The sequence below is a fragment of the Homalodisca vitripennis genome, chromosome 5 (assembly GCF_021130785.1).
Source record: "Homalodisca vitripennis isolate AUS2020 chromosome 5, UT_GWSS_2.1, whole genome shotgun sequence".
In the NCBI taxonomy this organism is placed as follows: Eukaryota; Metazoa; Arthropoda; class Insecta; order Hemiptera; family Cicadellidae; genus Homalodisca; species Homalodisca vitripennis.
In genome coordinates this window covers 33,952,049-34,096,227 of record NC_060211.1, presented here as the reverse complement: position 1 = coordinate 34,096,227, position 144,179 = coordinate 33,952,049, and the positions used below count along the sequence as shown (strand labels likewise).

General features: G+C 35.5%; 7 protein-coding genes and 1 pseudogene across 11 annotated transcripts; 4 read left to right on the top strand and 4 right to left on the bottom strand.

Moving 5' to 3' along the window:
- The first annotated feature begins 14,435 nt into the window (after window positions 1-14,435).
- On the top strand, window positions 14,436-14,855 carry LOC124363412 (vegetative cell wall protein gp1-like). The gene has a single exon (XM_046818662.1). The coding sequence runs from the start codon at window positions 14,436-14,438 to the stop codon at window positions 14,853-14,855; it is 420 nt and encodes a 139-aa protein (XP_046674618.1).
- A 1,585-nt stretch (window positions 14,856-16,440) lies between these two features.
- Window positions 16,441-39,193, bottom strand: LOC124361969 (annotated as a pseudogene).
- A 10,098-nt stretch (window positions 39,194-49,291) lies between these two features.
- Window positions 49,292-49,732, bottom strand: LOC124363411. The gene has a single exon (XM_046818660.1). It carries the CDS (start codon window positions 49,730-49,732, stop codon window positions 49,292-49,294), a length of 441 nt encoding a protein of 146 aa, XP_046674616.1.
- Window positions 49,733-52,207: 2,475 nt separating this feature from the next.
- LOC124361968 (EF-hand domain-containing protein D2 homolog) lies at window positions 52,208-55,110 on the bottom strand. Its single transcript, XM_046816078.1, has 2 exons — window positions 54,906-55,110; window positions 52,208-53,712 (listed from the first exon to the last, which is right to left on the bottom strand). Exons 1-2 carry the CDS (start codon window positions 55,071-55,073, stop codon window positions 53,482-53,484), a joined length of 399 nt encoding a protein of 132 aa, XP_046672034.1. The 5' UTR covers window positions 55,074-55,110; the 3' UTR covers window positions 52,208-53,481.
- Window positions 55,111-75,416: 20,306 nt separating this feature from the next.
- LOC124361967 lies at window positions 75,417-94,024 on the top strand. The gene is made up of 5 exons (XM_046816076.1): window positions 75,417-75,640; window positions 78,548-78,678; window positions 81,136-81,256; window positions 85,886-86,062; window positions 93,775-94,024. Exons 3-5 carry the CDS (start codon window positions 81,157-81,159, stop codon window positions 93,936-93,938), a joined length of 441 nt encoding a protein of 146 aa, XP_046672032.1. The 5' UTR covers window positions 75,417-75,640; window positions 78,548-78,678; window positions 81,136-81,156; the 3' UTR covers window positions 93,939-94,024.
- A 2,575-nt stretch (window positions 94,025-96,599) lies between these two features.
- LOC124361965 (WW domain-containing oxidoreductase) lies at window positions 96,600-131,758 on the top strand. Of its 5 annotated transcripts, none has more exons than XM_046816071.1 (9): window positions 96,600-96,660; window positions 99,655-99,754; window positions 100,263-100,327; window positions 107,811-107,955; window positions 121,396-121,487; window positions 124,938-125,142; window positions 126,532-126,717; window positions 129,184-129,442; window positions 130,741-131,758. In XM_046816071.1, the coding sequence occupies exons 2-9, from the start codon at window positions 99,660-99,662 to the stop codon at window positions 130,951-130,953; spliced, it is 1,260 nt and encodes a 419-aa protein (XP_046672027.1). In that variant the 5' UTR covers window positions 96,600-96,660; window positions 99,655-99,659; the 3' UTR covers window positions 130,954-131,758. The 5 variants fall into 5 exon arrangements, with proteins under 5 accessions (XP_046672027.1, XP_046672030.1, XP_046672029.1 ...); XM_046816074.1 differs by lacking the exons at window positions 96,600-96,660; window positions 130,741-131,758 and adding exons at window positions 96,692-97,033; window positions 130,496-130,585; XM_046816073.1 differs by lacking the exons at window positions 96,600-96,660; window positions 130,741-131,758 and adding exons at window positions 96,692-97,033; window positions 130,228-130,374.
- Window positions 100,847-105,263, bottom strand: LOC124361966 (E3 ubiquitin-protein ligase MARCHF2-like). Its single transcript, XM_046816075.1, has 4 exons — window positions 105,089-105,263; window positions 103,655-103,890; window positions 103,336-103,563; window positions 100,847-101,051 (listed from the first exon to the last, which is right to left on the bottom strand). Exons 1-4 carry the CDS (start codon window positions 105,174-105,176, stop codon window positions 100,911-100,913), a joined length of 693 nt encoding a protein of 230 aa, XP_046672031.1. The 5' UTR covers window positions 105,177-105,263; the 3' UTR covers window positions 100,847-100,910.
- Window positions 131,759-136,626: 4,868 nt separating the features above from the next.
- On the top strand, window positions 136,627-141,380 carry LOC124363410. The gene is made up of 3 exons (XM_046818659.1): window positions 136,627-136,815; window positions 137,064-137,301; window positions 140,906-141,380. Exons 1-3 carry the CDS (start codon window positions 136,627-136,629, stop codon window positions 141,313-141,315), a joined length of 837 nt encoding a protein of 278 aa, XP_046674615.1. The 3' UTR covers window positions 141,316-141,380.
- Window positions 141,381-144,179: the final 2,799 nt, after the last annotated feature.

Here is a 144,179-nt window from a genome sequence, read left to right as displayed (position 1 = left end):
TTTAATATATAGGTCTTTAGCTCAGAATATGTGAATCACTATTTGCTGAAAATTAACACATCAGTATATCCCTTAAACTGCCTGAACTTCTTGATATTGACAGAATTCAAGAAATAAACATGGCACAAATTTAAATTATTAAATTTCTTTTACTATAAAATTCTAATTTAATTTGCCCTTGATTGGGCTTAATTGTTTTTGCAAATTTCATTTCATATTAAAACGTTTTTCTAAATGTTACACTTTATTGTATAACATTCTTCAAATAATCTTTATTAACTCAGTTTCTATATGATCTGACATATTTATCATATGATCTTACACCCAGGAGCGGCGTTAGGGTAGGGTGCGGTTGGGCGACCGCCCAGGGGCGCTGGATGATGAAAAGGGGTGCCGCAGGCCGTATGTAATTAAATTGCAGTTAGGGGGCGCTGAAGAAATCTCTCCCAGTACGCTAGTAGTGCTAAAAACCGGCACTGCTTACACCCAATACTTATCACTCACCTGTTAGAGATTTGGATATATTTCCACATTCAATCTTATTGGTGGATCCTAATCACAATGATAAGAACTTTTATATTACACGCAATCATCACTTGGTGGGGGGGGGGGGGGGTGGGGGGGGGGGGGGGTGGGGGGGGGGGGGGGTGGGGGGGGGGGGGGGTGGGGGGGGGGGGGGGTGGGGGGGGGGGGGGGTGCTGTAGAGTAACATGGTTCTAATCATCACAATTTGGTTCAAAAACTCTCCTTTCAACAGAACCGGGGAAAGAAATGTCTTGGCACTGTAGGAAATTGTTTAGGGGTATCTTTTTGGGAACACAGCGGTATCGGAATTTTACCAATAGTCAATGTAAAATGATTCTTTCAATTTTAGAAAAACGCATCTAAAAGACAGTAGACATTGTGAATCAACAGTTTTGCTCCATTTAATTTTCTCATCCTTTCCTAACCAAATTAATCATTAGCAAAAGAAGGCCGTGCCCATTTTGTGTTTTCATTGTGAACCATATTTCATACCATCCATCATTTGAAACCACTTACGCAGGATTTGCAGCTTTCCCTAATAAATCTTCATAATGTGACAAAGGGATTTTTTCATGCATTCCCTAAAACCTAATAACATACTGCAATCAAATTTTAGCGACAGTGGTAATTTCAGTTAAGTTGTTTTCAGACCATCGTAAATCATTTTGTGGAGTTCTCAAGTAAAGAAACAAGTGCCTAGATTGTTGCACTGTCCTAGCAGTACAATTACAATAAAAAAATTAATTTTCCAAACAAGTCGCCTCACAAATGTCTGTATATTTAAAATTTTAGTCCTATATTTTGTTTTCTATATATGCAATCATTTTTCCAAGTCTTCCTCCACAAGACATAACACTCCAAGCCAACAATTAACTTCATAGTTAAGTCGCTCTTGTTTTCCAAGCTCTTAAATTGGGCAATATAACTTAACAAACCCACATGCTTCAAAAGTCAAAATTCTCTTTATTTAACAATTTTCGTAGATAACTGTATTGCGACACATACTCAGTGTTAAAGTTAATATACTTTAGGATTTAGCAGGTCTTGATTGTCTAAGGATAGTTCATGTTTCATGTAGAAATATCTTGCACACTTCGTGTTTATTGGTAGTACGGCCTTTGGTCACCAGCCATCTGTTCAGTGCCCTCTCTTCAGGTTTCTTCCCACTGAGTCTTTATCTCAGTTGGCAGCAGGTTGAGTAAAGCCGTGCTCCCTGTATGACGGCTTCCTCCCATAACAGTGAAAGATTTGTGTGCTGCAGGATTAATTTGGTCCAGCAGATTAAGTGTAAAAAAAGGTCCATGAGGCCCTAACTTTGGCCTGTTAGAATAAACAATTTTTTCATGTCAGATTTTGTAACAGGTTTACATGCTGTTCCCCGAGGATTCATCCATGTCGCAAACATAATCACTTCCTGGATGTAAGGGCCACAACTGTCCAAGATGCGAAGATCCTTCATAACACATCACGACAAGCTGTCCTTTGGGTCCCCTAGGCGGCTAAAGTTTCTTATTAAACTTTCTTCCGGATCAGGAAAGTCTCTGTAGGTTAGTGACTGTATGCCTCCCCATGATAGCAATGTCTGTAGCCTCAGATTAACCCAAAAAGGCATAATAATTGTCTTTGCAGGTTTAAATCACTGATGTGTGTGAATTCTTTTAATGACAAAGAAGGCCCTGGTTGTTTACGTTTCTTGCAAAGGTCGTTCAAACCATGCCTGAGCTCCAATGAAAATTGTTTGTCAATTGTAACTCCAAGAAATTTTTGCCTTGGGTTCATGTCAACTTCTGGAAGAGCTGCCAAAATTTCATCTCGTCTTCTAACCAAATGGCAAGTTGTTTGGTATGGTCCATATTGACTACTAGGTCGTTGGAGTGGCAGTACAGTCGTGCTGATATATGAATCAATTGCTAGTTCTTCTGTAAGTTTCCCAGGAGACAAAAGAGTCCGTATCCGTCCATACATATAGCAGTAAGGTATTTAAAGATATGCATTCATTGTAAATAAAATAACATACAGGGCCTAAGACTGATCTCTTGTGTGCAACGCCTTGGCTTACATGTAGCGGTTTTGGGAATCTGATGTTTATGTATTGTTTCCTTTGTTATGATAGCTGATCTCCACCACTTGGTACGTTCTTCCAAATAGCTTTTAAAAACCACCTGTAAACAGAGTCACTAATGACCCAGACAATGCAAAACTTATTGCTGAATTCAAGCATTTATGCCAGTTACAAACTTTCCAGCTGATCCAAAAAATGAATTCTCCAGCTCAGCAATTGTATTTGTTGTGGATCAGCCTTTCACAACCCATGTTAACAATTAGTTGTCAATCTTTTGTTTTGAGGGAATTCCCATTCATCTCTTTATGTACGACTTTTTTCTAATTACATTGGAGAAAGTTAGATTAGTGAAATATGTCTGATAGTTGCAAAGGGGTACCGTTTTGGCAGTTTACTTATAGGGGTTAGGATATAATTTTTGCAATTTTCAATACGGATGGAAAGGGTCCCATGAATAGTGACTTATGTTTATGATGGCTTGAACCAGGTGGGGGGGGGAGTGTAAGGCTTCCCACTGCAATGTTTTAAGTAACATGATGATACTTCATCAAGCACTCTGAGGTTTTTTGGATTCATGCTTTTAATCATAGCTTATACTTCTTCTGTAGTGGTAGTTGTTAATTGAGTGAGCCCAGCAATTTCACTACATGGTTGTGAGTTGGAGGGGCCTTGAAGGTGGGGGGTTAGATCCCCCCCCCTTCTCTTTTTAGGAGCTGACTATTGGTGAAACTAACTTTGCTGTGCAACTTGGAGGATGAAGAATTCATTGAACTTTTCATGATTTCATTTGATTAGTTGTTCCTCTCCATTTATCTTTCATTTTTCCAGCTGTTCTTGACCCGCTTGATCTGTAACTCTTTCCCTTTCACTGTTCAAACTATTTGCCCAGATGTGGCTTTGATTTATCTCAGCGCTGTTTATACAGTTTAGTATATGCCTGGCTTTTAAAGCATTTTTAGTCTAAGGTCCTAGTTTTTTCTTAGCAAGGGCTGTCTCTGGTTTTATAGCAGGTCATTTCCTTGTGGTCTGGTACTTTCTAAGGGCATTGAAGATAATTTCTTTCAGTCATAAGGACTTACACGAGTGCTTTATAGTTAAAAATTATGGGAAATTCCTCTTATTTCCTGGTTTTCTTTTTAGGGCAAACTGCATCCAAATTATATTAAACCAGAGTATTTTAAGAAGGCATTGATCGTCTTCAGCAATTAACAGCTACTAAATACTACCAATCCAGTCCGCCATTGTGCAATAAAATCTTTAAGAGGTTTGAGATTTATCCTTTGTTATTTGTTGTATACAGGGTTAGAGGTTTCTTGTTTTCCTGAGTCTTCAAGGAGATGATTTTACTCAGGATGTGCTGTGTGGGTCTAACCAAGGGTCTGCATTGTATTACTGGTGCCCAATTTGATTTTGGGATGCAGGTGAGGTTTATGCATAATACATTCTAGTGTGTAGGAGGTGGGAGATTGTAATTGATATCTGGTTTGTTGGTTTAGAGGCACATCTCCATCATTTTATTGGCTGCTGGCCAGTAATTTCTTCAAGTATTTCTGGATTTTCATTTATTTAGCACTAAGCTGTTTACATTTATATCACCCATGATGATTGTTGGGTGGTTTTTCAGCCTTAGTTTTCCTTCAAGTGATATTAGGAAAAGAATTCAAGGCTTCGTTCAGCTTTTCTCGTGGAGATCTAATATATGCCCAATGACGTAGAAGGTGTTGTTTTCCGACCACGTATTCTGAGCATTTGCCACATCACCTACTAGTGTCCTTGCAAATGATGGATATCTCCAGTGGCTCTTTTGTGTTGTAGTGAGTCCATTCACATAATATGGCAACCCCCCTCTTTTCTGGTTTTCTTTTTCTGCAAAAAGTGTGCTTTGAGGAATATTTCTGGGAAGTTTTTAGTATTCTCTAAGAGTTCAGGACTTCAGACCATGCTTCACACAAGGGATGACTGTCGTTTAATATCTTGAAGTAGATGAGATAGTCATGTCTACTTTGTTTCCTTACCCTTCTTGCATATTTTGATGTATAATTAGCAGTTCCCTTTTTTTAAATGATTTCTTTTGCTACGTGGGGGGTACAAGTTCTCTCTCTCCTTTTCTGTGGCTGTCAAATCAATAAAAAAGATGGAGAAGAGTTTGTCATTGGGAGTGGGTTTATTACATATTTTAGCTTTAAATTGCCTCAATTTTTTGTTTTAAAATTCTTCTATGGTTTCTTTTGGCTCTATTGGGTTGCAGAGCAGAGGTGGGCCTTTCTTTCAAGGACGGTGTCTCTTTATGTCAGGTCAAGGGGTTATTTATCAACAAATTTTGGGTTTGTTTGGTTTTTTGTAATTAGCTTAAGCGGTGTCCCAAAGGGCCTGTGTAGACTATTAAACAAGGGATGGGCGTGGTTTTTTATTTGGCTTGGGCAGCAAATTTTTGTACCTTGAAGTGAGGCACTCATGTGTTCAAATTTTGATTATGTTGAATTTTTCTCAGTACTATGGACGTTGGAGCTTTTGTTATAACAAGTTTTTTAGTAGTGTGATTTTGGGGTATCTTGAGGTTGTCTGTGTTGGAGTTTATTTGCAGTTTGAGTGCTTTGTGTTCTTGAAGAATGGGGTTTTTCGTGAAACATTGGGACTGGGGGTTTTAAGCTGGTCATTAAGGCGTACAAGTTTGTCTCCAATTTGTCTGGGTGCTTAAGGCGTAAGTTCTATAACGTATTTTTTATTTATTGCCAATTTTAAATCACAGTTTTCCTCGTGAAATGAAATCCATTTTAATTTTCGGTCCTACATATGTGCTTGATAAATCCCACACAGCTGCTTTCCAATATAGATCATCATAATGGTCCCATTACCTGAATTTTTCCTATTATTAAATATTTTTTTGTAAATGGTCAATTTGTCTTCTATTGCTCATAAATTGTACTTTTAAACGTTCCCTTTTCTTATTAGGAATAAATTGCGTACAGTTCAGCTAACAGTTAAGAAATTTTAGTTCATCCAATCAAATTAGTTTGGAACTTAAAAACTTTTAAAAGACGATTTATTATCGGCAGTATTATTAGTGTGGGTTTGATTATTAAATTGTATTATTGTCTAATCGTGGATATAATTATCCATAATCAATTTACTGATTGATTGGTAATTTTGGGGGAAATAGAAGGAACTGTATTGCCGCTCTTTAGCTTGTAGTACTTTGGTGCAAACTTTAATGTCACTCATCATTTTAGCACCATTATTGGCAAACCTTCCCTCACAACCACCTATAATATAGGAAAAAACGAAGTATTTAGACTCAAGAGAAAGATAATGTTTGTCCTGGTGGGTAAAATATATATTCTTATTTAAGGCTTCATATTTTCCATTACACGTACAACACTAGCAATTAACAACACTATGCTTGTTTTTCAGTTTCCCAATGTAGAGTCCATACGGGATTTATAGGGAATTTAATCATATCTCTACTCACATCTGGCCTGTAGAGTAATAAGTGATCCTGATAAAATAATTGTATTTGCCCAATAAACACCACCACTGTAACATAGGTCCATCAAGATATAAAACCACTAAATAACGCACCTTTAACATAACATTAATAAATAACGAATTTTTTTTAAAATAACTAAAACCCTAGTACATTAATAAACAAATAGTTAAGAACTAAGTAGTGATTTTCGCATTTTTACATTATTTTCCTGGTGAATTTGGACAAAAATGCATCAAAAGTAATGTTCAGTTGAAGCAATATGTATCTTTAATAGTTTTATTTGAAATCCCTTTATTTAGAAACCTGCCTCTTTTGCTAAAATAGTTTTCAATTTATTACTAGCCATGTCTTAAATTAAAAAATAACCACATATGGGAAAAAAAATACAAAAATTTGGTCCAAGATGTTACAGGCAAATTATGAGAAGATTGAATTATATTTTGGTTTGTTTTCTTGCTCAGATAAATACCTGAGAAAGTTGGTGGAGAGTTTTATGTACAACCTGCAATAATACCAAAGGTGTTAGATTCAATAGCTGGAGTGACAAAAATAATTATTTGAGTATCTTTTAAAGTTGCTGCAGCTTCACCCTGGGACTGTGAAAATTTTTATGTGATTGGAATTGAACAATACATGTGGACAAATAATAAAACCCGCGTGTTCAAATCTATTACGAATTTTTTGTTTGATGTACAATAAAGCACTTTTTCATTTCATTAATACTAGTCTTTGCAAAAGTCAATCACTAAAAGTGCAAGGAACTCTTCAAACGCAGCCCATTCCGCTGCCATCATGATTGCTTACCTTGTGACCACTGAGTGGTAAGACCTCCTGCACACTTCACTGTTCCTCTTCGCAATACCCCTGTAACAGTCAGAAGGAAAGTATCTTAAGACAACTAAGTCCATGCCTTGCGATATGCAGAAGTTAAACTAGTTTGAATCATTAAAAGAAGGCATATCTAAAAAACAATAGTTTTGTACATATCTCATAAAAGTCTAATTACCTTTCTTTTTATTGTGGCTGTTTATGGGGGTTTTTTATAAGGGGGTTGTTTGGGATTTTTGGAAAGTTTTGAAGGATTGGGTGTTATTAAATGGGGGGGTGTTGGAAATATTTTATTGTTGGAGTGGTATGTGATTGTTGAGAGGTATTAATTGTGGTTATTAAATGGTGTAGTAATTGTTTATGTATTTGGTGTGGTGGTAAAATTTGTTTGTGTGTTTGTTGTAGGATATGTGGGTTGAAGTTTATTGTTATGTTTATTTTGGGTTAAATGGGTGGTGGGGAGATTTGGGGGTTGGTGTTGAATGGTTGTTATGGTGTGTAAGAGAAGTATGGGGGGGTTGTAATGGTATTGGGTTGGGTTTGATTTGGTTAGGTGGATTTTGTTGTAAGGTTTTTGGGTTTTTAGGGTTTTTTGTTATTGTAGTTTTAGGTAGGGGGAGGGGTGTAGTTGTTGATATTGTGGTGGGGGGGGTTTTGGTATTGTTTTGGATAGAGGAATTGTGGGAGATTGTAGGGGAGAAGGAGAGTGGGTAAGAAAAGGAGATGGGGGGGAATTATGATAGGGGGGTTGTGTGTGGTGGGTGGAGATTATGTTGGGAATGTAAGGATGGGGTTTTTTTGGGTGATGGTGGGTTTATTTGTGTGGATAGGGTGAGTTGGTTGGTTTTGTGTTGGTGTTTGTAATGTTAGGGGGGGGGGAGGGGGGGGTTTGATTTGGATAGTTGGTTTGGGGGTGAGGTTGGGTGGTTTGGGTTGGGGTTGGTATTGGGGGGGTTGGTGTTGGTTTTGGTGGTGGTGAAAGTGTGGATTGGGTGGGGGGGTTGGGGTTTTGTGGGGTGGGAGAGGTGTTTTGTTTTGGAGGTTTGTGGGGGGTTGTTAATAATTGTTTTGGGGTTTGTGTTTGTGTGGATTTGGGGAGTTTATTGGGGTGTGTGTGGGGGGGTTATGGAAGGGGGTATAGTAGTGAATTATGAATTGTTGGAGTAGAGAAAAAGTTAGATTTGGGGTTAGTAGGTAAAGAATAAATGGGGATGATATGAAAAGTGGAGGAGAATATATAACTCAAATAAAGAAACCCTACCCTAAAGCGCAGCTCATGGTTGTAAGATCAGTTTTCATTTATTATAAAACTGATTAATAAAGATTATTGTGAAGAATGTGTAGACATAATGTGTAAAAATTTAGAAAAAAATTTTTTAGATATAAATGAAATTTGCAAAAAATCTTAAGCCCTTTCATGAATAGGTATAGAGATAATTTCACATTATAGAATATCAAGAAATTTAATATTTAAATATGTCCATGTTTATTTCTTGAATTATGTCAATATAAAAGGTATAGTTCAAGCAGTGTAAGAATATAAGGATGTGTGAATTTAAGATTTGTTGATTGCACATTAGAGGACTAAAGACCTATATATGATTTAAACTTCCATATTATAATAAAACTAAACGTGTTCATGTGACAACTTGGTTATAGGCAGTTTAGTTCTGGATGTCAGGAGTTGTGTGTGTCCCGTACCCATTTACTCTCATTTTTCAGCGTGTTCTTTGCATGATCGTAATCTTACGTTCTCAGGGCACAGTTCCCATGGCTTTTTGTTGGATTCTCTCGCTGGTATACAGTTAGATTTGGCCTGCTTTTTATTGACATTTTCGTCTAAGTCAGTATTTTTTTCCTTTAGCAAGCTTTCTCTGTTTTTATTTGCAGACATTCTGTTGTACTGGAACGATTCGAAGCTTTTTGTAAGATAGAGTTTCTGTCCCAGTATAAGAGCTTCACAGAGTCTTTATAGTAAAATTATGAGATTCCTCTTATTTCGTGGTTTTTCCTTTTAGGAGGCATAAAACTGCAATCCATGTATATTACCAGAGTATTAAGAAGGCATTTTGTTCTCTTCACATTATCACTATAAAAGTAAGCACCAATACCAGTCGCTCTCATTGTATATAAGATACATTAAAGAGGAGTTAAGGATATACACTTTTGTTTTTTTGAGATGGATAAGTTAAAGGGTTCATGCTTGTCTTCGTCATGAGATTTTTTGACAGCATTGGTGATGGTGGTTCTGTACTAGTCAGATTTAGTACTGGGATTAGATTTTGGATGGGCATAGTTTGAGCAATTACAGTCTATGGAGGACGAGTGGTAAAGTGTGCTGGATTGTGGTAAGGCTAAAGCTCATCATTTATGCTACTGGCCAGTATTTCTTCAAGTTTCGTGTATTCATATATTTTGCACTCAGCTGTGATACATTCTAAGGATCACCCATGATTATTGTTGGATGGTTGTCCACCCCTTTATTTTCTTCAATGATATTATAGAGAATAATGTCTAAGCTCGTTCAGCTTTTGCCTCTTGGGAACTATATATCCAATGACGTAAAGGTTTGTTTTCGCCCACTATTCGGAGCAATGAGCCACCACACATTACGATGTTTCCGTTCATTGAGTGATATCTCTCGCTGTGCTCTTTTTTTGTTGTAGTGATCTTTCACATAGTATGGCGAACCCCCGCCTGTTATCTGATTGAGGTACGGCAAAAGTGTTGTGCTTTGAGAGTATTTTGGAGAGTTTTGCTTGTCTACTTTAGTCCAACTTCAACCATGCTCTCGCACAAAGTCTGCGTCAGTGAATAATCTGAAAGTATAGTGAGAGTAAGTCTTATGATCTTTGTTTTCTTACAACCGCGATGCATATTTTGAGATGTATTAATTAAGGCATTGCCTTATTAATAATCTTTGCATACTGGGGCAAGTGCTCTCCTTTCTGTGCCTGTCAATCATATAAAAAAATGATAAAAAATTGTCATGAGTGGGTTTACTTACATATTAGGCTTTAAATATGCTCCGCTGTTTTCTTTTTGTAAAATTCTTCATAATTTTTCATTTGTTTTCTCTAGTTTTGGTTGCAGAGCTAAGGTGGCCTATCTTCTTCAAGAATAAGGAAGTGGTCTCTATTATGCATGGTAGAAGGTTATTCTTCAATCAGTTTTTGGTTTGTGGTTTTTTGGCTATGAGGCTGTAAGTTGTCCAAATCGGAGCTAGTTACAAGGATGGTGTGGTTTTTATTTGGGGCTGGCACAATATTTTGTACCTTGAAGTAGCAAGCTCAATGTGTTTCATAGTTAAATTGATGTTGAATTTGCTCTTCGAACTAAGAGAAGAGTGAGCTTTTGCGTATAAAGGAAGTTTTTAGAGTGGATTTGAGGGTATATTGATGCTCTGGGGGGGTGGGGGGTAGTTATGCTGTTTGATGCCTTTGTTGCGTGAAAGAAAGGAGTTTTCGGAAACAGTGCTGGAGTGAGTTAATCCTGGTTCAGTTAATCTACAAGTGTGTGTCTCCAATTTGTCTTGTAGCTTAAGGCGTATAAAGTCTATAACTTTTTTATATTAGTGCCATATTATCACAGTATTTTATCTTATATTGAAAAGTTGTTAATATTCGGGTACTATTCAAGTACTATAGGCGTAAATCCAGCAAAGCTGCGGTCACAATATGAGATTCATATGTTGACCTGTAACATAAGTTTCTATTACTTTAAAGGTGTGGGGAAATGGTACTAAAGTATCTTCTATGCGCCAGAAATTACTTTTGTACACGTTCACTTTTTCTTATTAGAGAATAATGTGCGTTACAGTGCACGAACATGTGAGTAATAGTTTGTTCTGCCAATCAATTAGTTTGTAATCGTAATAAACTTTGTACTAAATAGAGAAATGTGTTGGCATATAGAGGTTGTGTGGTATTTTTTTTTGATACATTTATTAATTATCTAGAATCAATTAACTGTTATTGATTGGTGGTATGTTTAGTATATATTATCTGCGTGTGGGCAGAGATTACTGGTGAGTCTGTGTGGTGCCATACTTTATGAAGCTGCCTCAGTTTATGGCACCTTGAGTTGCACAGTGACCCTCACAACCACCTATAAGAGACTAAACGTAGTATTAAGACTCAGAAGAAAATAATTTTGTCTGTGTAAGATATAAATTCTTATTTAAGAGCTTCAATATTGTTGCCTTACGACTACAGCTATCAAACAATTATCAACACATATCTTGTTTTCAGTCCAATTGAGATCATATACGGATTATGAATAATCCATATCTCACTCACAGAGGCCTTAAGTTAGTGATCAATGTATAATAATATAGCCCAATATAACAACCAACTCTTAACAATCCATCTAGATTATTAAATATCACTAAATAAAAACTTTAACATAACATTATAAAAATAAACAATTTTTTATTAAAATAACTAAAACCATAGTAACGTTATAACATACAATATTAAAACGAGAGAGTAGTTTTTTCGGCATTTTAATTAGTTTCCTGGTTTTGGGTCATAATTCGCATTAAGTATTTTACATGTTGAACAGATTTCTTTAATGATTTTTTTGAAACCCTTTAATATTAAAACCGGCATCTGCTGGCTGTATTTATTTCAATTATACTAGCCATTCTTAAATAAAAACACTTTTGAAAATACAAGATAATGGTCTAGACTTTTCAGCAGTTTATTGAGAAATTTGAATAGATATTTTGTGTTGTTTTCGGATCCAGGAAATAAATACCTGAGAAAAGTTGGTAGAGTTTTGACAACCTCATAATACCAAAGGTAAGTATTCACATCTGCGGATACAAAAATGAATTATTTGGTATCTGTTAAATTGCTGCCATCTTTTTCACTGTGTGCTGGAAATTTTATGTCTGATTGAATTATAACATACAAGGGAAAAAATATTAAAAACACGTTATCATAGATCTAGTAACAGATTTTTTTTTTTGATATGTACCCAATAAAAAATTGGTCATTGCTTTAATACTAGTTGCAAAATGTCAATCGAATAAATGTGACAAGGAAATTCGCAATAACGCACCCATACACTGCACTCTCCGATCATGATTGTTGAGCTGGTACTTCGTGGTGACCACTGATTGGTAGACCTCGCTCCAAACTTCTACTGTCCGCTTCTCAATAACCCTGTAAGACACAAGCAAAAAGGTTTTGAAGAACAACTAAGTTCCTGCATCGATATGCTAAGTTAAACTAATTTACATTGATTAGAAAGCAATCTAAAAAACATATTTTGTACAATTCTCAGTATAGTACTAAGTACTATGTATATTTATTGTCATTTTATAATTGAATAGATACAACTTGGTAAATGGGCAAAAAAGGCTAATTTATGCAATTTAGTATAATCAATCCGCCGATGTTGGAGATGAGATTCAGCCCGCAAAACTAAATTAATGTCGAGGTAGTATTGCTGAAAACTATTATCAAGACAATTTGGTAATACAACACGGCGATAGTCTACAAGAGATTAAAATTCGAAAATTTGTATTTCATTAAATTTTTAAATTTACTCACATTTTATGACGAATCGAATAAACATGTAAAACAAAATTGAACCATGTGGTGCGCAAAATTGGAGTCGTATCCAGTAGATAACATGATAACTAAGCCTCGTCGCTACCATGTAGATGATCGCATATAAAATATTTTAAATTCAATTTAAACGTATGGCATAATTATATACCCGAATTGATTGAAGAACGTTAAAATAGAAACAAATAACAAAACTCATTGAGAGTGTTGAGTTTTTTTAGAGTAATATATTCACAATTTAGTTTGGGTGTAATAATTACAATAAAGTGGCTACGCTTCCACTATTGGTCCTAGTACTTTTGCTCCGCTCATTGGATGACCCACCCGTTTCGTCCTTTGCAAACAGCACTTTGGAATGAGTAGGATGGTATATCTCAACATATATGCAACCTGTGCAATTTGTATAATTAGTTGTCATTATGTAAATCAAGGTTAGGTTGTCTACTTGAACGGTAATAATGAAAAAGGAATTAGGTAAATACAGAAGTCTTTTGTTGTAAAACACTTTCAAGAATGTATAGTTAGCTTAATGGGAGTAGAAAATGGAAGTTTGGTAAATAACAAGTGGTTTAATGTAATAAATAAAGTGTAGTGAATTTTGTTGCTCCTGAGATTTTCAATACTATTTTGAAGCAATGAATTGATTATTGGCAGTATAATAAAAGTTATATCAGTGGTAGGATTTAAGCATCCACCATAGATTAGTGTGGAAATTAAATATAATTCATTTTGTCTAACAAGAGAGTGATAGGTATGTGAGTGAACATGGACGTTTTAAGACACTACGTACCCATATGTGGAGTCGGGCGCACACCCTTCACGAGACAAGTGTGTAACTACATACTAGCAATGGGCGGCGAACCCCCTATCATCCAGCGCCCCTGGCGTTAATCCCCATACCGCACCCTACCCTAACAGCTGCTAACCTTGTGTAAGAACATATGTCGAGATATTAAAAAGCTGAGTTAATAAAGAATTATTTTGAGAGAATTTTATTACAAATAAAGTGTAACATTAGAAAAACGTTTATGTAATATGAATGATGAAATATTTGCAAAAAACAGTAAGCCCAATCAGTGCATAATTAAATTAGTAAATTTCATATGAAAGAAAATTTAAAAGAATTAAAATTGAATCCATTTTATTTCGCTGATATTCTCGAATACAATGAATTCGAAAGTCATTTTTAAGAATATACTGATGTGAGGTTAGAGTTTCTGCAAAGAGTTATTCACATAGATCGACTAAAGAGCCTATAGAATTAAACTTCAAATATAAATAATGAAACATACCTGGTACCTTAATGCAATTTATTTTTGCAACATATTGGAGATCATTTTATTTTGGGAAACCAGCCAACATAAGCAATTATCCCTTCCTAATTATACAATCGAACGCTTTACATTCTCTGATTTATTATCAACATAATTGGATTTATACTAATAGAAATTAAATTACCTGAGGCTTAATTTTGCTTAGCCTGCTACCCTCCCGATGTTGTAAAGGTTTGCAGCCTGTGTCTAACATAAATTTTCTGAATCTATTCATCCTTTCAATCAAAATATCGCGAACCATTCCTTTGATTGCACTTGTCAGTTAATGTGTTTTGGTCACAAATTTATAAAACTAACTAAAACCAAATGACATTTTTCCAGCGAACCGCCAGTGCAGCATCCTATCAAACAAACAGTCAATAAAGCTTTTTAGCACGATTTCAGATAGTCAACCACTTCCTAAAATCGAGACAGCTCACGCACAAAGCGATCAAGACATTCCAATTAGATATATTCAATGAGAGAAATATAGTCAAGGAATAAGTTTTTATTACTACAAAGATAATGAAGCTTAGCTTGATCAACCAGGTGCCGTGTGTTAGACATTCAACAACCCCCCACTTCACACCCGACCACCGCTTGTAGTATCCAATTCCTCCAATACCTCCTACCTCTCCACTTACATGCCATATCCTACCCTATCCCCCCCCTACCAACTTCCCACTCGTCAACCCAATAACCACCCAACCCCCTCCCACCACAACCCACACACCCTTTCCCCCCAAACCAACAACCCACCCCATCCACACCCCACCCCCCCCGCACCTATCAACCCCCCTCACCACCCAACCCCTACCTCCCTCACCCAGCCCCAATATTTTCACCCCATCCAATTACCCAAATCATCCTATACCCCCCTCTCCACATACTCTACCCCCCAAACCCACACCCCTCAAATCCCCCCACCACCCCCTCCCCACTCCGCCAACCCAATCAACAAACACGTACCGAACCTATCACCCAAATCCCCAACAACTCCCCTCCACCACAACACAAACCACTACTCCTCCTCATCAAATCCCTCTCTTTTCAATCTACAATAAGAATCTACTTACATATACTTAAACACCTGAGAAATACACATACTTCTCAAACTAGCCAATCCGCAAGTAGCCCAATGAGATACCGATGTGTACTCCACCATGGCCAGACGAGAAGCCACATATCCACGGACACACCAGAACACATATGGTGAGAATTTCAACAAATACAATGAGGTAATGTGCATATACAGATTACGCAACACCAAGTACTCACACAAAGCAAGTTAACGTGTGACTCAACTATGTATGTACCTGACTCTACAGGCATTACATTGTACGACACGTACAAAACGAATATGTACAAAATACAAATTGTATTATCCGTCCATTTTATAAAAGAAGTGTGATACAGGCCATTCAATTAGGGATAAATTGAATTTTTACACCACTATTCAACCTATTTAAAAACCGTGAGATAGATCTCGACTTTGTATTTGTAGACAACACCACAGCCATACAGATTTTGATACGTATAACTATTGGTGATTAACTTGGAAATAGTATGAGTTAGCCAACACGAAATAGATTAACATAACAAATGAGAGGGAGCACATTTGAATAGTGATATGGGGAGAGGATTGGACAGCAAACTGATATCTTGAAGGTGGCAGATTTCAAGCAGTACCAAGGGTACGCATACCCGCTAGCTTTAGGGCAAAATTTGAGCAAGAAGGCGACCAACGCCATCCGGCTAGCAAAAGGGTACCGCAACGGGACTCGTCCCAAAATGGTCGCACCAACAGCTGCCAGCGCGGGACCAGTCCCTACATGGGGCTACAACAACACTAAAAAAAAAAGCGACACGCAGCACCTGTCATTAGTAATTATGCTAATATTAACTGATGATGAGGAATTATGTGATTGGTAGCCAATGGGTTATAGAGTAAAATGTATTTTTTCCTCCGGATTAAACATCAGCTTCAGAAATAAACAGAAAGGAAGATAAATATTTATTTTATTTTAATATAGTTCCAAACAATAACTGACATTATATACACTCTATCCTAATCTAATAATATCTCAGAATTATTATACAAAAATACAAATTTAAGTACAAGCATGTATCCTGCCAAATACTAACTTGAGAAGCTAAGGTACAAAGCGTTGATACTGCTTTGTACCTCTCATATTTGTCTGTTTCCCTTATTTTGTTGAGAGAAAGCTTTCAATCTCAATTTTCTTTTCTTTTTTAACCTATAAGAATATAACAACAATCTTAATTTTTCTAATTTTATCATAATTCTATTTTAAAAATTACCAGCAAAATTTTGTTTCATCATGATTATAACTATTTTGCATAAGCATGAAAAAGTACAATTAGAAAAAAATATTGTATTAGATTTTATCTTTTTAACTATTTTTACTGTTCTCAATATTTCAGTTTTCTCTATAATGTTATTGGTTTATCTGGCGAAGTCATATATGTAACGAATCAATCTTGTTCATGTCAGTGTGAATTAAAATAAATTTTAATGAACAATTGATAACACTTAGTACTGAAACGTTTCTTTTAATAGTTTACAGAACAAACTTCTGCATTAACTCTCATGGTATGCAGAAACTATGCTGAAAATGAGTGACACCTGTGTAAACAGCTGATGCAGATATCCAAACTGTCGAGTCGTCTAGTGTTCACCAGTCCCTGCATGTAAGTCAGTCAACATGTTCACATCGCAGGCCTGAGGACTGTCCTCGGAAGTGGTCCAGGCCCTTGATCAGAGCCCTGACCTCACTCGGGGGCAGGTTCTCGTCCAGCTTTGGTCCAGTGTCCACACTAATGGCTGCTACAGGAGTAGCAAGCAAAGTGAGTGAGAGGTTAATAACCATATGGACAACACATAAAAGTCTATTAGATGGTGGAGAAGAAACATTCCTAAACATTTTGTCCAAGAGACTGGTGATAATCTTAAGTACTAAACCAACCAATTTACAAAGTACGGGTGAATATAGTAACAAAACAAATATATGGTAAAAATATTAAACATTTTTTAAATCTGTTGAAAAAATTATAAAGAAATAAAGTACCTACTGTTAAGATTTGAGGTGTGGCAAGTCTGTTTACATGACTCTATTATATTTTTTTATTTGACTCAGTTTTTGAGTCTAATTTTACGGTGTTTTGTTAATGGCTGACGTATTGTAAAGATGTGTGAGTAATAATAAAGAAATATTATATAATTATTTTCTGTTTTTACTAAAACCAACCAATTTACAAAGTACATGAATAAATAGAATACTAAAAACAATTTTAATCAGAATTATTTTATTATTAGTAACAAAAACAAATATATGGTAAAAATATTAAACATTTTTTAAATCTGTCGAAAAAATTATAAAGAAATAAGTACTGTAAGATTTGAGGTGTGGCAAGTCTGTTTACATGACTATATCTATTTTATTTGACTCAGCTTTGAGTGTAATTTACGGTGTTGTTAATGCTGACGTATTTGTAAAGATGTGTGATAATAAAGAAATATTATATAATTATTTTCTGTACACAAAATATGCCAATGAATACGCCTAAAAAAACCTGTGCCTTTCCATCAAACTCATTTAAAAAGTGTTTTGGATTTTTAATTGCAGTTGAATAATGTACTTCATCATCACTGTATTATGTCATAGACCTAACAGGAAATACAATTTTGGAACCAATGTTCCATAATGTTCTTATTCCCTTTTTAGCAGATGCATTTCCAACATCTCCGTCCTCTCTTAGGTTATTCTGACACAACTTCTTTTTCCTAATGTGTTTTTTATAATGTAGGAACAAAGAGATAAGTTTATGCTATCTAAAAGTAACAAGGAATTTTTAGAGGACATATTGCAATACATTGTCACCATGTAGATGTCAATATTTTAACTACGATTTAAAACTATACAGCTTTTAAATGTTTTATTTCAATTTTTTATTTTACTGGTTCTGAAAGAATATTTCAACATAGGGAACATATTTGGGAAAAAAAATTTACAAATACCCACAACACACAGATAAAAATTATTACAAATGACCGATAGCTGAAATAAAATTAGTGTTAAACAATTTTACAAATTTCAGCCTTCAATGACAAAACACCTTTGATTTTTCAAATGTCAGACCTATTTCATGTTTTTATTCTGTTTTGGGATTTTCATTTCTTTTTATGCTTATTGAGCCACTATCAGAGGTTTTTCCAGTGTCCTGGGTTATCATGAGTTCATTGTAGATTATGTGCAGCAAGTTATTTAGTATAATTGGAAACACAGTGACTTACACAAGAGAACATTCAAAAGTTATCATGTTAAAAAATAATGTTTTAAAACTCCAATAAAAATGTAAATAAATAACTTATAACACAAATTTTATTTATGTATTTATATTCTTCTTACCCAAATCATTTTCCACTTTCTTTCCTTGTACTTCTTTTGTTTGTATTCATTGACGATTGTATTTCTTTCTTTATCTCCAAAGGTAGTTCTTCAAGGACCGTCCAGATCAATCTGTACAAAAATACTGTTGTTACAACTTACCACATTAAACTAATATCATTTGTATGATCATGTTCTTTTAAAAGTGTTTCAAGAAAATATTAAAGGTACTGAAATAAAATTGAATTTCCTTTTATGTATTCAATACAACAGACACTATAATCGACATAACTTGAATACAAGAGTCAAAAGTCAGAAGGTGGGATCACAAGACAATTGACTGAAAGACAACACATTCACTGATAGTCATGTACTTTTGAAATTGTTGGACTTTTGTGTGCTTAAATTCGTTGTACTGTTTATTTCTTCTGTACATAGGATCAACAATGGCACTGTCTGTTGGGTTCCAGGACATGTGAAAAATGAAAAGGTTGATACATTGGCTAATTTAGACTCGGTCTCGAACATGAAAAACCCTCTCATTATGTGGTTTAAAAATATGAAACTACAATTTTTTTTCACAGGTTATATGTGTCATACTTGCCACACTTATAACCAATCATCAGATACATTTATACATTTTAAATTAGCATCATCTAATTCTATATATAGACCCAGAAAGTGGTTCTTTCAATATCTTTAGCTAGTTATCTGTCGGTGACTATGTGTCTAACAATAAGTATATGAAGCTAGGAAAAAAAAATCTTATAATAAAAAATATTCTCTTATAATTTTAACCCTTTGACAATCTCCCATTTTTATCTCCACCAAAACTAGCTTGACTGACAATAAACTTCTTTCTTTTGAAAAATCCCTCTATAGATTTTAAGAAAAACCAGGTTGTGTTTTATATAAGGCGCAAATTGGCTATTGGCTCCTAGACTACCAGGAAGATATGATAAATGTTGTCTTAAGTGGTAGAGATAAGACAATATCACATCTTAATTTATCTGATAATAATTGGTGTGACAACTGGTGCTGACTGAAATTTCAGACTGAAGTTTTCCAGAACATTTTCAAAGCAAACTAATAAACGTCTATAATAATTGTTTGAGACACATAATAAATCCACTACTCTACTAACCTGAGAAATGTTAACACCACAATCGTATTGTACAGGTTTGTTTGGCTCTTTTTTGCTATCTTCATTCAATACTTCCACTTTCCATGCCGTACTCTCGCATTATTTCTTGTCGAATGTCTTCTGGCAGTGCTTCCAACACACCTTTGTCTATTTCTGCAGGCCTTATAGGATTCTGTAGTTTCACTTTGGTTCGATTAGGGACATGTTTTCTTGCAGTAAAAAACTGATCTAACACCGATGAAGATGAAACATTTTCCTCCTTCCCTTGGCTGTTTGCTACTGGCATCTGTCTTTCCTTCTTGACATTCACCGTTAAATCGCTTTTTGGCCTTAGAAACTTATCTAAAGCATTAGCTGATGTTCTCACAGACTTCTCGCCCTCCAACCGGGTCAGCTGGATGCCAATACCCCTCAGTTCTGTCGGATCTACACTCAGTTGCCGACTCAAGGATTTCACTTCCCTGAAATTTAATTTCATGGGTCAAAGTGACTTTTAGGTAACTTAAGAATTTGTTAAAAATTACTTTAATACACAGGGTGTCCCTGAACTCTTTACCAATCTTTCCAGGTATTATTTCTGGACCAATGACAAACCAAAATATCATATTTAGAACTTTGAAAGCCTTAATAATCAATACAGTCCAACAGTCTCATTTTGATTTTTCAACAACTTGTAAATCAAGAAGATTTCATTTCACCAGTTGAAATCTAATTAAAAAATAGCAACTTCTTAAAAATTTTAAGAGTAAATATCGTAGATAAAAAAGTTAATACAATTTAATTACGAGTCCAAATGTGTCAAGTTTAAGACATTCTGTTGGTAAATTAAAGAAAGGACTCATATTTTAAAACTTAGTACTAGACAATATCAACTTTTTCATTATTTGACAGCAGTACTAGTAACCCCACATTAATCAGCTGCTTTATTTCTAGTAGTTTACATATTATTGTTTAACCCTATAAGTGTTGACTATATTCACCTGTAGTGCTGCGTGCTTTTAGGAGTTTTACAACAATATGTTGAAAGAAAATAATAAGTACATACAAATTACAAAATGCTAAATATTATATATCGTTTTTAAGCAAAAGGTACAGAATGAGATATGATAATTACAATTACTTACTGTTGCATTTTGAAAAAATATTAACAGGTTTTTTAGTATTATTTATTTTATATACATTTCTATTTGAAAATACTTGTTTTCTTTTAGCACAGCACAGCACTTTACTAAACTCACTCAAATAAGAATCCAAAATATACAAAATAAAGACAAATTTATTACAAACACAAAATAAACAACAATATTTAGATTTTATAAAAAGAGCACAGAAACAAAAAAAGTGTTGTTCCTAAAAATTTAACAACTACATTAACAGATAAGTTTTATAGCAGCCAAAACGAGTTCTTGTTGATATTTTTATTTATTTTTGACCAGTATAATAGTTAGTTATTAATAACATCAAAATAACTCGCGTAGAGTGACTCCCATAGAAACGATTCCAGCTGACGATATGCATATCTAACATCATCTGTAGAGTAGCAACAGTATTTAGGAAAAAAATAAAGATGGCTTGCGGATAAATTTAAAGTGTCGTTTTACTAGTTTATTACCACGTAAAATATATTGAGAAATACCATCAATTATGGATATTATGTTTATTTATACAAATGTTGACCTAACCTCATGTAGCACGATGTTACCAGTACCGGGACTTGCTGACATTGCGCAATGTGATATTAGGACTTTTAGGGTTAAAAGCTAATTACAATTTTGCAGAGCATGTGACATCCATTTCTTTTATGGAGGTTTATCCAGAAATGCCAGAGAGACAAGAGGGTTGTATGGTGAATGCTATAGCAGCTAAAATTGCATTACATTACATACATTTATCACATTGAAAACATATTATTGTATACACTTCAATATTAAGAGCAATGCAATCCTCCAGTTCGTCCCAAACCTTTAAAAGGAGAAATACATTAAATAAATAAAAAATCAATTAAAACAAGTTAATTAATTACAAACCCTTTACAACACCGATAAAAGAATTTCCTAGGATCAACAATAATATTGTTTAATTCATCGTTATTCCCAAAAATCTCATCCACTTCATAAAATAGGTGTTCCAAGAGGAAAAAGCCAATTTATCTTTAGAAAAATACCACTGTTAAAATCATTGCACCTACCAATAGATAACCAACAGGTAATCTTTACCTGATAATGGAATCTAGATCTGAAGTAGCAATCTGAAGAGGAGACGACCTGGAGATTTGGTCACAGACTCCATGACCCAGGAATTTGGCACTCTCCGCTGGAGCATCTTTAGCCTTGATCTAAAAAAAAAAACTTAAATTAGTCTTTTAAAGCTAAAATAGATTTGTTATAGCTCATCAAAGAGGTGAAATATGTTCTCTAATGCCTAAAGCAGTAATCCCCTATTGTTCTGATGGATCTGTTACATCTCTAAACAATAATCTCTGTATTTTTGGAAAGTTATTGTTTAACTACATGTGCAATCTCCAGATAGAATGGTAGAAACACTTTCACATAGTTACCATTGTACCTCACAGAGAGCAGTGGCGTATCTTCTCAGTTTCTAAACAGTAACTAAAAAGTTATAATGTGTTGCTGATTCACTATGGCTGATTCCGAATAGTATAATAGCAAAAGCAATCTCCAGATTCTATTTCATATTTGTTTACATTCACTTACTTAGTATACTCATTTTGATGTGGTTAATGGATACGATATTGATGGACAGTGATGATTAGAGGATATAAATTTGTGCAATTAGCGATTGTATAACATAGCTATATGTATCGAATAGCACAAGAAAACCTTATTAACAAATTTTAGACTAAGATGTTTGTGAATAAAGAAAGCGACAATTCCAATAATGATAAAAACATCGGATGGATAAAGGCTGTGTTGGCTAAGCAGTGATGCCGTGAATTCCAACATTGTGCTGTGCATCCGAGACTGTGTTTACACTACTAAACACTAAAAATTACAGTTTATCTTATTGAACTCTTTACTTTGAAGATTTTTTAATGTTTTTCTTAATTATGTATATTTAAAAAAGAAACAACAAATATTGATTTAAAAAACAAAATTATATTATTAAAAAAGAAGAGTCATATCTTTTTTTTATAAATTATAGCCTGTCCCTTTATCTAACCAAATATAACCAAAATGCTCACTTTTTGGGAAATTTAATGACTACTAAGGTATTTTTTTATTTTATTTATTTATTTATTTAATTGCACATATTCATAGAGAAAGAGCAAAGGTCACTTGTGTTAGTGTTACAATTTGTGTTTCAATTCAGTGTCTGTTATTACAAGATGCTGGTTCTCCATTGGGTGAACTCTTGTACGGTGTAGTGTGGACGCTCCAGAAGCCAGCATTTTAAGGAAGATTTGAAGTTCTTCTCTGGAAGCTTCCTCAAGGATTCGGGCACTTTGTTGAAAACAGCGCTCCTCTGTACGACAGTTTTTTCTCAAACAAGCTCAGATGGTTGCTGATTGAGGAGGAAGTTGCTCCTGTTTCTGGTGCTGTAGGGATGGTTGTCACCAGTTCTTGCTTGGCCTGTTCTTATTGCAAAGAGGATTGTTTCTTGGATGTAGATGTTTACCACAGTCAAGATTCCCAACTCCCTGAAGGCAGCTCGACACGAGTCTAGTGGTCCTAGTTCTTTTAGAATCCTAATAGCCCTTTTTTGGATAATAAGTACTCGTTGAAGGTTTGCGATTGTCGTGCCTCCCCAGACGATCAGACCATATCTCAGGTGAGATTCTAACAGGGAGTAGTAAGCTGTTAAAGCTACTCGGGTGCTGCTGATTTGTTTCATTCTCCGTACTGCATATAGGCTGCTGTTAAGTTTGTGACAGAGTTGGTTTATATGGGGTTCCCAAGAGAGATTTTGATCTAAGATTATTCCAAGGTATTTTCCTGTTTCTATTGTTGTTATTTCTGGGACGCCATGGAAGTTGTTTGGTCTAGCTGTGAAAATTAATTGCTGTGTCTTCGAGTCATTTAAAACCAGATCGTTGAGACAGCAGTATTGCTTTGCCTGGTTATATGCAATAAAAGAGTCTATGTCGAGTTGGTCCTTGTCCTTATTTGCTAAAATCAGAGCTGTGTCATCAGCGTACATTACTATTTTGCAGTAGTCCTTAAGATAATCTGAGAAGTCATTAGTTACTAGAATGTACAAAACAGGTCCGAGTACGGAGCCTTGAGGTACTCCTCTGCTCACTGATAGTTGTTCGGATTTTACTTTCTTCACAGTATTGTTCTCCATATGAGTGATTTCGACTACCTGCTTCCTGTTGCTTAAATAGCTCTTGAACCAGTCTAGTTCCTTGTTAGTGACTCCCAGATACTGCAGCTTTTGTAGGATAAGTTTGTGATCCAGACAGTCGAATGCCTTACTGAAGTCCAACAATATACTTGAGGCGATCTGTCCTTTTTCCAGTTTGTCTATTATGGCTTCTATTAGTTGGGCTATTGCTGTTGAGGTGGATCTGTCTTTCACAAAGCCATGTTGTCTAGATGTAAGGAGATTATGCTGTTTGAGATGTCCCAGAAGTCTACTTCGTACTACATGTTCCAAAATTTTAGAAAATGTTGATATGAGAGAGATTGGCCTGTAACTGGTGGCTTCATTTGCTGCTCCGCTTTTATACTTTGGGTAAATTCTTGAGAGTTTCAGATCACTGGGAAATGTTCCTTGGGAGAGTGATTTATTGACAACTATTGTCAGTGGGATGATGATTTCGTGTTTGCATTGTTTAATTAGTTTGGAGGAGATCTCATCCTCACCTGTTGATGTTTTTGGTTTTAACGAGTTAATTATTGTTTCAATTTCTAGTTCATCTGTTTCAAAAAAATTTAATTTTGGAATTTGGAGCAGGTTATTTAGTTCTATTGTAGATGTTGGTGTTGGTCTATTTCCATTTTTGTTAAGTGTTCTGTCAGCGGTTGTAGCAAAGAAGTTATTCAAATGGTTGGCAATGACCTTTGGAGAATCCGAGATGTCTTCGTTTATTCTTAAACATTCCAGTTGATTTTTGGTTGATTTTTCTTTTCTTTCATTATGTATAACTCTCCACATGGCTTTTGATTTGTTGTCAGACCTGTCTATATAAGCTGAGTTGCACTGTTTTCGAAGTGTTTTGAGTTTTTGATCGTAAGTTTTTTTCCTTCGAGCTGTTTCTTTTTTATCATCAGGGTGACCAGTGATGAGTTCTCTGTTCAGGGCCTCCAAGTACAGCATTTTTAGAGTCTGACTTTCGCTGTCCCAAATATTTTTGGTGAAATTTCTTCTATTCTTTATTATCTTGAGAGGGCACGCTATGTTCATAGCAGATTGAAGGATTCCATTGAATGCTTTGTATGCAGCTTCCGCGTCCTCAGTAAGTATGACTTGTGACCAATCTTGTGCTTGAAGATTGAGCTTCAGTTCCTGCACTGTTCGTGTAGTGAATTGTCTTCTCTGTGATTGGTTCAGTGTTTGCTTTGTCATATCGGTGATGATAGTACATAGCTGTGCAGTGTGGTCCGAGAGACCTGTTTTTTTGCACTCTAGTAGTTATTAGTGTTTCTCCGGTGTTTGTACAGACAAAATCTATAGAGGGTTACTATAGAGGTAGTAAAAGAGCTATTATTTAAAACCTCACCTGTTATATATTAGATTTAAAAAAAGCATACACTGAATCAGCTGCAACTCTACGGTAATCACCTACTGGCATACAAAATTAACACAGGTTTTTATAAATATTTAACACTTTTAATTTCCTTACCATAAGTTTCAAAGTAACAACTCTGGTCTTCATGTTCACCTCCTGAAGTCTGTTGTGAACTTCTCGTGACAACTCCTCTAGAAATGTGTCTGCCTCACTCTGGTTCTGGAATCTGATCCCATAGTTCACTTCCGCAGACACGGACTTCCTGACTTGACCAAACACTAATTTCTTTGTGTCTTCACCTCGGCAGTGTCTGGATGAAACACATTCAATCTTGTAAATAACAATATTACTATTTTTTTTAATAAAGCATTATTTTAATTTCATTTTACTACATTGGACATAACAAGCAGCACATAACATATAAGTTGGTAACAAACTTGATTATGTTTCCTTCTTCAGCAAGTTCTCTTGTGATAGAACTGAACATGGAAAACATAGTAAAGTTTTATATCCATAATATATTGTAGTGATTTAAATTTTCTAGTTTATTGCCAAGTCCTTGATAATATTGGTTTGATGTATTTTTTTGTAATTTTATAACTTTAATAAGTTCACTAATTATTGATTTGGAATGTAGACTGGTTTTTGACAAATACAATTTTATTACATTAAACTGCATTTTTATTTGTAGATTCCTAGTTTAAGAACTTTGCTCATTTGCTGTTTTTTTTTATTTTATACAAAAATATCTATTTAGAAATTCATAGTATGTCTATTATTAGTGAACTATAAAACATTACATGGCCCAAATACTGACCCTGAGAACACCACAAATAATTGTTTCTAACTAATTTACTTTTTTTATTTTTAACAATTGTTCTCTGCAGTTTTATAAATATGATTCCTGCAGACAATGTACATTACTGAAGTTTTTGTAATATCAAATCATAATCTAAAGCTTTATATTGATCATAGAACACTACAGAAGTCTCCTGTGGTCTATCCACTACGCAGTCAGTTTTATTAATCAGATTAGAAATAACTGACGTTATACTTTTCTTTTTTTTTTTTAATGAGATAGGGTGATACTCTTTTATGCCTTATTTTGTCCATCTCATAGATCACTGGTCTGTGCGAGTACCTTTGCTTTTTCTACACCTAACTGCTCATCTGCAAACATTTTAATATGTTCAAAGAATCGTGTCAACTGGTTGTAAATAATGATTTTCATAATTTTTGAAGAAGAAATCGAAACAGACTAAATATTGTAACTTACACATAGCATAGCTATGATGGGAAGTGTTGATTCAATGTGAATGTTGAGTTTAGCTCCAGTTCACCTTCCTCCTAGCTCAGTGTCTGAAATTTGACACTGTCACAGATTTAATTCCTGGAATTCAAAATGAACTCTACATCGTTTCGACATCAGAGGCACTTAGACTACAAAATATAGTGTAAATTAGATGAAGAGGTACACCACAATTGTGCAAATGCGACAATGGGAATACCTCTTCACCTAGATTACATTATATTTTATAGTCTCGGTGTCTCTGATGTCAAAATGATGTAAACAGTTCATTATGAGATTTTTTGTAACTGGATTTTTGTTAATCTCCTCTGATAAACTAAAACTCCAGATTCCAGGAGTCCAAGTCTGTGACAGCGTCAGATAACAAATACTGTACTGTGAAGAAGGTGAACTGGAGCTAAACTCAACATCCATGCTGTAAATTAGATTACACGTAAGCTTAGATTCCAGTATTTTTAACTGATCTAAATCTAAAATAAGTTACAGTGGGCATTATGTCTTCAAAAGAACAGCAAAAACTGTCTATCATAGTTAAGTAATAGCTGCACTAACTTGTAAAGAGCTTCCCCACTTTTGACACCAAACTCTGCCTGAAGCTTGGAGAGAGGCACTTGCTGCAAGTCCAGACATGTCCTGGATACCCATGGTGGACAGTTTATAGCTTGTGGATCTTCCGACACCTTTAACAGACTCTTACTCAACAAGTATCTGTAGAGATGACTTAGATAAAGACTTTGAATCTCTGCTTTTGTAATGTTATAGTTGGTAAGAAGAACAAACTGGCAATGAAAATCCAAACCCAAAAGTCTCACCGAGATCAGTAGCTATGACCAATCAGCAGAATTTGCTACAGTTACACTAGGTTTCGTTTGATTTGTGTCAAACGAAGAGTTGGCACTGAAAGACAAGGGCTACATAGAGCACAGATAGACTACCTTGAGGGCAGTGTGAGGTGGCATTAAGTTTATTTTTGACAAAAAAGTAAGGCCCGGACAGATAGTAAGCCTGCTGATCTTTCTTAGTATACATTAAATAAGATTTAAATCACTTGCTTAACATCTTAAACTTAGGACTAATTTCAACATGATAAATAGTTAATGTTTACCTTAAATAAATTAAAATTAGTACTAAGCGTAATTTTGTTACATTAAATTTCAAATTAAACTGAATTTTAGCAATGGTTCCACTAGTAATCTATAATATTTTATATTCTATATAATCCATAAAGATGTACCTGGAAGATCAGAGACTTTAAATGTCTGACATAAATGTGTGCAGATCCGCAGGCTCCAAGTAGTACTGTCCGTCTGGCTTAGCTCTCTTGGTAGCCAACCGTGCTTGCAGACGGTTGCTGCCGAACCCTGTTGAGCAGGGACATCCTGTTTTGTTCTGTACATCATGCATATAATTGGAATTTAATTACATAACCTCTTATAATTAAACTCTGGGATGTATACTTTTCTGAAAATTAAAAGCAAAATATGGCATTTACGAGGGTCATTTTTTTAAAGTAAGAACAGTTTTGTAATGGATCAAGTGAAACTTTATGTCTGAGCTGAAATTATCAAGGACTAAATTATGAACACTTCTCTGCACAGTAAGCATGGACATTTAAACATTTCTCAAGTCGTGGTACCAGATTTTGGATCCCATCATCAAAGAACTCTATCTACTGACCGTTAAACCAGTTAGTAACTGTTTCTTCAACATGTTATCATTTTACAAACACAAATTCCTTGAGTTGTGAAAAAAGATTGATGGTGCAAAGTCAGGGTTGTATGGTAGATGATCCAGTAATACCCAACAAAACGTGTCCAGCTGTGTCAGTGTTCTTACCGTCGACATCAACATCAAAATCAAAATGAGCTGAGTATTGCCATTAAGCAGAACGACGCCGCTAGAAAGCAGGCCTCACCGACAATTTTGAATAGCATAAGCTTCAAAAACATTTCACAGTATCTTTCTGCATTTATTGTCATTCCTTAATGCCTTTCCGGTCCCATAAAACTGTCGCCTTGATTTTCCTTGTTGAAGGTTCTTGCTTGAATTTCCGTGACTTCGTCGGGAAGTTTGGGTGATGCCACTCATCAATATCCCCATTATTCCCAATATCCTCCACTATTGATGCCAAGTTCATCAATAGTGAAGTGCCTGTTTTGGCAAATTTCCTCATCAACTTTTTGTATAGTCTTCGTTCATGACAGTAGGCCATCCAGGTTGTTCTTCATCCTTATCCTTCCTTCATTAAAAAGCCTACACCATTTTCACACATTTCCATAATTTATTACACCCTCACCATAAAGTTTAACGAGCTGCCAGTTAATTTCAGTAGGACTAACTTTTGTGCATTTTAAACAAATTACTGAGCGCACTTCACAATTGGCCGGATTGACATGATTGACATGGCGACAAACAAAGCATTATAACCACATAATGAACACCAGCAGAGACATGAAACATAATGGCCGGCTTAGTGGCAGATTGGCTAAGAGGGGCTGATCTTGAACAGATGTTATATGACAGGATGCACAGGAAAAATGAGCAATCAGTTTCTTACTTAAAATATTACTTTTATATATTAAATTCTTCAGCTCACCATATTAAACTAACGGCAACACAATACCCAGCAGAGATCACTTCTGGCTGGTTTTATACCTTCCAGTTGAACCTACCACTGGGCACAGCAAAAACCAATGTGTCAATGTGCCAAATCTGGGCAACCTTATGGATGTCCAGGGGCAGCACATCACTAACCGCAAATGTCGAAATTCTGCAGTTTAAGGGCAATTCGATAGGTCTAGTCTACTGCGGGAGATGAATGTTGGAGTTGGTGGGGTTTGTTTTGATACCCCTTCTTCTGGGGAGACATGACTTTAGATTAGACATGAGATTAGTGCCCTAATTCTCCCTCATAGATTTTGATAGGAGGGCGGTCCCTACCCCCTAACCTTACCCATCCTGAATTTCCTGTCACTCCAGAAGCAGCGCAAAGGTTCTTATAGGACTAAGTGCAAATTTATAAGCTTCTTGTCCTGAGAGAAACAAAAACAACCACACCGCAGTTGATAATTCTGATATCTTGTTTAGAACCATAGCTTCTAACCTTTGGATTACATATTATTTTATCTATAGATCATCAAATCGCATTTCCATTTTCATAATCTTTCTCTAGAGCACAGGGGCAAGAAAAAATCCCTTACTTATATTATAACTAGCTGTTTCCCGTGGCTTCGCACGCATCTCTTAAGCTTTGCCCGTATATTTCTTTGCCTTCAAATAGTGTTTGGCTATTTAATATACGTAACTGTGTCGTAATTGCAGTTTATAATGTGCAGGCGCTTTGATAACTTTTATATCTTGCAGTACAGCCTGGTGGTGAGTTACATCAATGGGCACTGCATATAAACCTTCTACATAGAAAAATACAAATAAATACAAATTTTCATAGTGATCGGTCCAATAGTTTCTGAGTCTATAAAGGGACAAACACACAAACATTCATTTTTATATATTACTAGCGGGCCCGGCGCGCTTTGCTGCGCATTTCAATAATTTTTTGCAAAAAGTTGCCCGCGGCTTCGCACGCAATTTTCCCGTTGAAAACAGTACACTATATTCACTTATTCTTTTTCTATCACATTCTAAACATTGCTGAGATAATTGATAGTCGTTCCATCGTGAGCCTCTTGGGCGTATTATGAAGGTATGTACCATATTCCTGCCTCTATCTAGCTGTTACCCACGGCTTCGCACGCAAATCTTAAGAACCGAAGTCCTTATATTACTTAGTAAATTTTTTTTTTTACTATAATAAATTTTAGATTAAATTAGTTATATCTCCGATGCCACGATTGAGCTTGCTTTGTTGTCTCGATCCGAGAGAATATGTACACACGGAGTTTTTGAGAACCATACTTCTGTCAAAAAAAAACAACTAAGGTTGATTTTATAACATTCTTTATATTTGTAGCCAACGTAAGATAGTAATTATGATATCTGCATTACTCTTCTGATCAAGCATGAGCATGGTTTATATTAAATAAATATTGCAGTTAAAGGTGAATTTTTACATCAAATTTGAATTGTATTATCTGGATAGTAAAGTCTATGTTTAACAGTGATTGCAAAAACAGTTTAAAACAAAATTTGTCGTTTCTCTTAAGCTTACTCTATGCTTTAAAACTATAAGTGTAATATATGTTTACAAAGAACAGCTGATTAAAAATTTGAAAAGACGTTAACATATGTTTGCTGCAATGGCATTTCTTATGGGTATTTCTGTAACCAGTGGGGCGGAATCCTGAATCGGGAAAGGGATGGGCATAGCTTATAAACCTTCTCCGTGGAAAAATACATATACGTACAAATTTTCATCATGATCGGTCCAATAGTTCACGATTCCATAAAGGACAAACATACAAACATTCATTTTTATATATATAGATTATTGATCATTGGTGCAATCTGAATTTAAAATTAGGCAATGACGTCTTCTATGCAACCTGCATTACACTACTGATCAAGCACTTTACAATAAAAAATTTTCTAAATTTTAAATGTAAACAAATGTCTCTGCCTCTTTGATGAACTTCAGCTGAAAGTATTAACAGCTGTTAAGTATCAGTTCGCTTTGTATTATGTGTCGTAGCGCAGTCTGTCGGATCCAATATAAAACACTCTAACATCAACAACGATTTATAATTAAAAAATTAATTAAATAAACTATTTAAATTGGACCAAATTTACTCTAGTATGTATGCCTATGTTACTTCCAGGAACGTGTAGAATCACTGTACAAAATTTCACGATGTTTCGTGCATTGGTTCCAGAGTTATAACGGAACATACAAACAAACATTCGCATTTATATAATATATAGATTATTCATTTAGCATAACTTTCAATAATTTAAAAGGTTTGCCATCTTGTATACCACTAAACCGTTGAATCTTCAGTCAATCCGGTACATCCCACTGCACCATTACATTCACACTTCAAAAATAGTTCACAAGTTGAACCAATAAAAACAATATACATGGAGGAATACATTTTTGTTATCGCAAAAGTGACTGGGTTGGTCTGAAAAATGTCTCTTGGTGAAATTATACAATAGACGTAATGCAAACTTACCTTGATCTCAGTCCTAAGCAGTGACGCCAACTGTTGCGGAGAGGTACCAGTAACGTTCAGCAGATTCGTACAATCCACAAACATCTCATCACAACTGACAGCCTCTATGTCCACAGTATAACTGCAACAGTGAACATTTGTAATAGAAGAAAGGTTTGAAAACACTGCTACTATGTACGTGTTTTGTCACTTTATGAAGTATCATGTGATTTGAACTTGAACTGTGAAGGGAATGAGTACTTTAAATGAAAATTCCAGCGAAGGAAATTACACCAAACAGTCTGGTTTAAGCAATAAGGAAAATAAAGACCCTCATTCTGGCTATATATAGATATCACACTGATAAAGAGCAGCAGAGAACATGGTGTCCATTTCTTTTTTTTCTAGCTGCAGTACAGGTAAACATTACACCCACCTGAATGTTTTATTTTAACTCATTTTGTTTTCCAAAATTCACTAAAAGTGTTTAGTTTGATAGAAACAAACTTTACGATTGTTCATGATATTTGTAATGTTATTTCTTTTTTTTTTGTTTGGCTATAATGTTGTATGCAGATTATTTTATTACATTATGTAATGTTTGATACTACCATAGTGAAAACGAAATTACTCAACCATTAAATAATAAATTTAGCTAATCTGGACATTGTATACTTAACTAACTATACAATTTTAATCTGAAAAATTATGGCTCTTTTTTTGAAATTTGCATTAAAAATATAATAATACTAAACATTAAAAAAAGATAAATTCTTTGTTCATGTAGAAAATTAAATTAACTGTCTACCAATATATAAAATATGTTACACAAACAATTATGATGTTAAATTAGGCTACAAAAAAATCACTTGTTTTCAAACGTCATTTAAAAAATGTTGTTATTTATTTAGAGGCACAAAAATTTTTCTAGTAACTTCTAGAGCTACTTGATATGATCTCCTTGTAAATGATACCTATTCTGATGTTTCTTTAGTTAAACATAATTTTGTTCATAAAAAAATGTTGTACACAAGTATATAAATGACAAATAAAACTCATAGTACATGAGTTATTGACCTTAAAAGAATGTATAAACATAATTTAATTAAATACTCCTAAAACACATTATTTAGGTAATAAAATAAAGATATAATAATTTTATAATTTTTCATAAGCATGACAGTGATATTTACCTAGCTATAGTGTCGTAAAGGCAATAAGCAACTTCTTTATAACCATTAAAATCGTATGGAATCGTTTTCAAATTTGGGCAAAGTTTCAGTGCTTGACCCAGAAACATGCCATTCTTCAGCCCATATTTGCGAGCCTCGTAGTTGCATGAGGCTATCTCAGACATAGAATCATTCTCACTAACAGCTTCCACCCAGTCCGACCACGGTTTAACGTCATTATTTGGACCATCTTGCTGATATTTTACCTTGGACTTTTTCTTCCCTTCTTGTTTTGTACAAATCAAACTCAGCCTTCCGGTCGACTCCGGTCCTGTGAGAACTGCTGTTTTCAGCACTGGCTTTGGCATGAGTAACAGCAACGGGAAACCCCTTCAGTTCTGGTCTATTTCGCAAGCCAACGGAAACAAAAAAACAGTCCATGTCTATGTGCATCACAACTTTTTCATATTTCCGGAATGTATCACATTGTTGGACAACGTTGGCTGATTGATTCTGTTTTAACGCTTTCAATCTTTCCATTCCTGGAAATACACCTGTACATTTCTCCCTTAGACTATTCACGTACTGTTTGAAAGATGCGCCCATTGTGGATATATGATGGAGTCGAGAATTGTTATAAAAATTCGGTCAAAAACCCAGCCTCACTAGCAGTTTTTATACTGTGTATTCCAGTTTTTACTGTTGTCAGAGAATCTTTACATTCAGTAACAGGTTTTATTTTGATTACCTATTTCTTTGTGATTTTGGTCCAACTGAGATGGAGTTTTAACAGGATCAACGTGTTCACTTTCTTCAACAGATTTTATGGTTCTATCAGTAGTTGACGGAGTATCAGTTTCTTGATCAAAATCTTCATGCATGTCAGGAGCATTGCTAGTAGAACTTGTGCTGGGTTCAGAGACGGGTTTGAACATTAGTTTGGGTTGTGTCTTGGACTGGTGAGAGTAAAGCAAGTACTGTCGAAAATCGAGGAGTCTTCCAGCAGCTATTGATTCAACTATCCAGTCAGGCTTGACAACATTCATGTGCTTTAGCTGTTTCACTTTAGTATCTGGTAAGTTTGGTAGCAATTATATGCGTGGTCTTGCCGTTTCGGAAGTAGTGGTGATACACTCCTCCATGTTTCATCATCAATAGCTTCAACTCGTCTGCTGAGGGAACTGGAACAAAATCCAATCAGTGTCGCACGAGAGCTATTCAATAAAGCATTTCAAGGACATGTATCTATTGTGTTTAGCCTGACTAATGTATACAAAACTGACAAAATTAAATTATAACAAAAAATTTACATCATTGTTATAAAAAATCAATTTGTGAACTTTGGACTAAAGGACATACATGACTTTATTTGGTAAGTTTTATTTCTGCATATTATTTATTATTCCTTGTAATTTAAGGAAAACAACAATATGTAATAATAGGTATATTGCATTGCAAATTTATTTTTCAAAATTTTCAGAAAACCCATTGTGAATATGGCAGAAATGCCACTAATCAAAGGGGTATTTATTATATTTTAGAACTAATTTAGCGATTACTTCAGCACAAAATGTTTGTACCAATGCATATAAAACACCTATATAGACTTTAGTAATACAGTTCACTACTACAAAGCTCAGACTGTATTAGTTTGGCTGCTTTACAAATCTCAAGCCGATAGACTTAAATTGTTCAAAAATATGTTTCAAAGTATATCTATAAAAAATATAAAACCTAATTGTATTTGTTTAAAATATTAGAAAGTTGTCTTGAGTGCACCATACATGTTTTAAATAATTATATATATATATATATATATATATATATATATATATATAAATAAAATACAATATATATACTCTAGTATTAAAATAAATAAGAAACTAAGGAGAACCCAGCCATATACATTTATCTTTACTAAACAATACATTTTGTTTAATACATACATTGTTTGTTAAAGAACACTAAAAATAGATGAAATTCTAAAATAACAAATACATTTCAAGGGCAACATTCAAACTGATAACTTGAGTACTTTACAAAGCCAAATTTTGTAAAAATATCGGACTTCTAGAGCCAAATTTTTAAACAGTACCAGTATCTAATGTAATAATAAAACTTAAAACTTCAATTTTAAAAGTGTAATTATTTACCATACAATTATTCTTACTTTGAGTATAAATGTTTAGACAATTCAATTAAACTAGAGTAAAATATTTAATTTATTAAAACATTTTTTGAAGTTGTTTTGAAGTTAAAACAAGTTTTTTGAAATTTTTTTAGTAAAAAGCGAGCTCATGGATTACAAAGGTAGAAATATAAATTATTCAATAGTCCTAAACCATTCATACTTTGTTACAATTCAAATTTTATTACAACATGGGTAAATCACACCATGTGTCTCGTAACAGTCTTCACTGAGGTTCAATAAAAAACTTCAAATTTATTGCTTATAAACTTAAAATTTCCAAGTTTTAATTTCATTATTTATAGATAGGACGACAGACAAACATTCCACAACGAAATGTTTGCATTTCCTGGTAAACAAGAGAAAATTTGCGTCAACCAACTGAGTGATAGGCTTCAAAAACGCTCAGCCCAATTCTATGGTTGGAACTACATCATAGAAACCATTCTTGTGTATATAGCAAAATTTCAAGTCTAGAGTCGAATTATATTTTGAGATATCTTGTCACATGTAACGTTCACATTTTTCCATTAAATTGCGTTTCATATCAGTGTTTAAATAATACAAGTCTACACACCAAGTCACCATAAAATGATGTTAGATGTGTTGAGATAATTAGGCTACGTGTTAATATATACAAATTTATTTATTGTCTTTGCCATCATGGCCAATGACAAAAGTAAAATTATTCACTAACACTCAGCCAAATCTCATAATCCTATGAGTGACATGCTCCCTAATCGAACTCAGTATTCCTCATATACTAACGAGGCTTCATGCATAGACAGAAATACAATTTTTCCAGCCCCATGAGTGATAGATAGCCTTTGCTAACCCTCAGTTACTAAATTACACTAAATCATTAACATTATAGCTAACTTCAGATTTAATATTCCTGTTTTTAAAATGTTAGGCAGTACCTGAATATCCATTGACGAAGATTGCAACTCCATCAAAGATCCGAGTACTGTCGGTTTGTGGTTCTCTTGCAGCCTCTATCTTAAACTGGTCTTGAAGTTTAGTTTTCTTTGCCTCCATATAACCACCCTGAAAACATAAATTTTGATGGAAATTGCAGCTGATAGAATAGTCCTGATTCATAGGAAGCCATTAACACAATTCCTATATTATCCACAAAATGAATGTATGTATATAGGAAATGTATTGTGTGTTTAACTGTTGAGAATGGTAAGCACTGTATGTTTATATGTCCAATCCAAGTGACACCATAGTGGAATCATACATGCACATGTAACACCAATTCTACAGACGATGCCACTGTGGCATCAAGTAGAGGGGTATTTTTAAACCACATAATCTTTTACTACTTAATAATAAATCGTTGCTTCAGTATAATAAGCGGCCACCACAACAATCAAATGCTCAATATTCATGATTATCTAAACTACTAAAATCAAAATGTCAAATCATATTATGTTATATGTATTTCAAATTTACAGTACAGTTTGGTTGATTTTATATCTTACAAATTAATAATTTAATGATGAATAAAAACTATCCAGGCTATGTATATTTGTAAAATGTAACAAGCAAAACAGTGTAACTTAAGTGTAACAGTTACTTCTTACTATTTTTAAGGATAAACGTATCTGACACCTTGTGAGACAAATAACACATGTGCATCGCCAATTTATTTAATGCCATTACTCAAACACCATACACATGATTTTATCTTGTTTGAATTAATTTTGAAAATAATATTAAACCGAATTAAGTTATTGGCTTTTAAGATTGTATTATAGTGAAGCTATATTTTTATATGTAAAAGAAATATAGATATTTAAGATTATAAAAATAATAATACTTTTAGTCATATTTATATGTGCGTAGGAATTTAGTATTTACTATTTCTTTACAGGGTAAACATGTTGACAGCACTTTCAAAAATGCTCGAATGGATCATTACGAATAATTATTACTTCTCATTAATACATATACTCTGCAACATGAGTGGCAATGCAGTCACTCTTGAAACTGGTTGTTAACGATTTCTCTGTAGCTCTGCAAGTGGATTCTATTATTTGGGTATTTGCAGAAGTTTGTGGATCAACGAGTTGTACTATGGTTTACAGTAATATGGTCATATCATTTGGAATTTAAACCAAAATAGGTTTTCCACAAATCTGTGACTCATTGTTCCTGGTGTGACATGCTAAAAGATTAATGGTATACGTAAATCAGCATTACGTTTATTTTCTGGGCAAATCTCCAAACTGAAACTACCACCTATTCTTTCACTATTGGAAATTTCTATATTTATGTTTTTTCCCATAATGCTTATCACCATTTACCCTCTACTAGTCTTCCACGGTTATAGTTTCTATTTCTGATTTTTGTTCATCAACATCTATTACAACTCCTTTAACATCTAACAATTCTTCATTTTCAAACTTGTCATCTAACCATACAAAACAAACCTTTCTACATAAAAAAAACGGTACTTTGGGATTATACCGACCACACCCAGACATGAATCGTTATTTAACATTTTGCTTCTTGATTACTAGATTAGCGTAGAAGACTATTTCGTCAGTATAAAACAGGAATTGTCTTATCGCAAACCCCTCCCCATCCTCAGACAGAGGTCAAAGTCGAGCGTCTAGTAGATAACGTGATTGCAGACGCGCGGCCTGCCGTAATCAGGATTCTCGAGAAAGATAAGATAACAGCGACAACAATACCGATCACAATACCTGGAAATGCTTGTAAGTTTGTAATTTTGTAATTGAAGAGTTGTTTTTTCGTTCTATCATGTTTGTTTCTATAAATTTCTATTTTTGTGTTCTTCATACTGGTGTGGTCGGTATAATCCCAAAGTACCAAAAAAACTATAGCCAATCTGCAATGGTATATCTGCATGTACTGAAGCCATAAAAATAACATTCATTTACTAAACATTCATAGTTAGTTTTGTTCAAACTAAAAAAGTAACAATAGTAGATTGTTAATATATTCATTAAATCAAATTTAGAGTGTTCAAAAAAGTCTTATCAAGTGCGTATTTTGTAACACCATAATTCTTTTTACTTTTTTTACAATGACACACTATTTGACTTCCACCTTTAATTCTAGTTTTCATCTCCTCACTGAAAACTGGACACTGGATTTAAAAGAGTATTCATCATCTTATAGTCATTTGAAACATTGTTCAATATTGTTATTGTATAAAATAAAAACAACTGGCAATTATGAATATCCATACATCACATGATTTTATTTATTCGATAGTTCAGAAATAGTTGAATTAATTGTTGCGCTGGCCAAATATCATACTTAGCTTAAATTGTAATTATCGCTGTATTAAATGTTTATTTAGACCTCTAAGAATACCATATTGACCTTAGTTTCCGGAAATCAGTCATCAAAGCATGTACTGATTATTTTTTTAAATGTTTACAACTTTACATGTTTCTAATGCTATTAACTGAGAGATTTCTACTATTTTCTCACAATTATAATTTAGGAGATGAGTGAGAGGTTACGATCAAAGCCATTTTTTTAAACTTGTGACAGGGATCCATTTTAACCAAGTATTTTTTTAAGTGGTGGATATTATGGTACCAATACTTTTTGATATATTTATCTTAGCCATAATATCAAAAAGATAAAAACGATTGTTAAAACAATGGTTCTGAATTTTATATACTATTATATTATATTTTTTCTAAGTTTAGGCTAAGTTACATGGTTGATTATAGTTTACTGAGTTCATATTATTTAAGTTATCAAATTAAGTTAATATAGGATGAATTGTTATTTATTGATAAATATAAAAAGTAGTATATAAAACATTTATGGCTACAGGCTATATAAAATCTGGATCTGCATATTATATTCTGCCCTAAATTTGAATCCAAAAACATTGCTTTTGAACAATTAGGGTAATCTTTAATTAACTGCAGGTATACACAAATCAGGCCTCTTAGACTCAATCGGCACAGTGTGATTTCTACTTTAGACCCACAAGATCAATTATATTCCTCATTTATAGGGTTGATCAGCCTTTAATCAATACTGTTAACCTATTACTACTAAATTAAAATTATAATAAGACCATACTTAACCTTAACACTTACCCATTCTGCAAAGCCATTATCTTCAAATCCTCGTCCTCGCTTTCTTCTTTTCATGTTATTTTATTACACTAACTACCTAAATAATTCTTACAAAGATTTGATTATCTTCGAAATGTATGAAATATCCTTAATTTTGTTGGAATCACTGCATCAGAGAACTTTTCAAATTATTAAACTATTTAAATAAACAATAACTTAAAATAAAAGTACTAAAAATTACAAAAGTGCCAGCAAAACATTACATTATAAAAATCATAACAGTAAACTTTCCATATCCATAAACAAAAACAATACAATTGCATTAATAAAAACATAAACATAACCAAACTAGATAACGTAAACAAACACAATCCAGTTTCACAACCAACCAAACGTCAGAAAGTAATTTTTTGATCAAATTGCTATCATGGTTCTCACACAGTACAATAGCAACTGACCAGACCAAGTGTTTTTTGCTCTGTAATGATATATAAAGAAGTACAGTCATTAATTTCCACTTTCCAAAGAATAGATCATGCATCCATTTAGAAACTGTGGTGCATAAATTTTGTTCGGTAAAGCTAGTCCTCTCATATAAAGCATAAATAATGCTACTATACTAAATATTTTGTTATATATATATATATATATATATATATATATATATATATATATATATATATATATATATATAAAACAAAATATTTAGTATAGTAGCATATAGACATATATATATATATATATTAGTTTTTATACTAGTTGCCTCAAATTTATGAATTAAATCCAAAATGTCTGTTTTTTTTCTTATTGTCAGAGATTACTCAATTTAAGTTATGTTTAATAGGTAGATGACGCAAATAAAAAAAGAATTAGCCCCATAATTTAACCCTCAACAACACCACATAGCATTTTTTACTCTGCCTGACAGTGTTTTCACGATCTGCACACGCTGCTCTCTGCCACTATGGTATGATAAAGCCATTTATGCGGCAAACCTCGAACACCACTTGCCCACAACTGATACAAAATTGTCACATGAGGCACGCAGTTAAAAGTCTTTGAAATGTTATGAAATATGCTGAGCACTTATTCTCGCCTCTGAATTTTGTGATAGCATCAATGGACGTTTATTTTCCTGAATCTAAACTTTTGAGGACTTAAAATTTTGAACCGTAGGGAGAAACCTCCAAATCGTTGAGTTAAAACCTTTTCAAATAGTTTGCTTAAGGCCGGAAGGATGGAAACAGGATGATATTTATTTACGTTGCAAGTATCACCTGTTTGAAAATCGGAACTACTTTACTGTCCTCAAAACCGACGCAATAGCTCAAGAGAGCTCCTTAATAGTTGCCAAATTATTCCATGGCGTCCCGTTTTTCTAGGGGTTCTGATGCAAGCGTCATGACTACACAAATGACTACCGTGGACGTGCACTCCGTACTATGAAATTAAATTTTTTTATTGCTTTAAGACAATACACACATTTTATAACAAAAGCCAAGTTTTAATGTAATATTTAATGTAAATCAAGCTATGGATGACTTTCCTGATCTATATTATTCAAAGTGACTTTTTAAAAAATTGCTGTTTTTCGATAAACATAAAAAGTTTATCCAAGAAAATCTTTCCAAAGATTTTGGTAAGCACAGGTAAAATTAGATTGGTAAGTAAATATTGGCCAACGTTAAATTCACTTTTAAAACGTATACTGAAATTGAAAATACTGCTTTTAAAAGATAGGTTAAAGGTGTTTGTCAAAGAACATTGTTTAATTAACACGTATTAGTCCAGCGTAGCTATATGTACACAGTAGTATGTACAGTATTTACACCTCAGTGTGGTAGTCCCACTTTAAAATGAGAGCTATTAGGGGTAAACTACATTGATGCACCATTGAAACCTCTTTTTTCTCTGAGTTTTTTGTCAGGCACAATGTGCTACCTCTGATTCATATATGGACGAGATCGGACATTGATTTAGAGCGAAGTATTTTGAGCATTCTGGTTTCAATCTGTAAAACCAACGACCGTAATGGAGGTATTGAATACATTACCTGCAGTGGTTATTATTGTTACTTATCTTGTAACAGAACAGGTTAACAAGTAGAGGTATATATTCCATATTAGTTGTGATTTCCATGATGTCTGTAAGGTTTTTGGATAGCCCTTAAAGCGTTATATGCCTTATAACGTTTAATCGGGACAGGGATAGTTTATAATACTATATAGCCCTAAGACACCGGATAAAACAGCCGAGAGGGGAAAAATCCAGGGTTCGAACGGGAAACGTTGTTTCCAAGTTAGGCTTAGACCCGCATTAATGTAAAACCAAAAGCCAAAGCAAAAAACAGCAACAATGATCAACGGATAAACAGGCTTTCATCATCGCCGACTCGGAAAGGAAAGGAAATAAAGGGAAGGCGTCCGCATTTGCTTTAGGATGGCTGTTCTCCTACCTAAACGTTCCCTAACACGACATTTACTAGTTCAACTGAAGCTCGAAACTATAGAACGCTGGTACCAACGTACGTCAAGCACTAAACTATAAACTAAGTAAAACTAAACTAAATCACGTAAAAGTAAAAACTAGACTACATGCACGCCTAGTCCAAAACTAAGGAACGCTAGTGCCAATGTACGTCAAGCGACCCAGCGGCCTCGAAAAGAAACGATTAAACTAAATAAAAGCTAAGCTAAATTACGTCTAGCCCGAAGCTAAGGAACGCTGGTACCAACGTACGTCAAGCAACCTAGCGGCCTCGAAAATAAACGATAAACTAAATATAACTAAATTCAAACTCCTCGTTACTAGTAATAAAATCTAGTCCTATTCGTACTGATTTATTTTCTTGCTATACTTTATAATATCTAAAATAATATTCTATTGCAGCTTAAGTACGTAATCTCATGTACTTATCGTATTGTTAGTGACTGGGCAAGTGCAGGCAAAAGCGTGTTTTGGCAGGCAAAATAAGTACCTACTATGGCTAGGACTTACTTGCACCTTATCGTGTCGTATGTGGGGGCGGTGACTCCGACTCAGAGACTCCGACCTAGAGAGCGAGTCAGCCCCGGCACAGCGTACTTACGTACTGTAGTACCTGAGCCGTCCGCTGTAAGGCGCTTCAGCCCTTGAAGCGAACTCCGGCGGATTTATCCTGAAACTCCGTGTCTTACCCGGTCGAGCCGGAGCCCGCCAGCTGACTGACGTCTCCTGCGTTGATGTTGAGCTACTGGAGTATAATTGTAGTTGGAAGAAATAAATATCATAACATGTCGTTCAACTAAAAAATAGTTTTTCTTTCAAAATAAAATTTGCCTTATTGAAGCCCCTATAAAAATGACATGTTACAGCCTTTGCTGCTTTAATACTTTTTTATAAAAGTTTCTTTAATTTTCAAAATAGACTTTGAATACGTTATCGTTAGATTGTTTTCCACTTTTGAGAAGACTTAGTTTTCCTTTGAAACTTAATTTTTTTGTAATTCATCTTTTAATTTTTTATTCGTTAAAAAATGTACATAATATAATACATAATATTGTGCTACAACCAAATTAATTAATACACAGATTTGGTAACAATAACTGAAAACTTTTAAATGAAATTAATTCCAAGCGGAACACTCCAATGGATAAAGAATATCATGACAACAGCTCATGATGGCCAAGTGTCTTTTTTGAAGAAGCGTTAGTAATATTTATTAAATATTCAATTTAAAAATGGAATTTTAGACCTTAACATAAAGTTTGATTGACAACATATAAGGAGTCCTGTTTTAGTCTTAATATCTTTGACTGGAAGATTTGTAACTTATTTCAATTACTTTGCTGATTAAAATATCTCAATCACATAAAAATAGTTTGGTCTTAAGATTTTATAAATAATAAATTTTTTTAGTGTGATGGGAGATTTTGGATTTAGTAGTTGTAACAGAAGTTTAAGGTGAACATTTACTGATAATCATTTACACTTAATGCGGTGAGAGCAGGTCAGCCGTTGGTCCAAATGAACCCTTAGATAACGAAATTTAGTCTTTTGGTACTAGGACGATTTTAAGATATAGAGGAGGATCTGTTTGTTTCCATAATGTGAATGTAACCTGAATAGATTTACTTGAATTCACATTTACTCTACAGTCTCGTAACCAATGTTGTATTTGAGTGATGTGGGCTTGGAGATTGTTTGAAACTGTATCGATGGAGTCGAAAAGTAGGAAGAAGTACTGTGTCATCTGCATTAGTGGCTAGTACAGTATTTGGAGATAGAGGCAAGTCTGAGGTGTTAACACTGTACAAAACTGTTGGCAAAATTAATTCATCCTTGTGGTACCCCCCCGCTTTGATTAGATTTAATTTTCTGTAATATGATCCTTGTCTCTCTCTGGACAATTTGTCTTCAAAGAAGGACCTGAGACCCCCATAATAGTGTTATACAACACACAATTCTTAAGACTATATAATAAATCACATCAAAGGCAGCGCTTATTATCTTAACCTGTTGCCACGAAGTCGAAAAATCCTATGAAATTGTTAGACAGTTGAATGGCTTTTCCTGAATCCAAAGTGGTGATGAGGTATCGAATTGTGCGATTCGAAAACAAGTAAAATTCGTTCAAGAACAATCCGCTCAGATAATTTGGAATGCACACAAAAAGACTGAATGAACGATATGATGAAACATCTTGGGAAGGTTTTTCATGTTTTTGAAACATTAAAATTTAGAGACTTTCTTCTTAAAAGAAAGTAACAGTCTCAAGTATAGCATTAAAAATTAGGATAAGAAAATACGCCCCTGAAAAGTGTAGCATCTCGGGTCTAATTAAATCGTAGTTATTTTTAAGGGCCAAGTTTTAAATAGCATGTAGTATTTCTTCACGAATAATTAGTTTTATAGGAAGTGATGTTAAAAGCATAGGTGTAGCTAGCGCGTATTTCACTATGTGTGTGAATTGTGGTGAATCATCACAATGTGGTTTTAAAAACACCATTGAGATGTTCGATTAAATCGGCCCTCTCCTGGTCAGTCTTTGCCCAAGTTGTATCTGAATCCCGAAGTGGATGATTTATCAACATACGTTTTGTTTCCTACCAAAGACTTTCATCAGTAACAGATAAATTACTGAAGTCCTTTCCTTTTAAGTAGTACTAAGCATATTTTATTCTTCAAGCTATTGGAAAGCCGATTTAAGGCGTGTTTGTCAATTTGTGAGCGAGTTATTTGCCAGCGTTCCCTGGCTCTACGCTTATCTTGGACTAATTCCCATATACATTGGAGGTATATAGCACTCATTTGATCGGATTTATGTGGTTCTGAGGTTGAAGACAATCTAGCTAACTGAACACAATTTGTGAAATGTTCGATTGTCTTCCAGTTCCTTTTCAGTTTTTAAACGCATTTACTTTAATATTACTGTCAACATTGAGTCAGAAAGGTTCCCACTCAATCATACTTGAATAAATAGAGAACACTGGGATAACCATTGTAGGCTTGGAACTAACAGTTAACAATAATAGGAAGTAATCTGAGAGATGTCATCAGTATTGGTTACAGTTTTAAAAACATGATTGATGTGTTTTACAACAAAGAAGTCATTTAAATCAGGTGATTTTTAATCAGTAATAGGTTAGTGTTCTACATTTAATAACTTTATAGTTGTTCTATTGAGGCTCATGATTAAGGCGCTACCTTGAGGATTAACAATTCTAGAACTTTACTGAACATGTTTCGCAATATTATCTCCACCAAGAATGAAATGGGGCTCAAGTGCAGAGAAGTGCTCAACAGACCATTGTCAAAGCGAACTTGAAATTGTTCCCTTTACAAGATTGGCAGAGGGCATCAATTTTCCGATGTTTCAGGTTTCACATACATAGTTTCACCAGGTAAATCATCGTCTGTTGTATGAGCTTGGATCCGTTTCGGAGTGAACACTATCTAGAAATTAGGCCTATTGGAAACGGGGGTGCATCTGGGTATTTTGTGCATAATGTTTGCTGTATTTTCATTAACTCTTCTCATATTGGTAACATTACCATTCGGAAGTTGGATTGATGTATGGGTTGCACTTGAATCGGACATTTTCACTGTAAATTCCCCCAGGTGATCATATCCACACCCTCCACCTCGATGTATAGATCTGATGTAAAATTAAATTTTATTGGGTAACCTTTTATATGACTTTTCATAAAAAATGCTATACCCTCTCCCCTATGCACTTTTCTCTGAAACTACAAAACCAATTAATATTGTTAATTGTAAAAATAATAATTATACTTTCGTTCATATAGCCATGTTCTGACAGCACAAATACAACTTGGACTTGTCTTCTCGCACATAATTTGCATTTCGTATATTTTATTTGTGACAATTTGGAAGGAATTTAAAAAAACATGAGGTGCAGCCAAATTAAATCTTACTTTAGAGTGGACAATCCCAGAAAAAAATCAATTTGTGTAAAATGCAATGTAATTTTGGTGTCACAAAAAATATATAACGGTATCAAAAATGGTATGTTGGCGGGCATTATTAAAACCCATAAAGAAAACCTTAATTTCATAACATTATAACATTCAGTAACAAAATAATTTCCATCTCCATGAAATAGGAAACAAATATTTGGGTACTGATAAGTCTATCTGTAGTATATACGAATTTCCAGAATGAAATATTTAAGTAAAACTTGCATAGTGCTATGATTATTGGGTCATTTCCAAAGAACGGAATCATTACCATTAAATTAGTTACCCAGTGGTGCCGAATCCGTTCTTTTAAATTGCTATCGGTACCATATGAAGCTGAATTATGTTTTTTATTATTTATTTTAACGTAAGTAGAAATCATGTTAAATTTCCTATAGTAATTCTCCGATAAATACTTTAAGCTTTGCGATTACTTTGAATACAATACATTATGTAATGTCTTCATAGTTTTTGGCGGACATAATCTCCTAGGCCAGATGTTTCCCAAACTTTTTTGGCCCACGGCTCCCTTTGAGTACAGACATGGCTTTGCGGCGCACCTAGTATAATTTATTCGTTTTGCATTGCACTTACATTACAATAATTAAATTGTTAGTATAAAAATTTAATAGTTATTTGTTATTATACTTTACGTAGCATTGTTAATAAGATTGTTATTACTTTTTTAACACACACCTGGTTTACCTTGTTCTTACAACGGTAAAAAACATCATTAAACACACAAAAGTTGGATTGTACTTGATTTATTGCAAAAAATGTAATAATAATAACTTAAAACAACCATAAGAAAAACACGACTCCATTTATAAGAAAATTCTATAATAGAAATGAAATGCTAACTTGAAAAATATTATACATAAATAACAAAGTCCATAAGTTTCTGTTTCAATGGGACGGATGCACTTGTTTGTCTTTTATAAGCTCATTGTACCTGGGTGTAAATTTTGATATAGCAACCCGAATTTCCTTTTCAATGTTAAGCTTTGCTCTATACTTGGATTATATCGCTGCAACAGCGGAAAAAACCACACTCGCAAAGGTAAGAACTTGCAAATGGAATAACTGCACGCAAAGCCTTTTTGCTCAACAGTGAAAATTCGTTTTCAATACCATTCCAAAACTCAAACAGGGATTGGGACTGAAATTTTGATTTCAATGACAAGTCCGTTGAAATGTCAATTAGCTGTTCTGCTTCTTCATTGTTGAAGTTTTCAGGCATTTCAGTTTGAAAAGGGTCGTTTACCCACTGCTGCACTTTGATTTCATCTTTTGACAGGTAGTCTTCAAAATAACTTTGTACTCTAGACAAGTGCTGAGTCAACATTGTTTTCATTTCTTCTTTCAGAGTAAGATCGTTTTCTTTAAGAAACTGATTCAAAGTTGAAAACATCGAACAATCTCCATTCTTCAAACTTTTTTCCCAAAGCACAAGTTTCTTCTTGAATGCTTCAACTTTACTGGTCAATTGAAAAATATCCGTATTGTTCGCCTGCAAAGACTTGTTAAGAATGTTCAAACGTTCAAAAATATCTGTCAGGAACGCCAATTTAAGGAGAAAACTTTTATCAATAAACATATCAGCAAGAGCATTATTGTCTTCACTCAGAAAAATGTGGATTTCTTGCCTCAGCTCAAACAATCTTAGCAGAGAATTGCCCAGAGATAGCCATCGAGCACTGCTATAGTACAAAAGCGACGAGTGTTGAGCGCCTGTGTCATCACATAGTTTATAAAAAAACCGGGCTTTCATTGGTCTTGTTTTGATAAAAATTTATTACTTGGATCACGGTTTTTATAACTGCACTTAACTCTGAACTGAACTTTGCTGCTGCCAGTGCTTCTCGGTGTATAATACAGTGTGTCCAAACAGCGTTTGGGGCTTTTTCCCGAATGCGAGATTGCAGTCCTTGGTAGTGGCCTGACATTGACCGGCCTCCATCAGTACACACCCCAACACAGTCTTCCCAGTTAATATCATTCTCCCCCATAAAATTGTTAACAACATCAAAACAACTCTTTACCAGAGGTGCCTCCTTCAATTTCCTTACAAAACAACAATTCTTCTATCAACTGGTTTTCATTCACATACCTAACGTAGCAAATTAAATTAGCGTCTTTGTGACTGTCAGTAGCCTCGTCTAATTGAATTCCGAACTCTTTACCTCTCAAACTATTTATAGCTGGTTGTTAATGTCCTCAGATATGTCATCAATCCTCCTGCTTATTGTATTGTTTGACAGAGGAATTTTAAGAAGCTGCTTCCCTGCATCCTCGCCAATCATTATCTTAGCCATGTCAACGGCAGCTGGTAAAATAAGCTCTTCCGCAATTGTGTGAGGCTTTTTTCATTTTACAATGTGATATGCCACTTTGAATGAAGCTAAAAGTGCATCGCTGTTAGCTTTGGAATGTTTAAAAAAAGAAGCCTTTTGTTTTACTGCCTCAGTTTCCTTTCTTTTAAAGAACTCTCTTGGTTTCCCTATCAAGTTTGAGTGGACAGTTTCTAAATGCCATTTTAGTTTACTAGGCAGCATAGATTCGACTGATAAAACCTTCATGCAAACAACACATTGCGGGCGCTCTTCATTATTAATTTCAATACAAGAAAAACCAAAATCTAAATACTTATCGTCATATTTTCTGTATTTTGGTTTACGGCTTCCCTCAGCTGCCTCGGCATCGCTCTTTGCAGAAGTTTGACGCGGAATCACTACTTTGTTTACTTCCTTGTTCAGTTTTATTTGAAGATAAGAATCTTTTCATTTTAAAGAACAATACAATAACCAACACTAAATAAACTGAAACAAAACTACAACTTCACTACTTTGATTATTTACTTCACTTGTGCGACTGTCACACTGTGTAAACATAAACTCGCAACTTAAATCTAAAACATAACCTCAACAGTTAGGCCTACCACACACGGGTTCGACCGGTTTGCGACTATAGTTTCAAATCGGTTTGCAGACGCAACTGTTTGATGACCTTGGACGTGTGCTGGAGTGGGGATCAACACACGGGCTGACTAAACTGCAACCAGTTTGAAATCAGTTGCCGACTGGTCGCATGCGACCGTATTTTCTTGTCACCAAACAGTTGCGTTGCATAGTTTCACGTGTTTGTGAGTGCAAGATGGGTGATCAAGAGTTGAATTTAAAACTTGTAGCAGAGGTCGAAAAGTACGAAGTGTTGTATAATTACAAATTACCAGGATATTCTAGAAAGGATATAACTGACAAGGCTTGGCACGTGATTGGAGTAGCAATGAACATGACAGGTAATTGATAGCAGATATGTGCAGGGTGTCCCGTTGTGAAGTAGTGCCAGCCAAACGATATGGTTTTTTAGTCAAAATAAGCAAAAATGTTTAGTGTTGATATCTCAAGACCTATCGTTATCATCGATAATTTGACAGTTTAAACCGTTTAAAATTCGAATTTTTTCATGACCACCATACTTTATCTGTACTATAGTATATGTGAGAAACTAAAAATTCATGCGGTTGATAATACAGTCTTGAGGAAAATAAAAACATTTTTTACCGTTTTATAATGGCGGTAATGTAAAATATTTTACCCATTTAAAATATCATGGATTTTGGCCCTTTATTTATGGGACATTCTGTATTATAATTTTAAATGAAAAGAAATTAATAATAAGTCAGTTACAAAATATAGTTATAATTTAATGTACAAAGTTTTATTGAAGTATGTTTTGACAGTTTACTTGAGTCCTTATAGGCTTGCAAAACCGACATCTTGCAATCAATGATGTTTCACTTGGAAGAATGATTTATTCTATAGCTTTTTCCCACTGCCAGGGCAGAGATGCTTGAGGAGAAATGAAGTAACTTGCCAAATATTGTCTCACAGTAACTGCCGAAGAGCGTTCAGTGATTGGATGCTGTCTTGGGCAATGGTCCTTCAGCTATTTCCACTGTAGCCGGCGTATAGTCGATACCTTCTCTTTTCCGTACGTAATTGTGTAGGATAACAAGCGGCTTTTACGATGTCGATTACTGTTTCTGCATTGCGACATCTTATGGGACCATTTAACACTGCAAACTTTTCAGTAGCCATACCAAACGTGCATTCAATAGATTTTCTTCCTCGGCTTAATCTGTAGTTAAATATTCTTTTTACATCATTGAGTGATTTTCCATTGTATGGTCTCATTACATTGCGTGCTAGTGGAAACGCTTCATCTGCCAAGAAGTAGTAAGGGAATGGTCTTTGTATGTCGTCGTATCGCAATGGGGTGGGTGGCGGAGTTTGAAAAGCACCATGGTTGAGCCAGTATCGCATGGCACTGACCTTGTAAACACCTCCATCGCTATTTCGTCCAGCATATCCTGGTTCTATCATAGTGAAAGCACCATCAGCATCACAGCATCCGAGTAAGATTATTGAATTGAAACTTTTATAGTTAAAATTTTCTGAACCAGTATTTGGATATTTCTCAATGCGGATATGCTTTCCGTCTAACGCCCCAAGGCAATTTGGTAAGTTCCACAATGTCTCAAAACGTTCGGCAATTACTTTCCATTGGTCACCTATTGGTACCAGCATGTAAGTTGCTTGCAATGCATTCCAAATGATTTTCGTGGTTTCTTTAATAATGACTCCAACTGTACTCTCGCCTCTTGCAAAATATAAAGAGAGAGCGACAAATGAACATCCTGTAGCCAAATACCTGTAACAAACGCTTGAATGTAACAAGCATAATTACTGACGGGTTTTCATAAATTATATATAAATACTTAGTGTACTTATCACACGTACAATATTGTGCATTTATACTTTATACTACAACTTACATCGGCCAACCGATTCAAGTTTTGCTACCCCTTTTTTTCTTTTCAGCTGCGGAATGCAAAGACAAGTGGCGTAATCTCCGGACAGTATTCATGCGAAAAATCAAACCTTCACCTTCGGGATCTGGCGCTAAGAAGAAGGCCTACTACCTGGCAGAGGCCATGCAGTTTTGTTTGCCGTTTGTAAGAACATCAGCTCCTCCTTCTACAGGAAATTTACCAGAGGTTCCTAACTGTAGCGACGTAAATACCGACGAAACTTTATTGGAATCACAAATATTGGATGATATTCCAGATGATCCTTCAATTGAATCACCGCAATCGCCGTCAATAGTACAGGATAATACTTCCCGGTCATCCCCAATCATACCAATAAAACCTCATACCAGCTCACAGCCATCGTCCATTCCGAATGAAGGTTAAAAAACGCCTAACGCAGAAGAAAAAAGCCGCTGTCGAAGCAGATCAATTTTTTGCTGCATAGTTTAAGGCAAAAACAGCACGACTTGAAAATAGTACTACCGCAAACGATAGTAACAAGAAATAAGCTTTGAAAATGTTCCTTCTTAGCTTGATACCAGAGTTTGAAGAACTCAGTGATTCACAAATCAAACAATTTAAACGCAAAGTTTTTACTCTTATTGATGAAATATCAGGCACATCAGATGTCACACCAGCGTCGCCACATTCCAGCATTTCACTAATCTCTCACCAGTCAGGCAGCAATATTAGTGCGCCGCCAACATCCGCTGGTAATTACTACACGCAATTTACACAGGACATTGACGCCAACCAGTTCTATGTGCAAAATCTGGAATAATTACTTGATATCTAATTTTGTATTTTGACAATAAATACATACCTTAGAGTTATGAGTATTCTTTCTTCAGCAGTCACACATTCCCTCATATTTGTGTCAACCTTATGTATAAATGGAGCAACCAGCGTCACCAATTCCACATATGACTCTTTGGACATTCTGTAGAAAGCTATAAACTTTCTGTCTGTCTCTTTTAATTGTTCAGCTGCTACGAATAGTCTGCACCTTACATTTTTCTCTATGTATGGGTGACACCAATATTTTCTGCGCATTCTTCGTTGTCTACGACGTAGAAAACATGCAATTATGTCTTCCTCATCCTCACTAGTACTTGACATGATCGATAAAGTTACACTCCGACAAATAACTATTCAATTATTGATAATTTATCAAGTAAAAAATGTGAATGTAAACATTACTATACCACTATACGCATGTTCGCACAGAGATCGCCAACTGATCCACACCCAGTCGCGTCGTGTGTGGAGTCAGGTTTTATTTTGGTTGCAAACTCGTTGCGTTTGAAAACTAGTTCTAAACTCTGGTTGCAAACGGGTCGACCTAGGCCTACCACACACTAGGCCTACCTCCTGAAGCTCTGGTGATCTTCTGGTCCAACTTCTGAAATTTCTATATCTTTATATTATCATTTAAATTCTCTTGGCTTCCTGATGACGATTCATTGTGAGAGTTGAACTTCTTGTTTTAATCAATAAAGTCATCATAATTTTATTATAAAGATGTGTATTCAGAACTCTCTGAACTGTTTTACTTTGGTCATTTATACAGTAACTTTTAAGGAGGGAATTTAAAATTTAAACTGCTGTTATGGTACCGTAAATCCATACAGAATCTATGTTGAAAACCATTTAAGGGAAGAAGTGGTTAAATTCCATTTGTAAATATTGTTAAGGCATTAATGTAATAGGAATATCCTACATCTCATACATAATTACGGAACACTATATCATGCCAGGACAATAAATAATGAAGGCAAGAACTTCTGAGACGAAACACCTGGAACTGAGACTATCTTGTGGAACTAGTTCTGAGCCCAGAACTTTCTATTCGGAATGATTCCAGTTCCAGAACAGCCTGGCATGTCTTGTTACACTATTTAAGTCACATATAATGATTATAAATATATAAAGAGTCTGGTTCTTTTTAATTTGTATAATTGAGAATGGATAGAAAAAAGAGACAAGGTACTATAAGAATAACACTAAATGTTTATTTCTAAAACATTACAAAAAATTTTCAAACATTTATTACAAAATATATACAACACAATAGTTCTGCCTAATACAGCTTTATTAAAAACAGTAGGAATAGTATTTGCATGAAGCATGCTTTGTTCAGCTATTAAAAAAATAAAACTGCTACAACTAACAACACAAACAATATAAATAATGATGGAAATATTCTAACTTTGTGTCCAGCATCAGTCAACAAATATACCGTACACTCTGAACCTAAACTAGATATTGAACGTGTACACTTAGCTACATTCGAATTTGTTGGTAGTCTTGTATTATCACTGAGGGTTATATTATAAGCATTTAACACCCAATTCAAAAAGTTATTTTTAGTATTCTAATTATTAAACAATTTTTAAATGGTATTCATTATCTAAATTAGGTTCGAGGTAACGTACACAATGATGTTTTGCAGTAATTACTCTTAAAAACGAACATATCCGTATTACTTCAAATCTTCATCGAAAAGTCTTCCAGTTTCGATTTGGTCCATCAGTTACAAAATGCTTTCACATTTCCTTTTATTTTACATTAAAACTATCTTCACATTTATTACTGAAGGTTATCAATACTTATTTTACAATTTACTTCTCTGCTATTTTACATATCTACACCTATTTGTAGATGCTTGCAGAACTGACCAGTATGGATAAATTGGGTAGAAACAGCTGCCATCGCATGTTTTCATCCTGTTACAATATATTGAAACTGAAGCCAGTGTATTGGTGTGATGTAAGAATACAACATTTTTTTAAATATTTCATTAAGCCAAAATTAGTTCATGCAATTTCAGTAGCTATAGCCAACTAATTATGGTCTTTAATGAGCTCCCCACCCAACTGATAAGCATCTTTTGTTAAGAAAGAGTATAGCGATACTTAGTATTACGGTACCTATTTATAGAAGTAGTTATTGCATTGAAAAACTCAGTTTGAATAAATATAGAATTGTTCTTAAACTTACCCTTCATTTGGAAATGACAAGCTACTTTAGTAAGCACAGCCAACTTTGAAAGTAATAAATAAGCATTTTTAAATATAGATCTGTAAATTTTACATTTGCAGTATGCATCTTTAAAACTAGTGACATATTCATTGATAAAACATTATTTTCTTTAGCTGATCAACCATCATAGTCTAATCAAAAATCTGGGTGTTTTAAAGTTACACTGAAGAAGCTAAAATGTTCTCTGATATTACTGACAAAGGATGTGCTTCCAGTTTGCTATGACAGACTAGGCCATATTAGCCTTACAGGTAACATCTCACACAGAATTACATCAACATCAACATTGACCCTAGCAGGTGATAATTCTAGTTGCCGTTCTGAAATAACGCAGCCTTCTCCTTGAAAAGCTATCCTTCGCTGGGCCTTCTCCTCCTCCTGTCTTCGCCTCTCCTCCTGTTCTTGTTTGATCTCGTCCTCAAACTTGCTGCCTCTGCGGAGTTCTTCGATCTAAACAGACAAAAGAGTTATTACCAAATTTGATAAGGATACATATTCTCATTAAACTGTACATGCATGTATTAATGTCTGGTTTTAGTTACTTTAAGTAAAAATAAAAGGAATATAAATTATCCATAGTATAGTAATTATTGGATTTAACCTACAAGATTTTTTTATTATTTCTTGTTTGTTATCACTGAACAAGCTTACAGTGTTCTTTCCTGTGCAGGATTTTCAGCTTCTCCTTAATTCCTATATTTACATTGAAAATTATTATTTATTATTAAGTACTGTAGCTGTTTCCCGCAGCTTCGCACACTTTTCGTAAGCTTCGCCCGTGTATGTGCACTTGTGGTTTCAAGTGAATTATATTTCCAACACCGATGTTGAGTTTTCCTTGTTGTCACAATTAAGAAAACCAGAGTAAATTTATAGCCATTGTACACATACATGTACTTTATTATAAAAGAGATGTAACACTCAAGCTATAAGTTCAACCAGAAATTTATTTTAATGATAAATATACATTATAACTTTGTCCCTTCAAATATTGTTTGGTTATTTAATATACGTAACTGTCCCATAATTGCATTTTATAGTGTGCAGGCGCTTTGAAAACTGATCTTTTGCAATACCGCGCTACCTGGTGGTAAGTTGTATCAATAGGCATAACATAAACCTTCTACGTAGAAAAATACATATTGATACAAATTTTCATAATGATCGGTCAAACAGTTTACGATTCTATAAAAGACATATAGACAAACATTCACCTATATATATATATATATATATATATATATATATATATATATATATATATATATAAAATATTAAATATATATCTCAAATCAGATATGCACCTGGCCTCTCATATAAAGCTAAATATTATGGTTGTGGGGGTGGATAGTTAGTCTTTATTTTCAATACATTTTATTTTAAGTTCTTTTGAATATTGATTAAAGGTCCCATCTTTTATCATTCAATTCATATCTGCAATTCCTTCTAAATTAATACAAAAAATAGATAGATATAGTAAGTGTCAAAAAAGGTGTGGAATTAATGCCAATTAAAATGAATTTGAATTTCAAAAATTACTTTTACAACACTATAATATAATTTACGAATGTATTATTTAATTACTGATTTTTGGGATACCTATTTTAATTGTGTTTGTATGCAGAACAGGATAATACACGCACCTTTGCTTCGAAGAAATTCTTGGCGCCACCGACCCCCACCTCCTCCACGGAGATTTCAGTGAGTTGTGCCAGTTTGCTGAGTCCACTCTCCTCCACCAGCTCTCCTGCCTTCGCTTTGCGGAATATCAGCAGGAACTGTATAACAAATTGCGTTCCATTACTTGACATAATTGTGTACCATCAACAACAATTTCAATCTGTTGAACCAGTTTCAGGTCCATCTGTTGTTTTCAGGTTCTAAAACAGATTGCTGTAGTTCACATTGCTTGTTGGAAAATCTGTAGAAAAGATCAATATAAAAGTATAATACTGTTAATGACCCAAGTACAATTTAGTTTGTATAGACTCAAGATTTCTAATTAAATAAACTACAGTAAGGCCAATAAAGTATACCACAGAGAAAGAAATGTTCACTTTGAGGCGTATTTACTTGAATGGTGACCAATAACCAATAAATAAAACATCTTAGTTTAGGATATAAGTGTGCTTGGGGTTTGTACCAATGTGATACGAGGATCACTAAACGTGTAATTGAAGTCTATGGCTTTGAATAAGGTTAATTATAAACTAGGATCATCTCACATTTAAATAAAAGTTCTCGGGAAACGTACCAAGGCATGTAGGAGCACTTCAAAAATTAAATATGGAACCTGGTATTTAGCATGCCTAGGAATGATCTAATAGAATTATTATACATAAATTCAACTGATTAGAACGAGGTTTACTTAAATATCAGAATTACGGGATCTATAAAAAGAACCTGACCCTATCAGGTTGATCTTAAATTTGGCGTTTTTTATCAGAAATTTCAACATCATTAAAAGATTATTCTACAATTCAATAGTGAGTTAAGGTTGATTAATTCATGTAAATTTATTACAAACAGGTATCCCTGTTGTATTATAATTTAGTCTACATGTTGACCAAACCTGCCATAAAATAAAATAATTCACAAGATATGCTTTTTATGCTAAAATTAACTTAACTGTTTACCACTGAAACTGAACCAATAATCAAACAATTCTGAAAGGCATTTTACATGTACTAATTATAGAACTTCTGTCATTTACTTAAATTCCAAAATAATGCAATGTTATAAAACAATAACGATCTACACCAGTAGCTTACATAACGGAAAAACTAACATACCACCGTGTTACCTCGTGTTAATTAAGCAAACAACTAAGGCCTTACCACTTTACTCTGTGATGATGATAATAATGAGGTTGTTATCGTGCTTTTAAATTAAGTTCCATTTCCAAGCAATGCTTTGCGCCGAGAACGCTTCCCTTAATTACCATTTGAAAGCTAAACTAGTTTTTTTCTGAAACTGTTTTTAGACTCGGCGCAACAACACAATATCAGCCTCTCCGTCCCACCAAAAACTGTACTGGAATAGCATACTTCTTTTACAAAAGCAAAGTATTATTTACAAGAAATAAAAGTTCTTGTTAACCAAATCGTGGGTAATATTTATCTGTACTTAATTATGAGGCAATTAATCCTAAGACTTGGGCTAAGTTGTGTTCATTCACTACAATGTTTCTTCACGACCGCTTAGTTTTGGACAGATTAGAAATTATTGTGAAAAAAGTATGTTAAGTGTCGTTAGGAAAGGTTTTAAAAAGTTTACTGATACAATGGAACTGATCCGGTTAGCGGCGCAATTTATCATTTATCATTTTGTATAAGCATAAACAGTGTATACAATATTAAAATTTATTACAGTAGAACCCCTCATATCCGGCCACCACGGGACCGAGCCCTTGGCCGGATAACGATTCAGCCGGATAAACCAACCTACAGTTCACAGCACTTGGACGAAACAAAAACAATTGTACTGTACTGTACTAACCGCACTGGAAATAATCAACGAACTGTTTACAGGTTAAAACCTATTAGCTCAACTTGAGGACAACACAGGAAAATGTAAAACAAATAGATACACCAAAATTAACGCAAGAGTTGTGGGAGACTAGTGCGTGCAACTGCGCGTCTGCAAGCCGTGGTAAATAAATTTCGATATTGGCTTCCGGGAAGTGGCCGGATAAACCGAGGTGCGGTAAAACGAGGCCGGATATGAGGGGTTTCTACTGTACTGTTATGTAAATGTGTACAAAAGAGACTTTTTCGGTTGTAAAACAACACCTATGGTTTGTTTTGAAATAGTCTATCAAATTTAAAAGAGATTTAAAGTGCCATTTTGAGGTATTTTTGGATGTTCAAAATTATTTTCCCGGATTATTTGGGATCGAATTATAGGAGTTTTAGTTAAAACGGAAAATATAGGGTTTATCGGTTCAACCGTTATAGATCGCGGACGGGTGGTATGCCTGATTTGTTCATGGTGGCATGTGTGGTGCTTTATGTTGATAAGTGGAAGATAAACAAGTCATTGAGGCAGGCTTTGTCTCATAGTATAAAATGTAGGCCAAAAATCGTTCTTCTCATCGTATACGTTCACTTGGCGCGGAGTCTGGGTCGTCTCAGAGAAAGTTTTAATTAAGTTGGGTCTATTATCATAGCCGATTGCTTGGGCAATTTAATACAAGGATTCTCTCAGGCAACTATGCCAACTTCAGTAAATTGAATAACATGATCACTGGAGAGGCTCTGCAGGTCCAGATGATCCATCCACCCTTCCTTCAACTGGGGGATATTGTAAAGAGTCTTCATCTATCCCAACGACATCTTAGTCGATTAAACTAAATGTGTTTAAGGTGAAAACGGTTCAAAACCATTTACAAACTCTTAAATAGCCTCCTCGGGAATCGAACCCGTGACGTTTTGCTTAGGAAGGCGCAACCTTACCTCCACAGGCGAAGGTCAACGTATCTGTAGATTTGAACACCCTACTATTATTCCTGTTCTTCTCGTCCATATCATTTGTACTCTTTGTTTTCACTTTATATTTCTGGCAGATACATAATGATAATGGTCTTCGTCGGGGTGCAAATGAGCTATCAGCGAAGTCGTGTTCAAAAAATAATAATATTAAAAAAGTAAATTTTCTTTGAAAAAAAAAAAACAGACAATTAAAAGACTGAAAGGCTAAGAGCCATACTCCTTGCCTTGTATAAAGTAACTATGTTTACTATCCCAATCAAATGAATTACCTGAATAGAGGCCTGAAACGTCAGCTGATTAGAGGAACATTGTTTTAAGCTTTTACCTTTTTTATTTCCTACCAAACAAAAAACAAACACAAAGTAGCCGATGTTTTGACATTGCTGAGATTATATAAATCACTATCTTGAGCTTTTGATGTTATGTTTAAAACTGTCTGGTTGTATAATGTTTACAATTATAATTTATTGAAGCAAAATTAAATTTTGGGGGGGTGGGGGGGGGGGGGGGTGGGGGGGGGGGGGGGTGGGGGGGGGGGGGGGTGGGGGGGGGGGGGGGTGGGGGGGGGGGGGGGTGGGGGGGGGGGAAGTTACTCTTTCTTCAAATCAAATCAATCAAATCAAATCAAAATATTCTTTTATTACATGTTCATCAAGAACAGAAATGGTGTCAGTTTTACAATGATGTTGTACATAACTTGTTAAAAACTTATTGAGATGTTTTTTGGAGACAGTCTATCCATGTTGAAAGGAACTCATTTATGGTGTAGAAAGGCCGTTCGGCCAGCCAGCTGTGGAGTCCTATCTTCAATTTAATTCCCATTTCTTGATCTTAGGTTTCTGGGCAGTCGATTGAGGAATTTAATTCCCGTATAACGTTGGGTTTTTTTCTCATATTGAGCTAGGCGGTGTGCTGGAAGACTGTAGAGTTGTGCGTTGCGGGTGTTGTGCGTGTGTATATCAGAGCCCCTTGTCATGTTTTGTCCATCAGCATGCATGACTGTTTCTTGTATGTATAGGTTGATGATAGTTAGGATTCCAAGTGACTTGAAAGCACCTCTGCAAGTGTCCAGTCTCTGTAGTCCAGCCAGGATTCTGATGGCCCTCTTTTGTATTAGCAAAATTCTTTGGATGTTTGTTTGCAGAGGCTGCTCCCCAAACAGCAAGGCCATACCTTAGATGGGTCTCAAAGAGTGCAAAATATGCTGTTCTTGCTGTAGTTAGGTCACTTATGGCTTTGATTTGTTTGATTGCATAAACACTGGAGTTCAGTTTTCTACAAAGGTTGTCTATGTGTGTGGTCCAGTTTAACATGCTGTCAAGGGGTTAGGCCCAGAATTTTACTTTGTTTTTCCATAGTGACACCTGGAATCTGTGGTACCTCTTGATTAAGATATCCAAATCCCATTTGGCTGGTTTTGCTGGGGTTGACAACCAAATCATTGTTATGGCAGTACTGGTAGGCTGGATTTAGGGATATGTATGAGTTGATAGCTAGGTTCTCAGGTGTTTTATCACTTAAACAGCAGGGTGGTGTCATCTGCATACATTATGGTACTGCAGTAGTCCTGTAGATGTTGGGGCATATCATTGGTGAATAAGATGAAGAGCACCGGTCCCAAAACGGAGCCCTGTGGTACTCCTCGGGTTACCGGCAGCATGCTGGATTGGATATTTGTCGTAATATTTTTGGTTGTGTGTTGTAGTTCTACCAGTTTTTGTCGTCCAGTCAGGTAGCTTTTAAACCATTCTTTAGCTGTACCACATATGCCTAGGGCTTCAAGCTTCCTGATGATGAGACCGTGGCTCAGGCAATCGAAAGCCTTAGAGAAGTCCAGGAAGAGAGCAGTTGAGAGTTTTCTTTCTTCAAGGTCATCTATCACAGTTTCTATTAGTTTTTATCATTGCAGTTGTTGTTGACTTGCCCTTTGTAAAGCCGTGCTGTGTGCTTGTAAGTAGGTTGTTTTCATTGCAGTATGTCATTAGCCTTTTAAGAGCTATTTTCTCACAGAGCTTTGAGAAGGTTAAAATGAGGGAAATTGGTCGGTAGCTGCTGTCTGTTGCTAGGGCATCCTACCTTTTTTGTACTTTGGATAGACCTTTGAGATTTTCATGCCTGTTGGGAATTGACCTTGGGCAAATGATTTGTTAAATATTATTTCCAGTGGGGCATAGAGTTCATCTACACAGTGCTTTAAGAGCTTAGATGATATTTCATCGGTCCCAGAGGAATTCTTTGATTTTAGGCTTCTTACAGCGTCTTTTATTTCTGCTTCGTTTGTGGGGGGCCATAGAGGTCAGTGTGTGATTTGTAGATCTTGGTATACGGCCCATTGTCACTACCCTGTTTTGATCATTTTTCCAGAGTTTGGTCAGCAATATTGGTGAAAAATTCGTTCAGATGGGCTGCAATTTGCTCTGCATCATCGACCATTTTGCCATCTATCCGCAGTTTTATTTCAGATTTTTGCGTTTTTCTGACTCTCACATTATTAATAATGTTCCATATGGCCTTTGATTTATTGTCTGCATTGTTGATGTAATTTTCGGATGCTTGTTTCCGTAGAGAGATCTGTGCCTTAGGTCATAGGATTTCTTGATTTCGGCTGCTTTCTTTTTGTGATTGTCATCACCTGTCACATTGTATTGCTGCAGTCTCTCCAGGTAGTTGTTTTTTAGCTGCAGTGCTTCTTCTTTATCCGAAAACAGTTTTTGGTTTAGTAGGTCTAGGTTTGGGTCTTTTCCTTATCTTGGGGCATGCTGTGTTGAGTGCCAGTGACAGTTTTGTGTTGAAGATGTTGTATGCTTCTTCTGCTGATAAGGCATGCATGACAGGTTCCCAGTCCTCTTGCTGAAGAAGGGCTTTAAGTTCATTTAGGTTTCTTTGATTTAAGCACCTTTATAGGATCTGTGGCCTTTGGGGTTGTTTTGTGGATAGAATTTTGCAAGTTTGGGCAGTGTGGTCTGAGAGTCCAGTGCTTATTACATCTGTGATGATGTCTGCTGGGTCAAGATTGGTGCATAAGCAGTCAATCGAGGTTTCCGAGTGAGGGGTTATTCTGGTAGGGGGCAAGTCTATCCTTGTCATGTCATGAAGAGCGAGTATTTCATTCAGCCTTGCTGTATTCCTGTCAGGTTTCATATTATCAATATTTATATCTCCCATTACAATAAGTGGCGAGCTCTCGGCTTTGGTATCTTCCAGTGATTGTGACAATATGTTCAGTGCATCATCAATGTTACCTGCTGGAGATCTATATATTCCCCATTACTTGAATAGTGAAGTTTTTTATTTTAATCTTGACAAGTGCCAGTTCACACGTGAGTTCTTCACAGAGCTGGTGTATCTCGATTGATTCAGTATGTGCCTCCAAGCCCTCTACGACATAAATAGCTACACCGCCTTGTTTGTGGACTTCTCTGCTATAGTGGGCTCTTAAAGTGTAGTACGGAATTTGAAAATTTTCTTCAATTTTGATCTTGTTTTAGGCCATGTTCTGAAAAGATTAGTATCTCAGGTTTTGTTTCTTCTATTATATGAAGGAGTCTATTTATTTTTTTGGAGATTCCTTGAATGTTTTGATGGAGAATAGTTAAGGTGGAGCAGTTTTTGGCTGTTCTATGTCTAAAAAATTTGAGCTTGTCTTTAATCCTGTAATATTGACGTTTGCGGTGCTCTTAGTTTCAGTGTGTGAGGGTGTTATGTCTTGGGCTTTTGGTGGAGTCTGTTGGATGGTGACCCGAGGCACTGATGGTGAGGCTGGGGAAGTGCCGTCAACAAGCACTGACAAGGCACTTTTTTCTCCTTTGTGCTTGTGATCTTTCATCATGCATTCTCTATAGTACTCTATATGCTTTACAAAGAATACTTCATAAGAGTTCTCTTTTGGTTTTTATTATGGCGTTTTTTGGGGGTTTCTTGGTCCACTGTACTTCAGAGTTGAGGGGTTTCAATTTTTTCGTTGAATGATATTGGTTTTTTTGCGTGGCTTTTACCACTTGCAAAGAAACACTGTACAGGGTGCTGTTTGGTGCCACCTCTCTGGAGTCGTTTACCTTTTGATTGCAATTTTTTATGTTGTCTGAAATCTGGACATAGTTATTTGATGTTTTTTACATCCACCAAACGTCTGGGGTTTGATCCGCAGTCGACAGTCTGGGGTTGCAGATGTGTTTTTCAATTGTTCGACAGTCCTTTCCATTCTGTCTTGCCTCTGCTTTAGTTGGGCTAGCTCTGTCTGTATAGAGTTTGGATTCAGAGTTAGAGTTGATGGGATATTGGTTGTTTTGAGGAGAGTCTGTCTGAGTTTCACTTTGTGAAAACTGTTTAAAATTATCATCCAGCTTCTGTAGTTGTCTATTTAGTGAGGACGATGATGTTGCCTTGTTTTTTAATTTTACTTTCAAATTCCTCAATTAGGGCTACTTGACTTTTGTCATGGTCTTCAAATATCTTTTGTATGTTTGCAAGCTGATCTCTTCCTTTTCCGACTTGGAGTTCTGTGTCTGCAATTTTTTGCTGCAGATGCTCAAGCTTTGAGATGTAGTTTTTCCTCCTTTTGTTCATGTTCTTCAATTAACGCTTCAAGGCTGGCGAGCTGTTGTTTAAGTTTACCGTTCTCTTCTGTCAGTAATTTGTTTTTCCTCTAGAAGCGCGGCTCCTATTTTGGCAGCCATTTGAAGGTTGTTTTCATCGTCCTCCAGGTTGTTTTCAAGCAAACTCCTCTCTAGTTCTTCCAGATGTTCTCCAGAACATGTGTCCTTCAGTTTTTTTGGGATTTTTATCCATGCAATAGTGTTCAGTGTCTAGTTTTTCTTCTTCCTTCAGCACCTTATTTGTGCTGTGTTCAGCTGTCGATGGTTCATTGGCTTCTGCTTCTTGTAGAGCTTCATTGAAAATCTTATTTCTATAATCATTTGTTTTAGGTCTTCCATGTATGTGTTTATACTCAGAGTATAAACAGACATCCTTGTCACTTACTGAGGCTGTTTCTTTCGTTCTAAAAAATATTACATTATATTTTTGTATGTTTTTCATTACGTGTTACATTGTCAATAATTGCTGGCCAGTAAGGATAGTCCCTAATTTTAGCAAAGATTTTGTCGCCTTCATTGAATCTGGGTGCCATGGTATTTAATTGTGCTAATATAATTATTATAATAATAAAATTGCAGCTGTTGTAGCCATTGTAGAAGTTAAATTTCACAGTTAAAATCAATCAATATATACTTTACCCAGCTTAATTTGTGCCAAGTTACAAACAATAAAATATAAACTAAATATATAGACAGGATATTATTATACAAAATTACAAATTTATAAAATATATGTACAAGCAAAGTTAATCAGTAAAAATATCAATTAGTAAAAATGTAACTGGTGATAATCTTGTCAGAAAGTAGTTTAAGCATGAACCTGTTTATATGTTCAAGGTCAATGTCATGTGGGGTTTGATTGTTGTCACCAGTCTATGGCCAGATGAGTCAGAGTGATAGTTGTCCAATAGTTTAAAATTCACCAACTGAATGACATTGGCAATCAGCTGTTTTGGCAAGTTTTAGCTTGATGTTGGCAGAATAACCAGTTATAGCTGAATAAAGTAGTTCTATTTTATTTATTCAATTCTACTTATTTAATTTATTTTATAGTGAGTAAACAGTTCTCAAAAGGAATAACTCTTAATAACAGCTGCACTATACAAAACATCCCTCTGCAAGTTCAATAGTATATGTGCTCAGACAAAATATATGTTACAGAGCCTGAATGTAAGTACACCTCTTAATTGTAAATAATCACTGAAAAGATTTGTTAAAAACATAAACTTATGGATTCTTCACTAGTAAAATACTGTACTTTTTTTAAATTAAATCACAACACATAACAACTTATACTTTAAATTAATAAATTTCATTAAAACCACAGAGGCTTAAAAAACTGCAAAACACTTATAAATGGCTCCGTAATACTGGCTTCTTAGGTGCCTGGTTAATATATAGGCCTATTCTTAATTCCAAAAATTCTCCTGGCTACACACCCTCACTGGTCTGTAAAGTTTTGAAAATCCCATTTTGGTTGTGGCTTCGCATATAATTTTGTAGGCTTTGTACAAGTATGAGCACTTCTGTTTTGAGTGAATTATATTTCCAACACCAATGTTAAATTTGCCATCTTGCCACGATCAAAAAATAAGTTAAAATGTATATTTATGGCCATTGTAATTTACTTCGCTCTTAGTAGTCTCTGTTCCACAGTTGATTTTGCATTGTTTCTCGACCTAGAAAATATATATCACAGTTCAGAGAAACCTACTTATGTCAAAAGACAACTAAGATGGGTTTTATAACAGTCTTTAAATTTATAGTAAAAGTTAGATAGTAACTTTCATTTTTTATCTAATACTTATTACTTGCTAACAATGTACAGTTCTTGTAGCAGAATACATTAACAATGACACTATTTACATATTTATTTCCTTATAAACTGAAAAATGTATTAAATATTTATTTTAGAACATTTAGAGCTATAATTGGTGCATTAGTGCTAAAGCACATTCCAGCGAATTTTCATATACCATAATACTTGCTGACCGCTTCAAAGGGAGACTTCGGAGACAAATTCTAAATATTGTATGTTTTTAGACGTCTAATAGGTGAAACTTTAAAAACTAAATAGTTTACGCCTTACAGAATTTACAACACTATAAATGTAAACAAATTGAAAATGGTGGTTAAATCAAATAAACATATGGTTTTGCTGTCATAAAACAATGTTTACATAGAGTAATTTATTACATTTAAGAACCTATAGTTTGAAGAAGGTAGATCTCTTTTATAACTAATATTGTTTCACACGTAGAATGCAAATTGGCTAAGTTTTCAATATCTGCAAAGATAAAAAATTGAGTCTGTCAAATTGAATAACACAAATAAAAAGTTTTTTTGATAACTGGAAAACAATTTTTGGAACTGTATGAGCTCATGTAGAACATGTACATTAGTCTTTTGGGTAACCATGGTAGTAATGACAAAACAGTAGATTAAAATAATCAATTTGTAAACAAACTGAGTATAATCATATGAAATTTTAACTTGTGAAATATTATTGTACGTAGTCTAACTACTTCAACTCATACATAATCTTTTATTGACTTGCAGCAGGTGTAACAAAGTGTGTGTAGACAAACATTGGTATAAAACCTAACTTAATGAACAGAAATGTGAATGTGTCATGAGGAAAGATACTTCGACAAACATTTCATCCGTAGATGTTAAATTTTGCATAAAACTTCAGACAAGAATTATTAGTCTTATGGTTGGGTGCATGTCCAACCATGAAATTGGTTGAGCTTTATTGAAGTCAAACACTTAGTAATCTAACATATTTTCTCTCTTTTGTCTGCTTGGCGATGTAGAAGTTTCTTTTCTGTATGATTGTCTGCCTTTCTATCTGTCCCCAGAGCATCATGAGATTGAAATGAGCTATAGACTTGAAATTTGTCATCCAAACCTTGTTTTATTTTAAAATTAGTCTTAACTGCCATACTTATTAGAATGGGGTTCAGCGAATTGTAAGAACAGTAATAATATGAAGAACCCTTAATCTCTGCATCACAGTGTTTTGTTACAGGAGTTGTGAAATTGTATGGATATAACAAAATGTTGATCACCATTAGAGTAATTTATTGTGCATATGTAGCGGGATAACATAATCATTGCTTTGTTTACGTATTGTTGCAAGCTGTAACATAAGTCAGGTCTTGATGAAATTAGCTTTCGACCCTTTCCACTTTTGAAGGTCATGGATTTTAAACAGTGCCTGAACGGTTTCGATAGTGCTTTTTTGTTGGGTGGCCTTAGCTGTGAAGATATGTTTCATAAATTTACAACATATTCCTTTACTGGTTAAATATCTTTTTACCTGTAAAACATAAAAAAGTACCATTAACATTTCAAAACCTTTTGTCAACTATAGTATACAGCAGAATTGGCTGCATTGAAATATGAGGTTATGGGCTCCTTTAGACGATCTTGTACTACTGGTCTACTCTCTGACAGAAAGGTCTGCCTAAAAGCCAAAAAGCTTTATAGAGCTGAAATAAATGAGCTAAGAAAAGTAGTTATGCAAACGTTATCCTAAACTCAGACAACACATTTAGAGCTGCTTGGCGGATTTTGAAGAGCGAGCTGGGCTTCAACAGTGTCTATCACGATATTCCAGCTGCCGATGTTTTCGCCGTAACTTCTTTTTGGAGGCCGTAAATAATGTGAGGCAGAATATCCCTCAAGTGGATAGTGCGGGAGCCGATCTCGTGCAAGTCGCAACCCCTGAGAATTCCTTCAAATGGAATACTGTCTCTTCTATGGACATATGTAATATAGTAGCCAAAATGAAACCAAAGAGAAGCTGTGATATATATGGTATATCTTCTGTAGTACTTAAGGATGTAATTGATGTAATTTCTTTTCCTTTAGCCTTATGCGTTAATGCAAGTACTGTACTTGTAAGTATTTTCCCATCTGTAATGTATTGAATTACAATAATAATAAAATAATAATTACATATTATAAATTGTTACTGGCAAGTTAAAGCCTCAGCCAAAGACCAACTGTATGATCGTATGATGCTGTGACGTCATATGGGGTGATCAGTTTTGAATAAATGCCATTGGCTGTTCTCATCACGCCACCAGATCATACCACCACTACCACTTCCAGTGACCTGCCCTTGTCTCTCTCTCAGTTACCCTCCAACCTTAACCGAGCACAGTCGATGATGTAAACTAATTCAGTCTTTTATTCCGATTCCCCGTAACACGTACACAACAATTGGCGACGAGGTATTAATGCGAATCCCGCGAGTGCAATGCAACCTGTTCGATTGTGCGTAAATAATTTCTCCGAAAATTATAGTGGGAGGAAGTGTGTCTGTAGTTTGGCGTCACGTGGACTCAAAATCGGTACATTTTGATGTTGGAAGACAAGGTCGTAAATTGGAACATTTCGTCTTTATTCAGTGAAACAGTAAAAATGGCGGGAATTATTGGCGGAATCGGTGACTTCGACAACAGTGCAGAAACTTGGAATTCGTATGTTGAACGATTTGAATTATTCGTTGACTGTAAACAGTATTAGTGACGACAAAAAGGTTAGTACGTTACTAACAGTCGTGGGTGTGAAAACGTACAGTTTGTTACGAGATTTTATGTACGCCGGAAAAACCTTCAGTGAAAAAGTTCGATGAATTAGTGAAGTTTAATTCAGGACCATTTGTACCCGAAGCCATTCATTCATAGCTGAAAGGTACAAGTTTCAGCAAAACGAATCAGCAGGAAGGAGAATCAGTCGCAGAGTACATCGCCAGCCTCAAGAAGTTGTCTGCATACTGCGAGTTTGGCGCATCCCTCAACGACTATCTCAGAGACAGACTGGTGAGCGGCATCAGGAGTGAGTCGACCAAGCAGAGAGGCTGTTGGGAGAGACCACCCTAACCTTCGACCAGGCTGTGAAAATCGTCTGCTCAGTGGAAGCGGCGGAGAAGAATGCGGCGGCATTGACAGTGAACGGCGGCAGCCGGGTCCAGCGGATGGCAGCGCATCACCACCCACATGTGAGAGTCGGCGGCAGCGGTGGCAGCGCGAGAGCTACAACGCAAGGCACGAAGTCAAGGTGCAGTGTACGTGCTGTGGGCAGTGTGGTCACTATAGGAAAGCAGTGCAAATTGTTTGGTGTTGTGTGTCACAAATGTGGTAAAAGAAATCACATATCTAAGGTATGTCGATCTACTGAAATTAGTAAGTTACCAGACAATCAGCTTTCGAAAGTTAAGAAAGGTATATCTTATCAGTCTAATTTTCAAAACAAGAAAAAACAAAGATTATAAGAAACATAATTTTTGTAAATGATAGTTCAGAACTGTCAGATTCAAATAATTCTAAGAATTATGTTCAGAGTGATGAAAAATCTTGAGAGTTATGTCGAGGACATACAGAATTTATTTAAAGTAAATGAAACTCACGGTGAAAAGAATTAGAGTTGACCCAATTAAGATTAAAGTCCTAGTGCAAGGTCGAGAAACCATATTTGAAGTTGATACTGGAGCTAAGTGTCACAGTATGTAGTGAAGATTTTTATGAAATAATTTTAGTTCTTGTAAATTGTTAGAAAACGACCTAACTTTGAGTTCGTACACTAATGAACCTATTATAACCTGTGGGCAAAGTTAATGTTGATGTTTGCTTATGAGAAAATACATAAATGCTTAGATTTGTATGTGATTAGAGGAGGTTCACATCCTTTAATGGGTCGTGATTGGCTTAAAGTACTGGGAGTTGACATTTCGTTTAAAAATAACTTGTGTGTTATGAACAACCTATAGATAACAAGGCTAATTTCGAGACAATGACGTCCGAGCTAACTAATCAATTTCCAGAAGTGTTCACTGAGAAACTAGGTCAGTATACAGGCGAACCAGTAAAACTAAATCTAAAAGAAAATGCTAGACCTAGGTATTTTAAGCCAAGACCGATACCATTCTCATTGGAAAGTAAGGTAGAAAAAGAACTACAACGCTTAGTTTGACGAACAAGTGTTAATTCCAGTAAGCAGCTCGAATGGGGAACGCCCATTGTACCAGTATTAAAAAAAGAACGGTGAAATTAGGCTATGTGGAGACTTTAAAGTTACTCTAAATCAGTATCTAGAAGTAGACAAGTACCCTATACCGAGAATAGAAGATTTATTATTTGCAAATTTACAGCATGGAGAACGTTTCTCTAAAATAGATCTTAGTCAAGCCTATATGCAATTAAAGTTAGACAGTGAGTCACAAAAATTATGTACAAATTAGCAACGCATAAGGGTCTTTTCTCATATTGTAGAATGCCTTATGGAATCTCATCAGCCCCAGGCATATTTCAAAGAGTTATGGAACAATCTTTGCATAATTTAGAAGGCATATCAGTGTTCATGGATGATATTCTTATCACCGCACCTAATAACGAAACTCGTGTAAGTAGTTGCAAGAGGTTTTGTAAACGCCTGAGTGAAAAAAGGATTTACCGTAAAGAAAGATAAATGTACGTTCTTTGTAGACAAAATCGAGTATCTTGGTTTTAGTATCGATAAAGATGGACTGCATACCTCTGAATCTAAAATTAAAGCTATAAATAAATCAAGCACCTGTACCTAAATCTGTCACTCAAGTCAAAGCTTTTATTGGCTTGGTAAATTATTATGGAAAGTTTATCAATAATTTGTCAACAATCTTGAGTCCGTTGTACAACTTGTTAAAAAAGGACGTGCCATTTGGATTTTGATGAAAAATGTCTCAAATCATTTAGCCATGTCAAGGATGTTTTGACTAAAGCACCAGTTTTGGCGCATTATGATTCAAAGTTGCCTGTAAAACTAGCAGTAGACGCAAGCTCGACAGGGCTGGGCTGCGTACTTAGTATCATAACCCCTGAAGGCGTTGAGAAACCTATTGCATACCACTCTCGTACTTTATCACCAGCAGAATGTCAATATTCACAAAATAGATAAAGGAGGCTTTAGCAGTAGTATATGGAGTAAGGAAATTTCATCAATATTTGTATGGGCCGAAAATTCACATTGTGTACTGATCACAAACCTTTAATTAGCATATTTGGACCGAAAAAGGGTTTACCTGTTTTTCGCAGCGAAGCCGATTACAAAGATACGCATTATTTTTAAGTGGATACAATTTTGATGTACAGTATGTAAGGTCAGAAAAGCATGGTAACGCAGACGCATTATCACGCTTACCATTAAGCACTAAACACGTTGTAAATAATAACAATGAACCAAGGTGGAAAGGTACCTATTTAAACTGTATCGCTGAAAGTTCAGTACCTTTAACTTTTGAAGATGGTAAAAGCTGAAACCCAAAATGATCCTATTATAAAACAAATACATAACTATGTGATGTACGGATGGCCAAATTTTTTTGTCAGGAGAGAATAGGGAATTGTTACTTATTTCCAAAGGAAGGACGAGCTAACAGTTGAGCATGACATTGTTATGTGGGATATAAAATTGTTGTTCCTAACAAGTTGCGTAGCCTACGTATTAAATGAGTTACACGCGAGTCACTTGGGAATTAGTAAAAAATGAAGTCAGTAGCAAGATCCTATATTTGGTGGCCAAATATAGATGAAAACATTGAAAGCCTAGCGAACAATTGCTCTTCCTGTCTTATGGAACGTTTTAGTCCTAGTAAGAGTAATCTACATGTTTGGCACTATCCATCTATGCCATGGGAAAAAATTGCATATTGATTACTTGGGTCCTTTCAAAGATAAGACCTACTTGGTAGTAATTGATGCTTACACTAAGTGGTTGGAAGTATTTGAAGAAGGCTCTACTTCAGCTAAGCTAGCTATAGAAAAGTTAAGAGAACTATTTTCTAGATTTGGATTACCTGTCACTATCCATAGTGATAATGGACCACCATTTACCTCAGTTGAATTTAAAAATTTCATGCAACTTAATGGTATAAAAGACATACATTTTCACCAGCTTATCATCCTCAGTCTAATGGTCAGGCTGAGAACTCAGTTAGTATGCTAAACGTAAAATAAGATTGGCTTTTCAAGAAAATATTGATACTAAAGTAGCCTTGAATAGGATGTTATTTGATTACAGAAACTCCGTTCATAGTACTACTAACGAGACACCTGCCAAATTAATGTTCAATAGACCACTAAGATGCAGGCTAGATTTACTCAGACCTAATGTAGCCAGAACTGTGCAATTAAAACAGGACAAACAAAAAGAATATTTTGGCGGTAGAAAAACGAGAATTTCTATTTCCTAATCAATCTGTATTAGTGAGAGATTATCGCTCTAAAAGACAAATGGATAGAGGGCATTGTAATAAAACAGTTAAATAATGTGATGTATTTCTGTTATGACAAAAACTGGTTTAATTTGGAGTAGACATATTGATCAGCTGATAGGACTACACAGTAGTATTGTTGACAGTGACAGTCAAATTCCACCATCTCAGGACCGTACAGTTGCGGAGCGTGAGACAGGCGCTCAGTGTCCGCCAACTCCAAGCCCATTCAGAATTAGTAACACTGACCTCCACTAGATCACTGGTCTCTCCCCCTCCTCCTCACGCATCATACCTCTCCATGTCACATCACTACCCCTCATTCTAGACCACGTCTTTCTCTACCCTCAGCTGTTCCTTCTCCTGTCACTAGAACAGCTGATCATACAAACAGATACCCAACTCGTATTAGGAAACCTGTAGAGAAATTAAACTTGTAAATAACTTACAGTACTTAAGGATGACATTTAATAATGATATGTGTTATTTATATTTAAATGTGTTTATTATATATTTATTATTACACTTGTATTGTTGTAATTTATCTATGGACTTGTGTGAATTCATTTATTTCGAAATTTGGAAGGGAGGAAATGTAATGTATTGAATTACAATAATATTTATAATAAATTATATTATACATATTATAAATTGTTACTGGCAAGTTAAAGCCACAGCCAAAGACCAACTGTATGATCGTATGATGCTGTGACGTCATATGGGGTGATCAGTTTGAATAAATGCCATTGGCTGTTCTCATCACGCCACCAGATCATACCACCACTACCCACTTCCAGTGTCCTGCCCTTGTCTCTTTCTCAGTTACCCTCCAACCTTAACCGAGCACAGTCGATGATGTAAACTAATTCAGTCTTTTATTCCGATTCCCCGTAACACGTACACAACACCATCCAAGCTTAAAGTTTCTAAAGTAGAGCTAATCTTTAAAAAAGGTGACAAGGATGATGTCAGAAACTATAGACCGATCTCTCTAGTACCTATTTTTTCTAAAGTCTACGAATCAGTAATGAAATTGCAGTTAAACTCTTTTTGAGCACAATAAGTTGTTTACCAATAGTCAATATGGTTATAGATCTGGACTGACCACGGTGGACGCAGTCGAGGACTTAGTATCCCATGTGCTCTTCAGTTTTAAGAGCGGATATGACACCAGTACGGAGCTTTGCGACATTTCTAAAGCCCTCGACTGCGTTTATCAGGATATTGTGGTGAAAAAGCTTGAACACTATGGTATAATTGGCTGTGAAAATTCACTGTTTAATTCTTACCTCAGCAATCGGCTTCAGTTTACTCAAAAGGCGGTTTCTCATGATAAAGGATCTTAACGAAAATATGAACTGTAATACTATAATGTTTGCTGATGATGTCACCTTTTTGACTTCTAGAACTGATGTAACTGTTCCTAATTTAATTGAACACGCTGATGATTGGTATAGAGCAAATTTGTTCTATTTAAATCATGACAAGAGTATATTTACTCTGAAGGCAAATGATAGGAAATTTGATTTTACTCAGAGTGTGAAGCTGCTTGGGATTTTTTGGATCCCAAGTTATCCTGGCATGTGCATGTAGAGCATGTTTTAAAAAGATTAAGTAGAGTTGTATTTTTGTTAAGACATTTAAGACCATTAGTTTCTAAAGACCATTTTAAAATGGTATATCACGCTTTATATCAAAGTATCTTCTCATGCGGTTCGCTTTTTTGGGGAAGTTCTTGCAGTGTAAACCGTATTTTGTTAGTACAAAATAAAGCTATCAGAATTAATTATTGCAAAGGCTGAGTTACGATCACACTGCAGACCACTTTTTACAAGGCATTCTGACTATTGTTAATATATTTATTATTCTCTGCATGCAGCATGTAAAGAAAAACCTGCCATACACCGCACTAAACAGTAATTTACAGTAATATAACAGAAGAAACAGCAGCAGAATCGCTAGACATTTCCCCAGGCTCTCTAAACTATTAAAATGCTCATGAGGTTGTAAGTATAAAGATTTTTTACTGTCTGTCTCAGAATGCTCAGCATGTTAGTTTATAAGCTTTAAGAAAATAATGCATGCCTGGTGTAGCGTTTTTAAAGCTACATTGATTTTATTTTTTTAATTAAAATTTAAATTTAAATAAAAATTTTTTGGATCGAAATATTGGGATTTAATTTTAGATTAGATTGTGAAATGTCAGGGTATAAACAAACATATAATCCTTTGGTAAGTTAGTACTGGTAGTTTTAAATTGTTAGGAAGGCAGGTTGACTGCCTTGAATTGATTAGAACTTGTCTTATTGCGAGTATTGTTCTCCTTGTTTGATACAGCTGGACCAATGAGAGAATACCGCGGCGGATGTCCTGAAAGGTTGGTTGGAAAGGGAAGTATTTAAGCGTTAATTACAGTTAATTACAGTGCGCCGTGTTTGTTAAATTTTTTTTTTTTTCTGCGAGAGATTTTGAGGTAAGCACCAAATTTATTGTACGTTTTATTGAAATAGTTTTCTTAATCTGATATTAAATTAATTTTGCTGTCTTTTTTATAGGAAAAAAATTACAATTTACTTTTTTTAGTAAACGATTATTATTATTACTGACATGTACTGCTAAAAGATCGTTCTCAACAAAGAAACGGGGCAAAAACTTTGTAAGGAACAAAATTGGGGCCTTATTCCCTCTCCACTACGGGAGAATATCAATTGTCCTGGACCCCCAAAAATGTTTCCTGGCTACGTTATTGTTTCAGTTTTTCAACATGAATAAATGGAGAACGCTTACAATGTTAAATAAAAATACGGTGTGGCAGGAGAGAAGATTATACCAGTACAGTCCATAATAATGTACGAAGACTTAGGGTTTCTAAAAATAGTGTATAATACCTTTTAATACTGGTCTCAAAAGAAAAAACAAACTATTCCATTCAAACATAATTTATTCAAATTATTCAATTTATTTGGCAGGAAGCACAAATAAAAAAATCATGTCAATTAATTATATAACTACAAATGAACAATACATTATACAGAGTGAGTTTTTATGTCCTGGCACACCTGGATATAATTTTAAACGGTCCGAGATATCTATGTGAAACCTTGAACACCACCTATTATAACATATTTTTTCAACTTTTCAAGTTGTTTGAAAATTTGCCCCCCTTTTCTAAAGGGGGTAAAGAGGGGCAACTAAAAATTTTCAAATATAAACCCCTATCAATGTGACCCTCATTTTAAAGGGAATAAAAAAGGGTATTTTGGGATTATACCGTCCACACCAGTATGAAGAACACAAAAATATAAATTTATAGAAACAAACATGATAGAACGAAAAAACAACTGTTTAATTACAAAATTACAAGCATTCCCAGGTATTGTGATCGGTATTGTTGTCGCTGTTATCTTAATCTTTCTCGAGAATCCCGATTAGGGCAGGGCGCGGCATCACATCATTTGCACGGTACATAATTGCCTTTCCACTACAATTCAATTTATATTTCTGATCAGCCCCTCTAGAATTTGATATTTTACTGATAGGTACTATCTCGAGGGATGTTTTTCTTTTGTCGACATGGCCGAGGCACTCGCATTTTGGGTGGCGGAGTGTGATCAAGAATAAAAACAAGTTTTGAGTGTTTTTTTTTCAATAAAGAGTTTAGTTTTAGTTTGGTAATGTTTGTTTTTTGTTGAATTTTTGTGTTTGGAGAAATGTAGAGGTAAAACACGGAAGTACAACAAAGCGACGTACCAGCTGAACGGGCGGCGAGACTCTGCAATCACGTTATCTACTAGACCGCTCGACTTTGATCTCTGTCTGAGGGTGGGGAGGGGTTTGCAATAAGACAATTCCTGTTTTGTATTGACGAAAATATTTGTTTCTACGCTAATCTAGTAATCAGTAGAAGCACAATGTCAAATAAACGATTCATGTCTGGGTGTGGTCGGTATAAACCCAAAGTACCAAAAAAAGAAATCCAATAATGCAAACTAGAGGTCTCCTACGTTTATTTTAACAGATTTTATAAGGTTGTAAAGTATAAAGCTTTTTAACTGTCTGTCTCAGAGTGCTCAGCATGTTAGTCTATAAGCTTTAAGAAAATAATGCATGCCTGGTAAATAGCAAATCCGTTATATAGGCTGGGTGAGTTTTATGACTCAAGTTTTGCTGATGTAGACTTTGTGTAAGTATCTTCTTTTTTTAGATATGTCTTAATGCTTGTACAGTTTGACTTGTTTTGCATGCATAAACATTGTTGTTATTTTTAGATATTATTTGCTTGTATTTTTTAACTTACTTTGCATGATACGAATGCACTGTTGTTTTATCTGTAGTATGACTGACAAGATCTGATGCATGTATATGCCCTTGAGATCAATAAAGTTATTCTATTCAGATATATAATCAGGTGCTGTTGACAGACGTGAAAACAACCAGAGGGAATTAAAAAATGTAAAGTGGCAAATCTATAGAAACTAATTCTTTGGGCAGAGACCAGAATAAAGTATCGTTACTTATGGTAACCTCAACCAAGTGGTGGGGAATGGAAGTAGTTCCGCTTCCTACTTGTCAAGAAAGGACAAAAATCAACAATGCAGGCAAACCAACTAAAACTATAATATTCACTAATGGAGATAAATGATTTAATCACACTAAATATTATAAACACAATATTGGTACCTACCGTTTTTTGTGAATAATGTAAAACGGATTTTAAGACAACGCCCACTTAACGACTACACATCTTTGGCAACATTGTTTTGATTTCTGTAAAAATACTTAATTCTCTTTGCTTGTCATATGAGTTGTCAAAATACAGACTGATATATTTTGATGCTGAAGACAATGTAACCTAGGTTTTCAGTTTAATAACAGACAGAAAGGTCCTACTTTAGTGAAATAAAATACTTCTCACCATATCCCCTGAACAATAAATTTGGCCATATTATAAAAAGATTTATTATGTGTGACAGGACAAAAGACGAATTTAAAACTGTTTATCAGAGAACATTCACAAGAAAATTTGGTTTTAGGTAAGTTGAATGGATCTATTTAGATAACATTTATGAAACAATGAATTTGTAAATTTGTAGACTTAATCTTCAACTTGTTTTTTAAGTTGAAACCTTAGTGGTCCAAGGGGTCCGGAACCCCCCCCCCCATTTTAAATGTTGTTCGTTTACTTTTTTTAGTAAACGATTATTATTATTACTGACATGTACTGCTAAAAGATCGTTCTCAACAAAGAAACGGGGCAAAAACTTTGTAAGGAACAAAATTGGGGCCTTAATCCCTTTCCACTATGGGAGAATATCAATTGTCTGGACCTCCAAAATTTCTCCTGGCTACGTTATTGTTTCAGTTTTCAACATGAATAAATGGAGAACGCTTACAATGTTAAATAAAAATACGGTGTGGCAGGAGAGAAGATTATACCAGTACAGTCCCTAATAATGTACGAAGACTTAGGGTTTCTAAAAATAGTGTATAATACCTTTAATACTGGTCTCAAAAGAAAAAAACAAACTATTCCATTCAAACATAATTTATTCAAATTATTCCATTTATTTGGCAGGAAGCACAAATAACAAATCATGTCATTAATTATATAACTACAAATGAACAATACATTATACAGAGTGAGTTTTATGTCCTGGCACACCTGGATATAATTTAAACGGTCCGAGATATCTATGTGAAACCTTGACACCACCTATTATAACATATTTTTTCAACTTTTCAAGTTGTTGAAAATTTGCCCCCCTTTTCTAAAGGGGGGTAAAGGGGGGCAACTAAAAAATTTTGAAATACAAACCCTATCATGTGACCCCTCATTTTAAAGGGAATAAAAAAGGGTATTTTGGGATTATACCGTCCACACCAGTATGAAGAACACAAAAATATAAATTTATAGAAACAAACATGATAGAACGAAAAAACAACTGTTTAATTACAAAATTACAAGCATTCCCAGGTATTGTGATCGGTATTGTTGTCGCTGTTATCTTATCTTTCTCGAGAATCCCGATTAGGGCAGGGCGCGGCATCACATCATTTGCACGGTACATAATTGCCTTTCCACTACAATTCAATTTATATTTCTGATCAGCCCCTCTAGAATTTGATATTTTACTGATAGGTACTATCTCGAGGGATGTTTTTCTTTTGTCGACATGGCCGGAGGCACTCGCATTTTGGGTGGCGGAGTGTGATCAAGAATTAAAAACAAGTTTTGAGTGTTTTTTCAATAAAGAGTTTAGTTTTAGTTTGGTAATGTTTGTTTTTGTTGAATTTTTGTGTTTGGAGAAATGTAGAGGTAAAACACGGAAGTACAACAAAGCGACGTACCAGCTGAACGGGCGGCGAGACTCTGCAATCACGTTATCTACTAGACCGCTCGACTTTGATCTCTGTCTGAGGGTGGGGAGGGGTTTGCAATAAGACAATTCCTGTTTTGTATTGACGAAATATTGTTCTACGCTAATCTAGTAATCAGTAGAAGCACAATGTCAAATAACGATTCATGTCTGGGTGTGGTCGGTATAATCCCAAAGTACCAAAAAAAGAAATCCAATAATGCAAACTAGAGGTCTCTACGTTTATTTTAACAGATTTTATGACAAATTTACAATTGAGTAAAGGGGGGCAACTAAACATTTTCAAATACAAACCCCTATCATGTCTCAAGTTTTTACACACGTCTAGCACACTGTCAAACAGCCGAAGGTGAACATTTTGAACACCTGCTACATTAAAACAGGTAACTGTTTTTAGAATTTGCGTTAGTGTTGACTCATGTTACGATAAACAGGACAAGACAGTTACTGATTTTATTATTGTACATTTGTCATAAAATCTGTTAAAATAAACGTAGATACCTCTAGTTTGGATTATTGGATTTATTTTTTTATTCCCTTTAAAATGAGGGGTCACATGATAGGGGTTTGTATTTGAAAATGTTTAGTTGCCCCCCTTTACCGCCCTTTAGAAAAAAGGGGCAAAATTTTCAACAACTTGAAAAATTGAAAAAATATGTTATAATAGGTAGGGTCAAGGTTTATCTTATAATCTCGGACCGTTTAAATTATATCCAGGTGTGCCAGGACATAAAACTCACTCTGTATAATGGCACACTATATCTTAGTTTTCCCCTCGACAACAATGTCAAACTCACGCACTCCTACAATCGAACGCTTTCTAGTATTTTTTTTAATAAAGTATATGCTTTTTAACTATTTAAACAATAAAGTTTGTTGTAAAAATGTGAGAATTTTTTCTAAATAACCCATAAAAATATCGAAAAATATAATACATTTTTATACTCAATATGTTTTTAGTTCTATGCACTATGAGTTAAGAGTTCTGAACACTTGATACCTTATTCCATGGATGTTGTTTCTGTAAAGTTTGTGATTTTCAAGAGGTTTTGTTTACAAAAAAAAAGGAGATGATCCTCTTTTATCTTTTATTCCCCACTTCCTTATCTGTGACTGAATATCTTATCAAACTGAATAAGGGGGAGGGTTGATACAATACACGGTTGACCGTACTGATAAAAGGGATGTGGTCACAGACAGGATTTGAACCTGCTATCTCTAGCTCAGATCCAAAGTCCAACAGCTCGGCCATCAACGCTTCCACCGAACTCAGGATGTTTATAAACATGAATAACACTAGTATTCTTCTAAAAGTATAACTTTTCTAGGATTCTCATTGCTCTGAGATATTGCAAAATTGCATTATTGAATTATATTACTTAAAGCTTTATTCTACGAATGCGCGCACTAAATTAGTTTTGGAATCATGATTGGCACTGAAAACTCCAATTTTATAGAATATAGGCACTTTAGTGTTTTCAGTTATATATAACATAGTTACAACGTTTAAGGAATACATTTCTGTCAAAGTTTTCTTGAAGCAAGTGTTCATGTTCCGCGCAGGCCGGATAAAAGCAGTGTACGTGCCTGACTACAAGGATATTTTGGCTGGACCATTCACAGAATATGTGGTTCCGAACTCAGTAACTCAGCCAGGACACCCTTTTGAGAATGTCCATCATTGTTGCGAACGGGTAAGTAGCTAACTGTACGTTAAACAACAGTATGTGAGTTTTATTGATACTCCAGATTTTACCACTGTTTAAATCTAATGTGATAAAATGATCCATTAGCCGATTGTTATGCCTGGAAGTCTTCAGTCACAGTTTTTTACAATAGGTTATTATTTATTTATGAGAAATACCTATGTGTACCAGTTTGTGATGAGGAATATAACTGCTTAACGCTTCAATTCTGTATTCATTATAACTTTCAAACTATAAATGTAAACAGAGGCCAATGGGTAGTACATCCGGTTTATATTTTAAAATTCAAACATGACATACTGCATGGTTCACCCCCAATGAATTGTAAGCACAAAAAAGACTTGAAGTTGAGTTATTGTTGGTACCTTGGGGCTAACCGAGAAAGCTCCCTGTAAGATTTTATGTCCAGCTGTAGAAATACCAGGTCTGTTCAAAAGTTTTCGCAACTTTTGTTTTTTTTTTTTTAATTATTATTTATGTATTCATCAATATCAATTTTGTCCCCTTCAAAGAAATCCACATTAGATATTATAAACTTGTGCCAACGTTTTCTTCTAATCCTCGAAGCACTTCAAAAAGCTCTTTTTGTGATCTTGTTCAGCTTCTCCTTCGATGGCGTCTTTATCTCCTCAATCGTAGCGTAGTGTCGTCCTGTCATGGGCCTCTTCAGTTTGGGGAACAAGAAAAAGTCACAGGAGGCCAGATCTGGCGAGTACGATGGTTGCGGCATCATTATTGTGTTTGTTTTGGCCAAAATATCACGCACAAGTAACGATGTGTGAGCAGGGTCGTGATCGTGGTGCAAAAGCCAATTTTTTGTTCTTCCACAAATCCGGGCGTTTCTGGCGGATTGCTTCGCGCAAATTGTGTACAACTTCCGGATAATATTCCTTAGTGAAAGTTCTACCCTGTGGCTAGAACTCATGATATACCACTCCCCTTGCAATCGAAGAAAAATTTAACTTTCACATTGTACCGAACTTGGCGCACTTTTTCGGCCTTGGCTCATGCGGCAGCTTCCATTGGGATGATTAAGCTTTGATTGAGTTCACATCTTCTAGAACATCTCTGAGAACGTTTTTTACCACCGATAAACGTTGCTTCGGTCCAAGAAAGATTCTGGTCCAAGGTAGCTTCTCCGCCACAGTCAAAATTCGGAATGTGTCCGCGCACTTAATTTTCTTTTTAACACAAAACTGGTTACATATTCTTTGATCCATTTCTCGAATAGGCACACATTGAAGACGAGCCATGATAAGTGCAAGCAAATCAGCTGTCAACAATTAACAGAACATTCAAAATGGCCGACCTTGTCGGCATACGTCAGAGACACGCGTAGCAACATACCCCACAAAAAAAAGAAAAAAAAACGAATATACGTAACCCGCAGACATTAAAATTTTTTGAACACACTTCATATATATAGCACCCAATGTATGTGAAATTTCTTATAGCATATTCCGTTACATGTATGGGTTCTGGCATTAATTGCATTATAATAAGTAGTAACATATCTTCATAATATATGCTTCTAACAGATGGCGAGGATCATATAGTATTATGGCAGTGAAACAAATATTTTTCCAAAATCCATTTGACCGTTTCTCAAAGCTTTAATCGTTTTTCAAATACCCTGATCTTTAATTATTTTCTTATTTGTCTTGGGTACACCATATTACAAAACTAAAACAATTAGGCTAATACAACAAAAATGGTTATTTATAAATAAATGATTAGTAATACTTCATTAGTTTGATCTACATTGCTATCATTATATCTTTGTTATAATTAATATAAGTAGAGCAACCCAAGATTAAAATCACTATAGCGATTAATACCATTAGTATCGCTATTGCGATTAAGATCATTAGTATCGTTATCCTGATTAATATCATCATTATCGCTATCGTGATAGATAACGCATGTGTTTTTGATTGTTTGGCAAAGTATGTTTAGCCTTTTTTTGTTGATAAGAGAATATGCCGATTATCCTCCTTCACCCCCATAACCTAAATTAAATGTAAGACAATTTAGGCTCCCGTCCAGAACACTTATACAGGATACACAAGCAAATGATTTAGTATAAATAAAAAAATTTATAAGCAGCAATAACCAGTACATTTTTTTAAAAAGATTGGTGTAAAAACATTATTGTTCCAATAAGACTCAAAGTCTAATATAAATATAAAGTTATGTACCCTTAAGTTAATAAGGTATTGAAAATAACCTATAAAAACCTTGTTAACTGAAATGTATTGTAATCCTCTCATTAAGACATGTTCATGAAGTCTGCTTAATCAAATTATCAATAAAACGCATTTTTTAAGGCCTGTTGTTACAAAATTATGCATGTTGTATGCTTAGTACAGTTATAAAATGTTCGGTTTATAAACTGTTGAGTGAAATAACATTTTCGATGTACGTTATGTTTGTCGATTTCTACAGCTACTGCATGAGCAACCAAAGATGAAGCGCTACCTAGACAAAGAACCTAGTTCAGAGGCAATCGCATCAGACCATAGCAACCGAGGTCGAACTGTGTACATGGTAGACTACTGTGATCTTGGTATGAGGACAGCTCACTCTAGCATAATCAGGATTTATTTTTAATCATAAGGAAAACATTTCTAAATAGCTCTTTTCCTCTATTTACTCATATGGAAGTTTTACCTATCCAGCATCTTTATGTTTTTAAGGTTTTGAGATTTTATTTTTATTTGCGTTGCGGGAGCACTGGGAGAACATAATATTTTATATTTGACCAGGAACATTGGTCGTAGGATGTTCAGAACGTTGAAAGTATCCAAGTCTTTATTTAAGCATTCTTTTCATTATAGCGGTCCAAAATTATTCAATATATTACCGAATGAAGTAAAGAAAGCGCAAAACATCAAGCATTTTTGCGTTCAAATTAAAAACTGGTGGTTTTGGGCAACCAGATATTTCTCATTTCAAGGATTAATTGCATAAACAAGGCTGTATAGCTGAAATATTTGATTTTTTACAACATGTTCATGTTTCTTCTATTAATATAGGGTGAGTTGTTTATTTTTGTGTTTAATTCTCATTTTTAGTTAAAAATCGCTCTTTTACACATTGTGAGTATGACTTTTTTGTGTATTATAAGCATGCGGTAAAATAGTTTTACAAAAAGTACTAAAACTTTTCAAGAAATTTTGTCTTCAGTCTAAATATCTTTGTAGTTTATTATTTACCAAGATAAGAGTCAGCTGTGTCTGACAGACGTCACAAAGTCCGGTTAACTGGTAGCAACGTAATATTTATGGACTCAAGAATTGAATTAGTTTTTATTTAATGCTATCACTGACCACAATACTTACGAGTAGAAGTGGTCAGTCTTTCCAAAGAAATTTTCATTTATTTTGTTTTTGTGCATTTTAAATGCTGGAATAATACTGCTGGTATCAGACTGTATTTGCATAGCCTGATTTATACCTTTTAACTTTAATCGGTAAATCTTTAAATGTTAAACCCCAATATTGGTGATAATATTATATGTATTGAAAGTATGCAACAATTTAGTCTAAATGTATGAAATTTTTGTTTTTCAAACTTAAGTTCGAGATAAAAAAGGCCTTTTTCGTAAATTTCAACATATAGTTTAACTTATCATGAGCTCAATGCAGCTCAACAAATAAATCATTTATGCACAAATAATATCTCATCATATATCTATAGCAATTTTATTGACAGAGTTCAGATTTGATATTTATATACTAATTGTTTATTCCTGTATATGATTCCTACATTACATATTCCATTTGATTTCCAATTCAAGTATACAAGGGGGATTACAGTATTTTATTTATTTGAGCAATTTATACGTATTAGTTCATACTAGTATAAGGATGCTGAGAATTATGTGCGGATATGTATAATACAACTTTCTAAAGTTGATGAAACAATACAGCAGGTTTTAGAAACTATAACAAGTAGAAATTACAAGTAAACTATTGGGTTTGATTTTTCACTTTTTAATACGAATTATATATTAGATATTTTTGGTTTATAAGAGACGGTGGCATATATTAGCCTACAAATAACTTTATATGGTTACCATATCATAAATAAGCGATTCCTAGGCTATGTTTGTTAAAAATTTGTTATTGGCAGTTGATTTGAAAGGTAAAGTTACATTGCGGTTTTTATTTTACCTTACTTCTGACTCAAGTTATAACACTTGTTGCATTATATTTCACAAATCAAGACGTACAAACAAATTAAACTTTAAAATGTCTAACAGCCCTAAGGGTGAAAGGGATTTTGGACATATGCCATCGTTGTCTTTCAATTATATAACACTACATTTCAAGGATCGGAATCTACCCTCTTCTTCGGGTGTATAAAGGGGGGCCTAATATATAGGTTTAAGCAAGCACAAATTAATATATGTCGATGAACTCACCAAATCCAAAAAATGTACAACAAACACCTAGTTGCGTGTCATTTCCAGTCATAAGCCGCAATATTTGGAATACCTGCATGACAGGCGGGTTTTGTTTGTAAACTCTGTGAACCTGTAATCACTAGAAAAGTGTTATCAATTCTATATACATACTCTTTTTAGAATACATTTATTTGAATGTTCAAACAGTCCTTTTGGAAACACCCTGTGTGGGTGTGTCGCACACACACACACACACACACACACACACACATACATATATATATATATATATATATATATATATATATATATATATATATATATTTATATTACAATATTATTTGAAGGTGCTAAGTTATTATGTATATTTGTCTTTAAGATAAAACACCAGTTTGAACTTAAAGCTTGAATATTAGACCACTCTATAATAAAGTAATGTACAATGACTATAAGCATACACATTTGACAGACTTTCCCTTGATCGTAGCAACGAGGCCAAACTCTACGTCGGCGTTGGAAATATAATTCACTTGAACCAGAAGCACTTATACAAGGAGAAAACTTATGAAAAGCAGTGGGAAACAGCTATATATATGTGAGAGATCCGGGTTCGACTCCCGGCGGAGCAAATACTTTTGCGATTCAATGTTTATTGAAATTAAATAAGGCGATTGCCATTTATACAATTTAATATAAATAAAAGTCGTTTGACAGGTATTTGGTCTTCCGATCATATGTTAGTTTGCTTATTTAAACGCATATGTGACAGATACGGCCAAATACAAAATAATTGAATCGGAAAAAGTAAGCGCTCTGTGGTGTAATGGTAGCACATTCACCCGGCAAGTGAGAGATCCGGGTTCGACTCCCGGCGGTGCAAATACTTTTTGCGATTCAATGTTTATTGAAATTAAATAAGGCGATTGCCATTTATACAATTTAATATAAATAAAAGTTGTTTGACAGGTATTTGGTCTTCCGATCATATGTTAGTTTGCTTATTTAAACGCATATGTGACAGATACGGCCAAATACAAAATAATTGAATCGGAAAAAGTAAGCGCTCTGTGGTGTAATGGTAGCACATTCACCGGCAAGTGAGAGATCCGGGTTCGACTCTCGGCGGAGCAAATACTTTTTGCGATTCATTGTTTTATTGAAATTAAATAAGGCGATTGCCATTTATACAATTTAATATAAATAAAAGTCGTTTGACAGGTATTTGGTCTTCCGATCATATGTTAGTTTGCTTATTTAAAACGCATATGTGAGAGATACGGCCAAATACAAAATAATTGAATCGGAAAAAGTAAGCGCTCTGTGGTGTAATGGTAGCACATTCACCCGGCAAGTGAGAGATCCGGGTTCGACTCTCGGCGGAGCAAATACTTTTTTGCGATTCAATGTTTATTGAAATTAAATAAGGCGATTGCCATTTATACAATTTAATATAAATAAAAGTCGTTTGACAGGTATTTGGTCTTCCGATCATATGTTTAGTTTGCTTATTTAAACGCATATGTGACAGATACGGCCAAATACAAAATAATTGAATCGGAAAAAGTCTGCGCTCTGTGGTGTAATGGTAGCACATTCACCCGGCAAGTGAGAGATCCGGGTTCGACTCTCGGCGGAGCAAATACTTTTTGCGATTCAATGTTTATTGAAATTAAATAAGGCGATTGCCATTTATACAATTTAATATAAATAAAAGTCGTTTGACAGGTATTTTGGTCTTCCGATCATATGTTAGTTTGCTTATTTAAACGCATATATGACAGATATACGGCCAAATACAAAATAATTGAATCGGAAAAATAGAGTAAGGGCTCTGTGGTGTAATGGTAGCACATTCACCCGGCAAGTGAGAGATCCGGGTTCGACTACCGGCGGAGCAAATACTTTTTGCGATTCAATATGTTTATTGAAATTAAATAAGGCGATTGCCATTTATACAATTTAATATAAATAAAAGTCGTTTGACAGGTATTTGGTCTTCCGATCATATGTTAGTTTGCTTATTTAAACGCATATGTGAGAGATACGGCCAAATACAAAATAATTGAATCGGAAAAAGTAAGCGCTCTGTGGTGTAATGGTAGCACATTCATCCGGCAAGTGAGAGATCCGGGTTCGACTACCGGCGGAGCAAATACTTTTTTGCGATTTCAATGTTTATTGAAATTAAATAAGGCGATTGCATTTATACAATTTAAATATAAATAAAAGTCGTTTGACAGGTATTTGGTCTTCCGATCATATGTTAGTTTGCTTATTTAAACGCATATGTGAGAGATACGGCCAAATACAAAATAATTGAATCGGAAAAAGTAAGCGCTCTGTGGTGTAATGGTAGCACATTCACCCGGCAAGTGAGAGATCCGGGTTCGACTCCCGGCGGAGCAAATACTTTTTGCGATTCAATGTTTACTGAAATTATATATATATATATAATATAATATATATATATATATATATATATATATATATAAAATATATAACTTTTAAGTATGTTCATAATAATCTCACATGCATTTTGTATTGCATGTCTGACAATGTTAGGTCGCTTGCAGTACAAGAATCACTATGGACTTTGATTATGAATGATTAAGAGTCCTTCTGAGAAGGATTTTTAATCAAGGGTATGGAGGAGTTTTAACATTGAACTTATTACATTTCCCCATGGTTCTCTTTAGACTGAACCATTCTAAATTGATTGGCTAGGCTTAGAAAAGTTACTTTTCAATCGCAAATATATTAGAAAGTAACTCCCACTGCATTACTCAGAGGGGGGATTTGAGTCCACTGCGAGTAGAGCCAGGAGAAGAGTAGATCTACCACCCAACTGGGGAGAAATACCAGTGACCACGCAGAAGGCCTCTTATCGCTCCCCCACCCTCCTCGCCACCTGGGACCTACGTCCCCACCCCTGTCTTCCCCGCATATCCCCTCTCACTCCTAACTGTAAGTTTGATTTCATTATTCTCAACATTTATATTGCACTAGCAGTTACCCGCGGCTTCGCACGCAATTTTCTCTTGAAAAACTGGACAATATATATATATATATATATATATATATATATATATATATATATATATGTGTGTGTGTGTGTGTGTGTGTGTATACTCTTTTTCTATGACGTAATAAACAGTCTAGAGATATTCGATAGTCACTCAAAGCTATTCCAATCTCCTGATCCAATTTAGATTTAAGTTTAAAGAACAGAGGTTTGGGATCCTGAAGTCGTAAAGTGAAACAATTTTTATAAGATTATTATTTCCCTCCCACATTCCATAATAATTTATTGAAATTCTTCGATGGCTTCAGTAACAATAAGAGTTAGCCTTTTTATCCCAATGACGAAAGTGTATCGTAGGCTACAACTAAAAAGTTGCTGCGGTCAATATGGGTCTGTTCTGGTCGTTTAAATTCACCCCCGGTGTTTTGGCATAATAAGTCGCCCGCCATTATCTTTTTTATTTTCATTAGCAATGTAAACAGATGTTTCAGAAAGTTTGTCGAATTATAGCTGTCAACAGCTGTTTAGTGCCAGTTTAATTTGAATTATGAAACGTGATTACGTTTCGTTAACATTCGAATGTAAACAAACTAATTTTTCAATTTGAATTCGACTTTATTTGGTGAAATGAATGTATTATGGGTGGTAAAAAGCACTCTAAATGTTAATTCAGACCAAAAGCTATACCTTTTCCAAATTTCAGCAAAATCCGTATAGCAGTTTCAGCGTGATTCGAGGACAAATCTTCAAATATCCAAACATTCAAACTTTCGCATTTATAATATTAGTGGGATTTTGTTCACCCTCTCACCACTTGGTCGAGTTAATCAGTATCTGTGACGAGAGATCTCTTTAAAGCTCAACTACATTTAGGGTCAAGCTAATTTTGCTCATTAGCTCATAGATAGCGCTACTATAATGTTTAGTTTTGAGTTGTAATCCGTTTTAATCCCGTAGTAGTTACCTATTTCCTATTAATCAAATTTAAAATATTCGTTATTTTTTATTATTTTCAGAGTTTACTCTATTTTAGCATGTGCAATACTTTTCCGTAATGTATTTCGAATCACTTTTTATTTTTTAAAGTGAAACCGCGTTTCAACTGGCAGTATACTTTATCATTGGATGTAATATATCTCATAGAATGATAACATAGTCATAGATCACATAATCATAAATCTGTTTTCATTGGAACAGAGATGAGTCAGCCTATCTAGTCATGATGTAATGTAATGTTGAAAATACGTAATTTTCTTACAATAATTTAAATCTATCTCTTTAATAAACTTTGTCAAAAGTTATAAATAATCCAAAACGTCTGCACTATCAACAACCTCTTAGTGTAAGAATCGTGTGACTATACCTGAGTTGGCTCACAAATCACGGACTAAAACCAATGCTATTAACACATAAATTATATAAATATTACAATTTGGTTTTAATGTGTTCAGTATTTGTAATTAAAACCCCCAATTTAGTTAACTGTTTATTTATTGGGTTAAAATATTATAGAATAAAACATTAAAAGAAATAATCAAACTACATTGTTATAAGGGAAACCAACACTTTCTCTCTCTCTCTATGGGATTGATTTATTTAGTTGTAAGTGACCATTAGAATTGTTTTCAATTTTCTCTCAAGAGCAGGGAATTCCTTTTACTGTCAAAGCGGGTAGATAAGGGTTCTCCCTAACGTTAGGCTTGCATAATTCTCTAACACTAAGGGAGTCCTAACCGCAGGGCTAACCGAAGTGGGTGAATCCGCCACGGTTGTTGAGGGATCCGACACTTGGGAGGCCCAGGGTCAAGATAATAATTTTCGTTCTAAATTAAGTTTTTAGTTTGAAAATATATGAAAAGAAATTACAAGCCATAATTCAAAACTTTTCTAAACTTTCACCAGTCAAAACTGTTCAAGGTCTATTTTAGTAGTGATAGAAACTAAATCATCTCATTCTTCTTTATCAGTTAAACACGAGTTAACATGCATTGAATTCTTATCTGTTTAGAAAAATTTGTGAAAGCAAAATTTAAGACATTTGAAATACTTCTAAAGCTATAAATGGTATTTATAAATTAAAAGATGGCAAGCTAGAAAGTTTTACAAAACATGGAAAACAATGAAATTAGGTGGTGGTTAGCCATTTGGGTTTCTGGATAGTAGAGCTTTTAAATGGGGAGGCCGGATTTTAATAGTGTGGGCGGCCCTGCCCACCCGTTCTATTCATCCTCTGAATAAACCAAACCTATTTCTTTATCCCAATATATTGACAATTTATTAATTGTGTGCTGGTCCTAGATATCTATTGATTTGTCCAGAGGTAGTTGAGAACTTCAAGAGTATGCTGTATCCAATGTAGTTTTGACTGACAGGTGTAAAACAACCAGAGGTTTAACCTCCTGTGTGATTTCCATCACTTGCCGCCTCCCAAGCCTTTGTCTGAGGTAGCTGAGAACTTCAAGAGTATGCTGTATCCAATGTAGTTTTGACTGACAGTTGTAAAACAACCTGAGATTAACCTCCTGTGTGATTTCCATCACGCCTCCTCCCAAGCCTTTGTCTGAGGTAGCTGAGAACTTCAAGAGTATGCTGTATCCAATGTAGTTTTGACTGACAGTTGTAAAACAACCAGAGGTTTAACCTCCTGTGTGATTTCCATCGCTTGCCTCCTCCCAAGCATTTGTCTGAGGTAGCTGAGAACTTCAAGAGTATGCTGTATCCAATGTAGTTTTGACTGACAGTTGTAAAACAACCAGAGGTTTAACCTCCTGTGTGATTTCCATCACTTGCCTCCTCCCAAGCCTTTGTCTGAGGTAGCTGAGAACTTCAAGAGTATGCTGTATCCAATGTAGTTTTGACTGACAGTTGTAAAACAACCAGAGGTTTAACCTCCTGTGTGATTTCCATCACTTGCCTCCTCCCAAGCATTTGTCTGAGGTAGCTGAGAACTTCAAGAGTTTGCTGTATCCAATGTAGTTTTGACTGACAGTTGTAAAACAACCTGAGGTTTAACCTCCTGTGTGATTTCCATCACTTGCCGCCTCCCAAGCCTTTGTCTGAGGTAGCTGAGAACTTCAAGAGTATGCTGTATCCAATGTAGTTTTGACTGACAGTTGTAAAACAACCAGAGGTTTAACCTCCTGTGTGATTTCCATCACTTGCCTCCTCCCAAGCCTTTGTCTGAGGTAAACCCTGAAGTAATTATGGTCGGATCACAGGGAGGAACACCAGGCTGGTAGGTGTCATATTTGGAAACAATTAAGCGAAATCAAAATTTCCACTTTTATATTTAATAACTAAAATCAATTAAACTTGTGGTACGTTGCTTGATTATCTGACACATTTCTATACAAACCTGTATTATGCGTTTCAATATGAAACATCGACTGGTAACAAACTAGTAGGGCCTACTGCTCTGAATATATAGTTTATTTGGGGAATAATGCGTAGGATATATGTTCCTTTTGGCTACAAAAAATGTTGTATTTTTTACTTAAATTACCAACTTCTTAGCTATCATGGAACAAAATTTTGTTTCACCCTTGCAGTTTATTAAAAATTTGGGTTAGTATAGACACAATCCTATCAACCCTTGTTTCATGGGTAGTTGATTATATCGACCTCGACTATTTATATAGAATATTAAGAATATAGAATGCTTGAAGGAACTTTTGAAATGATCAAAGTTTTCTCCATCTTCCCTTTGTGCCCTCATCATTATCTACTTTACTAAAAAGCTCTTTATGTCCATGAAGCTCTATCCCTATATACAGTAGAACCTCGGTTAACCGAGGTAATTGGGACCGAGGGTACCTCGGATACGGCGAAACCTCGGATAACACGGAACGTAACCTAAAAAATCGTTACCGGGGCTAAAAATAGCTCAAGATATACTAAAAACATGAACAAAAGTTATTAACTGAACTGTTGTTTAGTTTATTTAGTACAAGAAATGTTATTAGTACGCAATAAAACGTGAGAGGAAACGGTAACACTCACAATACTAAACACTGTTTTAATATAACACTCAATTTATTTGCACAACTGAATACGTATGATATAGGCTACACAATGTACAGAAGTTTAGTTACAGTACAGTATTCCTGTTTACAAAATTAAATCAAAGAAATGAAAATTAATTTACTGTACATTGTACAAAAAATAAACAAAGTAAGCTAATCTTTTTTCCCAAAGAAATCAGTTATTGTTTTTTGACTTAGATTAGAGGATCTTAGGCTAGCCGCCCTGTTGCGCCAGCGTCGCAGCCAAACTAAATCGTTTGTTGTTGCGGTTTCTTGTTGTTCAATGTATGCCAGTGCTCCCTCGATCGTTCTTAGACCTTCTGTATGTGATATTTTCTCAGTCGCCCCATCAGGTTCATCGCTGTAAAAAAAAACTTTTGTTTTACGTAACCGTAACGCAATCAAAAGGCAGCAGTTTGGAATTGGTATGAATTAGTTTTGGATTGATGAATGGGCAACATTTAACTAAAGTGTAACAAATATACTGTAGTTGTGTTAAAAAATTGATGTTGGATTATGTTTTTATGTTAAAATTTTGCATAAATAAAAAATCAAAAACTTACTTGTCATCATCTTCTGGTTGGTTGAGCATCTGGATAAATCACGTCATCAGTTAGGGCCTGATCCTCATCTCCATTGATCCATTCACTGATGTCCTCTGCACTGATGGGCTCAGCCACTGGAAGGTGGTTACAAAGATTCACAAGCTCTTCATTTTCAGGAGGACATGCTCTTGGCTGGTTTTCAGGAGCAGCTGTCTCTTGGCGGCTTGCCTTTTCAATTCCGAAAAGTTTGCGCCATGACCTTCTTATAGTGTCCTCCCTAACGTTATCCCAAGCTTCTGACACCCAGTAGACAACATCTTTCATTGTGATTAACTTGAGAGCATCAGTGACACCCAGCCCGTCCTCTAGCTTCTCCACAGTAGATTTCTAAGCAGCCTCTTTTTGTAGTTTCGCTTAAAAGTTTCTAGAACTCCCTGGTCTAGAGGCTGGATGAGGGCAGTAACGTTTGGAGGCAAAAATGAAGGCTCTAATGCCATCGCTGACTAGCTCATCAGCATCTGGATGGGACGAAGCGTTGTCAAGAATAAGAAGGGCCTTGCGAGGGAGTTTTTTGTTCTCCAAGAAAGCTTCAACGACTGGAACGAATTCCTCAAAAAACCATTGTTTGAAAATCCGCGAGTCCATCCATGCGTTTTTCTGGTTTGTGTATGTGCTGGGAAATGTGTCCACATTAGTATTTTTAAAAGCACGTGGCTTTTTATACTTGCTATTACAACTGGTTTGAGTTTCAAACTTCCTGCAGCATTGGCACATCCTAAAACTGTAACTCGATCTTTAGATTTCTTATACCCAGGAGCTGATGTTTCCTGCTGACTGGCTAAAGTTTTTGAGGGCAACATTCTGAAGTTAAGGCCTGTCTCATCACAGTTGAATATTTGATCGGATGTAAGGACCCTCACTCAAAATCAATTTTCTTATTTTTTCTTCAAAAACTGTCACATCAGTTTTCATTACCTGAAAGTTTTTCCCCAGATATATTAAGTTGCCGCACTCCATAACGGTTCTTCCATCGCATTAACCACCCGGAACTAGCGGTAAAAAGGTTCATCGCCATCGCCAAAAGATTTATGGAAATCTAGCGCTTTTGCCTGCAAAATAGGCCCACTTATTGGACTTCCCCTTGCTCTCATTTCCGAAAAACCATAAGAATAAAGCCTCGGAAGTTTTTTCATACTCACACTTTTTAAACGTTTTTTCTCTCTGAATTGCAATTGGAATTTAAGCTCTGAGCACCCCATTTTTCTAACTCAGCCCTCTTCCTCCTCCAATCTCCGACGGTAACCTCACCAACACACCAAGTCTTTAGCGACTGTTCTTATTGACTCACCATTGTCCAGACGACGAATCGCATTTAGTTTAGTCTCTAAGGACACAACGACACGTTTGCGTTTAGCACTCATTTACACCTACTGTAACTGCACTTAAACACACAATAAAAAAAACAGTGATAGACACTTGACTTGTAAAAGTAAACAAAGGACAGCCACTGAGACGAAAAATGGCGTCTTCGGGCAGGACCGATGATGCACGAACACATCCGAGCTGAAGCTGTACACCAGGACAGCCCACTAGATGCGCAATAAGCTACGGAGTCGAATCGGGGGTGGTGGGGAGAGCGAGTGGCTCAGTCGCGTCTCGGCATTGAAACAGTTCGCATTGGTCCGGCGGCGAGCGGTGTCGGGTTACAACACCTGCAGCTGCTCTGGCGAGCGGTGTCGGGTGACAGTGCCGTATGCATTCGGCAAAGATAAGCGCTAAGCTACGCAATATTTGGCCGAGGAAAACACAACAGTTGCCAACAATTTACTGTACAGTAGTTTTAACGCATTGCAGGCTAGCGTGCGTATTGCGATAAAAGGAGCACCCCAAACGCTCATTACTGTACGTAGTTTGTGCGTGTTTCTTTTGCTTTTTTAAATAAAAAAAAATCGTCCGAGGACGGCCTCGGTTAACCCGGAGTCTCGGTTAAGCGAGGCTCGGTTAACCGAGGTTCTACTGTATGTTGCAAAGTATAATGTGAACTGACTTGTATATATACTTTCTTTATGCTGTTGAGCAACAGCCACAGTGTTTGTCGAGTAAAGGCATTTAATGGTATCAGATATGCTAATCTCGTCTGCCATCGAACCAAAGATTTTGGAAGTATCAGTTTGTCCCGTCAGAAGACAGATATGTCTCGATGCCGTGAATGTCTGGATAAGACTGCATGGGTCCGTCTGCATTGTGGCCGATTCTTATTAATCCTGTCGCGATAAGTACCAGAAATATATATATATATATATATATATTATATATATATATATATATATATATATATATAATATTTTTATCTTATGGTTTTAAATAGATAATTACTTAATATTAAGGAGGGATTGTTTGGGGTCGTGGCTGATTGTATCGGTTGGCAATACTAATTGTCTTATATTTTGAGGATTATGTAGGTGATTATTATATTTAACTTTTGACAACCTCATGTGCAACACTATTACCGTGATAACAGGGTATCGGTTGGGTAGACGTTAATTTTATGAAACCACGTCCCAATACGTACATAAGTGGTGGAACTAATTGAGAATAGCATAACCAAATTATGTTTCTGCTGTAATGAACATTAATGTTCTAAACTCAACACCTGTAATGTACTGTGTATTAACCAAAGCAGGCAATCGAAGCCAGGTTCAAATCGATATTTAATTTATCTCCGTGTATACCTACAGATTTATACTATATTCGTAAACATGAATATAGTATAAATGGAGCTTTAATTTAATGATTCAAAAATATACAAATCTCAATTAATTACGTTTATCCTGATATTGGCTACAATTATCACAATTTGAAGTGCAAGCCTGTCCGCCGTGCATGCATCGCTACTGAACCCGATGGGGTTTTGTCCCAGTCTTAGTCAAGGGTTGGGAGTTGGCAGAGAGAGCTAAACATATGTGCTATACGTTAAGGGCTCTAAAAATATTTTACACTCTTTTGGAGGTGGGGTGTTCTAAAAGACTTAAGAGTCATTAAAACAAGTTAAAAACAAAAATACGCGTATGTTTTTGTTTGTTACAGTGAAAGAGAGAGAGATTCTGAAGGTCACAACCGGAGTCAGTGAGTATGAAGGCCGGATAGGTGCCCTAGGAGAGTTGATCCTGCAGGATGAGCTGCACGGTACGCCACAAGATGTACAGTGCCTCCGATTTCAAGAAATGATGAAGCTTCGTGGTGCAAAATAACACATTTGTAATTATCTAAAGATGCAAGTATTCCATGTAAATTTTCTTCGTGATTATAAATACATGTTTGCCAGTCAGTCATTGAAGTGGCATCTTTTTATTGCTCCTATTATCAATAAAGATTTCCTAATTCCTGGTCGGTAACACTATTTCCAGATTTCTGCTGTAGAAAAACACAACTACTTTGACAGAGATTTATTATTTCGTAGAAATGCTAAGAGTTTGTATCTGCGACTTAAAACTTTTCATTATATGCTAGTTTGAATCATTGTATTGTTGAATCATTTCTTTGATCTTACATTTTTGTTCTGTTACCACGCGATAGCATGCCAATACAAGTTTTAAAAATTTCTAGCTGCAACACAAACTCCGCCATCCAATGGTATACTCTGTACATTAAAATGTTTAGCTTAAGATCTTCTGGACAATGTGTGCAATGGCGGCTGCAGTGAAATTGTCACCGTATCCAACATAAACAGTACCGTCAGGCATCATGACATGCATAGTATTGTGCTCCTCACTGTTTACACCTCCATATTTATGACTCTGAGAGTTGATTGGCTTCTCAAACAACCATGGTGATGTTCAGAGTTGTCTCCAGTAGTTCAAATAGTTTCTTAGAGCATTTTGTGTTAATAGGGTGATTCCCTTAATAAGATTCCCTGATGGCAAACTGGCCTGTCTGGATGAGACTAGGTTAGTGGGGTATGATTCTTACACGCTACAAAACCATCTCCGCCATACCACGTGAACAATTATTGTGGTAATTGGACTTTGCCCATTGGCTGAGATATTTATTATGGACCCGATACAACCTTCTTGAAATCTTATAGTTGTTCGTCCGCCTGTGAGATAATTCTTGATAGACAAGTCCTACAGATTTGAAACTTCATACATATCTTCACCTTGGTCTGAGGAAGAACACTATTGATTTGGGATCAAGGACAGTCCGTTTGTCTGCTCATATAACTCTTATAAAAAGGCCCTAAAGACTTCGAAGTTCATCATGATCCAAATAAGAGCTCTATTAATTTTGGGGTCAAAAAGTAAAAGCTCAGCCAGAATCAGCAAAAAAATCAATGTCAGTGTTATAGGCTGCAAATAGATAAAGGTCGAAACAATATGATGAATAACGACTCCTGCAGACACAAAATTAGACTGGTATTAATAACTAATTACATACGCATTATTAATTAAAGCGTGACATATCAGAGAATCAGCACTGCATTCTTCCTCTTGCTTTATCTCACTTTCCATAGACACAAGATATGTCCTTCTTATGTCTTAGGCACACACTTGAAGTTTGTTATGTTTAGAAGCCATGCACACAGTTTGCGTTACAAACAATTTCCATAAGCTATCTATCTATCCATGGAACAAGAGTTCGTGGAACGACATAAGGATTGCCGTGAGTATGCCAGATGAAGATTTCTTAAAACCTAGCATCAAAGAAATGTGGAGGAGATCGACTTCAAAATTATATTAATTCATACGTTGTCTGTCCAGGAGTAGTGGATTTTGCTCAGTGCGATAGGTCGTTTACAAGTGTGAGGTTTTAGGCGTAGGATGACATAGAAAACTGTATCTCCACGGTATTGTATTGGTGCAGTTAATCGTTGGCTGCAGATACTGTATAACTGGCATCAGCGGAGGTAAGTAAAACCTTATCCATATTTATCTTCCTTTCTAGCTGCTTTCCAGTTTGTTTAGTTGCGTTTATTACACTGAATATAGCGTGACTATATTGAGCTGACACCATCAGTCACTATTAAAGAAAAGGCGACATTCATTGTGGTAGGGCTATCTTCAGAAGATGGGGTAAGTGGGACTAGGCGATGTGTTTCGGCAAATACTGAAGCGAGGAGCTTGACAACAACTGTGTTATTGTGTTAGCATGCCGTGCTTGTTGACAAGCACAGATGGGAGTGCAATGAGCGGTCTGGGAGCAGACTGGCTGATGGGTTCCTAGTCACCATGTTGCGGTGGCGCCTGTTACTCAAGGCCCACCAGTGACCCACATAGCCTCTTTCAGTAAGTAATCTCAGTACCGGAGAGTGTTCTCCTTAAAAGCCTGGAAATAAGCAGTGAGATGACTTCCAGCACACTTTACGCAAGGTAGTGACAGGGAGCAATACGCAAATCCACTAAAACTTCTGGCATTATAACATTGGGAAACACTCTTGTTTAGTTACATATAACTACATTAAGATGGACGACAAGGAGAGTCCGAAGTTCCTAGATTTTATTCCATCCGCCATTTTAATTTTAAAAGTAGGAACAATGAAAGAACCATTGTTTTTGTATCCGGATTATCATTTTTACTACATATAAACGACTATGCTGATACATGTATATGCTGATTACCGATAGACTGTAATAAAAAAAAAATGGGATGGTAGTTATTGTTTACGTAGAAGATATTGGAAATCAGTAAGGTAGTTTATTATAATTTTAAACTAATATTTACTTTTTAAGAATGTTTTAATAACTTGCTTTATATATTTTTTTTTTTATTCAGCACGTGGATGTTTTTCGACGTTGCATTATCATTATTACGAGATTAGGTGGCAGGTACATTTAATTATATGTGGGAAATTTGTATTTACTGCAGTTACCAGTGGCACTATGCTTTATTTAACCTCATAATCTAGATTTAGTGTGACTGTCAGACTGTGTGACTGCACGTCGCGTCGTCTGCTTTTAAACAGGATTAGAAGTGAAGGTTTAAGTGAAGTGCATATTCATTCCTGTTTAGTCCAGTTCATTGATTAATGTGTATAATTCATTATGTAGCATTGTAGGCTAGTTTCTGTTGAAGTATAATAACAATTTCATACTTAAAACGTTTATCAGCAGTTCAACACTTGAATTTCGTGTGGTTATGTTTATGTTTAGTGTAAAACAAAATTACTCTAATTGAATATACATTATAACTCTTAAATTTAATTTATCTCAAGAAATATTCTTAACCTCTTATATAGTTACTTTTATTGTGCAAGTTGTCTTTCTCTTGAAGTATTGTTGATTCCAATTCAAGACTTTTTAGTACAGGGCTGCTCTGTTCTTTTTGATTGTTTAGATTTTCAACAATCAAGGTATGCCATTAACATCTATGTGGCAATGCTTTATGTGCAGTTTGGTATAGTCCAAGTAAATTATTTACCACTCGCCAACGTTGTATCTGTTTTATAGAGGGTATATTAGCGATTTTTAATTATTTTCACTCCTGTTTCAGTATATTAGCAATTGTCCATTATACTCACTCCTTCTTTCAAAGCTTAATATTGATAGTGGCTAATAGGATTATTAAAATTTTCAGTATCAATTTACAAAATCGTGACCATGGAAAGGTATGTTAATTTTTTTTTTCCTGAAAACTACAATTTTTCCTGAAAACAATAGTGAAGAAAAAATTCGTCGGCAACGAAAATCAAAGGAGTTACGATTTTTTGAAATCCTCTGAAAACTCTGTTTTTGACAGTACCTCTGGCAATTTTACTGAAATGATGACGTTAATCCTGTCAACGATGCCTGCCCGCTGCGCAGTGCTGCGCACTGCTTGCTCTTTTAGAAAAAAAATTAACTCGAGCTTGCAAAAGTCGAATCCCAGATCACGTGATGCCCCTGATCCTTAACCCTCCAAGTGTTGTTCGACAAAATTTTGTCGGTTATTTTCCATCCTTAATGCAATAATGGCCGAAAGGCATCAATATAATACAATGATATACTTTCCCCCCAGTTTATATGCACCTGTGATAATAATACTTGGCTATAAATGCCCAACCCATGAAAAAAAAGTCCATTTTTCATGGTCACGGTATTGTAAATAAATACCAAATTTTCTATTGTTATGCAGAGGGTACATTAAGGGTGTGTTAAGCACACTAAATATAAACAATTTATACTATAAATGTGAAGATTAAAGCCGGAGTAGCGAAAACGAATTTCGTTAACAAACTAGTCTATTGCTATCATCCTCATGAATAAAACAATATAAGGTTTTAAGAGTGACAATGATAAAAATCGAAGTTATTAATCATTAAAAGTGGAACTACTTTTCTTGCGCGGATTAATATTTCATTTTAAATGGTCATGATCGTGAGTCAACTTTGTATTGGTAGCTGCTAACGTCAGCCATTACACCATCTTTGGATACGTAAAATAACATTAATGCTGTAATAAGAGAAAATTGGGGTAGACTATTAAGTGGCCTACACTCTTATTCGATTGTTTTTATCAAATTTTTTGGTTGTTTTTATCCTAATTAATAATTCAATATTACAATTTATTTAATAAAACGTATGATTCTCAGTAGTTTCGCAATCGATATCCGATGTTTTACAATGTGAAATTGTACACTATTCTTCTCACTACACACTTATCGAGTTATCTAAATAAGTAAGCTCACTGTTTTTCATCATTGGTTTTGTTGTGTGGTAAAACTTGCCTTGCACTGATTACTAACCTTCAATTTTTACGCTCATCGTTTATTTGAGTCACAACTCGCTCTGATATACCAGTTTCTGGAGCAATTCTTTAACGAGCCTTCAACAACGAAATATTAACAGTTTGATGGTATGTCTCTTCCTTCATCAATCTATAAACATTACTCACGATTTCGGGAATTATTCTTATATGAATTGTGACTTTAACTCATTAGACATTTTCAGTAAAAACAAAGCTCCAGCAACCATCACACTCATCACCGTCACAAAACAGACTAAATTTTAGCGAGTGAGATGAGTTTATTGCGACAGTTCGATTCCGATAAAGAGGGCTGTCGCCGATAAGTCATAGGGAATATTTTCGGAACGCAGCACAAAATGGTACCCCACCACCTCTCCCACTTATCATCACACACTTAAGACCACGCGCACCGGTAAAGTCCTTGAACTGTACAACAGTGATAAATATGCTTATTTGTGTCACAAGCCGTTATAACAGTAATAAAAAGTAACCGAATGTTACACTGTTTTGTTTGTTACATTTAATAAATACACAGCATAGATGGCTTTTATCTACTAAAAGCGAGTGGTTTTGTCTCAAAAACAGGGATAACATCTAGTTTTATCAAGACTACATAATGATCTTACATAATTCAATGGAAGAATAGTAATCTCGTAAAGTTATGTGTCTTATATTTTGCCAAAGACATATAGCCTGAAAAACAATAAGTAATTAAAACTTTTAATTCATTTGAATGTTTGGATAAAATTAGTTTTTGTAATTAATGTAATTATCTAACTTCTTTTGATATTGTTATAAATTGTTCTTGATAAAACTAGATGCAACTAATGTGCTTTCAATTTTGATTATTTGAATCATTGACAGTTTTTGTTCAATTAGTTTATGCAGTAGATAGATTTATAACGTTAGTTTGATTGTTTTGGTGACCCAATATGGAACTGCAGCCATAAGTCACAACAGAGGCCCAACAAAATGTCTGGAGAAATTCTGAAGATTAATTTATATATATGGAACAACACAGATGCTTTAACTTACATGCTGATTCAGTCGGGTCATTTCATCTGGGCCAGGTTTGCGAACAAGGCTTTAGGTGTTCAAGTTCTTACATGCCCAACAATTCCCCCATAATTTCTGACCTAGCCAGTGTAGCTTCAGAGATGCATCACAATTGGCCCCCAGGATATGTTTTTTAGAAAATGCATTTTTATATTCGATAATACTTGTCTGATGTTGAATCTTTTATTAACAGCAGGAATGGCAAGTGTCTTGCCGGACTCGGACAGTGAAGACGATCTTCCACCTGGCTGGGAAGAACGAGCAACTGTAGATGGTTCTGTGTATTATGTCAAGTGAGTTGTATCCTATACCTGCATGATTTACTCTTTCCCATATGCTTAGAAACTACAATGTTCTCCTTGTTAATTTAAATTTGTAAAATAACTTAAAAATATGTCTGTGTTGTTTGTTTTCATATGCCTAATAACTAATGTTTCTAAAAAGTAATAACTAATGAAATGGATCAAATAGTCGTGCACACTCTTATTTCAAAGGTATGTATAAAGAGTCCATTTACGACTTTATACAATATACACATTTTTACTATATAGACTTTTTTGTATTTAAACTCAAAAATGTTCAGGCTAAGAGAATTAACTGTTGTTCCGAATAATGTTGATTTAATACATATTGTAACTAAACTATAATTGTAGGCTAAATATAAACTAGTGAAGAAACATTTGTTATTTGTCTAGTTTTTCTGAAAGTCTGAAATAATAAGATTTCTAATATTTTGTCAAGTAATGGTTTCTATGCAAATTGATTTAGAAGTTTAAGTGCTAAATGATATTTTTGTTTCAGTCACAATACAAAAGGAACACAATGGACTCATCCAAGGACTGGAAAGAAGAAAAGAGTTGCTGGAGGTATGTTGTCAACATTACTATAAATTTACTGCCTAAATGTTTTTATACATATAATCAGTTCGCCAAGTGTTCTGTAACAGGCTTCACTGAGGTTTATGAATTAATAAAGTTTATAGCTCATTTTACATTTTATTCTAGAGGTGTCCAGTGGACCAGTAGAGAATCATACAGGAATTAAACTTTTATACATCTCTACAGATAAAACAGAAATTGTTTTAACAATGCCGTTTTAACACTGCAGCTACTTAACTATAACTATATTGTATTTTTGTGTGTAGGCCTGTACAAGTGTTGCTTAGCTCACTTTTACATATACTCGATGGCATCTATATCTAAGTCAGTGTGTTGTTCGGGTTGTCTACTGCGCGAAATTATGTATAATGTCTACGTACACTTGAAAGATACAAAGGTACAGTACAAGTAAAAATACAAGGATATAATTTAAATTTTGTGTATGATTAAAAATTAATTTCTCTGTGTGTTGTTTATAGGTTAAAATCAGTTATTATACAACACACATCAATCTTAAGTTGCTTTAATTCTGAAAAGATTTATCATAAAGGCCAATTTCAGTAAGTTATCTCTATGCAACCTTAATTTCAGATGTCGGTTTTATTATGTCAGTAAAGGTTTTGTCTGGCTTCACTGGGCAGACACTGCAGCAACTGTCTGATTGGACCAATGACAACATCTCTTTGGATCGTATCTCTTGGGCTGGAGGATCCTGTGGAACAGGCCGAGATAGTTTACTTAATCATAAATACATACATAAAACATCTGTTCATCTTTGCGTAACTTATTCAGTACAACCAATTTCTTCATTAGCAGCCCTTTTTTTAAAATTTTAATGTGCATTTTATAAAATAACACAACATTTTTTTAATAGAATTGAACTGTAAAGAATCCAAGCAGTTAAGATGGATGCTTAAAAAAAAAAAAAAAAAAAAAAAAAAAAAAAAAAAAAAAAAAAAAAAAATCTATTTAACCTACATTTTAAGGTATTCACCTGAGGAAGAGATCAGATTGCAAATTTCGAAAACATAGTGTTACTAATTATTTTTACTGAATGATGGCAAATGTCCGGAAAAATCCTGTTTCCTTCACAATTCTTCCATTGTCGAAAACAAACTTCAAACAAAGAGTATATTCTAAACATATACCACCGGTATTAAGCATTGAAAAACGGGCCTGCTACTTTACTGGTATCAAAGAATCATCAATATAACTGAAATTACTATATTAAGGACCTGGCAGGGATTTATTTTAATTGTGTCGTTATCCGCGCATGTAACTGTCTGTTTGTTGACTGTGCGATAACTGTTGGTAGATAAGTCCTATAACTGGAAACATGGTACATGGGCCTTCTTAGTCCAAGTAAGAACCCTATTGATATTGTGGTGAAAAGGTCTACGTCTGTGTGCAAACACTCATTACTTTCGGTCAGTTCCTCTGATGCTCTATTATATTGGTTTATTTAGTTAATTGTGAAATTAAAACGATAATATTTCACCAGAACAGTAACAGGGACTAGATCATTATTTAATAATAATTAACACTTGTTAATTTGCTAATCTATTGAAATCTTACCAAACTAAAATCTTGGTTTTGCTTTATCTTACCAAAATAAATAACAAGGCCAACATTTTATTAATTTTTGTGCACTAAACTTGAAATTTGGAAATTATCATTACACAGCAAAGCAACTGGATTATTAACATATTCACTACCACCGTGTTTAAAAGAAATCTGAAATTACACACTGGCCATCACAAATGTGTGGCGGTTAGATTCTACCGGCCATCACAAATGTGCGGCGGTTAGATTCTACCCACTGATTGCCTCTGCTTATTTGCGCATACATGGTCTCATTAATAGACTGCTGACAGACACTTGCAGGATTGTCCTATTGTTATTCAATAACCTGTTTTAAAACAGAGTCTATTTTAACTTCAGAATACTTTGTATTAATCTATCGGATGTCTGCCGCACCTGTAAGTCGCTTGGTCTGTGGATCTGACGATTAGTAGCATCATACCACAGTTGGTGTAACTGTTGTTTTCAATTTTAGTTCTAACTTCTATAACAGCGGGTGTATTAGCACTCGTTTACGAAAAGCTGATATATTTATATTTATAAATTGAAATGGAAATTAACCACCACTAGATTTATCTTTAAGTGTTTTGTACATGTTTTATTATGTGGCGCAAGAAAATCTTTGTTCTAACAAAGTTGATAAACAACTTAAAACAGAGTTTTCATTTAGTTTTCTCCTTAAAATACAAGTAAGTAAGTTGTGGAAGTAAGTTTCTTTCCAAGTATCTTTAAAATATAAATTTATGCTTATTACATTATATAGATTTATAAAAGCACAATTCCTGCAGTACAAAATACATTTAGTGTAGTAGCTAAAAATATTATTTCCAAAACTTAAAAGCTGTTTTTTTTTTATTTATACTACACTTATTTTGTGATTATATTTGTATTTTTCATCAAAAGGGTAGAAACCAAAAACAACTGAAAATTTTGACTTGAATATGTTAAATTACCATTGCTTTAACTTGATTTATCAAGTACATTATTACTAGTAAAGTACTGCTAAATACCCTGTTTTAGCCCTGGCAATTTAGGGTTAACACATTATTGTGGATTATTTTTTTAAGGCATAGGTAAAATATTATATTATAGAATTACGAAACCTAGGTGTATACGTTATATTATGGGGAGGATGACTGAAACCGTTTTCAGTGATCCCAAAAAGTGACAGGTGCGCCCACCACTATGATCCAGAAGTAGCTGAGTATTTAAGATCTCTGGAACTTTGGTTTGAATTCCAGTCCAGGCAAGGAAATTTCATATGCTAACGGATAGTCATTCTGATCTTGGTTTATCATTAAAAGCATCAAGTCAAAAGCTTAAGTTTTCAACTTCATTGATAAATTGGAGAGAATAGGGTATTTTTCTGAGGAAAATGATTAAGATGAATTTTGTATTAGAAAAGAGTTCCTCACTTGGACCTGTAGGCATGGTTGCACCAAATCAGGACTGATGATGAGTTTCACACTGATACAAGAACGCCACCAGTTGTACCAGGGCTTGACGTGGTCCTGGAGTATGAGGTACAGGGTGGTCATATAGCTGGACATGAGCATAATCAGGAAGAACATGATGATTCCTCGCACAATCGGTTCCTTTAAGCTTGGTCTGTCTTCCTGGGTCACAAATATTCCGATACCCACCTGTAGAAATAATTTTGTACGTGGATTACAATCATTGACGTAAGTCAGTATTGAAATTTATTGAATACTGATGGATGTGGATAATACTGACCAGACAAAGGCAGACTATCGCGAGCGTGAGGGCTGTGAGGATGAGGGCTATGAGGAGATCATAACACAGATACGTGCGGTGGGTAGAATTACTGATCCATATATACCAGGAGCGCAGAAGACTGTAGCGACGACTCTGAACAGCATTGAATCGGTAATGGCACAGCTCACAGGAGTCTCTACTCGCCTGGTTCAACCAGCGCTCCAGACACGTGAAGTGGACATAGCCCATGCTTCCTGAACCAGTATAAATATTTCATTTATAGAACAATACATCAAATATTTACATTTCAAATGAGATTACTTTCCTTTAGTCAAGCATTTTTCAAAATAACTCCTTGTAGTGTATTGTGATCAAATATCGTTAGATTGTTATTCAACTCCACTCTTCTGGCTAAAGTTAAGTAAAGGAAATCTAAGTTGGATTTTTTAATTGTTTCTGATGTTGTTAAAAAGTGCAATGTCTAAGTCTGAATAGAATAATGTTTTATTCTAAAATACATTTTTATTTCTTCCAAAACTTACTTTATTTTTAAAAGCGCTTTCACCAGTTAAAGCATCACCAGTTATTGTTAACAGAAAAATGTGTATAAAATAGAAAAAAAACATCTGATTAAATAGTTATAATAAAGTTTAAAACTACTCGTACTTGTAAAGACCAAAACCTAATAAATTATATAATTATGTAGAAAAATATGGTTTGCAATTCATAATTTTTGAATGGATTTCGTCTTTTACTAATGGTAGAAAATGTCACTGAAATTTACAAAAGGTTGGGAAATACATTAATCTTTCAAAACCGTCAGGTTTTTTCAATTTTGTTTCTTTTAGTCCAGGAAGATTCTTTAAAAACTACACTTAATGATTCAAAATTTATATGGTGATTTTTATTTATAGCATGTTTAACTAATGTAGATTTTCAATGTTTTCTTTTTTATAATTATAAATATGTCGTTTTAGACTCATTTCCGTAGGACTTGATGTTTGTCTGATATAAGTCTTTTTGGATCCACAACCAATTTTATATATTACATTCTTGGTTTCCTATTGTTTGTTTTTTTTAGTTTTAATTTTGTTAAGCAACTTCTTATATTACTTAAAACAGTATGGATGTTAAATTTAGAATTTATGTTTTCTGATGTTAATTTTACATAGGGAATAATTACAGTAGTGAGATAATTAGGATTGTCTTTCTTGCTAATTTGCTTGCAACGTTTGTTTTTAGTCTTAGCTCGTTCAATAATTGACTTAGGATAGTTATTTTTAATCAAAAGATCAGTAATATCCTTTTCCTTTAAAATTTTATCAGCAAGACAGGGGGATCATGAGAAAAATGGTGTTTTTGCGTGACCTATAACATGTATTTATAGCATTGGTGAATAAATTGTTGCCGAGCAACAAGGATTGAGAATAGATGGCCTCAATTTACAATTACCTTTACAAAGACAGGGTGACTTGATTAGATCGTTGCCGGAAAAGCTCTTGCAGATCCGACATGAGACACTGCTGTTCATCTGGTTCATTTTATCTACATTGCTCTCTAATGCCTAAGTGTTGCTGGAAATTTTCTGTGCATCTGCAGCAATTACTGAGGATTTGGTAGTATTGTTGTCGTCATAGCGCGCTATGATTCGCAGTAGATTTATTTTTTTCACCAGTTTAAGTGGTTCAGTCAGCCTAGACATCTGAATGAATATTTTATAATCAATATTGACAATATTTATATGATTATAATATATTTTTGAGGATGACCTTAAAGTAACAAGTCTGTAATAACAATATCTGGACCGGATATCAGCAGTAAACTGGGATTATGTAACCCTTTCACTGTAACCAGTTTGCCCAATTAGTAGTATAATGTAGAAATGATCCAAGATCACTTGTAGGATTGGATATACAAGGTGTTTTAGATCACCCATGCAGTATCTATAGCAGCCTCAAAAAAACTGAGCTGAATGATTTGTTTCAACAGATACCCCCATTTTAAATCCCAAAGAATTCAGTAAAATTATTTTAACCCAGAAAAACTACCCAAAAGAGCACTTCTTGGATGATATGGATCGTTTTTGGAAAAGTTTGAAATGGGAACAAAGGTCATGTGATATTTTATTTGAAAGGTCTATGTACCAGTGGCGTAGCAATGGGGGGCGGCGGGGAAGGGCGCACCGGGTGTCACCTTTTTTGGGGTGTCACCCATCTGGTCTCTCAACTTTAAGAACAATGTACAAACAAACAAAAAATAAATCGCTAGCACAAAAATTTTTTTTGGGGATTCCTCCTCTAGCAGCCAAAAGAGCCTGACACTGTCGAGGGGGATTCCCCGTCCCATACTCGTGATCTTGAAACGTGATCTACGTTTCATTGGAACATTTATTATTTGTTTCGTGAAGTGTGTTGTGTGGGACACCACCAACTTCCGCACCAGGTGCCACCCAAGGTAGCTACGCCACTGCTATGTACCCTAAGCATTTTGGCACACTCAATATTAAGTTTATTTATCAGGGTGTGATAAAATGTCTTCAATTTAGGTTTTAGCAGTAAATTGAAACCCTACTCCCTTTTAGGCAATTTTTCTAGGTTAAGAAAAATTTTACTGAATTCTTTGGGGTCAAAATGGGGGAATCTGGTGAAACAAATTATGCAATCAGTTTGGTTGTATCTCTTATATCTTATAGATCTCTTATAGATACTGCATGGTAGTCTGAAACACCCTGTAGATAGGGAAAGGAGAAAAAGTAATTGTCAATTAGGGTTCAAAATTAAAAAAAATTATTGTTTTAAGGATTTGGCTTCAACTCAAATAAATGTCTACCTCACAATGTTGCATGCATATAATTTAAGATTACTTTTTACAGAAACAAAATACACTATTATATCTAGTTTAATATTTAAAATTTAAATAATTCTAATTTACCTTTTTTACTAGCATAAACCATAAATTGGTTATATTTATCAAAATATTATGATGATGTAAAAATTTTAAGCTGTGATAAACATCTATTTACCAACTCGGTACTCATGAAAATCCTTGCACTAGTGTATGGTACAATAGCTAGGTACCTAAGTTTGGTAAATCCAAGATCAGTTTGAAGTGATCTGTTGTGATTTATTATCTGTTATTGTTAGCGTGTATTTATTTCTCTTTGATGCCTGGTTAAATTGTTTGACATATTGTTTCTTTTGTCTAAACCTAGGTAAGGGATGGATTTATATCCACCCCTCATTTCATTGCTGCTTTTAATATTTATCCACAGCATGTTATAATGGTATTGGGGAGAACTGATTGCCCATAGCAGAACACTGATAATCAATGTTCATGAATATACTTAACTTCAATACGGTTCACTAATATTGAATTTGAACATCTGTTGTAAATCAAAGTGAGCCATAACAGACTAAAACAAATTATAGAAACCGAATAATACAAATAACAAGCTTTGACACATTACAAAATTAATTTAAACCTATCCTTGTAATATTTTTGTTTAATAGATCTATAATTCTAAGTAACAAAATTCTTTTATATGTTTAATGAAAAGTCTCTTATTTACTTAAGTCTAAATCGAGATTAAATCTTAAGAGACAATCCACATACCAAATCCAAATAGATTAATACTGCAATTATTGATATCTTGGTTTGTAACGAAATTATTTTTGTTTGCCAATTAAAATAATAAATAAACTACTTAGAGAGAGCTGATAGCTGGGCTTTGAGTTACAGATAGTAGAGTTCAAATCCTGTCTATGACCTTACCACTTTTTATTGATCTTGTACTGTACCGACTCCTTATTTTGTTTGCAGTGGTCCATGAGGACATGGAGAATAAGGCTTGAAAAGGGATTGACCTCCTTTATAAAAAAAAATAAAAATTTATCTATGAGGGGAAGCAATATATAGAATATATATTACTAACTGTTTGGATTTTGTTTACTTAATTTAAAATAAGCTTCATTAAAAAAGAATGCTAGTTTTAAATATTTTTCCATCTATTAATTTTAATAGAGCAAATATAATTTATCCTTACTTTAACATTTAACGTTACAAGCTAATTGATATTAACCTTTGAATCAGAAATAATATTTTATGTTAACAAATACAGTAAAACAAACAAATAGTATTTTTGCATGTTACCTGATGATTCAAAATCGTTGTGTAGAGCTACCATTTGGCTGGGAGAAGGTGGTGGAGGACAGTGGTAAAGTACTGTATGTGGACCACGAGAACCACCGTACAACCTACACTGATCCACGGCTGGCTTTCGCTCAAGAGGAGAAGGAGTCTCCACTCATGTTCAGACAGAGGTATTTTACACATAACGTAAATATGATGGGAAGGGTTGATTCAATGTGAATTTTGGGTTTAGCAGTTTCCTTTTATGGCAGCATCTAAAATCTGTCACAGTCACAGACTTGATTCCTGGAATCTGGAGTCATTTTGCGGTGAGTACCATTATACATTTGAATTTGGCGTGTAATCTATCAGTAGCCACGAACACCATAGCCAGCTTGAGCCGGTTCAATACCTATATCTCCCCGGCTCATGTGTGTTTTATATAGTGTATGTGTGTGTGGTTTATTGGCTGCAGAGGCCACTGACCTTTTGAAGGCGTTTGGCTTTTCCGGGAGAGTGGTCAAGACTCCGAGCCGTGGTGTACAAGTTAGGAGTAGCTCCAGATTTAAAATATTTTTTTGGTTTATTTAAGTGTTTTGTTGGATTTTCTGAGCTGTTTTCCTTCTAACATGTGCGGCTAAGTTTACGGCCCCTCACTGATGAGGTCCAAGAGATGAGCTGTTTTTCTCCTGTCATCTCTCCATCATGCGTGGTCGCAGAGAACCTTCTCTTTTGCGCTCTGCTGAAGGACGGCCACCATGATGGACATTACTGCTAGTCAACATCTGTGATACCCTGCTCATATTCTTTATTTATTTGTTATTGTTATTGTTGCCATTTATATAGTTTATATTTTGTTATTTAATTTTAAGTTAGTTTTAGATATTATTTAGTTATTTCTTGGATTTCATTAGGAGCCCGCCCTTAGCCGAAGGATACTGGGTGGAATTGGCATTTCTTGTTTCAAATTATGGCGTTTCCAATTTTTGTATGCAGGTGCACCTGACAAGAATTGTTCGAGGTATATACAACTGCAGGCACTTTTATTTATTTATTTATTTTTATTTATAGTATAATTATATACCTTTTTATATTGACTGGATAGGCCTATGTTATGTTGTCTTAGTGAATGAACCTGAGTATACTGACCACGGTGTTCTTATTTTCACCTAGTTAGTTTTGATCCGGCATCCCGTTCGCCACCATGGGCGCGCGCTTCCCTGATGGTTTGCTGTGGGTGTGCGAGCGGCGATGTAAGGTTTCAATGCCATCCATATAAGCTTGCTCCGCCCAAGATGGAAATTCTGAGAAATATGATTGATGATTTACTTAAGAGTGGGGTAATCGAGCCATCTTGCTCAAATTTTTCCAGTCCAGCGTTTCTAGTGCCGAAACCTAATGGGAAGTCCAGATTGGTCCTGGATTATCGAAAGCTCAATGCCCAGATAGAAATTGACTCCGTGCCTCTCCCCGATTTGCATTCTGCTTTCGACTGGTTTGGTAAGGCCAAGTATTTCTCCATTTTTGATCTTAATCAGGCATACCATCAGATTCCTCTAAAACACGAGTCTCGACCTCTCACTGCCTTTTGTGTGCCTTGGAATTTGTACCAGTTCACCCGAGTGCCAATGGGCTTGGCTGTGGGGGCCCAAACACTCACCAGACTCCTGGATTCTATCTTTCATGATGTCAAATTTAAGTTCGTGTTCAACTATCTGGATGACCTGCTTGTGTACAGTGAGAGTTATGAGGAGCACTTGACTCATCTAGAGGAAGTTCTAACTAGGCTGCGAGAGTCTGGCCTTACCGTCAATCCTGAAAAGGTGAGTTTTGCTCAGCCTGAAATATCGTTTCTGGGTCATCTTGTCTCTTCTCGAGGTGTTTGTATTGATCCAGAGAGAACCCAGGCAATCAGGGAGTTTCCTCCTCCTAAGGATGCCAAGGGGATTGCCCGTTTTGTGGGAATGATAAATTTTTATCGTCGTTTCATCCCCAATGTTGCTGAAGTGGCGGCCCCTCTGAACTCTCTTAGGAAAAAGGGTGCCAAGTTTGAGTGGGGTGAAGCGCAACAGGCTGCTTTTGAGCAGCTGAAAGAGGCAGTGATGCAGCCTCCAGTCTTGGCTATGCCTGATTTCGGTCGTAAGTTCGTCTTGCAAACTGATGCTTCCTCCTTAGCCGTTGCTGCTGTTTTATCGCAAGAAGTAGATGGTATCCGGCAGCCCATAGCTTATGCTTCACGCACGTTAACCCCTTGTGAGAAGAAGAGTTGTTCTGTTTATGAGCTGGAATGTTTGGCTGTCGTGTTTGGAATTAACAAGTTCAGGCGTTACCTAGAACATAAAGAATTTTTGTTGGAAACCGACAACCAGGCACTTTCTTGGCTCCTTGCCCACCCCCGTCAGCTCGGGAAGATTGGTCGCTGGGTAGTCCAAATTTCTGCCCTTAAGTTCACAGTGCAGCACGTGCGAGGCACCCAAAATATCATAGCGGACACTCTGTCACGCATGTATCACTTACCCAACGACCACCAGAATTTATCAGAGCCGCCATGTTGTGGCGTGCTCCTAGACTTTCCTCTGGCATTTTCGGACATTGTTCCACACCAACTTAAGGATCCCGAGCTGACTGCTATCATCAATGAGCTTAAAAACGGAGGTGCCCACCCTCCTTATTTTCTGTACCGAGGTGCTCTATGCTGCCGTGACAAGCAGCGGAGAAAACCTAAGTTAGTGCTGCCAAGCATTCTTGTACCGATGGTCTTTCAGTATTTTCATTCTTCTCCTGTGGGCGGACATCTAGGAATTCATAAGACCATCGCGAAGATTAGGGATCAGTTCATCTGGAAAGGTATGGACCGGGATATTGCAGCTCGAGTACGTTCTTGTGAACTGTGCTCGCTAAGCAAACCCGCTCAAAATACCAAGTTGGGTCTTTTGTCATCTGAGGTGGCGGAAAAAACCTTTGGAGAAGGTTTTCATTGACTATGTTGGGCCTCTCCCGCGTAGCAAGTCCGGAAATAAGTTCCTACTTGTTTGTGTGGATGCCTTCTCCAAGTTTGTTTGGTTGTTCCCATTGCGGAGTGCTACCGCGCAGCTCACGGTGCAAGCACTTCGTAACCTTTTTTTTCAACACTTTGGAATCCCCGCCACCTTAGTTTCCGATAATGGTTCACAGTTTGTCTCCAATATCTTTAAAAGAATGTGCTTTGGGCACGGAATCCGCCATGTGACTACTTCCCCTTTCTATCCTCAGCCTTCTCACGCCGAATGGTTTAATCGCAATCTTCGATCTGCTCTCATTGCCTTTCATGCGGAAAATCAGACCACCTGGGATCAACAACTACCTTGGATCCAATTTGCCTTTAATACAGCCCAGCATGAAAGTCACAAGGCGGTACCTTTCGAGTTATTATTTGGCTTTCCGCCAAACAACCCTTTGGCGAACCTTTGGAAAATTAGCGATCTTCTGCCACCTCCTGGTACTCCCAATGTGAAAGCCACTTGGGAGGCAGCCAGGCGGAATCTCATTCGGGCTAGGGAGTTAGTAAGGAGGAAGTACAACCGGGGTCGTATTGCCAATCCCTTCCAGGTGGGGGATCTAGTTTACTGCAAGGCTCACCCAGTCAGTTCAGCTGTGGATAAAAGAGCTGCTAAACTTTGCTACAGGTGGACTGGTCCCCACCGCATCTTGAAGTTTCTGACTCCGGTGACTGCCCGACTGGGAGATCCTCAGTCCGGGAAGATTTTCAGGAAGGCGCACATATCCCATCTGAAGCCTTGCCGGAGTCATCCGTGATTTCTCTTTAGTCTGTGCAGGAGGGTTTTAGGTCCAGAGACCTGATCACCTCTGCTCCTTCTTCCTGATCAAGGTTCCTGTTTTCTTCTTTGTACCCACGCTACTCTTGGAGGGATTTCTTGCCTCCAACTGGATTTTCTTGGTTTTCCCTTCTGCAGACTTAAGGGTTTCCGGTTTATAATTCTTCAACCATTGGGGGGAGAGGCATTTCGTTTGGTTCTTCATTTTGAAGAAATTAACAGAGGGGAGTTCCTCCTTTTGGGGGGGGAGTATAAATATAAACTAATAACTTAGATACGATTCCGAAAGTTCCCTAACTATAACACTTAAGCCTAGACCGATCTACATACCCTTCCATCCGGCCTACTATACACGATAGCCGCACGACTTCAACACAACCTACGCTCTCCGCTTGCTATCCTAGGCAGGAATGATCCTACCAGAACCTGTCCAGAAGAATTCCAGATAGTAGGAGGCTCCCGTTGTTAAAGCTATGACCTAAAGGTCTGCGCAGCTTGAGCCGGTTCAATACCTATATCTCCCCGGCTCATGTGTGTTTTATATAGTGTATGTGTGTGTGGTTTATTGGCTGCAGAGGCCACTGACCTTTTGAAGGCGTTTGGCTTTTCCGGGAGAGTGGTCAAGACTCCGAGCCGTGGTGTACAAGTTAGGAGTAGCTCCAGATTAAAAATATTTTTTTGGTTTATTTAAGTGTTTTGTTGGATTTTCTGAGCTGTTTTCCTTCTAACATGTGCGGCTAAGTTTACGGCCCCTCACTGATGAGGTCCAAGAGATGAGCTGTTTTTCTCCTGTCATCTCTCCATCAGTGGCGTATATAGAAAAATATTTTGGGGGGGGCTGAAAAAAAACGGGGGGGTCTGGGGGGTATGGAATACCCCCCAGTAGAAGGGGGGTCCGGGGGCCCTCCCCCGGGAAAATTTTGCCAATTTAAGTCTTAAAAACACAGGTTTAAGGTTTTTGGCATGTATAAACGCTAAAATGGAAAGAATGAAAATCACTCTTTCGGAGAGATTTTTAAGTTTTTCATGGCGAGTTTCCTTCTTTTCGAGCAGGTTTCACTTTTCCATTTTAGCGTTATTATGTTTATATAGAAGGACCTGTATCCTTTGTATATTATTTTTGTATAAAATTAAAATTCAAAACTTAAGTGTCTGCTAGTTTGGTAGTTTTCAGTTGTTAAAATAGAAAATAATAGAGGCTATAAAGTCCTATTTTTAAAATCTTTGGTTTAAAATAGTTGTTATACAAAGAAATATATTGTCCTACGTATCTAAAACACAACACACCACAATATTATAAGTTTGAAACTAATAAATGTTGATTATATACTATATTTATTTTAGCAATTGAATTGTTATTTTAGTTTTTTTTAATTTTACCTTAATGAAATCAGAAATAGTAATTTCAGTATGCACACAATTCAAATATTTATATCGTTAAAAAACTAAAATCGCAAACAGCCTTCCAAGCTACAATAACCAGTTATTGTAGGCCTACTTTATGAACTGTTACAAGGGAAGAAAATGAAATATAGCTAAAAGTATTCATGAAACACTGTTTATTGTCATTTTACAAAACAAAATCCAAATTTCTAGACTTCAGTGAAAATTGTTTTAAAACTTCCTCATCAGTTATGGTAATGTCTCTATGAATAGATAAAAGTGCAAGACCATTCAACCTGTTTTCCGAAGTTGTGTTTCTCAGATACGTTTTAAGTCTTCGGAGAGATGAAAAGCTCCTTTCTGCAGAAGCCACTGAAACGGGTAAAACCGCTAACAATTTCAAAATATTAAACATGTTTGGGAAATAGTCTTTATCACATTTTTCAAGAGCAGAAATTGCAGTTTTTGGCAAACTTTCTTTTTCTTCACGATTCCACTTTTGTTTCCACAGTAGAAATTCACTTCGTACCTCATCTCTGAAAGATAGATCTTTTTCATAAAACGTCAGGGCAGGTTCCAGGGATGAAAATTCCGTTTTAATGCAGTGCTCAGGAAGAACATTCTGTAGTGAGTCGATTACTTCCCTGTGGTTTTTAAAACGCTCCTGAAGTGAACAGCAGAAATCGTCAAGGTATGGTATATACACTACACGCCGGTAGTATTCTTCCACGTTTGTATAAGGAGTATTGCAGCGATTAGTTTGCTTGCGACATGTACGGGGGGTTTCCTCTTTGATACCTAATTTGTCAGTGCTTACTTTTAGCTCACTGAACAAAGCCTGGAATGTCTCTTCTGCTTTGCTTCGCCTTTCCTTTACTAGTTCCAATACATTGGAAATCTGTTTGTTGGCTTGAGCAAGATCTATATCTTTCTTTTGGAGCATCTCTGAAAGGCGGATAGTCAAAGAAAGCAAGTTGTTCAAAATAAAAAGACATGCAACAAACTGAAAACTGGTCACGGAGGCAATTAGTGTGTGTGCTTTTACAGAAGCTTCTGCAGTCGATTCTTCTTCAATAGTTGATAGAGCGGTAATTATAGGCTCCAAAGCTTCTTTAAACATTATAACTGAATCGTAGCGTTGCACCCAGCGAGTCTCACACAGACATATAAGTTTTTTTCTTTTCATCTCAGGGCAGCATTCAGAAATACTTGACTTAAGTATCGCAGTTCTCTTAGCTGACTTGTGAAAGAAACTACACACCTCACTGATGACACCCATACAATTCCTTATCATAGGGATTTTTGATGCATCAGATAGACATAAGTTAAGAGAGAGAGAGGAACAATGTGTGTATATGGCTGAGGGTACTTTTTCACTTATGTATGCTTGTACCCCTCTGAACTGGCCACTCATGACAGAAGCCCCATCATATCCTTGACCACGTAAATTGTTTAAATCAAGTCCAAGACTGGTTAGACTTGACATTAATGTATTGGCTAAACCTTGACCTGTTACATCATACACGGGTACAAAAGCCAGAAAATCTTCCCTAATTTTAAACAATTCCTCGTCAACATATCGGACACAGAGGGAAAATTGTTCAATTTGGCTAATGTCTGTTGTCTCATCTGCTAATACTGAATAAAATACAGATTTTCTCACGTTGGATACAATTTTTGACTGTATTTGGGAACCAAAAATACCTATAATTTCATTTTGGATAACAGAACTAGTATACATAGTTTTTCCACCACCAGTTTCTAGCTGTGTTTTAAGATTATTGTCCCCGTAATTAGCCCTGTACCTTAATAAAGAGCGAAAATTACCATCATTTTGTATAGGCTCGATCCACTCTTCCACCATCACGATGCCCTCTAAGAGCAATTTGTTGCCTTCCACAAAATCTAATTGTCTGGATTATCGGTATAATTCTATTTTTGTTTTCCTGAACATTCATTTTTCTCTGCATGTTGATACTGTTTATCACACTTTCTGTTTTTCCATGTACTAAGGATTTTACGTCTTCAGCCATTAACATTGCAGTTTTATGATATTGTTTATTTTCATGTTGCATGAAAACCTCCCTAGCTTTCTTAAGCTTTGTAGTAAGTGGTTTTGATACTAATACTCCTAAACTCTGATGGTTTCCTTTCCCACCTGTGTTGTGTGAGAAAAAAACACAATATTTACACAGGGCCCCTTCCTTTGCTTCCGAATAAGCTAACCATTTGAAGTCTTCCAACCACTTATATTGAAAACTTCTGTTATTTTCAACTTTAGGAAATTCGTAACTACGTTGAGGCTTCCAACAGTTCTCAATAATTGAAATTTTCTCTTCATTTTGAAGTGAAAAGGAAGTTGAGGAGCAGTAATGACCAATATCATTGATATTGTGAACTAACAAAGTGTGATTACTCTCGTTAAGGTTATGTTCAATTTCACCTGTGTGATCCTTGATCTCAACAACGCTGCCAGTTGATGTAGCACAAGTGGAGGGACTCGGTGTTATTTCAAACGATGTCTGCTCGTCGATCTCAGACGAAACACGTTTTTTCTTCGCGAAAAAAGCTTGAATCGAACTCTGTCTCTTCATTTTAAATGTTTAATGTAGCCTATGTACTTCACACGTAAACTGTCAACTATAAAGTAATCAGATCATGTTTAAATAACGCGACAACAAAACATATCACTTGATAACAGTCACTACAATCACAGCACATATGCATACAGCACTTAAAATGTCACCACGGGTGATACGCACTAGACAACAGCAGACAATGGCGTGGTAGTGCGGAATGAGGTCAGGTGTGGTGGGAGTGGGTGGGGGGTTGTAGGAGGAGGAGGGTTGCTAGGCAGCGGGGCCGCGGCGACACGTCATCGTCATATACGCATGCCTGGCGCTGGCACTACACGAGCGGCCGACGCGACAGTCAGGAGCGTCAGGCTACCTCGCACTCTTTACAGTTGCAACGCTTATTTGCATGCTTACAAAATATTAGTAATTTCAACCTCTGAAAAAAATAAATATTGAATATTGTTAGGTATCATAATGTATTCTTAAAATTCCACTATAAACTATAATACTAATGTAGTCGAAAGTATAGAAGCACAGCTTATTGAAAATAAAAATAAATTATCGTATATAAGTTATAATATTTTTTTTGTGTTTCAAATTTCGGGGGGGGCTCGAGCCCCCTGAGCCCCCCCCTTATATACGCCCTTGCTCTCCATCATGCGTGGTCGCAGAGAACCTTCTCTTTTGCGCTCTGCTGAAGGACGGCCACCATGATGGACATTACTGCTAGTCAACATCTGTGATACCCTGCTCATATTCTTTATTTATTTGTTATTGTTATTGTTGCCATTTATATAGTTTATATTTTGTTATTTAATTTTAAGTTAGTTTTAGATATTATTTAGTTATTTCTTGGATTTCATTAGGAGCCCGCCCTTAGCCGAAGGATACCGGGTGGAATTGGCATTTCTTGTTTCAAATTATGGCGTTTCCAATTTTTGTATGCAGGTGCACCTGACAAGAATTGTTCGAGGTATATACAACTGCAGGCACTTTTATTTATTTATTTTTTTTTATTTATAGTATAATTATATACCTTTTTATATTGACTGGATAGGCCTATGTTATGTTGTCTTAGTGAATGAACCTGAGTATACTGACCACGGTGTTCTTATTTTCACCTAGTTAGTTTTGATCCGGCATCCCGTTCGCCACCATGGGCGCGCGCTTCCCTGATGGTTTGCTGTGGGTGTGCGAGCGGCGATGTAAGGTTTCAATGCATTTCTGAGAGATGTAACGTTCTTCGGGTCTTTTAGCCCATAACTCCCCCTTATAGCCTACTTGGTTAATTTAAGGCCTTCTGCCATCAAATTTTAAATTTAGATTCCTGTTAATAGGCTGCTACTTTTGGCCATCAGTTTTTTTTCTAATAATTAAATTTTTTTTTTTCTTTCACCAAGAGTAAAACGCTTAAATTTTGTTCTGTGACAGAGGGGATTTTCATACTAACTTTCTTTGGGGTTGTTGTTTTGAGTTGGGAATTTTATTTTAAGTGCAGGATGCCCTTCCCCTGCTTTTCACCAATTTTGAGCAAATTCTGTCAATAAATGCCTGTTTTAAAAATGTTTTAACCAAATTGTTACGTATGGTAGGCTACTGCGTATACAAAAAAAAAAAAAAACAAAAAAAAGGGAACGTACAGGACGGGTGTCCGTAAGACGAATCTCGTACTCCAAGAGATTGGTCGTGCCCAGTTTGTCAGTTAGGACTTCAGGAAAACTGGAACAAATCTGCCTTATGTCCTCAGCCTCTTTCGGCGTAAGATGTCCTAGTTGGTCAGGAGGAGTCAAGCTCTTATCTTCCATCTCTAAGGCAGCAGTCCCACGAGACTCAACATCTGAAAAGGGAACGAGCACCCGCCTGGCGAAAGCAAAGAAAACATGACTGGAGGCCAAATCCAAAATCATGCCAGTTTTTCCGATAAAATCTGCTCCCAAGATGAAAGGAAAAGTCAGGTCCTTAGCCACCAAAAAGCTCCAATCCCAAGAGAAATAATTAATTTTGATGTGAATCTGGGCACTACAGATAATAGGTAAAGGTGTGCGTGAAGCAGTCCAGCAGATAAGTGAACTAGGCTCAACCTGCCGTATTAGCCCAGAGGATTTTAGATCTTCAAAAAACGACAAAGAAATCAGGCTGCGTGCTGACCCAGAATCAACCAGGGCCTTCTGCACCACATTCCCCACAAGCACATCCAGTTGTGGGCAGGTTGAGCGGGCAGCCCTTACTCCCTGCGCAGCCAGAGCAGCAACCTCCCCTCTCGGCCAACGATGATAACTGTCCCCAAGTCTATTTCTTTCTGTTTTCTTTCTGTTCTGTATTAAACCAGCTACCCTTTTACCATCAAAATTAGGTACATTTTTGCCCTCAAAATTACCTTTACGGCACGAGTCGGGCTTACTCGTCCGCAAGCTTACTAGTTTTTTTTATTAAGTGGACAAAACGGTCTAATATGTCCCACTTGCTTGCAGCCATAACAGGTAGGAGGCTGCCTACGGGAAGGAGCAGCTGCTGGCTCAGACTGCACCGGAGCATGGACCGGCCCCGGAGGCAAGTGAGGAAGATGCCTCGACATGGCCTCCCTTTGATCATCCGCATCCTGAACCCCTCTAGAGATGATGGAGAGGCGGTCCAAATCCGCAAAAGATGCGGGACGGCTACAAAAAATCAAACGGGAGCGTTCTTCAGGTTTAATGCCCTCCAAAATAAGGCTCACCAACTCTGTTTCGCTCAAGCTCAAGCGCAACACCCGGGTTACATCCCGTATCTCCCCGACAAAATGGCTCAACGTCTCGTCTGGTGCCTGAGGACGGTAAACGCGTTCCACCCGCAAGCGCTCCCTAACCCGAGCAGGTACAAAGAACTCCAAGATTTCGGCGTGGAACTGGTCAAAAGTGGCACCTCTCTTAAGGCAGTCTAGAAGGCGATCAAAAAGCGGCCTTAAGGAAAACTGCGCTAAAATCTGCATAAGCATGGCATCTGTCATACCAGGAAATTCTTTTAGCTTAAAAACTTCCAGAAGGAAATGGATAAGTAAATTAGTGTCAAGCCCATCAACTCTGGGGAAGTGTTGTAAAACACTCCCCAAAGGATGGGGCAGTTTGCCAAAGCTGGAAAAGGAAGGCACAACTATAGATGATGCCTCACCAGCCGCTTCAGGAGGGCCACTACCCATCGGAGACATAGTAACTCTGGGAGGCTCGAAAGAAAGAGCCGGTGGATGGTTAGCAAAAGTAATGGTAGTGGGAACCTCCGTGGGAGTGACAGCGGTAAATAGTACCCCTTTCTCTTTCACCGAGCGCACCTCACTCAAACCATCTAAGGCTTGTTTTAATTTGTTACTGGCCGAAAAAGCCCAACTTTTAATATCAGAGTCTAAACTAGGAGCTGACATAAGTAAAACTATTCTGTCACGCCAATGTAAAAGCTGAGATGCCAATCTAGCCTTTGCTGACCCGGACATGGGAAGTGACTCAAAATTAATGTCGTCTTCTAACTCTTCCATTCGGGTTTTACAAAACTCAAATTCAGTATTAATTTGGAACTCTGCATTCCAGCTGCGGTCCAACGCTATACAAGCCCGTAATTGAGCTCTTAATGCCCTCACATCTCCCTCGGGCTTCTGTCCTCTCGCCAGGACCTCAAAAACCAACTCGGGCTTGCGCAGATGTTCAGGCACCAGGGAAAACGCCATACCAAACAATTAAGACAAAATAAATACAACAAAGCGTACGCAACAATTACTTAGTAACCTAAGTAGACTCAACTCACAAAGGGCTTACACTGACGAGGTCCAAGTGAAGAACTTAATACCTGCCACCTAATAGAAGGATACCCTGCAAATATACACTAACCACAACCTACAAACACAGAAGCAATAAATATAACAAAACAACACATTGATAGGGGAGAAGTAGAGTACAGTTAGATAAATTTAGCGGTTAAGCAATTTAGAGTCCCTTGCTCCCTGCAAAGGGTAAGTCTGCAGGAAGCAAGACACTAAACCAATTCCACCCGGTATCCTGTGCTAGGGCGAGCTCCTAATAAAAAAAAGTTGTGTACTCTGACCTCCCCCTACCTAACACTAACCTACACCAACAAACAAAACCAGAACTGAGAGACAGCTGAGAGAGCAGCTAACCACGCTCTGCTACCATTGAAACCTTACATCGCCGCTCGCACACCCACAGCAAACCATCAGGGAAGCGCGCGCCCATGGTGGCGAACGGGATGCCGGATCAAAACTAACTAGGTGAAAATAAGAACACCGTGGTCAGTATACTCAGGTTCATTCACTAAGACAACATAACATAGGCCTATCCAGTCAATATAAAAAGGTATATAATTATACTATAAATAAAAAAAAATAAATAAATAAAAGTGCCTGCAGTTGTATATACCTCGAACAATTCTTGTCAGGTGCACCTGCATACAAAAATTGGAAACGCCATAATTTGAAACAAGAAATGCCAATTCCACCCGGTATCCTTCGGCTAAGGGCGGGCTCCTAATGAAATCCAAGAAATAACTAAATAATATCTAAAACTAACTTAAAATTAAATAACAAAATATAAACTATATAAATGGCAACAATAACAATAACAAATAAATAAAGAATATGAGCAGGGTATCACAGATGTTGACTAGCAGTAATGTCCATCATGGTGGCCGTCCTTCAGCAGAGCGCAAAAGAGAAGGTTCTCTGCGACCACGCATGATGGAGAGATGACAGGAGAAAAACAGCTCATCTCTTGGACCTCATCAGTGAGGGGCCGTAAACTTAGCCGCACATGTTAGAAGGAAAACAGCTCAGAAAATCCAACAAAACACTTAAATAAACCAAAAAAATATTTTAAATCTGGAGCTACTCCTAACTTGTACACCACGGCTCGGAGTCTTGACCACTCTCCCGGAAAAGCCAAACGCCTTCAAAAGGTCAGTGGCCTCTGCAGCCAATAAACCACACACACATACACTATATAAAACACACATGAGCCGGGGAGATATAGGTATTGAACCGGCTCAAGCTGCGCAGACCTTTAGGTCATAGCTTTAACAACGGGAGCCTCCTACTATCTGGAATTCTTCTGGACAGGTTCTGGTAGGATCATTCCTGCCTAGGATAGCAAGCGGAGAGCGTAGGTTGTGTTGAAGTCGTGCGGCTATCGTGTATAGTAGGCCGGATGGAAGGGTATGTAGATCGGTCTAGGCTTAAGTGTTATAGTTAGGGAACTTTCGGAATCGTATCTAAGTTATTAGTTTATATTTAGTTTATTAGTTTTTATTATTTCTTCATCTAAGCTAGTTGGGTTTGGATAGGGAAAATCTAGTGGCGGATCCACTGAAGATAATTAGTCCTCTGGAAAGGTGCCCTCTTCTGGTCGCGACGACACGAGGTTGCAATGTTCATCAGAATGAATTACAATCATCATGTCCACAATGAATGATGGACAATTGAAATTAAAAGCAATTGAATTTTAAATACTGTATTCTTAACTCATCTAAACCACTCCTAATTAGCTTGAATAAAATTGCTAATCATTAAACCCCTTCACTTGTAACTTTCAGTGTTAGTAGTTGATTAACCAATTTCTCAGTCATATATAAAAATTATACAAGTAAAATGATTTTGTTTATATTTATTTAATGGTTGAAATACATAGCTGACATTTTGGGGATGAAACAAATGTTTAATGATGTCAAATTAACTGTTTCAGGTTAGTCTTTCAACTTAATTTCCTAATACTAAATTTGTTTGACCTCGCCATCTCTGTTATAAATAATATGGAAGGTTTCTCAATTTTTTCTATGAATTATTGAAAGAAGTAAACTTATATGATGCTGTTTACTCCGACAGATTCGACGGATCTAGTACAGCATTGCAAGTCTTGCATGGTCGAGACTTGGGAGGTAAAGTAGCCGTCGTCACGGGTGCCAACTGTGGCATTGGTAAGTTTACAGACTTAAATATCCCAACTTTTGCTCTTGTAATTTATTTGTAAAATGATTAACTAATTAGATAATGTTAAGATTCTTTTACTAGTTTTAATGTAGATTAGAAGACATATTTACTGAGACTACCATATAAATAGAGAATTGTAAATTTATTGTTGATTTCAGTACTCAGCAAGTTACCATTTCCTTTTAGATAGATTATAAATGAAGTTTTCAGTCGCAGAGTATTGCTTTTATATATTGTAATGAAATTTGTTGAAAACCATTAGATATTACTACTTGTAGTTGTAGGCTATAATACTGACTTCTTTTTGAATAATTTTTGTAAGATTTTGTTAAACAACCTTTCTTTATTTTTTGACATTAAAAAAATTAAAACTAGTTACCATAATAACTACAAAATGCACATATGGTATACCTAGGAACTAGGTTATATGAAGGAAATGTTAAAATGTTTAAGTGATTTGACAGCAGATTCTGGCAATCTGAATTAATGAAACAGTTTTAAACTTAAACATGAATATAAAGAATAAATTAACCCTTTGGAGACCAACTTCCAATATACCTAAAGTCAATAATAGTAGCGAATATAGCAAACTACCAATATATCGCAAGTTTTATAATACATTTTTTTCATTTATTCACTGACACATTTTGATCGAATTTTTGTGAAAAAAGTCTAAATAGAGAACCGAAGTAATGAAATGTAATGGTTTTTGTAAATAGTATTTGACTTTTCATTAGTTTAATCTATGTCTGATTACATACAATGTCGCCCACCTGCTTTAGTGATGGCCTTAACTGTTGTTTTCCCGAAACAGTTTACATCAGTTTAATTTAACGATTGCAACAGTTAAGGCTACTTGATTATAGAATACTAGATGCAACAGTGCTGTTTTCAAAGTCCCGTGCTGTTTCCGTTGCATCTAAATAGATAATAGATCATCTTTGCCTTAACTAATGTGATTCACATCACCGTTTTAGTGGAATAAAATAAATGTTTAAAGATTTTTCATTAAATAATTTATTTATATTTTATAAACTATTATTTTGTTCCTATATATTTAATAAAAACGTAGAATGAAATAAATGTAAACAACTTTAAGATAATATGAATAAATAATAATTATATATATATATATATATATATATATATATATATATATATATATATATATTCACTTCGGTTGTATAATGCAGAATTGCTCTATTATAACAAATTAGACTTCTTAGTTTAAATTTCCTTTAATATTTCGGCTTTGCCGTTTTCAAAAAGGTATAATAAAAAGTATAAAACAAAAATAACACAGCAACAAAATTTACACAAGTAAATAAATAAACATTTGCATAAATAAATAAACAGGAATTTTTGAACATGTGATTAACACCAAAGAGAAATATCATGAACAGAGAAAGAATTTAGAAAAATAATTTAGAAAAAATTATAATAACAAAAACAATTGATCATTTCATCTTTTATTCAGACCAAAGGGTACTTTTGATTTTAATATTAACTGATGTGCCTGTTCTAAATTTTCTAAGTAAATTTTGTTTCCATATATATATATATATATATATATATATATATATATATATATATATAAAACAGCTTATTTGAAATTTTTCAAATAAGCTGTTTTGAACAGCTAGAACAGGACAATCAGCCTGCTGCCATATAGACGTTCGTTATCTGTTGAAACTGCTGTCATCGCGCAGATGTTTCAAAGTACAACAGTTTCACTGTCGAACCTGTTTCAAAACAGCTGTTGCAGTGTCATCGGGCCAACCCTAGTCTGCTTCCCCCAAGGTTACACTACGCACCAGTTGCTGCTTCTTTTGAGTAAACAGACAGATGTGTTTACATAGTAAATAGCGTTATTTAGGCTGTTTGGTTTGATTTATGTGAAGAACAATGGGTGATTTTACAATGATGATTTACGTTTTAGTGAATTCTTAGAAGTGATTTGGATGAGAGTGAGGATGAGGTTGTTTCCTCAGCGGTTGGCTCGTTTGTTGACATAAACCATGAATGGATGCTTGTGTAGAGGGGTTTTTCCTGATATGCTCAAAATCTCTAGGATTGTTCCATTTATAAAAAAGGGTAAAGATAACCTTGAGAGCTTTAGGCCAGTATCTATATCAAAGTTAATGAAGATTTTGGTCTATGGTCAAATTAGTATGTTTTTTGAAGATAATGGTCCTGAATGTGTCATAGTTTGGATTCATGAGGGACAAATCCACAGTTTGGTGTGCTGAATGTGACAGTTAGGATTCAGGAGGGGCAAGTCCAAAGTTGATGGATTGGTGAGGCATATGTTAGTAGCCTTTAAAGACTGATGCTCTGATCAGGTTACATTCTGTGACTGTGTCAAACATGATGACCTGCTTGGTAAATTGGATCATTATGGCTTTTGCAACACACCTCTCAATTTCTTTTGTTCTTATTTGAAAAGCAGAAGACAGAGAGTCTGTGGTCGGAGGAGGCTATTGGTGAATATGGGGTCCCACAAGGTTCAGTACTGGGACCACTGTTGTTTCTACTGAGTGTAAATGATTTGCCCTACTCCATTCAAGCAACTACACATCTCTATGCAGATGATACAACTTTTGTTAATCTAAACAGTAATCTAGAGAAGCTTAAACTTATTAAAAAAAAACTTTAGAGGATGCTATTCCCCCCCCTCTCTCTCTCCCTCCCTCCATTCCTCCCCCCTCCCACAATTACAATACTAGGCACAAGATCAACACAACAGCATAATTTCACAGACTAAGTAAATCACAAAACAGTCAACCATTTAAAACATTTTATCAAACTGTATCCTATTAAAAAAATTAATGCAACACTTTATAATTGGCTTGTAAGTACCCCTTTTTGTATCATTAAAGAATTTTTCAAAATTAAAAATATTACATTTTAAGAATTCCTAATCCTCACCAGTCAATATCTGTATGGGATTTTATATTGTTGCATTTACTAGTACAATAATTTTGAGCGTGATGTTAATATTTGACCATGCCCTAGGCTGCAATATGACATTGTCAATGATTGTAAGAATTCGAACGACAAATAAAGATTTATTTATTTATTTATTTATTTATTTATTTATTATTATTATTTCAGAACATTAATGTTGTTATTATTTTTTAGTTATAGCCTCTTTTATTACTGTTCTTTTTTACAATCTATCCAAATTAAATTTATCCATTGTCTACGTCATTCAATTTAAATGTTTAGTTAAATGGTTTGTTATTTTGGGACATTGATACAATCATGCACCTACTTTACTTTCATGATGTTTAAATTTGCCATTTTTTGTTGCTGGAACTCTGTATTTTTTTAAATTCTATTTTGTGTTATTTGTTTATATGTAACATTTATTTATATATATAGTCATTTAATCTTGTTACAATATTAGTACATAACTTTTAAATTCTGTTGTAAAGGCTACGAGACGGCTAGAGCGTTAGCCAGGCATGGCTGTCATGTGGTGTTGGCCTGTCGCTCACTCACTCGAGCGCAAGAAGCAATCGAGCGTATTCAAGCTGAGCGACCACAGGCCATTTGTACCTCCCAGCGACTTGACCTCAAATCTCTTAAGAGTGTCAAGGAGTTTGCCAACTCACTTAAGGGTCATCCAGCGTTCAACAGGTAACTTGTACTCTTTGGTGTTCTATAACCCTTAGTACAAGCAACAGTATTAACATTTTGGGGTCTATTTGTTCTCCACCGGGTCAAGAACGTAACCAGGAAAAAAATTTTGGGGGTCCAGACAACTGATAATTTCCCATAGTGGACATAGAGTAAGGCCCCATTTTATTCCTTAAAAAGTTCTTGGCCCATTTCTTTGTTGAGAACGATCTTTCAGCAGTACATGTCAGTAATACTGAATTATTTATATAATAGTAATTGTTTACTAAAAAAGTAATTGAAAATTTGGGGGGGTTCGGACCCCTTAGACTCCTTCACTGGCTACGACCTTGCACCAGGTTGACTCACCAGATCCAATTAAGTTCAAGTGAATATACCTATTTTTCAAGTGGATTAGTTGATGTGCTCTTTTGAACAAAGCAGGCTACTTGAAACATAGTTAGGCTTATGTAATTTACTTGAGTTCTTTTTCACTTTGAATAATTATATCACTACAATAGTAAAAACAAAACTAAAAATAAACAAGTTATTACTATAACATTGGCCAATGGCTTATTGAACTATACATAAAATTTTAAATGACCAAAAGAAAATTTACTTTCTAGTCCTATTTACATAATATACACATCACCCTACAGTTATGCTTAGGCTTAGGCCTAATATTTGTAATTTTTTGTACTATGATACTTGTCAATCATAAGTTAGAATGGAGTCAAGGTTTGCGTGGGCCTAGGCGTAGGCTTAACCCTACCTGGTGCAGCCTCGTTGTCATCTAAATCACAATCACTTACTACACTTTCATCATCAGAAATAAAAACAATCAGGATCAATATCATCATTGTCACTATCAAAATCAAGAAGTGTATCCTCAATGTATTCATCATGTAAAACAATTGCATCACCACCACGCTGCCTCACTAGTTGACACCATTTCAGTTGAAAAATAAAACTCAATACATGTTTTGTCGTTGACAACTAAACAATCATAATACATGTGTATCTATTCCTAAACAAAGGAATTCAAAACAAATGTTTAAACAGCAGTGGACGCTACGTCATTAGTCAGTTGAAAATAAACACCATGCAGGTTTTCAACTATGCATCGTAATAATCCCAGAAGTGAAACCATAGAGGAAGGTAACTTGTGTCTGGTTATTTAAATCAGTTTCACGAGATCTACAGAGATCTTAAATCGAACAAATATGAGTTAGAATGACTGTTTTTTTTTTTAGATTTTTATGTCGCAACAGATGTCGGCCAGAGTCCAACCTTGGACCGGAATTGCCGAAATAGCGATTTCGGACTAAGTTCGCCTATGGACCCCAAAAGGTTAAGTTCCTTTGCCACTCACAATACAAATATAGGCTTGTATTTTTTTACCCTTGTTAGAGGCATAGATATGCTGATTTTGAACGCCGGAGTTTTCGCCCTGCCACATTCCTTGACTGAGGACGGACTGGAGACCACGTTCCAAGTAAACCATCTCAGTCAGTTCTACCTCACTTTACTACTGGAGGACTTACTGGCCAGAGCTTCCTCTTCCAGAGTTGTCTTTGTGTCTTCTGAATCTCATCGGTTAGTATACGTAACATTTTAACCACTACGACGTCTGTAGGCAGGTAGTCAATGTGTTGAATGTAAAAAATAGGCTTTGAGTAGATGCAACAGTGAATAATTGGTAATAAGAATTTGAGTCAAAGGTCAGTTATTTTGTAATTTCCTTAATCCGAGAAAGAAATGTATTAGTAAATCAACCAAGATACGACCTATCAAGATATATTTAAAGATATCAAAATTTTGTTGTGAGATTTGATCCGCATTGAAGCGAAAACATGGTAATAATTTAGTTTGACTATTGGTAAGTCATTTAGGTTTGTAAAAACATTGTTTTCTTATTTTTAGTGTATCTACTAAAATCATTCTAGTGAATTTCAAAATTTATTGATATATATAATGAAAATAGTTTTTACAGTGTCTTTTACAAATAATAATAGATAACCATTTATATTCTACATCTGTAGGTGTTTTTTTTTTCTAGATAGTAACAGTGATGGTAGCCGAAATAAAGCTTTAATCCGAAATTTAGAGTCTATATTACAATTTTTAGCCATAATTTAGTTTTTATATCAAGTATAACAATTTAACTAGTCAGTCTTCAAGGTATCTTACGTAGTATAGTAAAAACATTTACATAACAAGAAAGTTCTATCATGCTTTTATGTGAAAAGTAGGGAATAACTTTTCTTTCTATAAGCTACTCTCTATAAAATATTGATAAAATTGTAAAAATTAGTTGAATAATTATTTTGAAAATCGCACGTTATCCAAAACCGTAAATTTTGGAATATAATTTTACTGTTAGTAGTATTACTATACTTTATTTCATTTTCCTATAGAAAAGTCTGTGTTGTAAAAATGTTGTTCCTTTTTTGTGTCCTTTCAAATAGTTTAATTAAAATAATATAACAAATTTTAGATACTCCAAAAATAGGTTCAAACTTGATATTTAATATGAGTAACTAAACACTTTGTCTAAACACATTTTTAATTTTATATTGTACCCTTGTTTAACCCTTTGAGGACTAAAGCCTTAATCCATTGTCCTTAAGCAGGCCTCAGTGGTTTTTACGAAAAAAACGATGGGATGTCCATTGGCTCACTGTAGTATTGGTAATAAGGACCTACAATATATACAAACTGTTTATTTAAATTTTATCGATTAAAATTACTTTTAGTTTCCCTTAATAAATTGGACATTATATTTAAATTTAATTATCGTAATATATGCGTCTAAATTAAAATTAAAGCATATTTTTATTTAGTTAAATTATGAATTTAAATATAGAATTATTAATAATTTTACATGATATATTTATGAAATTATTTATGATAGTATTTACATTAAATTTTAGTATTATTATTAATATTAAATATTACATTTTATAAGTCATTCACTGTGCTTTCAATGTCACAAGTATAAACAATAATCTAAAATCTAAACAAAACTCTTGTAAATAGTTTAAGTTTATCATAAACTGTAAATTGTTTTAATGTTAAAATTAATATAAACAAACATGATATATCAGTCAAGCTTCAGGACTTATAAAAGGTTAATTAGTACAATTAATTATAATTATATTATGTACACTGCTTAATTTTTATATTTTATCAGTGTGCGAGTTAAAATTGTTTATTATAATAACTTTTGTATTTTAGAACCTAACCTAAAAAAAACCCCTAGTTTTGTTACAAATAAAATTGTGAACTAAATTAACTGGGTTCCGCACAGTAAATTGTTTTTTTCCACCCTAAAATGTTAAAATTATATATTTTATTTGTTTACGTAACAGTTGTTAACACATATATTTATTATATATTAAAATTTATACCTACTAGTATTTCTTTTCATGAAATATGTTTATTTGCGAACATTTCAGTGAAAACTACATAACGTTATGACTAATACTACCTAAGTTATGATTTTGTTTTCAAACTGTCTACAAAACAGCTATTTTAGCAGTGATCTTTTACGTATATACCTTTTTATGAAACAAAAAGTGTTTTTGGTAATGTCAAAAAATAACTTAAAAATGTTGGTTTAAAGAGTACCATGTTTAATAATAATAGAGTCATATTCTTTACCTAACAGCCGAATAATTTTTTTCAGGTTCTTGGTCTAGAATAATAATTACAGAATACAGTCTAGAACTTCATGTTATGACGTTGGGAAATATTCGTTACACTTAAAAGGTTGAACTAAATCAGTAGTTAGCTAAGATTACTTTTGACGTAAAACTCATTCGATTTACTTCAGTTTTGGAAACAAACCTAATTGCCTGTTTTGTCAACCCTTTCCTTGCATGCTAGATTGTGTACAAGTACCCCAAAACCAATGACAAAATAATTTCCATTTATATCAGAGTTATAATTTTGATAACAATCACTGGTGCAATTTCTGCATGGATTTGGTAAAAAAATGTGGATTATTAAAACACACCTTAGTCTCATTAAAACATCTTATAGAAAGAACGGCATGTTTAGTTTCAGCACACTGAATGTTGACAATATGTCAGAAGAATGGTTTTGCCCCAAGCCACAAAACTACTGGAGTATGATGGCTTACAATGACAGCAAGCTGTGTAACGTGTTGGTGGCAAATGAACTTGCCAGACGATGGGCGTCTAGAGACATCTTGGTGTTCAGCTGCCATCCTGGGAACATGGTCAGCAGCAACATCAGCCGTCACTGGTGCCCCTACAGGCTGCTGTTCATCTTGGTGCGTCCCTTCACCAAATCTCTGGTACGTCTTGAGTTACGTGTGTCTGCTGATTTTTATTGATATTTCGACAATGCAGGAGCATCTCAGTGGCAGTTTGACAAGAATGTAACCTTCCATCACTTTCCTCAGAATCAAAATTTGATGTTTCTCACAATTTGTCCAGTAAATATCATTATTTTGAAATAACTATGTCCGTTCATTTTACCACGTCACAGCCACAACATGTAGCTAATAGCACACATTATGCTTACGAATAATCTCTAAACACTAAATTTTAATATTGTAAACCACGGACAGATGCTTTTAAGTAAACAAGCCCTTACTGTGTTTAATCGTGAGGAGCTAACTGCAATCGTAGATGTCGGATAATTTATTTCCTGTAAATAAAATCAATACCACACTCAATTCTGGAATGCATTCATTAATCTGTTTATATTTTGTGCAAATTACCGCTTCAGAAAATAGTTAGGTTTGGTTTTACAGCCCCAGAACTTTCCGATGTTAGTAGTCTCTATAATGTCAACAACTTTTGTTGCAGGAACAAGCATCCAGTATGCAAGTATATTGTGCAACGGCTCCGGATCTTTCCGATGATAGTGGTCTTTTTTTAAAAAACTGTTGTAAGAGCAAGCAGCCAGTACGCAAGCAAGTATATTGTGCAACAGCTCCGGATCTTTCCGATGATAGTGGTCTTTTTTTAAAAAACTGTTGTTGCAGGAGCAAGCAGCCAGTACGAAAGCATATTGTGCAACAGCTCCAGAACTTTCCGATGTTAGTGGTCTCTTTTTTAACAACTGTTGTTGTAGGAGCAAGCAGCCAGTACGCAAGTATATTGTGCAACAGCTCCAGAACTTTCCGATGTTAGTGGTCTCTTTTTTAAAAAACTGTTGTTGTAGGAGCAAGCAGCCAGTACGCAAGCATATTGTGCAACAGCTCCAGAACTTTCCGATGTTAGTGGTCTCTTTTTTAACAACTGTTGTTGCAGGAACAAGCATCTAGTATGCAAGTATATTGTGCAACAGCTCCGGATCTTTCCGATGATAGTGGTCTTTTTTTAAAAAACTGTTGTTGCAGGAGCAGGCAGCCAGTACGCAAGCTTATTGTGCAACAGCTCCGGATCTTTCCGATGATAGTGGTCTTTTTTTTTAAACTGTTGTTGCAGGAGCAAGCAGCCAGTACGCAAGCATATTGTGCAACAGCTCCAAATGCTGTTGCTGGATGTTGTTGCAGGAACAAGCATCCAGTATGCAAGTATATTGTGCAACAGCTCCAGAACTTTCCGATGTTAGTGGTCTCTTTTTTAACAACTGTTGTTGCAGGAGCAAGCAGCCAGTACGCAAGTATATTGTGCAACAGCTCCGGAACTTTCTGATGTTAGCGGTCTCTATTTCAACAACTGTTGTCGCTGTGAGCCCAGCAAACAAGCTCAGAACACCCAACTGTCATCTAGGCTATGGCAGCTCAGTCTGGACTTCATCTCCTCTCGCTTCTCCAGCCTGGATATTCCAGACAAGTACCGGAACAAGCCGTGAATGTCTGGCCGATACGTTGAATATTCTTAGCTTATGAGGCCAGTGTCGTAACTAAGTTTTCTTGTTTACACAGTATTGAAATATTCCTCACAATACAATTATTGAAATGTTACGGCTTCACTGTAAAGACCATTTTCACCCGGAACTAAAGCAGTCATATGCGAGCAATGTTTCAACGTGGTATGAACTAGGAACTTACATATTTTAAACATTTAAAGGATATGAAACAGGTGGAATGGATAAATGAGGTTGTGCAGTAATGTTTTAAACTTATATCCTGGATATGGTTGATAGATAAAAAGAATGGAAGTAAGAGAGAGAAAGTGGTTATGAGTTCACTAAAAATTTCAAGATACTTTGTGTGATAACAATAAATTACGATTAAAGTTTTATTCATAAAAACTAAATATGTAATATTTGTATCTACTTAAAATTAAATTTTTTTAACATGTTATATATTTTACTTATGAATACAATGTGTAAAGAGGTTTTATTTGTATATACTTTTGTAATTTGTCGTACATTTAAGCTTGATTGGTCACATAAATGTTTTTGTAAGGGTTTTTAGGTTATAACTTGTTTATTAAGGTTCAATTATGTATGTATTATGTATTTAAGATTTGGCTGATGATTTTTTGCTGAATGTGCCAGTAATTGCAAATAGCTATGTCTGACTTTACTGTGAATAGTTTATAAATTGGACTTTCACTAGATTTTGTATTTCTTATTAAGTGCATTGGAAATGATAATTTTTATAATAATTGTGTTTTTACCTCATTTTCTAATAAAAGTATTGTAAAAATTTCTGAATTTTATTTGTTTTCCAAAAGATGCGATCAGTCAGTCAACATTATTTTCTTTCAGTCTTATGACAAGGGATAGTGCAGCCAGTGGTGGGTTAAAGGATGGTTAAACAGTTTTTAGTTTTTGTTTCATATAAAAGTAAATTTTACACTCCAAAATGTGTAGAAATATGTTTTTAGATGTTAATTTTCTTAGTTTTTCGGGGGAGGACCCAGACCCCTATTCATAAGGGTATATATCACCCAGATCCCCCCTCAAACTTCATGCTAAATCTGCCCTTGAGTATACTTCATGTTCGTGTAGGATAGGAGGTTTACTTTGTATTGTACGAGATAAATGTGGGATTGTGTGCTGTATGGTTACTATAGTCGGGTTGTGGCATTTGTGTGAGAAGGCTAAAGGAAGACAATATAGGAATCCTGTTTCTCAAAAATAGCAGTGATTACATAAGTATAAGAGAATCAACTAGTAAAATTTAAAATAAGCAGTTAATACATTTAACCTTTGTCCAACCACAACAATTTGAAAAGAAAGCAAATAAAATATCCAATCAACAAAGTTGACTAAGTAATAAATCTTAAATTAATTTCTAGCAATAAATGTATTGGAAAATGGAATCTGAATTTCACTTGGTCCTTAGACTCTGTTTAAAAAAAATTTAACCCTTTGAACGCCGATAAAAATTTAGTAATTTTTTAGATTACGCTCATTTAAGGTGAAAAAATAAAAATGAAAATTCCTTAAAGCTAATTTTTTATTCATTCCTAATGACTAATAGTCACACACAAAAAAAATTTACAATAATGTAATACTTGAATTAAAATATACACATTTTTTCATGATAATGGAATATTTCAATCAAAATCAAATTTAGGTTACAGAGTAATCAAATGCATGTGATGAAAAATATGAAAACTATATACACGTATAAGAAAACAAATAAGTGTGATATGCTGATCTCGATTAGTTTTATAAGTTTTGATAATAATAGATTTAGGCAGTTGTACAGTAAACTTGAAAACAAAAATCGGGATGAAGCCATGGAGTCTCGGGACATGACTTGCAGCCATAATTACACAACAGAAAAGAAACAATAAAAACTTTATTATAATACCTAAAACATGGTAACAATAACTTTTTACAACTGTTTCTATAAGAAATGACAACGCAAGAACACTTCCCAAACGCACAATGCGTGCTCCACTGACAGTCGGTAATGGTGGATAGTATCGTCATCGGCGTACAGACGGGAGTGGGAGAACAGCTGCCAGCAACAAAACAATTTACTGTTTACCTACTGCGGCCAGCTGACAGCTGCAACTGGATTATTTGGTCAAGCCAGTACATTACTTTGTATTGTGGCTTATGTATTGAACTTATAAACTTAAAAAACAGTAATAAAATTTATTTTTATCGATCGGCGGATTATTTCGTCTTTGGCGTTATAAGACCAAAAACATCGCGGATTATTCCGTCTACGGCGTACTAAGGGTTAAAACTTAAAAAATTCACTGCAGATAAGAAAAGATTTAGATACAAATTAAGGATACAAGGAAAGAAGTGAAATAGTCAGTTTTCCTTATTTTATGGAACAACAAATTACAGGTTTTACTTTTTTCTTTCTTTGTATGTATAAGTTTGTTTTCGTCATTTACAACATTCTTCCTTTGTCCGTATGTTGTAACTTTTGTGTACAATTTATGGTTCTTCCCTGAAGCATCATCGTGAGATTTCTCACCTGAGCTACTATGAAAGGTTTGCAGAATCAGATGGTCTATCTTCGTGGGTAAATTACGAGGGGTTACTATATATGAGTACCACCACAGAGTGTATCATTTCTTTCGTCTTCCACTATTATCCCTTTTTCTTTCTGTGTATGTTGCTAGTGATGTGAAAAAGTTTACAAGGACCACCTACAAACAACATAAAGACCGAATTTCAAACACTAAATCAATAAACGTAGCTAGAGCTTGACCCTAATGAATTCAATTTTTTTAATGCCAAGATATCTTATCAAATATATTTTTCTTTATGTTCAAAACTAATTTGTATTATTACCCAGCAGGGATCACTTCTGGCTGGTTTATACCTACCGATTGAACCCACCACTGGGCACAGCAAAACCCGATGTGTCACAAATCTGGGCAACCTTATGGATGTTCAGGAGGGGCACATCACTAACCGCAAATGTCGAGATTCTGGGGTTCATGGGTAATTCAATAGGTCTAGTCTACTGTGGAAGATGACTGTTGGAGTTGGTGGTGTTTGTTCCTTAACCTCAGAGGTTCTTGCTAGATTCAAGATTCTTTATTTGTCTTTAAACATATAAATGCAATTGACATCGTCAGAAAATTCACAATATTCATATAACTAGCCAATACCAAATCCTTAATTTCTTGTATACAAAATTGTTCAATAAGCATAATTATAATAAAATGAATAAATAATTAAAAACTAATGTACAACTAAAATAAATAAGTTCATAACATAAAAACAACAAATAGAATATATAAGAAGTAATAACAGAATAAAACAAATAACTCAACAAATTTGTAACGGTGGCAACAAGATTGACACAGGACAAATGCTCATCAAAAGGATTTGTCCAATGAGAAATAATAAATACATTTTAAAAGAAACAAGAAAGATAAAAACAGTAGACTAAAATTTTATTTCACTAGTGTCACAGGACAAATACTTGTCCAATTGAATAAATTGGCTTTGTCCTTTAACCAACTACTAATAGAAGTTTTAAACTTGACAATACTAAATCTCCATGCGTTATCAGGCAAGTTGTTGAAAAGTTTAATTTCCATGCATAAATGACTTTTCTTAGTTTTTTCTAGCCTAAAATTTACCATATCTAGCTTGCCTTTGTTCCTTGTATTATAATTATGTATATTTTGTCTGAGCTGATATGTTTCTAAATTTCCTTTACATTTTAATAAACATGAATATATATACATACTTGGCAGAGTCATAATTTGTAATTCTTTGAAAAGGGGCTTAGATATAAGTTCTGTCAGGTAAACCTTTAATAACTCTTAGCGCCTTTTTTGCCATACAAAAGGTTTTTGAGCAGCACTACTTTTTCCCCCTAACAAAATTCCATACATTAAAAGTGAATTAAAGGAGGCATAATAGGCTGTCATGAGCATATCCATGCTAACACATAACCTTAATTTTCTAAGTAAGTAGATAACTCTTCCAATTTTTTACACATCATTTGCACATGTACATCCCCAGTTTAGCTTACCATTCTAATATATTCCTAAAAGTTTTACAGGGTTAAAATTTAAATCATCATAATTATTCTTATCCACAGAGAAACATATATTCTCTGTTTTATCACGGTTTACAACTAGAGAATTAGATCTGAACCATTCATTTGCATCATCTAGCAGCCTCCTACAATTTATCAATAAGTGGTCTATTTTTTCATTGCTACTCACTAGGGTGGTGTCATCAGCATATAGTACAGAAAAACATGGTATATATTGTGTGCAAAGTTATTCACAGCCACTACAAACAGAAAAGGCCCTAACACTGAACCTTGTGGTACCCCTATTGTAACATTTTTAAGATCCGATTTGTCTGCACCTTGTACTACCATTTGTTTTCTACCATTGAGATATGAAGAGAAGAGCTTCAATTCCTCACCTTTTACACCGTAACCTTCTAGTTTTTTTAAGAGTAATCTATGTGGAATACAATCAAAAGCTTTAGATTTTTAAGGTAGCTGAACAAATCATTTTATTTTCTAAGCCATTTAATTTAAAACATTAGAAACCACTGACTCCACAGCTTGATTTGTATTACGGCTAGGTATAAAACCAAACTGTTCTTTACAAATGTACCCCTTGATTGACATATAAAAATATAATTTATTCTTAATGCAATACTCAAACACCTTCTTGCTAAAAATTGGAACCAATGATATAGGACGATAACTAGCAGGATTAAACTTGTTACCCTTCTTGTAGATAGGGGTGACTTTAACAACTTTCAAAACTCTTGGAAAAATACCTTGCTGAAGCATAATATTGTATAAGTATACTAAGGGTTTCAATATAAATAATATGACTTCCTTTAAGATCTTATTGGAAAATCCATATATGTCTTCACAAGAAGACAAACTCAACTCTTTTACACATTTTAGACATCATATTCTGTAATGTTGCACCATCTAAAATTACAAGATATGTTATTATGACTAGATATAAGGTACTGATTTAAAAAATTTAAAGCTCTGGTCTCATCATTTATGACATTATTATTCAAAAGATAAGCAGCATCGGTAAAATACTCCTTAGGTTGTTTTGATTCAATATTATTTGTTTCACCTCCTTTTCCATTTTGACAAGTTTCAGCTTTAATAATGTTCCTAGCCCCAACAAGGCCTCTGCAGACGGGGACAATAGTGGCGTCTAGCACACCTAGCCATTAATTGTCCATCGACAGTCCCCATGTGATTGGGTACTGGACGCTTCAACGGCCAGTAGTTACTGACCACCAGTAAAGACAAAATAGTTTGAGATTAGTGGCCGCTCAGAGGATAGTAGCGTGTTCACGTGACCTACTGTCCGTTTCTAAAAGGTTCTGGCCGCTAGTAGAGCACTGGACGCTGTAGGAAACTGTTGTCGATCTGCGATTGAGTGCAATTTAAACAATGAGTTCTGTTAAGATGCTGAACAGAAGAAAACACTGAGTGTTAAGTGGAGTTCGGATAACATAACAGTGTTTTTGGAGTGTAATTACGAAATGCTGTGGAATATTCGTCACCCAGACTATGTTAACAAGGCTAAGAGAGAGAGTTCGATGTTAAAATTGAAGAATGAATTGGTTCTTTTGGGCCTACAAGTACCTGACATGACGTTTCTTAGAGCTAGAATCAAAGCCATCAAGTCCACTTACAGAGCAGAAGTGCTAAAAGTAAGGGAATCTAAAACTAGTGGAGCAGGAGCCAAAGATGTTTACAAACCAAAACTGGCCTGGTTTGCTGTAGCAGACCTTTTTATGGGGGATGTAGTCATCACAAGGAAACCAAAAACCAACTTGGTAAGTTTGGCTCATATTAATTTTTATTTTGTTCCTGTCATAAATTTAAGATTTTAATGATTTCAGGCACATTGGTATGACTTTTGTTTTTAATTAAACGAATGTTTAATTATCAAATTAATTTTAATTTCACACTATTTTTAAATTCATACTAGGCTTATGAGATATAAAAAGTATGAAAAAAGTATAAGTATGAAACATTTGAAATATGAACTACTCACAGACAATTTAATCCTGACAACCTCCAGCACTTCAAGGACATCCTGTCACTTCAATCATGGGACAGAGTCTATCAGGCAGCCACAGCAGACGAGGCTTACATGAACTTTATTGATACCCTGACAATAGCCCTTGACATCACATGTCCATGTAAAATTTGCATACGGAAAAAAAATAGAGGAAAAATTCTAGCCCTACACAACCCAGAAGCTAACAGCCTTAGAAAAGAGTTCATCCTGGCGCTTGACAAATATAAAAAAACTGGAAGTGAGCAAGACAAAGTGGATGCGTTTAACAAGAAAAAAATTTATGATATAAAACTAAAAACTCTAAGACGGGAAGAAAATGAAAGCCTTATTGCTGAGTCAAGTAATAAATCTAAAGCCATCTGGAATGTCATCAATAGTGAGAGAATTTTAAGAAAAGACAGTGCAGGGGCAAGATGGCAGATTGATGTTGGAGGAAAGGTAGAAGAAGACCCAGACAAATTGTGTGAACACTTTAATATCTTTTTTTCCAATATAGCCGAGCAAACTCTACTGCAAAACAATCAATCAAGAGCCATTGTTATGAGTGATACTTCTTTTCTTGGAACTTCACTTATGGAATGGAGACTCACTTCCTTCAGTGAAGTTTTTAACACTATAATGTCACTGAAGTCAACATCTTCTTCAGGTATCGATGACGTGAGCTCTAAGCTGCTAAAGTTTTGCATTGGTGAAGTATTTTTACCCATTACAGATATAATCAACAAGTCTTTGTCTCAAGGCATTTTTCCTAGCAAACTCAAAATATCTAAAGTTTATCCCCTTCATAAGCAGGGAAGCAAAAAGGAGCTACAAAATTTCAGGCCGATATCCCTAATCCCAACTATTTCAAAAATCATAGAAAAAATAATTTTAACCAGAATTCAAAACCACCTTAAACTCAACAATCTCCTGCCTGATAGACAACATGGGTTTATCCCTGGAAGATCAACCACAAGTGCTTTTACCGATTTAATAGAACACATCATTGACAACTTGGAGGAAGGAAACACAGTTACAAGTGTTTTCCTTGATTTAAGTAAGGCGTTTGACTGTTTGGGCCATAGTTTAATTATCAACAAAATTAAATCTCTTGGTTTTGGAGGGACTACAGTCAAGTGGTTTGAGAGTTACTTAACGGGAAGAGAACAGGTCGTTGAAATAAAACAAAACCTGGATGGAACAGAGAGGACTGCAAGATCTGGGCCCTTGGCTGTTACAAGAGGTGTTCCCCAGGGTTCAGTGTTGGGCCCGGTTCTGTTTGTTCTTTTTACTGCAGACCTACCTAAGTATTTGGGTAATATAAGCTACCCAGTCATGTTTGCTGATGACACCGTTCTTGTAACGAGTGGCAATGCCATTGAAGACCTGGACATTCGTACCTTCATATCAGTCAGTATGGCACAACAATATTGCTCAAATAACGACCTAGTTTTTAACGCTGCAAAGACAAAATATCTCACTTCTGGACGATTAAAAGAATGCTTGACTGAGCCCCCAGATCTTCAGAGAGTTGACAACACAAAACACTTAGGCCTAACTCTGGATCAAGGCCTTTCCTGGAGCAATCACACCGACCAACTGTGTTCAAGGCTTAGCTCTGCAATCTTTGCAATGAAGAGGATTAAATCCATTGGTACCTCTATCGCTTTGAAAGCCGCATATCACGCTCTGTTCGAATCACATGTTCGATATGGAATAACTCTGTGGGGAAGTTCATCTGCCGGCAACCTTCATCGTGTCCTGGTATTACAGAAGCGGGTTATGCGGATCATAGCAGGACTACAGCCACAAGAATCTTGTAGAGAGGCTTTTAAATCTTTTGAGATACTCACAGTAGTGTCCATATACATCATCGAGGTAATCACCCACGCCTCAAGAGAAAGATTACCAAGGGTTGGTGACGTCAACAGCTACACAACAAGACGGGCAAATGATATATCCCTTCCAGCGCATAGAACAACCCTTTACACCAAGAAGCCTTCCTATAGCGGTGCAAGACTCTTTAACATGCTTCCAGAAAACTTCAAAACATGTGACTCTAAAACTCTGAAGAAAAGACTGCACAGCCTGTTGATAAACTCTACAATTTATAGTTTGAATGAGTTTTTTAATTCTGTTAATGCTATTATTTAAGACATGTATGTGTATGTATATGCATTCATATATTTTCTCCTCATATATATTTTATTTTACAGAAATGTTAGTTGATATCAAATTTTAAAGATATTTTCTCTTTGCATTTATAATAGTTTTAAACTAGTTTACCTACTTCTTGATGACATCAATTTTTACTGCATGTGTTGACTCTGTAACCATTCTCGATGAATGTGTGAATAAAGATATTATTGAATTGAATTGAATTGAATTGAATTTATTTGAGCAAATCGATTTGAAAAGGTGTTACTCGCACACCCCTAGGCGAGTATACCAAAGACCCAAGGCGAGTTATGATCAGATTGCAAAATGGAATAAGATATAAATCACCGATTAAAAGATATAAAATTCCGAATTATAGCCTATTACTATTTATCTAAAATAAGCACCTATTATTGCAGTCTTGTTTAGTTACAAAATAACGGAAGAGTATAGTGGTGTGAAGTGTTAGAAAAAACACACACACACATTCGACATGTTTAAAAAGCTTCTCAGAAATACATTGATATAAAAAATAGTCATTATATATTGTGTTTAATGTAGTAAATTATTTATGAATGGATTTTAAAACTAAAACGGCTGTTTGGTTATTAAATAATATCAAATGGACGACAGTCATTTTTTATGATCAATAATTTATTTTACATTTTTGTACACAGTAACTTAATACTTTCTCCGTTGATTACATGATAATGGCCTTCATCTGCCAAGATACACGTCCCTCTCTGTTAAAGAACTCTGCTAATTTCCTTCTGGTATCCAAAGCTCTCTTGGAATGTGAGTTGGTTGAGCGGGCTGTTCTCAATGACGGCAGTGCTGTTCCTGTTGAGCGCCATAGACCAGGGAAGAAACTACCACTTTCAGTATCTTCTTGGTCAATCCAACCCCTTTCAAAGTATTTAGCTGGAGACGTTGTTCTTAAAAAGTTATGGAGGGTACATGCACACACTACAATTAAATCTACTGTTTCCAAATCTACTTCAATTTCTCTTCCAAAAATGCGGAATCTGCTGCCATTATACCAAAGGCATTTTCGACCACTCGGTGTGCACGTGACAAACGGTAGTTAAATATTCGTTCCTCTAATGTCAAATTCTTTTTTGAAAAGGGCTTCATTAGGTTTTCACACAATGGAAACGCATCATCTCCCAAAATGAAGTATTCTTCAGGGAACTCTAATGTTTTGTTGTCCATTGCTACTTTGAACGATGACAACCGGAAAACACTTGCGTCATTGGCCCTTCCATTGGTTCCCACATCAATGTATAGAAATTTGTAATCAGCATCTACCAACGCCAAAAGAATAATGCTGTAACCACCTTTGTAACTACCACCTTTGTAGTTTGGTTTTATAACTATAAAACTATAAACAACTTCCAGACAGGTGTTTTATAGCCACGTGTTTTCTATCAATTGCACCTAAACATGAAGGGAAATTCCATTTCGTTTCAAAATTCTTTTGCTCCTCCTTCCATTCATCCTTTGTTTTTGGCACCTAAAAAAACAGAAAAAACCTTAAGATACCGAAAAATGTGTAATACCTAAATATTAATGATCGTTTGTGTTTTTCCAGAATGTACCAACAACCGGTGAAACTCCTGATGATGATACTAAAATAGAAGAACCGGACAATATACAACTAGACTTGGACTCTCGTGATGCTGTGGAGGACCAGCAAGAAGGATAAGATGAAACGCCTCAAACTCCAGTAGTTCCAGTACTATGTACACAAATGACAACACCATCATACAAAAAGAGGCGGTTAAGCAAACTGTCTAAGGTAGAGGTGGCCATTGACAAGCTACAAAAGCTAACTGAGAACAGGCCTTCAACTTCGAGGATCCCAATTGACGAAGTTGATGCTTTTGGCAAATATGTCACAGCCCAAATAAGGGAACTCCCTCTAGTAAACAGACTTAAACTTCAGGAAAAAATACAGAGGCTTATTTCAGGGGAACGATTAAAGCTGTTGGAAGGCCCACGTAGAGCATCTCCAATGATTTCTGGCAGCTCCTCCAACTACGGTCAGGGTTCAGATGACGAGAGTAGAGATAATTTCATCACTGAAAATGAATTCATCTACAGAAATCTGACATGACTAAACCGGTTTGTAAAATCTTTGTGACAATTTGAATTTATTCAATAAAGATTTTGTTCAAAAAAGATGGGGGGGGGGGGGGTGGGGGGGGGGGGGGGTGGGGGGGGGGGGGGGTGGGGGGGGGGGGGGGTGGGGGGGGGGGGGGGTGGGGGGGGGGGGGGGTGGGGGTATAAGTATTTTTCATTCGTGATTAAATTTCAGAAAGGTACATTATACTTCTTATTCCATTAAGATTTATTAAACTCTCTTCACAGTACGGTTAGCGTGGATTACATTCTTGTCTATGACACTGTTAGAATGTGAAAGTAAAATGAAAATTTATAGTTGGAAAATTGTATTGTTTGAGATTATTAGATGATTATTACAGATTGTTAAATACAATTATAGTGCAAATACAAACCCGTAAAATTGAATATCATCATTAGCAATTCTTATTGATTTAAGAGGGGCGACGTGTAATAGCAACTGTGTTAGATAATGTAACAAGAGTCATCATGGGTCACCTGTGCTTTCAAAAGAGTAGTCGTAAAGTTAACAGCATCGCTGAAGTCAGTGGATTGATATCGCCAACATTTTCATTTCTGGTAAATAATTTCACAATTCGACACAGATAGACTTTTTCTGCAATAAAATCTTGCAACCAACATTTCCTCACGTATACCTTTCATTTCAGTGAAGGGAGTAGTCAGTAGTGTATTTCACAGCTACTTTCTGCAAGTAAAGAGCGTTTTACACAACATGGCTGCACAAATATGTTTTCTAGTTCACTATCTCAGGTTATATACACTTCGTTAAAGCATCACGGAGCGTGTTGATAACCGCTTGCAAAACGGCGATTGCACACAAGTAATCAACACGGTGTCTAAAAAAACTGTCCGCGCCAAAAATTGCAAGTTTAGAACATTTCAAGTGTTTATAGACTTGCATTATTTCAAACAACCAGAAAGAGTTTTAAATCCATATACACTTTCTTCTAACAACGCACTATTCTTATTATTATTACCAGTTATTTCTATAATTAGCCTGGACAACGGACTAATTTCTAAAGGTTAAAACTACTAATTATCGGCTGAGCGTTAGCGAAGCTTATCACTCAAGGAGCTGGAAAAATGATCTGTCTGTCTGTCTATCTGTCCGCACGATATCTCGAAAACGAACTAACCTATAGATTTGAATTCTTGCACAAAGCTTCATGTCCATGTGGGCCATACTTAGCTTGATGACAGTGCATGTCACTCAATTGGATTAGGCTGAGCGTTAGCAAATATTTTTGCATTGGTCTTATGGTAACTTTGATGGCTACGAGAAAACACCAGAATAAATAAATGTGTAATCGAGGTGGGTAGATATGAGATTTTTTTATTTGTGCTAGAATACTTTTTTTATTTGTGGAGTCACCTGATAATGACACCCTTGGTTTCAAAGGCCTCGTCCAAAAAATAAATCATTTGGAAAAGTATTGCTTTATTAACTCTTAGCTGTAAACTTGTTCTAAATTATGTCTTCAGGTCCCTCCATTTTAAAAAGTGACTATATCTGTTAATGGTTGATGTAAAATCCTCATATTAGGTTTTAGGATGGAATGATCTACACTACCTCAAACAATATTGCATTTCTGCCTTTATATTGTAATGGAAAAACCTGACGTAGATTCATTTGTTTGTTAATTATTCTGATTTGCTTCGAACGTTCTTAATAATGAATTATTTTCAGTAAAATGTCGTGAATTCTAAATGCTGCGAATCCTGAGATCGCCGTATTGAGATTTCGCGGTTGACAAAGCTAAAAGACCGTCTGGTATTTCTAATCCCAGGATTGTCGAAGCTAAAAGGCCGTCTGGTATTTAAAATCCCAGGATTTTCGAACCTATAAGATTATCCGGGATCATGAATCCCGGGATTGTCAAAGCTAAAAGACCGTCTGGTATTTTCGGATCCTAGGATTGTCGAAGCTAAAAGACAGTCCTGGATCTTGAATCCCGGGATTGTCAAAGCTAAGAGACCGTAATGGTATTTCAAATCCCAGAATTGTCGATGGTAAAAAGACCGCCCGGGATCTTGAATCCCGGGATTGTCAAAGCTAAAAGACCGTCTGGTATTTCAAATCCCAGGATTGTCGAAGCTAAAATGCCGTCTGGTATTTCAAATCCCAGGATTGTCAAAGCTTAAAGACCGTCTGGTATTTCAAATCCCAGGATTGTCGAAGTTAAAAGACCGTCTGGTATTTCGGATCTCAGGATTGTCGAAGCTATAAGATTATCCGGGATCATTAATCCCGGGATTGTCAAAGCTAAAAGACCGTCTGGTATTTCGGAATCCTAAGATTGTCGAAGCTAAAAGACAGTCCGGGATCTTGAATACCTGGATTGCCAAAGCTAAAAGACCGTCTGGTATTTCGGATCCTAGGATTGTCAAAGCTAAAAGGCCGCCCGGGATCTCGAATCACGGGACTGCAATCCTTACCTACGTGGTAAATTATTTGTTGTCAGGTCATTTGTTCTGTCTACGTAGGATGTAACTTTAGTCACAATATTTAATTGGTATTCTCTTATGTACGTCCGCTCGCCAGTAGTAACGGAACCTTGAGGGTCTTATCTGCACTGATAGTACCATTGTATAACAGAACACGTTAGCATAAAATTACAATAAATTATCTTGTCGGCTACTTCCGAAAGCTTTTCTTTCTCTAATATTTAATTGTTTGTGAAAGTTTTGTTTTGAAATTTCAGGATGATGGAAAATTGACGAACAATGTTGAAACCGGAGAAAAAAACTATAATAGTTGAAGTGGTTATGAATGAAATCGATTTATTTATCATTTACATTATTGGTTGAGGGGCAACTCCTCGAGTGGTAGGTATTTCG

What these genes read in the sequence shown, in the direction of transcription:
- LOC124363412 (XM_046818662.1), top strand. Translation starts at nt 14,436, where the DNA reads ATGCCATATCCTACCCTATCCCCCCCCTACCAACTTCCCACTCGTCAA.
- LOC124363411 (XM_046818660.1), bottom strand. Translation starts at nt 49,732, where the DNA reads ATGATAGAACCAGGATATGCTGGACGAAATAGCGATGGAGGTGTTTAC.
- LOC124361968 (XM_046816078.1), bottom strand. Translation starts at nt 55,073, where the DNA reads ATGTCAAGTAATGGAACGCAATTTGTTATACAGTTCCTGCTGATATTC. An exon ending in AGAATTTCTTCGAAGCAAAG is followed by an intron (nt 53,713 to 54,905) that starts GTGCGTGTATTA and finishes TTGTCTGTTTAG; the next exon opens with ATCGAAGAACTCCGCAGAGG.
- LOC124361967 (XM_046816076.1), top strand. Translation starts at nt 81,157, where the DNA reads ATGAAGCGCTACCTAGACAAAGAACCTAGTTCAGAGGCAATCGCATCA. An exon ending in GGTAGACTACTGTGATCTTG is followed by an intron (nt 81,257 to 85,885) that starts GTATGAGGACAG and finishes TGCATTACTCAG; the next exon opens with AGGGGGGATTTGAGTCCACT. An exon ending in ATCCCCTCTCACTCCTAACT is followed by an intron (nt 86,063 to 93,774) that starts GTAAGTTTGATT and finishes TGTTTGTTACAG; the next exon opens with TGAAAGAGAGAGAGATTCTG.
- LOC124361965 (XM_046816071.1), top strand. Translation starts at nt 99,660, where the DNA reads ATGGCAAGTGTCTTGCCGGACTCGGACAGTGAAGACGATCTTCCACCT. An exon ending in CCACTCATGTTCAGACAGAG is followed by an intron (nt 107,956 to 121,395) that starts GTATTTTACACA and finishes TTACTCCGACAG; the next exon opens with ATTCGACGGATCTAGTACAG. An exon ending in GGTCATCCAGCGTTCAACAG is followed by an intron (nt 125,143 to 126,531) that starts GTAACTTGTACT and finishes TACCCTTGTTAG; the next exon opens with AGGCATAGATATGCTGATTT.
- LOC124361966 (XM_046816075.1), bottom strand. Translation starts at nt 105,176, where the DNA reads ATGAACCAGATGAACAGCAGTGTCTCATGTCGGATCTGCAAGAGCTTT. An exon ending in GTCACCCTGTCTTTGTAAAG is followed by an intron (nt 103,891 to 105,088) that starts GTAATTGTAAAT and finishes ATACTGGTTCAG; the next exon opens with GAAGCATGGGCTATGTCCAC. An exon ending in CGATAGTCTGCCTTTGTCTG is followed by an intron (nt 103,564 to 103,654) that starts GTCAGTATTATC and finishes TTATTTCTACAG; the next exon opens with GTGGGTATCGGAATATTTGT.
- LOC124363410 (XM_046818659.1), top strand. Translation starts at nt 136,627, where the DNA reads ATGACGTTTCTTAGAGCTAGAATCAAAGCCATCAAGTCCACTTACAGA. An exon ending in GGAAACCAAAAACCAACTTG is followed by an intron (nt 136,816 to 137,063) that starts GTAAGTTTGGCT and finishes GACAACCTCCAG; the next exon opens with CACTTCAAGGACATCCTGTC. An exon ending in CAAATATAAAAAAACTGGAA is followed by an intron (nt 137,302 to 140,905) that starts GTGAGCAAGACA and finishes AAGAAGGATAAG; the next exon opens with ATGAAACGCCTCAAACTCCA.